This window comes from Bacillus rossius, chromosome 1 (assembly GCF_032445375.1).
Source record: "Bacillus rossius redtenbacheri isolate Brsri chromosome 1, Brsri_v3, whole genome shotgun sequence".
NCBI classification, from domain to species: Eukaryota; Metazoa; Arthropoda; class Insecta; order Phasmatodea; family Bacillidae; genus Bacillus; species Bacillus rossius.
The window spans coordinates 343,254,904-343,399,082 of record NC_086330.1 but is presented as its reverse complement, the minus strand read 5'-3'; the positions used below and the strand labels follow the sequence as shown (position 1 = coordinate 343,399,082).

At 42.3% G+C, this 144,179-nt stretch overlaps 1 protein-coding gene across 8 annotated transcripts; it reads right to left on the bottom strand.

Annotated features, from left to right (window-relative positions):
- Nucleotides 1–48,605: 48,605 nt before the first annotated feature.
- Nucleotides 48,606–116,296, bottom strand: LOC134528149 (uncharacterized). Of its 8 annotated transcripts, none has more exons than XM_063361474.1 (12): nt 116,028–116,294; nt 115,714–115,783; nt 102,184–102,282; nt 89,005–89,112; nt 85,070–85,209; nt 82,538–82,678; nt 78,892–79,019; nt 76,825–76,872; nt 67,731–67,834; nt 66,933–67,016; nt 62,915–63,013; nt 48,606–53,557 (listed from the first exon to the last, which is right to left on the bottom strand). In XM_063361474.1, exons 2-12 carry the CDS (start codon nt 115,775–115,777, stop codon nt 50,049–50,051), a joined length of 4,524 nt encoding a protein of 1,507 aa, XP_063217544.1. In that variant the 5' UTR covers nt 115,778–115,783; nt 116,028–116,294; the 3' UTR covers nt 48,606–50,048. The 8 variants fall into 8 exon arrangements, with proteins under 8 accessions (XP_063217544.1, XP_063217543.1, XP_063217545.1 ...); XM_063361473.1 differs by having other exon boundaries at nt 116,087–116,294; XM_063361475.1 differs by lacking the exon at nt 116,028–116,294 and adding an exon at nt 115,896–116,020.
- Nucleotides 116,297–144,179: the final 27,883 nt, after the last annotated feature.

The window sequence follows — 144,179 nt, the reverse complement described above, 5'->3', positions numbered from 1 at the left end:
TTAATATTATGGTACATATATGTTGTTATGTTGTATATTTCATACATTTTTCTGTCTTTTATATGCTTTTATCTTCGTTAAATTATGTTAAAACTGTGATGTTTTCATCGTGTATAGTAGAATTCCCTCCCATACAGTATGGCGCCATGTTTTGCTGTTGCTGTCCAGCGCATTTACTTGACCACGGTTGTTGGCCATCATGAAAGTGTAATGGTGTGCTGTTGCACATCTGTGTCTGTCTCTGTCTAGCCTTTGAACCTGCCTAACAAAATTGTGACGTCACTCTGGAGATACTTTGTTTAGCTGATATAGGGAAATGTGTGGTATATTGTTTTCACGTACATTTCAAACAGCTATTATTAAAGCAACTTTTATGTGTATGCCATTTGGTTTCCACAAAAATAAAGTTAAAATTATTTTTAATTTATGCTATTCATTAATTCTTCTAAGAACTTATTGTCTAAATGTTTTTTGTTTCAGGATTTTGTTTCTTTGGGTGTCAGACTGAAGTTGCAAATGCACGAGGGGAAGCCTAAGATGCACATAGTTTTTTTTTCTTCTTCTAACCTAACTAAAACTAACTGTATTTTGGAGGAGTCTGGGTTAGGGAGGGGCCTAGGTGCGTCTCAGGCCGAACGCCGAAGCCAATACGCCTAGTCATGCTGGGATTAGCCATGCCGGGAAAGGGTCGCATGCATCATGTGCTAGGAGGGGATTGGCCAGCCATGGGAACGATTGGGGCCATGACTAACTCACCTCACTCTTAAATATAGACTATAACTAGAGATAGGTTGGGCCCAGGTAAAACCTGCATAGACACAGGGAAAACCCTGGGCACATTCATGCGAGATGCAAATTGGCATGCATTACGTGTAGGAATTTACAGGAGACAGAAGATGGTCTGGATGAAGTGTTGGACAGAGTAGAAAAGAGTCTACCATGCGAAGGTTGGGCACTTGGACCCGTGGTCCACTTTGAATTTTTTTGTATCTGGAATATTTGACCAGGGATGCAAGTGCCCCTGGTGGTGAGTGAGACATCGTACGGCCGAAGGCCACCCCAAAGCCCGACCTGCACCCGCCAGTACTCGGCTCCGCTAACGGAAAGCACCCCTAGCCATGGCCCACCTGAGTCAAGTGAGCGGACCGCAGCCCATGGTAGAGAATAGCGAACCATTTTAATTACGCATGCAACACACTCCCCGTGCCTACAAAATTCCCCACACAATAATAAAGTAATCAGAAACAAACAAAAACCCTAATTAATAGAGTGCGACGTAGGAGTGCCCGGGTCACTCACGTGTAGCTTTCTACTAAAACTGCTGTGAGTGCAACCCTTGCGGCCTTCAGCCTAAATTCAGTAGTGAAACGGGTGACGTAACGCAAACCGCCCCAAATTAGCATTATCATTCGCCACTGGAGTAGTTATCAAGAAACAGACAGTCTCCAGCTTGACTCTAATATTCAAACTTATTTTAGACAAACTTATTAAATGTCAATTCTAAAACCAATATAGATATTAAGTTAATCATTAAGTTTCATTGCATGAATTTAGAGCCAGTTGTTTTTTATTATTAATGTAATTTTTTACGAATAACGGAACTTTAGAAACTTTGGCGCGACAGGGAGCTCACCCCTCCCCTCGTGACAGGGCCAGACGCCAGTACTCGCCAGACTCGCGGACCGGGACGGACGCACGTACCACGGGGAGCCAGCATCTCTTTGTTTCACCGAACGTCCATCTGGTAATTATAGTCACAACCAAAACCTTTTTTTAAATACTTCCCGTGTGCGCCCGGTCCTTTTCCGGCGTAGGGCCTAATCAGTGGCGTCTCGTCAGGGCAAGCAAGGCAAGCAGTGCTTACCCAGGCAGTTTCCAGACATTGTATTTTTTAAATAAATATTTTATTCAGAATAGTATTTTACTTTGGCTCGTGCAGTTAGGTGTATGTATTTTTTACACTATCTTCTTGGGACCCAATACTGTGCGCTGTGCGCTATAAAAAAAGAACTCGTTGACACAAAAACATGCTGTTTTAGAAGCGTTGCTAGGTTTAGAAGCGCTGGTAGGATCGCTTTCAGCAGGAAGGCTGCCGCAGTAGTTTCCTTTCGGAAGGGGGGTGGCATGGTGCAAAGGTTCAGAGAGGGGATTGGCTGGAAAAATACGCGGTAGAAGCTACGAAGGTAACGCTTTCTTGCCGAACTGGAGCGAACATGGCCGAAGCAGACGGTGGAATTTTTCCGCCGACTGCTTCGACTATGTCCGGTACAGTTCGGCACGGCAGGTGGCGATGTCGTGCTGACTGGCGGCGGAGTGAGTGGTCAGTGTAACCACTCACCACCAGGGGCGCTTGCGTCCCTGGTCACTAAATCCAGTCCTGGATAAAAAGCAAAGCGGACCACGAGTCCAAGTGCCCAACCCCCGCATGGTAGACTCTTTTCTACTCTGTCCAACACTTCATCCAGACCATCCTCTGTCTCCTGTAAATTCCTACACGTAATGCATGCCAAATTGCATCCCGCATGAATGTGCCCAGGGTTTTCCCTGTGTCTATGCAGGTTTTACCTGGGCCCAACCTATCTCTAGTTATATTCTAGATTTAAGAGTGAGGGGAGTTAGTCATGGCGCCAATCGTTGCCATGGCTGGCCAATCCCCTCCTAGCACACGATGCATGCGACCCTCTCCCTGCATGGCTAATCCCAGCATGACTAGGCGTATAGGCTACGGCCTGAGACGCACCTAGGTCCCTCCCTAACCCGGACCCCTCTAAAATACAATTAGTTTAAGTTAGGTTAGGAAAAAAAAAAAAAAAGTAGGTGGCGATGTCGCGTTTCAGTCGGCGGTCGTCTCTCGGGGCGCGCGTATCTCTCCCGCGGGCTGTTGGCTGGCAGTGCGTGGGGGATTTGTGGGCGTACGATGATACTACACTCCCACTTAGTATATAAGTAATGTAGAGTAGGTATTTTACTATCAGAATAATGTAAGTCAATCATTATTTTTCAAAAATAATGTATTTAAAAAAAATGTCAATTTTTCTACCTGTGGAATAGTCAATGTTCAGTTAAGAAAACTACTTAAGTAGCACCATTTTGTACCTTGAAATCCATATTTTCCCGGCGGAGGGCCCCCAGACCCCCCCCCCCCCAAACACATCATGTTTTGGTGTGAACGGAGTTATTGCTTCCCCTCATGTAAACCTCACGTCTCGCCACTGGGCCTAATCCAGCCGCGTCAATTTAACACGCCCCACACAAAGCATTACGTGGGGCCGAGCAGTATACGGTACGGGCCGTCTCCCGCCACACCAGAACTTTAGTTAATCGCCCCGTGCACCGGCACAGGCTACATCCAAGCTTAAACGTGATTTTAATTTAGTAGCGAGCCGCGGTCCACACTGGTGGGCCCGCGCGTCGCAAGTTACCGATTACGAGATTAGCCGATGCTAATCGAACACTCTCCCTCAACTGCGACTGGCGTGAGGACTTAATAAGTAAACACACGTAGAGGCACGCAGGTGTCCCTCTCAGATAACGTGTGCAGTGTAATCGTGTACGTAAAAGCACCACAGAGTGCCGTTTTGTCAAGTGTAATTGTAACAATAGTGTAATCAAAACTTCTACGTGTTCCGACGCCTCATTGGCGGTCATGTACCGCCGAGTAGACCTCGCGCCCAATGTAATGAACCAGTGTAAATCGTGAACAATAAAACGTCCACCCGCAACTCCTGTGCGCGATGTGCGACCCGTAGAACAACCAGAGCAGTGTATGTAAATTAACCTAAACAACCCAACCTAATCAGGAAACAAATTCCATCACCGCCGACGGTTCTAGCGGACCACGCTGGGGCAACGAACCCACGACCATCACACGGTTAGACACCGAGCTAACCTGGCGCCCTCCCGGAACAGAAATCTCTAAGAAAGCCAGCCACCCCGCTAGGACCTGTGCCCGACCTCGAACACGAGACCGCGGCGTACGGCAAGTGGTTACACTGACCACTCACTCCGCCACCAGTCAGCACATAAAAAACTAAGAAATTAAGACAAAAAAAAAGATAAATGATTTACAAACTAGGCATTTCGTTACGAAATATGCAAACACCCAACTCAGGGATGGACGTGCAGTGCTTAAGATAAATATTAAATATTATTATTATTAAATAATATTTTTTTATTTTGTTTTTGACGTGACAATGTCTAATAAATCAATAAACGCCGGCTGCACGCACGAAAAAGTGTCCCGTAACACACATTGTCCCACTACGGTTGTGTCCTGTTACGCTCATTATACGCATGCGCAGCATCGCTCTTCCACTTGAATGGAATAACCATTGATTTGACTTTTCAATCATGTTTTCATTATTTGAATTATTAATATTATTTAATTTAAAGATCGTCCACCGATTTTCAGCACAATCGGTACGGTTATTTAAAAGTAATGTTGAATATTCAAATACGTTTTGACACCGCCATCGGTGCTCCCTCTGAGAGCATAGGCCGTTATGTGTCCTCAACACCTTAATCATGGCCAGTGCTACGAACATGCCCGCGCGTGCAACATAGTGTAGGAGGGAGCAGTGCCTCGAACGGCGTGACGTAAGTCACGGCCGGCTGTGTACACGAAGCGCCCAGCCGGGTGTGGCATTGCGCAAAATGGGATTCAGTGCATATGCAATTTAAAGTACAAACACTAACTAAAACTTTTAATATGTCAAATATTCTTTAATAATTATTTAATGCTATTGTAAACTCTTTTCGTTCATAAACACTGGCCGGCATCATCATCCCGCGCTCCGTAGTTTCCTGCGGATTTTCTTCCCCTCCCTGGCCGGGTTGCCAGGGAGAATCGTCAGTAGCCTTCCAGCACTCACCAGGGCCGGCAGCTCTGTGCACGTGGGGCCTTCACTTTTTGCGCAAGAAACAGCATGTAGCTTCAATAGGTAATATTTTCCAAATCTGTTTTAATCTGTTCCACGGTCGGCCCAAAATCGGCCTATGACTTGTCGTACGGTCCGTCATTAAAATGTGTGACTCGACTACGAGTCGTTTTCGTGTGCTACGTAAATTATAGTGTTTTGGGCAGCCCGCCGAGGTGCCCGCGCTTCACGCCTTTATCACTCCCTCCGGAGAACTTGAACTTTGCCCACGCGGGGCGGCATTACGCCTAACGCGAACCCAAACTTTATAATGCATCAACCCCTGGGACGTGCCGCGGTCGCGGGTGAGCTACCACGTCAGGTACCACCGCGCCCATACCCAGCTTAACGTGGCCCACGCCACCACGAGGACGAGCCTCGATTATCATGTAGTTTCCCTGAACTGGAGAGGCCAGTGTCAACCCGAGCTCCGGGACATACTTATAGTGAACTTTGTTACCATACTTAAGTGTTAGTGTTAGTGTTCGTCATCAGCCATGCGTAAGCGTCAATTGTAGTGTTTTGTACAATTCCATAATCACTAACTAGTGAACTCTTTTGTAACGTACCATCCAGAATACAACGTCCTAACCACTAAATTCACCGCGTGCCTTAATCGTCGTCGCCGTCACTCTCAGGATAGCCCGCGCCCCTCGGTGTGGTAGTCTCCCGGAATACCGTCAGACGCTAATTCAGTGCCGCCAATCGAGGACCGTGTGAGCGGAGAAGAGAAGGTAGACGATGATACAACCAGTCACGTGAAGATGTTCTGTACAAGATGAAGTACTGTAACGTGTGATGCAGCAATAAACCAGTTACGTTTACGTGTGTTTTTCAATAGTTATGGCGTCCTGGGTGGCCAGAACATCCCGGGGGGCCCTTTGTAGATGCGTCCCTGCCTGCAGCCACAAGGCAAAGAACCCCGCCCTCAAGTCAAAATTCCCTTTAACGTAATTTAAAAATAATAATTTTTAGACAAGCAGCGGGGAAGGTGTCAGTTTTTAACGAACAATGGTGTTTTACAGTTACACATAATAATTTAAATTACACCCGAGATGTTTTGCACAATGTTTTAAAAAATATTGTAAAACATTATAAATAAGTTTGGTGTATTTGGGATGCGTATTTGTTATAAAATCGTATTATAAAAACTAATTAATATTATTCCCCAACAGTGCTGCCATCTACGGTGACAGACGCGAACCGAACGAATCGCGCTTTCTACCCGCTTCCGCCGCAACCAGGCACTCGTTAATACATATTTTCCTTTGTTTATCGCGAGGGGCGTTTTTATTAAGGAATTATAAATAAAATTTCGTGCCCGGGGCCACAATTGCATATCTTTTTGAGCACTGGAAGAACTTAAAACGTAAAATATTCTCGACGAATTTTAATCTGTGGTTTTCATTGCTTATTACAACAACAATTTCGGCAATACAGGTTAATTATTCTTCCATTTTAAAAATCTGATTACTAGTGCCGTCCGCCGCGGTCTCGTGTTCCGACGCCTCACTGGCAGTCTTGAACCGCCGAGTAGACCTCGCGCCCAATGTAATGAACCAGTGTAAATCGTGTGCAATAAAACGTCCACCCCGCACCTCCCGTGCGCGACGTGCGACCCGTAAAACAACCAGAACAGTGTATGTAAATTAACCTAAACAACCCAACCTAATCAGGAAACAAATTCCATCACCGCCGACGGTCCTAGCGGGCCACGCTGGGGCAACGAACCCACGACCATCACATGGTTAGAAACCGAGCTAACCTGAGGCCCCCCCCCCCCCCCCGGAACAGAAATCTCTAATAAAGCCAGCCACCCCACCAGGACTTGCGCCCGACCTCGAACACAAGACCGCGGTGGACGGCAACCCATATCAGTTGCTTGGTCACAAAATGCAAATCATGCATGACCTCATTCAGGACCTCTTGGATAAGGGGTGATCGAGCCCTCGACCTACAGTTTCTCTTCGCCCACATTTCTAGTACCCAAAGGTCAAGATCACCGTTTGGTGGTCGACTACCGTAAGCTGAATCAGCAAATAAATTTGGAGGACGTTCCTCTCCCAGATCTCAACACAGCCTGCTATTAGTTCAGCAAGGGAAAATATTTCAGTATTTTAGACCTTAATTCAGCCTATCACCAAATTCCACTAACCCAAATCTCCAAACCTATCAGTGGATTTTGTGTCCCCTGGAATCTCAATCAATATACAGTAGTTCCCTTTGGCCTGGCCACCGGAGCACAAGTGCTCACACGACTGATTGACCACGTACTAGGGGATTTAAAATTTAAGTTCGTCTTCAACTATTTGGATGATGTAGTGGTATATTCTGAATCATTTGAGGAGCATCTTAACCACCTGACAGAAGTACTCCACAGGTTACATGGAGCAGGTTTGTAGAGTAAGATTTGCAGTTCACGAAATTTTATTTTTAGGACATTTAATATTAAACAAAGGAGTTACAATATATCCCAACTGTACACAGGCCATCATGGGTGCTGGCTGCCAACCGTAGCTCGGCCTGGTGTGGTCGGAGCGTGCAGGGTGGCACCAGGCTCGGGGACACGAACACGTGGCTCGCGCCCGTGTCCACCAGGGCGGCTGCGGACTGCCCTTCCACCTCCACCGGGATGTGGGACAGTTGGTTTAGGATGGGTGTGGTGTCGTGCCGGTCCTGCACATCTCGAGTTGCAGTTGTCGGGGGCGGGGCACTTAGTTCCGGGGGTCCGTTTCCCAGTGGGTAGGTTGGTGACTGCCACTGGGGTGGTGGTAGGAGGCAGTCGACGTGCCAGTAGCGCATTCCGGGTGGGCAACCTCGTTGACATCGGTGTAGTGATGCATCGGTCCGTCTTGGTGGGCCGTCGTGGCCTTCCCGCGCATCTCTTCCGTAAGTGATACCTCGATGGCACGTCGCCGTGTGAGCGATTGTTGTTGTCCATCGCCCCTCTCTGGTAGGTTTGCTAGGAGCGGACCTCGACTCGCTGTGAAATATATTCGCCCCCTGTCGGTACTCGGCGTGCTCCGGCACCATAGCCCTTGCAGGTTGCGCTCGGTGTCTGCAGCCTGTTGGACATAGTCTTCGATGGATTCGGGCCGCTGACACCTCAAGAAGGGTTGTAGCTCGTTACGTAATAGGGCTATCACAGTAGTCAGTGCGTGTGTTGGCTCCCTGCCGGGCGACACTCGCCTGAAGAGTTGCATTTTCTGTGCGATGAATGGCTCGAGTGGCTCGTCGTCCCGTTGTCGTTCGCCATAGAACTTGGATGTACACTGCACAATGACTTGATCGGTATCAAAGCGGCATACGAACGTGGCTGTGAAGGCCTCCCAGGGCATGCTGAATTGCCCCTACAAATTCCACCGTTAGCGGGCTGTGCCTTTCAGCTGCTCGCTGGTGTGTTCTGCCCATTTGTCCGTGGGTATCCCGGATCTCGCCAGTCGCGCTTCACAATGCTGCAGGAATGTGGTAGGGTCTTCGTTCGCAATTCCACTGAACTCCGGTAGCACTAGTTTGCTCTGGTTTCACGATGGTCGCGTGGGCGTCCTGGAGCTTGGTCCGGGTTAATGAAGCCAACTCTCTAGCTCGTGTTGGGTGTGGTGCGGCGTGTACATAAGTCGAGTACACCGTTGTCTTCGTGTCGACCAGCATGTTGCTAGTCTCGGTTTTCATTGTGGCGGGTCATGTGGACGTCTTGGTGGGTTGCAACGGCCATGGCAGTTCGTTAGCCCCTGCCTCTTGCTTTCACTCGCCGCCCCATGGGTAGCTGGTCACTTTCCCTGTCGGTATGCATTGGCATGGGCTGTACCACGGTAGTGTCCCTGTCAACAGGTTTACTTCCGTGGGCAGGAAGCAGTACGCGCACACGGTAGTCGACGGCGGTGACTGCATGTTGTTGATTAGCTGCCGGGTGGGTGCGTGGTGTCCCGCGTTTAAGTCTGTGAATGGGCATGGCAGTGAAGAGTTCGCTGGCCTGTTGCGCGCGCCGGGTTGGGCCACTGGCTGAGAGGCGCCCGGACAGTCGCACAAAGAGGAACGTGAAGGATTGGGGAGGGGAGCGCCGCCCGGATGACCGCGTGAAGTGGAGAGCAGAGAGGAGGGTGGAGAGGTGGGGGAACAGCGCCCGGACAGCCGCGCAAAAGGGAGAGCGGGAGGATGTGAAAGAGGAGTGTGTTTAGGGGTGGGCGCTGGGCTGTGACTTCAAGTGTCCGCGCGTCCCTTGTTCTGCCGGCTTGTCTTTGTCCAGGAGGAGGGGGACTATTTGTCCGCTACTCTGGCCGTGCCTGCCTGTCTGACCCCAATCACTTGTTTCTCGCAAAATGGCCACTTCTCGCCCATACCGTGGTCTGTTTGTAGAAAATGGTTGGAAACTGTTGAAAATGTCCAGTTTTCGCCACACGCAACGGGCGCAAAATGCCGTCACCCGTGGTCTCAGGATCGAGGGTCTGAGGTTAATTTGAGGATTAACCGAGGTGGTCGTGGTTTTTTGCCCCTGCGTGTTCCACTAGGATCGACGGCTGTTGATGGGGGGAGGGAGTCCCTACTTCTAGTAAGCACTGGCCCTAAACAGTATAGAACTGTTTCCTAATTGTTCAGGAGGCGTTTGCGAAATAAACAAACGGTATTTAGGTGCTGGTTTTTTAATCTCGCATCTCGCATAGTGTGGATGGAGGCACAAGTTACACAATTACACTGGACAAAAAAACACATTGGCACTACACACACTTGCGCTGATAATTAATTACATTTTACATGGTTGTTATGTTGCGGCACTTGCAACAAGGTCCCTACATTGATTTGTGGCGCAATAATATTAAATGGCCAAGTCTTTAAGATTGCAGTTGGCAGGCGTATGCTTAACGAATTACGTGAAGTTCTGTTTCTGGGAGTCGGCCCGGACCGTAAGATGACTGCTTCGCTAACCTTTGTTCCATGACGAGCAAAAATTAAAGTTTCCAGGATGAGCCCTGCACCAGAAAAGAGCACGGGGGCACGCAGGGAGAGAAACGAGGAAAAAGGTGTTAGCGAATTATAGACTGTCACTTATTGACTACTCCAGTGGCTATTACTATTAAGTGTTGTTCTGCTAATTAATAATCACTTAATTAATCACAACAATTTATGATGTGTGAGAACTGTTTGGTGGTGGTGGCATATGGACGTATCTGGGAAGGCACTCACTGGCATCGGTGGCTTGCTTGACTCACGTGAAATGTGCTAGGGGTGCGTTCCATTTAGCAGGGTTTAATACTGGCGGGTGTAGGCCGGGCTTTATGGCCTTCGGAGGGACGACGACATATTAAATACCATATTTATTTACTGTATGATTTGACACTCAAAGGTATAAATGTCTGTGCATGGATGTGTACTACACACACATTAACAAGTTCTGTCCACCTTAGCAGAAACATAAATTTTATTATTTAAAATATTGGCATTTATTTGCCTTCATTTTAGATTAAACCTGTCCATCCATTTTATTGTTTTGTTTTCTGCACATCCCTAAGTGTATGCATGTAAAACACTATAGTTTAATTAAAACCACTTTAGTTTGACGCCAGCCGATAGTGCGCCTCTTAGTCGCACAGGCCGCGATGCCTCTCCGACGCCTCTCAAAGCCGTGTGCCACGAACACGCCCGCGCGTGCAACATGGTGCAACGAGTGTGAGTGCACCGAACGACCCGCAGCTAGCACCACTACCGGCCACCTCGGCGGAAGCACTCCGCCGGGTGTGGCAATGTGCTTCCGCCGGACTATAGCATCAAGGGCACATGTTTTCTCTCACAGACATAAACTATGTAATGTATATTTCATCGAATGTTTTTATTTGTTAATTCCATTGTTCAACGTGCGAATAGGTCCTAAACTTGGCCGCATCTGTTTCCCGCGCGCTGCGCTTCTGGCGCGCAATTGGCAGGCCTGCTGTAGCGCTGTGCTACACGAGGGAGTGAGTACCCACCGGGAGCTCGAAGAGGCTGGTCGTCTTCGCGCAACGTTGAGAGGCCACCTTCGCGCCAATTCCGCAACCGCATCTAGATCGTGAGTTACAACACCACTGGCCGGGCATCACCGCGCATCACCGCGCAGGTCTTAGCAGCAACGTCCGCCACGTACTATTCGCTCAAAACTCCCCCCTCTCCATAGTAAGCAGGGTCATCGCCGAACAGCCGTACACGCGCAGAGCTCTCTAACCCCGAACAGTCGCGGCCAGGGGATGGATAGCACCATGTAGAGGTTGATGTGTAATAAAAACCACACTTCACGTAGCGGAGTGCATCATTTGTAGTATAAGGCGTCTTGGGTGGCCTAAACAGCCTAAGGATCACCTCTACGGACACGTCCCTGCCTCCCGCCACTTGGCCGAACCCAAACCCCGAGACCCATCCCGCAAAACTTGATAGCTTTGACGGGGAGGCAGCTGGAACAGTGTCAAAATGGCGCCCACCTAGTGTGGCAACATAACAATGCCGCAAACGCCATCCGAATCGCTGAAAATCCGGCAGAGTTACGCGTAGGGACAGCACAAAGGGGAGAGAAAGCGCGCGCAGACGTGCAGGCGCCGCGGAACGGGACGCTCCGGAGTAATCAGGCCACACCCCCCCCCCTCCAGCACTAAGATCGTTCGCTCACTCCCTCCCACATTCCACGGTTCCACCCCCCCCCCTTCCAGCGTACAGATCGTTAGCTCACCCCCTCCCGCCTAACCTCTCGAGTGAGAGTGGACTGCCCTGACCGATCGCGCGCCGAGGACAAACGAGCGCGCCCGAAGATCACCGAGCCGTCACCAGCCGCGGCCACGTAAACAACCGCGAGGCGCGTGCGTGCGGGCAAGACCGCTCGGTCGTAAGCGCAAGGGGGCGCACCCCCGGATCTGCCCGCGCCCGCCACCGACGCTTCATCCCGACGCTCGGGTCGGACAGCCGCGGATCGCCCATGGACAAGAGGCCGGACGTAGCCATCACCATGGAGAGCTATTGCGCCGGGTGCGGCAAGCCGCACACCACCAGCCACAGCACCGGTGAGTACCCCCACCAGTACTGCACATGCGAAACGGTACGCGTCAAGACGGAGGGGCAGCCCAGAACCCAAGCGGGTCCCCAGTGCGCCGCTGTCCACTGTCCCGGTTACCGAGGCGAGATAGCGAGATGCCAGCAGTGCGGAACAATTAAACACCGCGCATGCACAGACGCGCTGGAATTCGTAAATTTCCGGGACGGACTTTTTCTGTGTGGGGGGTGCGAGCGACGCGCACGAGGGCACCCAGGGGGTCAGCTAGCTACCACATCCCGCCCCCTCACCGGGCCTATTACCCTCCCGGAGTTCGCGGGCCAAAACTACGAGGATCCGCGCGTGTTTTTGCGAGCATGCGAGGCGAGGCTCGTGCGGCACCAGATACCGCGGGAAGAGCGGGCGGAACGCGTGAGTGCGCAGCTGCGCGGGGAGGCGCGCGAGTGGTGGGCCCAGGCGGGCAGCTACGACGCAGACTGGGAAGACTTCGCCCGCCAGCTGGAGGCGCGCTTCAATGACACCCGAGCCCTGAACACATGTCGGAGTGAGATGTTCAGCCGTTGCCAAGGGGACGGGGAGGCGGTGGAGACGTTTGTTTATAACAAGCTCCGACTATACCGCCGCCTAACACCCGGGGGTCAAACAAGCGACATACTGCCCTTCATAGTGGAGCTAGTGTCCCCCGAACTTCGCCCATTCTTGCGCGAAGCAGTGACTCGCGGGCTGGATGTTTTTCTCGCACGAGCACGAGCACGAGCCGTAGAGCATGACCTCCAATCAGCTCGCAGCACCAAGGGCGTCGCGACGCCCCGGTCAGCCCCGTCCACCAAGGGGGCGGCGCGCGCAGAGGTCGAAGGTGCTGTAGTGCCGTACACGGGCCCGCCGCCGCCGAGGGGCAACTACCGGCCCACCGACCCGTCCCCGATGGGGAAGGGGATGCCCCTACCGGGCCCTCCTCACCGTGGCGCTGTACAGACGCGTCGCGACGACCACCGCGGGGGAACACAGGGCGCCCAGGACAGCCGGCCACCCCGCTGCCGCTACTGCGCGACAGAGCAGTACCACTGGCACATGGTGTGCCCGACCCGCGAGGCAGTCTGGCGAACGCCAGGGGGCGAGGTGAAGCTCCCGGGAAACTCCGTCTAGGGGGCGGTGACGCAACTGGCCACCACCCCCCAATTAACAGCCCAGCTCTGCGGAGAGACGCACCCCGGCGCCGCGGAACCACCCAGCCACCACCCCGCAAACCTATCACAGCTGGAGAGGGCCCGCCTCACCTGGTCACGATGTTCGCGTCTCGCCCCAGGTTGCCTGCGAGCGACGCCGTCCACCTGACGTCGGCGCCGCCCCCGCACGCTGCTGCGGGGGCCACCCAGCTGACGTCCCATCCACCTATCGCGGGTGGGGGCGGCCCGCCTCACCCGTTCGCGGCCTGCCCCAGGTCGCCGGCGAGCGACGCCGTCCACCTGGCGTCGGCGCCGCCCCAGGCACGCTGCGGCGGGGGCCAACCAGCTGCCGTCCCATCCACCTAGCGCGGGTGGGGGCGGCCCGCCTCACCCGTTCGCGGCCTGCCCCAGGTCGCCGGCGAGCGACGCCGTCCACCTGGCGTCGGCGCCGCCCCCACACGTTGCTGCGGGGGCCACCCAGCTGCCGTCCCATCCACCTGGCGCGGGTGGGGGCGGCCCGTCTCACCCGTTCGCGGCCAGCCCCAGGTCGCCGGCGAGCGACGCCGTCCACCTGGCGTCGGCGCCGCCCCCGAACGCTGCTGCGGGGGCCACCCAGCTGCCGTCCCATCCACCTAGCGCGGGTGGGGGCGGCCCGCCTCACATGTTCGCGGCCTGCCCCAGGTCGCCGGCGAGCGACGCCGTCCACCTGGCGTCGGCGCCGCCCCCACACGCTGCTGCGGGGGCCACCCAGCTGCCGTCCCATCCACCTGGCGCGGTTGGGGGCGGCCCGTCTCAACCGTTCGCGGCCAGCCCCAGGTCGCCGGCGAGCGACGCCGTCCACCTGGCGTCGGCGCCGCCCCCGCACGCTGCTGCGGTGGCCACTTAGCTGCCGTCCCATCCACCTAGCGCGGGTGGGGGCGGCCCGCCTCACCTGGTCACGATGCTCGCGTCCCACACCAGGTCGCCGGCGAGCTACACCAGCCACCGGGTGCCCCCGGCAACCCCGACAGCACCTGCGGTGCCTCCTTATGCACCTGCGTACCCCATCAGGACTGACGGGGATGACCAGCGCTACCCGTCAGCGGCCCGCACCAGGTCGTCGGCGAGCTACACCAGCTACCGGGTGCCCCCGGCGACCCCGACAGCACCTGCGGTGTCTCCTAATGCACCGGAGTACCCCGTCACGACGGACGGGGATGACCAGCGCCACCCGTCAGCGGCCCGCACCAGGTCGTCGGCGAGCTACACCAGCTACCGGGTGCCCCCGGCGACCACGGCAGCTCCTGCGGTGCCTCCTAATGCACCGGCGTACCCCGTCACGACGGACGGGGATGACCAGCGCCACCCGTCAGCGGCCCGCACCAGGTCGTCGGCGAGCTACACCAGCTACCGGGTGCCCCCGGCGACCCCGACAGCACCTGCGGTGCCTCCTAATTCACCGGCGTACCCCGTCACGACGGACGGGGATGACCAGTGCCACCCGTCAGCGGCCCGCACCAGGTCGTCGGCGAGCTACACCAGCTACCGGGTGCCCCCGGCGACCCCGACAGCACCTGCGGTGCCTCCTAATGCACCGGCGTACCCCGTCACGATGGACGGGGATGACCAGCGCCACCCGTCAGCGGCCCGCACCAGGTCGTCGGCGAGCTACACCAGCTACCGGGTGCCCCCGGCGACCACGGCAGCACCTGCGGTGCCTCCTAATGCACCGGCGTACCCCGTCACGACGGACTGGGATGACCAGCGCCACCCGTCAGCGGCCCGCACCAGGTCGTCGGCGAGCTACACCAGCCACCACGTGCCTCTGACGACGTCGGCAGTGCCCTTGGAGCAGTCGGGTGAGTCGCCCCACCTGGGACAGTTGGGACCTGAGGCTGGGTACCTACTTAGGATACCGGTGGCCATGAATGGGCAACCTGTGCATGCATTAGTGGACACGGCTGCCAGTCATTCCTACGTGTCAGCTCAACTCATAACCAATGGGGGACATGATCTCGGAGCGTGAGAATGTACAATTTGCCACCGAGGGGGCGAAGGCACTTACGGTCGGCCGCACCCAAATCACCCTTGCCATTAGAGATCACACCAGTCAAACCACCGCCCTCGTGATGGATGGGCTCAGGGACCAGTTGATTTTAGGGTTGCCATGGTTAGCCCAGGAGGATGCTACAGTAGAAGTGCGGGCGGGGAGGGTGCACGTCGGCAAGCAGGAGAGGCGTACCGTATACGGCCTGGGTCGGCGGCTACCACCTCGGCGGGAGAACCCCATCACCCTAGATGAATTGCAAAATGGCGTACCACCCGAGCAGATAGACCTAATTAACCGGGTATTGGCACAACAACCGCAAGTGTTTGCTGCTACTGATATGCTACGACGCACCACGGTCGCTGAGCACGCCATTCCGACCAGGCCACATGAACCCCGGTTCGTCAAACCGTTCGGGTTCGGGCCAAAGGAGAACGAGGTCATCCAGACGCAGATCGCTGAGATGTTGCGCGATGGCGTCATTGAGCCAAGTGAGTCCCGTTACAATTGTTTGATTGTGATGGCCAGTAAGAAGGATGGCTCAATGCGCTTTTGTGTCAACTTCAAGCCAATTAACGCAGTCACCATACCTGCCCCCCCTCCCCTCATCAACATCACGGATGCCTTGGCGGGGCTGGGCGATGCATGCATCTTTACCTCGCTAGACCTAAAATCAGGATATTGGCAGGTGCCGGTACGCCCGGAGGACCGGCACCAAACAGCTTTCACCGCGCCTGATGGGAGGCGTTTCCAGTTCTGCGCCATGCCGTTCGGGCTGATGGACGCCCCTGCGACCTTCCAGGCCATGATGGTCCGCGTCTTGGATGGCTACGCCGGCGAGTTTGCTGCAGCGTACCTAGACGACGTGATCATCTGGTCGCGGTCGTGGGAGGACCACGCACGCCACCTAGGCCTGGTCCTTGAGCGGCTGGCCAGACATGGACTCACATGCGTCCCCCACAAATGCCACGTGGGTGCGCGAGAGATTGAGTACCTGGGGCACCTCGTGGATGCCGAAGGCTGTCGGCCGCTGCCCAAACACCTGAACCTCATTGAATCCAAACCTGCACCCAGCACCCGTAAGCAGCTACAAAAACTCCTAGGTCTCTTGAACTGGCTAAGATCCTTTGTACCCCACTTTGCCAGCATAGTTGCACCTATGACCGACCTATTGTCACCGAAGACCCGGTTTCGGTGGACAGAGGAGGCAGATCATGCACTGGCCACCGTCAAGCACGAGTTCCGGGAGTGCCACCGACTCGCCCGCTTGCGGCCCGACTCCCCGCTATACTTGCAGACAGATTCAAGCCAAGAGGGGATGGGGGCCATCCTATACCAGATAGGGGAAAACGAGGAACTCCGGATAGTGGAGTACGCGAGCGCCAAGTTCGGCCAGCCCGAGCGGCGGTACCATGTGAACGAACAGGAGTGCATGGCCGTCGTTTGGGCGATGCGGCGGTACCGACACCACCTGGAGGGCCGGCGTTTCACGTTGAGGACAGACAGTCAGTGTCTAAGCTGGCTGGATTCCGCCCAAGGCCGCAAGTCGAAGTTCACGCGGTGGGCACTCATGCTCCAGAGCTTCGACTTCGCGGTCGAGCATGTGAAGGGGCAGGACAACCAGCTCGCCGACGAGCTGTCACGTCACCCCGACCCTAGGTCCACTTTCCAGGACGACCACAGCTGGGAGGGGCTACTACCCCCACCAGGTACCCTACCTGTCGCCACCGGGGAGGAGGCACCAGCGGTGTTGTGCGCCGTGACCACGCCCCCGGACATTGCCCTAATCCAGGTGTTCGAGACCCTCACTGCCCTAGTGGCGGCCGTGCAGCATGCCCAGCAAACGGACGAGGCCACTCAGACCGAAGTGCAGGCGGGTGAGGGAACAGTCCACCCCTACCAACGGGTAGTAGACGGAGTGCTACAGACACGGGTGCCTTGCGACATGGAGGCATGGCGTCTCTACGTACCCGGGTGCGCACGAGCTGGCGTACTACATTTTCACCACGACCATGACTTGGCTGGCCACCCCGGGGCAGACCAGACGCAGACGGACATCCGCAAAACATTTCATTGGCCAGGCATCACCCGCGACGTTAGGGGTTATGTGCGACAGTGTCAGCGCTGCCAACAGCGGAAGGCGCGGCGGATGGACGGAGTGGAGCAACAGCGCCCCCGTCGACCCCGTGACCCGTTCCACACACTGGCACTCGACATCATGGGGCCATATCCCCGGACCACTCGGGGCAAAAGATTTTTAGTGGTCACCACGGACATCTTCACAAGGTGGGTTGAGGCCTTCCCAGTGTCCAATGTGCGAGCTGGGACCATAGCAGCTCTACTGGACCAGGAAATTTTCCCGTGCTACGGCTTCGCGAGAGTTCTACTGACAGACAATGGGTGTCAATTCACTGGGAAGCGCTGGCGAGCTGACTGTCGTCGGTGGGGCCTAGACCACCACACCACCCCTGTCTATCACCCCCAGGCCAATCCGACCGAGCGTCGGAACCAAGAAGTAAAAGCACAGTTAAGATTGCGCCTGGGGGACGACCATTCTAAGTGGGATGTACATATACCCAAGTTACTGTATTGTCTTAGGCGCCGTACGAATGCAGTCACAGGCCACAGCCCGGCCGAGCTGCTGTATGGACAGAACCTCGCCCTACCAGGGGAGTGCCGGGTGGCAGCGGCCATCACAGACACTCTAATCCGTCCGGAGATTGAGGAAGGGAGGGAACAGGCCAGGCAACAGCAAAACCAATTCCTATCAGAGCACACACCACAGACCAGTCACCCCCCAACGCCCCTACAACCTGGACAGTGGGTGTACGTGAGGCAGCACCATCTGTCATCGGTCGCTCGCAATTTCTGTGCGGGGCTGGCCCCCAAGTGGTCGGAGCCAAGGGAAGTGCTCTGGAAATCCGGACCCACGTCATACGCGGTCCGTACCCCCCGGGGACGGCCTGCCAAGGTCCACAGGGATGACCTGCGGTTGGTAGCACCCGGGGTAATGGAAGGCGTGACACCAGGGCCCAACTCGAGGGTGCCTCAATCAGAGGGCCAGCAGGTAACGAACCAGCAGGTTCTGCCAAAGGGCACCGCCCCACCATCTGATGATAACATGGGACTTGAGCCGATACATATTGCCCCCCCCCCAACTGGAAACTCCAACTGCCCGTACACTGAGCCCTCCGATCGACACCGCGGGTGGCTCCCATCAGGACTCCCCGATATGGCAACAGAATGACGAGGAGGAGACAGAGGAATGGGATGAGCCATCATGGATGCTGAACATGAGCTTGGTAGATGCCAACCCCCAGATGTCTGTCGACGAGTCAGGTGATGAGTCAGAAGGGGGGAGGAAGGAACTGACATTGGGGGAAGGTACCCATCACGCACGCGGCGGGCTCCAGTCCGTACGTGCTGTCTAGACGAACATGAGTCCATGGATATCACGCCCCTGGACGAGCCCGGGAAATACATAATTGAGGATGTCACCCCCCCGGACGAGCCTGAGAGAGATCAAGTTAGCCATGCCTACACCCTGGCCGAACCTGGGACATACATAATTGAGGATGTCACCCCCCCGGACGAGCCTGAGAGAGATCAAGTTAGCCATGCCTACACCCTGGCCGAACCTGGGACATACATAATTGAGGATGTCACCCCCCCGGACGAGCCTGAGAGAGACCAAGCTAGCCAGGCCTACACCCTGGCCGAGCCCGGGAGATACATTATTGAGGATATCACTCCCCTGGACGAGACTGAGGACAATACCTCGGACAAGTTCTTGCCCCTGGAGGGGTGCCTCCCGCCGAACATCACACCCGAGCAAGCGGCAGCCCCCTCCCCTCCACTGCGGCCACAGAGGACCCGCAGGGCTCCGGTTCACCTTGCTGAGTACGAATGGACCAATCATCAGGGCCAGGCCAGGGACCCTACAGTGCCACCACAGTGCAACTCAATGGAGCTTATCCACATCAAAACATCACTGCCCCTACTGAGGGGGAACGAGCATAGTGAGGGAGGCACACAGTCATTTTCTTGTTTGAAGAGAGATGCTCAGGGCCTAGAATCTAACCCCAGGCATAGTACACCACCCCAGTGCCGTGCTTCGAGTGCATCACTCCCGTGCGATCATTGTGAGGCGTCGGTGCACATAGCGGCCTCAGATAGAGGGGGGCATTTGACGCCAGCTGATAGTGCGCCTCTTAGTCGCACAGGCCGCGATGCCTCTCCGACGCCTCTCAAAGCCGTGTGCCACGAACACGCCCGCGCGTGCAACATGGTGCAATGAGTGTGAGTGCACCGAACGACCCGCAGCTAGCACCACTACCGGCCACCTCGGCGGAAGCACTCCGCCGGGTGTGGCAATGTGCTTCCGCCGGACTATAGCATCAAGGGCACATGTTTTCTCTCACAGACATAAACTATGTAATGTATATTTCATCGAATGTTTTTATTTGTTAATTCCATTGTTCAACGTGCGAATAGGTCCTAAACTTGGCCGCATCTGTTTCCCGCGCGCTGCGCTTCTGGCACGCAATTGGCAGGCCTGCTGTAGCGCTGTGCTACACGAGGGAGTGAGTACCCACCGGGAGCTCGAAGAGGCTGGTCGTCTTCGCGCAACGTTGAGAGGCCACCTTCGTGCCAATTCCGCAACCGCATCTAGATCGTGAGTTACAACACCACTGGCCGTGCATCACCGCGCAGGTCTTAGCAGCAATGTCCGCCACGTACTATACGCTCAAAACTCCCCCCTCTCCATAGTAAGCGGGGTCATCGCCGAACAGCCGTACACGCGCAGAGCTCTCTAACCCCGAACAGTCGCGGCCAGTGGATGGATAGCACCATTTAGAGGTCGATGTGTAATAAAAACCACACTTCACGTAGCGGAGTGCATCATTTGTAGTATAAGGCGTCTTGGGTGGCCTAAACAGCCCAAGGATCACCTCTACGGACACGTCCCTGCCTCCCGCCACTTGGCCGAACCCAAACCCCGAGACCCATCCCGCAAAACTTGATAGCTTTGACGGGGAGGCAGCTGGAACGGTGTCAAGTTCACTAACCCCAAATCAACCTAACTTAAATTTGTTTATCGCACCTCAAACTGTGATGAAAAATTAGTAAATAAAATATGCGCCCAACAAAATAGTAAAATAATTATTCTAAATATTACAGCATTTGTCATTCCAAGGAAGGGCTAATCTTACATCAGTCACAATGGTTAAATTAAAAAATACTTTAAATATTTTTAATGGTTTTACTTTGGAATTAACAATTTAAGATGTAGCTATCCTGACCCTTAACAACCATTCGCACGATTTCACAGTTTTTTCATGCAGCTAACCTAACATAATGGACCATTTTCACAATTTATCTAGATTTATCCAAATCATACATACTCATGCGCACACACACAATCCCACACAGGAAAGAAAAATGGCAGGAGCCACATCCATGCACCTGTATTGTAATGCCATCACCCCTGGTCTATTGGTTCGAGACTTCGGGCGAGTCTAGTAGGGGCTGGCGGGAATGAAGTTATGCTGTGTTCCGGGAGGGTGCCAGGCTAGCTCTTACTGCTAACCTATGATGTCTCGTGGCTGTGACTTCACCAGGGGGCCTAGGAATATGGAAATGATGGTTGAGTGACCCTGTCCTAGAATATTTGAAAACTAATCTCTTTAAAACCACATTTTAAAGTTACCCTGGGTTTTAAAATTGGAGATGGTAGTGCTAATTTATCTCAAGAAATTGTAATATTAAAATTCTAATTAATTACCTTTATATTATAAAACGAATTGGAATATATAATTTAATGACAAAAACATTACATGTGCATCAGTACTAAAATGGTCACCACGGGGCCCTGGATGTTTGCCCGACTTGCACAGCTGTTCTAAAAAATTAGCTATTGTTAAATTACACTACTACGTGAATATATTTTACGTCGTACCGCCTCTTTATTTAACTAAAACCCGGGTCACAGTCCTATCCGCGGAACAACATTCCAGCCATGGACATCGTAGTGCCACCACTAGTCACTAGATGGCAGTTGTAAAATATGAACAGACGTATTATAGTTATGATTGTAAATATTTATGTGTGTAGTGTATGTTTTAAGAGGGGAGTTAGCCATGGCAACAATTCCTGCCATGGCTGGCCATGGCAACAATCGCTGCCATGGCTGGCCAATCCCCTCCTAGCACATGATGCATGCAACCCTCTCCCTACATGACTAAGGCTGTATCCGAATACATAGGGATGCGTCCTTAGCACACACATCCCTACATCCCTTAGCAAATGCAGCCACAATGTAGAGGACGCATTTCTAATGGATGGATAGTATCCGAATACTTTTACTACTAGCACCACCTGTTTACTGTCAGTCGTACTAATGTTCACGCAGCCATTTTGTGTAGGGATATCTACGAATATTCAGCAAAACGTAAATAATAAATACCTACCAATTAAAAAAATAATGTAACGTGTATGTTATATATTTTAGCGATCCAAATAAAATACATTTTATAAATTGTAAACTTTAAAAATACTTATGAGTTTTGAATTATCCTTTAAGTTTAAATTCGTATTTTTATTATATTTATTAACGTCTTCATTTGTCTCTGTTTAAGTTATCACTTTCGCTTATAATGTTTTAAACAAATATTTTGCTGAAAATCTGAAGTAATATTATACACAAACAAAACCCAATTCCGAAGCTAATGGATGTAGGGACGCGTTAGTGGATGCGAGTGTCGCATCCCTAGAAATCTCGAATTAGTGGATGCGTGAAGGGATGCATCGGCATCCCTTGTGAGAATTCGGATTCAACACAAAGATGGCCGCGTCCACTACGATGCACTTTTAGTGGATCCCTTAGCTAAGGGATCCATTAGGCCAGTATTCGGATACAGCCTAAGGTGTGATAGGCTTCGGCCTGAGACGCACTTGGGTCCCTCCCTACCCCGGACCACTCCCAAACAAATTTAGTTTGTTAGGTTAGGAAAAAAAAAATGCTTTGAGCTTGCCGGCGGTCGTCTCTCGGGGCGTGCGCATCTCTCTCGTGGGCTGTTGGCTGGGAGTTCCCTGCGCCCTATTGGGTAACCAAAAGCTGGCAGTGCGTGGGGGATTTGTGGGCGTGCGGGAGGCGGCCTAGCTGTGCTAACTGCTACCGACCGCGTCCCGCGGGTGGCGGATACGGGATCTTAGCTCGAGAGTTGCAATCTCGCTGCGGTGACTGTGAATAACCAATAGCAGTCCGCGGACCAATGGCCGGCCTGTGGAGTCTTTATTACAGCTATCGGGGTGAAAGGTAGCCTGAATGTAGCTCGGCACGTGGCAGGAAGCAGTTCCGTCGGCGAAGGCACCGCAGGGAAGCTCGATGTGCCATAGTAGCGAAGTGTAGACGAACTGTGGGCTGGAACTTGTGGAGCTGTGGACTACTGCGCGCGCAACGTAACTGAAATGCATCGGAACTCTGAAGGAAGACATCAGGGACCATCAGTTGGGGTTACTGTAGGTCTGGCAGTAGTAGCCTCGAGCGGCGCGACTTTCAACCGTCTAGGGGATTTTGGGTGGCGAGGTTGGTTCCCTCCCCCCACCCTGGCTTGAAAAATACAGTTGTTGACCTGAAGAACAGTGGCGTAGCGTGGGTGGGGCGGAGGGGGCGGCCCGCCCCGGGCGGCAGCCCGCGGGGGCGGGTCGCCGGTGAAGCGGGTTGAGATCTGATCTATGATTCATTCATTACGTGTGTCAGACACACTATAGCGTCCATTTTTGTATAAAATTTTGCGCACCAACTATTTTTTAATATTTATTTAAAAGAAAAACTGCGAAATCACTGACAGAGCTCTTTATAACGTTTGTTTGTTTACATAGGAACGGCAACATCGCATCATGCCGCGCCGCCCGGCGCGCGCGAGCCGAGTTGAGCGGCACTCCTTATTATGTTCATTACTCATACAAAATCTTTTGTTTCACGCGTCGGCCCGTGTCGATGCCTCTCTTTCGCACTCATTGAATTTAGTACTACGCATTGTACTGTAAAGTTTGACCTTAACCCAGGGCAAACCAAACAACTTCCGCAAACCGGGACACAGTAAAACTCCTATATTGCCCCGTACCGCGAGCGCAGGTAAACCCAAAAAAAAATATTAAAACCCAAACTAATAGCAGGCTTAAAAAATACTAATAAGGTTGCGAACAGTGAGAGGAGGCAGCAAGTTAAAAAGACGCAAAATTTATATGACAACATTTAATAAATATATATATCATAAAATCGTTTCATCACAAATCGGCGCATCCATCATAAAATACATACCCTATTACTACTTATAAAAAAAAATCTATATATTAATACTAAAAAAATACTTTAACAATTCCCCCAAAAAATTATAATTTGATCATATACTTCGGAGCTCCGAAAATTAAATATAATTACCAAAAAGGCATTAAAAATATATAAGAACATATTAATACAAATACAAATATAGATACGCACCGGGCGTATCACCGCTGTAAATACTTATTAACATAGGCGAAATCTAGCAAAAAATTGACACACCTTAACATGCAAATAAATATACCAAAAATCTAGCAAAATACAAATTATGGGTTTACAAGCCCTTCTCAGTTAAGTCATTTTCTAACGGTCGACGCCTTTTTTCTTCTAGGTCTGGCAGGGATTGGGTGAAACACGCTGAACGTAAAATCCCAGTTTCAGTTTTATTAGTCTGTTAATTTAAATCCCAAAAATCCACAAATTATAGTTTCGCACCAGGGGTCAAAGGGGTCAACGGGGCAGGGGCACGGCTGGCACTTACTTGCTTTTTGACGTCGTGATGTCCGGTCACCAAATACACTCGTTTGCTCACGTGTGTTTTTAATGGCAAACCCTTGCCATTATACGTTACCGTAGCTGCAGGTAATTGTACGGATATGACGAATCCTTCGCCATACCGTCTTGGAGTTTAATTTCGGCGCACATAATTCATCCTTGGAAAATCCTCGCGATATTCACACACGCCTCACCAAACAACGCGTTCATCGTACCAAAGCGTTCTAAATTATATAAATGAACCCCGTTCATATTCAAAAAGGAACACTTGTATACAGTTACTTCGATGTGGAACCATCACCATGGCCAACCCGCGTTTTACTTCACGTGCGCGCCCGCCTGGGCCTACCAGGCGACTCCGCTCGCCCGTCTCACCTGACGTCACACAATCAGCTGTTCTGCTCGCGCGCCGTCTAGCGCAGCGATTACTAACATATTCGGTAGTGTCCTCGAACTTTCCAGACCAATTTAATAACTTAAAATCTTAAACTTAAAAATAATAAGACTAAACAAGAATTACAAATTTCTTTTTTAAAACAACATATAACAAACTTAAATCCAAAATAACTCGTATTACCAGGCCATCCGAAAGATTAATAAAATACGTTAACCATTTCTGCCAACATAAACATTATCAAAGGTAGCAGCTGTAGCACACATGCTACAGTACTGATCTTTGTTTGTTTTAGTGCATCGTGAAGTACCGTTACGCAATCACGCTTTACTCGTATATTTGTTTCGCGAGAGTTTCGGATACGAAACGAAAGTCATTTTGATTGTGTTTCGATCTTTTAAATACTGTTGAATCTTCTAAAACTAAACATTTAGAACTTTACCCAATCTTTGAACTAGTTTTTGAAAATGAAAAGAGTCAAAGAAAGCGGTGCGAAATTCCGCAAAAAATAGGCTAAGAAAGAAGCAGATGCGAAGAAGTCTCAAGGTGCATTACTGAAAAATTTTAGTTCCAGTTCTGGTTCGAAAGCCACGTTAACGACTTCGGTGGCATCCTGCAGCAGCGGAAGTGATTCCAGTGTAAGTAGGTATATGATTCCTCCATCTAGAATCATGCATGGCCTAGAATTACTCCAGTTATTTATTATTATTATTTATTGTTTACAAAAGTTACAATATTTCTTACGTACATTAGTCTCGCAAAACCTATTCACCTAGGTTTGTCTGCGAGTACGGAGTCACACTCGTTCATTCAATCTTATTTTATAATACACTTAAAATTGCTCTAATAGCTGTTTGAACATTGATTATTGTTTAAAAAGTATGGAGTATATTAACATAAATTACATTGAGTTAAGGTACATCTTTTTAAGTTTACGACTGAATTTTGTCCTGCTACTTGAATTTAAAACTTCAATAGGGGATGTTTTGTAAATCTAGTAGTAGTCTAGGAATATTTTTTTTTTTGTTTTTGGATAACTTTATTATTTATGGTACCTGTCATACAAAGATAACATAATTTTTCATTTAGCTCAAAAATGGCGCCAACGATTTTTCTCAAATTTCTCGTCATTTTATCTTTTAATAACATCTATAACATGGCTTACTCAGTCAGTTTTTACCGGGAAACTCTAAAAAAGGTAGCTGCCATACAAAATCAATTTTGATTGTAAATTTTCTTATAAGCCCGGCAAACCGCGCCGTCACCAAAACCACTTTTGTTTTGTGATAGATAAAATACTTATTTGAAATTCGAACGTGTCCTCCGGCCAATATTCATGGGAATACATAACTTATTTTACAGGTACAAGAAGAAGACGTACCTGCCGTCGCAGTTGGAAGTAGTTCTGGTCCCACCACAGAGCAGGGTCAAGACGAAGTCGACTCATCAAAAGTACCTCAAGCATCTAGTCATAAGCCTGCAGAAAAAGTGAATGTTGCCAAAGAAGACATAATTGAAATCGTGCCTTCTGCTCCTGCCGAAATCAGAGATGTGAATCTCGACGATGTAGGTTGCTGGCCTTCTCCTATGACCGACGAAGTAAGAACGCTTCTAGTACGTCGCGGATCTGACTCAGTACAGCACATCGATTCCAAATTTGCTGATGTTGTTCGCTCAGGGACTTCAACGAAAGGCGGTACCCGAAAACTAACCAAAGAGTGGTTCTAAAAACCATTATCTAACGGCGAAAAGGTTCTCCGAACATGGATGGTGTACTCGCCTTTGAAGCAATCCTTGTATTGTTTTTCTTGCAAGCTGTTTGGCAATTCCTGCTCTAACTTCGCATCTGAAGAAGGATTCAACAAATGGTGGAAGCTAAATCCAAGAATAGGAGACCATGAAAATAGCCTGGGCCATGAACAGAGCTTCTTGAAATGGAAGGAGTTGGAAGTTCGCCTGAACTGTAAAGCAACCATCGATCAGAAACAACAAGAAGTTTTCGAAAGTGAGGAGAAGAAGTGGAGGGATGTACTGTACAGGATGCTGAATATTATCCAGTTCTTAGCCAAACAGAATCTGTCCTTCAGAGGACATCGAGAAGACATTCGAGGAGATGATAGTGGCAATCGTGGGAACTTTTTGGAGTTAGTGCACCTCCTAGCTAAATATGACCCTCTTCTAATGGAACACCTGACAAAGATAAAGCTGGGAGCAAGAGTCTCAGTTTCGTATCTATCTCCAGAAACCCAGAATGAATTTATAAACTTACTGGGACAGCAAGTTCGATCCACCATCATCCATCGTATTCAAGAAGCTAAATATTATTGCGTAATCTTCGACAGTACACCAGACATCTCCCACAATGACCAAATGAGCCAAGTTCTGCGATACGTATATATCGAAGGAGAAAAAGTCGCCGTGGTAGAATCTTTCATTGACTTCTTCGAACCAAAAGGAAAAAATGCAGAAAATCTCAGCAACGATATAATCGCGAAGATAACATCAGACGGACTGGACATACAGAATCTGAGAGGACAGGCTTATGGCAATGCTGCCACAATGTCAGGGATCCACAATGGAGTTCAAGCCCGGATTAAAGCACTGAATCCGAAAGCTATATTCGTTGCATGCACAAACCACTCACTAAACTTGGCTGGGGTACACGCTGCTTCTGAATCAGTGGATTCCGTGACGTTTTTTGGAACTCTGGAGAAGCTGTTTGCCTTCTTTTCCGCATCAACTGTTCAATGGAACGCTTTGGTTGCCGTCACAGGTCAAGCAGTAAAACGAGTCACTGAAACGCGCTGGAGCGCTAGACATGGAGCTGTCAAGATGCTTAAAAATAAGTTTGAGGTAGTTCTTGAGGTACTGGAACAATTAACAGATTCATCTCAAACTTCCGAAACAAGATCGGGAGCCAGTCTTCTCCTGACAGCCATGCAGTCATTTAACTTCCTAACTTTTCTTGGCTTTTGGGCTGCAGTGCTACCTGAAGTAGATGACGCATAGATTTACCTGCAGCAACGAGGACTAAGTGTGGATAAGTGTGCTCAGAAACTCTGCGCTTTGAAAACCCTCTTAGTGGAAAGTAGAGACCGTTTCGTGCAAGAAGCAATTGACTTTGCTAAGACTCTCTGCGAAAAACTCGGAATCGAACTCAAAACGAGAAGAATTCGCTGGAAAAAACGCATGCATGGCGATGAATCTTCTGAAGATGCAGCTTTGTCTCACGAACAGGAAATCCGTCGAGAGATTATCGCATCATTCGACAAGATCATTCAAGAAATGACGACTCGATTCCAGCAAATTCAAGAAATATCGGACAAGTTCGGATTTTTGATGCCAGCAAAACTTTTGGGCAGCAAGTTCGAGTGTGATCTTTCCCATGTATTAGAAGACATCGACAAGAACGAGTTTCAGATGGAGCGGAAGCGTCTTCAGCAGTTTGTTGTTGTTGCCTGTTCTGAATCAGAGGAAGATATAAGTGGTAAAGGACCACTGGAGCTCCTCCAGTTCATTCAAAAACTGAATCTCGGAATTTCGGTTCCAAATATAGTCATATTGATTCGTATATATTTGACTTTGGCGATTAGTGTTGCAAGTTGTGAGAGAAGTTTTTCGAAGTTGAAGCTAATAAAAAATTACCTCAGATCTACTATGAGCTCCGCTAGACTATCAAACTTGGCTATATTGTCGACTGAACAAGAATTGGCTGCTAATATTGATTTTGACAAAGTTATTTCTGACTTCGCTGCTCATAAGGCCCGTAGAATCCGCTTGTAAAACCGCTCATCCTATTTTAACTTCAATAAAAGGTACCTCATTGCATGTGAAATTTAATTTTAATTAAGCACCTATAGAATGGGGGCGGCAAAATGGGTCTCCCGCCCCAGGCGCCGAGATGGCACGCTACGCCACTGCTGAAGAAGGAAGATGAAGATGGCGCAACGACACGCTGCCTTTCGCTCCGTGCGCCCGCAGTTCGAGCCGGTTTACTGGCTCGTCTGCCCACTTCTGTTTTAACTGTGGCTGCCTGGGCAGCTGGGCTGGGCTGACGAGTGAAGTCGCCCGCCCCTGGTTAATAATAACCCAGGAGTTCCCAACCTTTAAATGCGGGCCGCAAGGCCCAAGCACCCAACTCCAGCATGGTTGATTTTTCAGCTCCTCCAACTCTTTTTACCTGGACCCTTCTTCCCTCTTGTCCAGTAGTTACCTGCTTGCTTAATGCATGATATTTGATCCCCACATGACCCGGCCCAGGGTTTTCCCTGTGTCTATGCAGGTTTTACCTGGGTCACATTAGCTAGCTTTTAAGCTAGGCGACCAATGGGGCGTCAGTCATGGCGCCAATCGCAGCCATGGCTGGCCAGTAAACCCCAATAAGCACACGATGCACGCGCCCTTGTCCTGCAAGGTTAAAAACCCGCATGGTAGAGTGTATAGGCTTCGGCCTGAGACACACTTAGGTCCTACACTAACCTGGACCCTCCCCTACACACTTGAAATCAACTTAGGCTAGGAAAAATTAAAAAATCTTAGAGCTTTTCAGTGGCGAGGCGTGAGGTTTACATGAGGGGAAGCAACAACTCCGTTCATATCAAAACATGGGGGGGGGTCCGGGGGCCCTCCCCCGGGAAAATATGGATTTCAAGGTACAAAATGGTGCTATTTAAGTAGTTTTCTTAACTGAACATTGACTATTCCACAGGTAGAAAAATGGACATTTTTTTAAAATAAATTATTTTTAAAAAATAATGTTTGACTTACATTATTCTGATAGTAAAATACCTACTCTACATTACTTATATACTAAGTGGGAGTGTAGTATCATCGATATCTGGTACAAAATATATAAACAGACTCCACATGGCAAAGTAAGTACTTAAAATAAAGAGAAGAACCTCATAAAAATATACTAGAATAGTAAAAATTAAATCTTGGTATTTTTCGTACCAACATAAAAGAAATTATCTTCATACGTGATCAGAAACTCTGTTAACTGGTACGTGTACCAAGAAACTGGCACGTCAATCATTCCTGAAACGCCACGATTTTTTTTCCTAGTCTAAATTATTCTAAGTGTGTAAGGGGAGGGTCCAGGTTAGGGGAGGACCTAAGTGTGTCTCAGGCCGAAGCCTATACACTCTACCATGCGGGTTTTTAACCATGCGGGACAAGGGCGCGTGCATCGTGTGCTATTGGGGTTTACTGGCCAGCCATGGCTGCGATTGGCGCCATGACTGACGCCCCATTGGTCGCCTAGCTCCCCTGCGGTGCCTCGCCGACGAAGCTGCTTCCTGCCACGCGCCGAGCTACATTCAGGCTACCTTTCACCCCGATAGCCGTAATAACGACTCCACAGGCCGGCCATTGGTCCGTGGACTGCTATTGGTTATTCACAGTCACCCCAGCGAGATTGCAACTCTCGAGCTGGGATCCCGTATCCGCCACTCACGGGACGCGTACGCCCACAAATCCCCCACGCACTGGCAGCCAACAGCCCGCGAGAGAGATGTGCGCGCCCCGAGAGACGACCGCCGACTGAAACGCGACCTCGCCACCTGCCCTGCCGAACTGTGGTGGACGTAGCCGAAGCAGTCGGCGGAAGAATTCCGTCTGCTTCGGCCATGTTCGCTTCAATTCGGCAAGAAAGCGCTACCTTCGTAGCTTCTACCACGTGTTTTTACAGCCAATCCCCTCCCTGAACCTTTGTACAATGCCACCCCCCCTCCCGAAAGGAAACTACTGCGGCAGCCTTCCTGCTGAAAGCGGTCCTACCAGCGCTTCTAAACCTAGCAACGCTTCTAAAACAGCATGTTTTGTGTGTCAACGAGTTCTTTTCTTATAGCGCACAGCGCACAGTACTGGGTCCCAAGAAGATAATGTAAAAAATACATACACCTAACGGCACGAGCCAAAGTAAAATACTATTCTGAATAAAATATTTATTTAAAAAATACAATGTCTGGAAACTGCCTGGGCAAGCACTGCTTGCCTTGCTTGCCCTGACGAGACGCCACTGGAGCTTTTATAACATTACACAACCTACCAGCGCACACACAGGCCCGTGTGCCAAACTTATCCCACAAGACATGCACCCCCGCCGTCGATTCAAATGATTCTTCACCAGTATGGGGTGCACCTGATTTACTATGCACTTAGCAAGTTATAGAAACTTCAGTTTCTGGCCTCGCCCACGCCACAGAATAAACAATTGGTAACAGAAGCGACAAAGTGGGTTTACACCCGTACTTGCTCATTGTTTGTTTACTATTCGGTCGCCATCTTTTCGGGGCGCGTTTAGCTAATGCTGGGATAGCAGTTTAGTCAGATTTGAATTAAGTACTGTATTAGTTAGTGATTGCGAGTGAATTCTGGCATTGTAAATGATTTTTAATTATGTAGGCTTCACATTTGCAAGGTTTTTTTTGTTTTGTTTTGTATTGACGTCTAATATCTTTGTACAAACAGAAGATCTGACAAGATGGACAAAATAAGCTAAACAAAATGACATAATGATATGTTGTCCTCCCATTAAGAACTAAAATTTACAGACATGAAAGTTTCTTCAGTTAGTGTCAATAATAAAATGGTTAAGTAAACTTAAATGTTAAATTAATTTGTGTTATGAGATTCTACTTAGTTAACAAGCCAAAAAAAGTACGTAGCTATTTAGGCCTACATTAGAAATACATAGATATGATGTGCATTTACAAAGTTTATTTTAAGTATGTAAATACATGTTTTATACGTGTTAACTACATAACGTAGGGGCCAATTAAAAGCAATGACTTAAAGAAATTCACTCTCAACAATATTACATTAGGCCTACAGGAAAATAAATCACACATATGTTAAGTGTGGCATTTGTAATATAAACTGCATATTAAATTGTAGACAAAAATCACTCTACATTTTGATTGCTGTAGTCTTAGGTGCATTGTGGCAAAAAAAAATAAAGGCATCAAGACACGTTGCATGGCAGTAAGCACAGAGTTACACAAATATCACACATTCTTTCCAGCAAACGAGATGACTGACAAGAAGACGCCTACTGGCTTTCAATCATTATTTAATAACATGTAGACGAGTTACACCAAAAATTATGCATTCTTTCTGAAATAAATTTGTTCGGTATTTACTGCACAATTCCCTGAATCACGGAACACAAGGCTAGAATGCGCACGAACTAGCTTATTTATTCCAATATAAAAGAATAATGTTGATTGGAATCACGCATGGATACTCTAAATACATACTATGAATTCAAACATAATTTGTGAAATTACGACAAATTATTGTATTTACTACCACACAAACTGTTCATTAAATCATAAGCCTCTTACTTTCAATGGGAAAACATTGTTTATTTACATTCGTGTACGCCCCGAGAGCAACTGGCCAATCAGATTGCTGGTACGCACTAACCAAGGATAAAGCCACATTTTGTCGCTTCTGTTACCAATTGTTTATTCTGTGCCCACGCTTACTGCCCCGGATGGCAATATGATGAATCGGCGGCGGCCTAGAGAGCACTCCTCTCTCCCAGCCAATCTGGGAGAATAAATACCAACACCGCAAACAGTGGTATTATTGGCTTACCTTTCTCTCTCTCCTTCTCCTCTGCTAGCGACTCTTCGTGAGACCAAGGGCATTCCTCTCTCCTGCTCTTAGACTTTCCGTTAGCGACTCCTTGCGAGACCGCGGGCACCTTCCTTGTCAGCACGTCCTCGGTCAGCTGCACTGGGTCGAACGGTCCACTCCCCCCTCAGAATTTGAGGCTGCTCTACCCAAGAGCTGGCGCCGGGCAAACACCACGACTACCGAACGACCGAGCGACGTCCACCCCATCTCCACATCTTCATCAGAGACGAGGCCACGACATTTTAAAACCTATCTCATGTAAAAAAATACTAATTAGAGTGTTTCAATATGTTATGAAACAAATTTACGCGTAGTTTTACAGCCTTGTCAACAATTTTATTTCAATAAATTTTTGGTCATGCTGGTCTTGTCATGCACCCTGGTGGTTTGGTCTAGATGCTTCAGCCACAGATAAGCAACTGACAAAGTCAGTCTGTATTGGGCAGTTCGTGACATAGAGTACATGCCAAATGACAATTTACCTAAACTCTTTTGTTCACCCATTAAAACAGTATGTTCCTAATAACACAATACAACAATCCTTCACTTAGCATGTCTTCAAATTGTGCACATTCATTTAGCACAATATTAATTTTCCTGCTCCAGTCTTGAATAGCACATCAGTAAATTTCAGTTAGTACAAAATCACCACAGGCAAAAAAAAAAAAAGTCGGACATGACGCCACGAAGTCTGCTTCATCTAGGTACACAACAGATGTACCGTGGCATCAGTTAGCTTTACGAAGGCTGAAGAGATGTGCGCGCAGGTCTGACTACGCTATCGGCTGTTGAATAAATATTAGCTATGGCAAGTTAAGTTGCGACTATGTACTACATGTTTTTATGTCTGCGCTTATGCCGCTGGGTCATACCGTTGTCACCCACCTACAAACCAGGCCATGATTAACTACAGTCTAGCCAGTGGCAGGGAACTCACACCCACAAACACAAAGCAACATCTGCCCATTCGTCTGCCAGTAACTGTATGTGTGCAAGACCTGCAGTTGGGATCAAGGCTTCCAAGTGAGAGCGTAATGCATCGTGTTCAAGTATCCATGCAGAATGTCATGACGGCCACACTTATGTTGGTTGGATTTCAGTTTTAAGTAAATCAACTGTACGCACTATCGAACAAAATAAGGACTCTATAAAACGTTTATACAAGTCTGATACTGCTGGTTGTACTAGCGGGAATATATTTGAAATTAGATTCCCGAACAAAAATGAACAATTGATTCACACGGAAAAGGTGTTTAAATAAACGATGCAATGAAAAAAAAATCATAGGCCTGACAGGATTATTGTGAACAAAGTGGTGATATGCGAATAAGCACTTTAATTAAAAAAAAAAATTAAAATATTAATATCAGAAGAGTAATATAACACTGCCAGTAAAGGACGATTTGGAAATTTCGTGGAAAGGTACGCGACATGAGTTGAAGTGTAATGCCCGAGCGGGCAAGCCAACCAGACACCTATCTCTCGTTACACAGTGTCGTATTTGTTATACAAAGTATTCAATGGTAGGCTTATGAAGATAAATGGTGTGACATATTTTTGTTGAGTGTTATTCTACACATTTATATTACGTAAAGAATATTTCCCCACACATTTTGGAACACATTAAGTTAATTAGCCTTGCTATTTATGGAGACTAACACTTCAGAATACGCTATTTAGAATAACATAAACATTTCTAGTAACTCATTAGTAATGCGCCATTCCCTTATTATGAATCCAGCATAGTAAGTTAGTAATTATGGTATCATGGGACATACATATAAATTAAATATATACAAACATGAACCAACATTTTAATTTTTCACATAAATTTTCTTTTATGTTACATGTCTATTACAAGCTACAATCTTGGTATAAATAGAGGTTATACTGTATCAATGTGCTAATCTCTGCAAAATCGACAGGTTCTTGCATTTACAAACACCAATAAAAAATTACACAAGGCTCAAAGAGTCAAAAAATTGGATTTTGGATGTTCCTAAAAATGTCAAACTCCCAAAAGAAATTTTGTAACATTCATAATTTTATAACTATTAAGTTTCAATAGCTTTGTATATAATTAATAGAGGGAGAAATTTAATAGAAAACTCATCTTACAATATTCATTCTCAGCCATTCAGTAAATGCATTTATTAGCATTTGAGAACATCATCTCACATAATGAATCAAATAAACATTATATATTTATATCATATACATATATTAAACTCTCTCTTGATTACCATGTTAATTGGGACCCACCGATGTCCGGATAATTGAATTCTTGTAAAAATAAACCCAGGATAATCCCTCTGACGTTATATGTTGCCCTTGAATTTGGATTATATTATACTGTATATTTTTCTTGAGTAGAATTCTGAGCACAAGTGAAATCTTGTGTACTGTGTCTCAGCTTATTGGAATGTAAACTATACGGCACTGTCAAACAAACAATAATTCTCCGTTTGCTGCAGAGGCCGGCAGTCGCCCACTCCTCTCCTCAACCCCCCTCGCTTCTTGAATTTAATTTTTCTAACCCTCGGCGGCTTCTCAGTTCCATGTCCTTACGTAAAACTAGCCTGCAGAGAAACTTGTGCCAGTCTAGTGGAATACATAAATAATAGCACTTCAATACACTAATTCTTTGAGGCATACTTTTCACAGACCTAACACAGGAAAGTTTCCATTAATCAAAGATGTATGCAGCAATACATGCACATCTTGCGGAGCCATGTTTGCGGTGTTCGTCATAAAATGTTGCAGGTACAAGTGAGGAAAATAAATAGCACAAGACAATTATATTGTTGGCATTATGAAAACCTGTCGTGACAAGACTCTTAAAGATTACCTCCATGTTGCTAGTTCACGGTAATTTACAAAGATAAATAAATACTACTCAAGATATGATCGAGCAAACTATGCACACACAAATTCTGGATAGTTTTTTGGGTGTCCCTTCCTCATCCCCCTCAGGTTAAAAGTGTGATAAATTAAACAGCTGAGAGGGTGGGAAATAAGAAGGGTTGGACCAAACAGCTTTCAGACACAGTAACAAGGTGGTTAAAAACATAGTACAGCCAAGCGAAAAAGTGCCGGAGCGAAGCCATCTTCTTCTCCAGCTTCAAAATATAACTGACGTCAACCAGGCCTGCGCCCCAGAAGCCTGGTCAGCCTCCGCTACCTTCCCCCTCGCCCTCCGTCACACTTCCCGCACTCGCAGTCGCACCATCACGAGTACGTAGTCATGTGTTTAAACAGCAGGCCACGAACTACCTCAAGAGGGCGCTGTAGCGGCAGTGCAACGTCCCCCTAAATTTGTAATAATTATATTGTAAAGCTTTTTATTTTCCCCCCATTTATTTGTGTCGCCACTGACGGGCGGACCAAAACGTGAACAAAGTCGGTATGTATTTAAAACTAAGAAATTAATAACTGTATGTAAAATAATAGTAGAGCCGTGGGAGAGAGTGCCTTAATTTTAGAAGTGTTTTTGTATTTCTTTATGTAAGATTGCAAGGCACTTATTCGGAAGGGCATAACGATAATCTGGCAAGGCGGGAAGGTGCCATGTAGTTCCGAGGGAGCCCTTCGCTTGGCCAGTTCTCCGCCACCAACGACCGAGGTAAGACGCTGCCTTCCGCACCCAACCTTCGCCGACCATTAGTTCCGTTTTCTCTTAATTAATTCAAATCTCTTTCACGCTATCCCCGGGACTTGCCTTGATCGAGGGACTGATTAACTAAATAATTTTTTGACTCTTAACAAGATTTTAACGCTTCTTAAGTACCATAAAACGGGGTTACATTGACGATTTTTGGGGCGACTTTAACAGAGTGCCAAAATAAGGTGTAAACGTGTGCGGAGCGAACTCGCGTGACCTTGTGAGGCAGAAGGGGAGTGCTGTGAGTGCAGGGAGTGGGTTAGTGCTGGGTTGGGGGGAGTGGGCCAAGTGGGTGGAGTGGGTGGAGTGGGTTGCTTTGCTATCACCTGACTACCGACTAGTCCGAGCGTGTTCGTCGTTGGTGTTTGTAGTGTGGTGTGTAAATACGGCTTAGTACTGTTTGGTTGCTTAGTTGTCTGTAAATTTATATTATTATTTACATAATCATATACATTTTTGGGTAGATTAAGATAGATACATATGTTTGCATATGTGTTTTAATCGGTGGTATATAATGTTTTTCTATTTGTTATAGGTTAACTTTGTGTTCATTTGCATTACAAATGAGTCACAATGGTTAGAACATATAAAAGAAAACTGGGTGCCCGAAACTATAATCATTATAGTAATGAAGACCTTGCAAAAGCTGTTGCAGAAGTAAGAGTGGGGACACTTACCCAGGCAGGTGCTGCCAAGAAGTACAAAATTAATAGGACCACAATTCTTAACAGGATCCATCACAAGCACGAAGGAAAGCCAGGCCATCCCACTGCTTTGACACCTCAGAGTGAGAAATTAATAGCAGATACCTTGTGTGTACTAGCAGACTGGGGGTTTTCTTTCACAAAGGCCGACATTCGAACCATCGTTCAAATGATTATCAACAAGGAAGGTATAGTTGTAAAACAGTGGAAAGACAATTTGCCAGGCTATGACTTTGTGAACGAATTTGCGGCTCGGAACTACCTCACGCAAAGACTGGCCAAAAACATCAAAACTTCAAGGGCATCAGTGGGTCCTAACGAGATAAAGGAGTTTTTTGAGAATCTGAGACCAGCTTTAGAGGAGACATGTCCTGCTCTAATTTATAATTATGATGAGACAAATATTACAGATGACCTGGGGGCGATAAAAGTCCTAGTACGCCGAGGGCACAAACGCGTTGAAAGAGTCCAGGAGCATTCTAAATCATCTATCAGCATCATGTTCTGTGGCACAGCAGAAGGACATTTGATTCCTCCCATGGTTGTCTACAAATCGAAGCACCTTTACAACAACTGGACACAGGGTGGGCCACCTGAAACTATTTACAGGAACAGCAGCAGCAGCTGGTTTGATATGAACCTCTTCGAAGTATGGTTCTTCAAAATATTGCTACCACACATCAAGGAACACAGAGAAGAAAATGAAAAAGCTGTTGTCATTGGTGACAATTTGGCATCTCGTTTTTCACCTGAAGTCATCAAAACTGCACTAGAAAACAACATTTATTTTACAACACTGCCCCCAAACTCGACGCACATGATGCAACCACTGGACGTGGGTATCTATGTCCCTTTGAAGAAACAATGGCAGAAGGTTCTGGATAGCTGGAGAAAAGAATCAAGAACACGGGGAACCATCCCAAAGCCACAGTTTCCCATGCTGCTAAAGAGATTGATGGATGCATTGGCTCCTAATATAAAGAAAAATTTACAGAGCTCCTTTAGAACTACAGGTCTTTGCCCTTTTGATCCGGAAGCCATTTTTAAAAAGCTTCCAGCAGATTGCTCAGAAGAGTCTGGACGTGTGGTCAGCAGTCTGCTGGAGTTTTTAAAAGAGACAAGGGGCTACAACTCTGAAAGAATTCGACACAGAAGAGGAAAGAAAGTCGTTCATAAACCAGGTACACAAATATCTATAACAACCCATGATGTCCCAACATTTGATGATGCTCCAGAAATCGAAAATGATGTATCAGTTGTTGAAACTGTCTCAACTATCGAGGATGACCCGACCTTCACATAAATTCCCTCAACTTCTCGGGTTCCGCCTGAGACTGACCAGACTTCTTCCGATGAAGGTTTTCCTCTAAGTGATTTGTCTCGCAAGAAAGGAATAACGGGCAAGAAGAAAGACAACCTCTGTTACATTTGTAATTGTGACTTCCGATTCTACCACCATGCTGCTGACTGGATTTGCTGCATCACTTGCAACAATTGGATTTGTGGCATGTGTAACAAAGGCTCAACAAATCCTGCCTATGAATGTATGGAGTGCGAAGATACAGATTAATAATTATTTTAAGCTTTTTCTTTAGACAAATTTGTTAAGTTTATTACTTAAGTTGATTGTAATAATGACAATGTTAATTATGATTCCAAAGATAATTGCAAGACTGATTATGTGCTGACATTGTACCGACCGAAGGCCATTAAGCCCGGCCTCGACCTGCCAGTATTGCCTCCTGCTGGTGGAACGCACCCCTCGCAAACTCAACCCGGGTCAAACGCGGAGTTGATATGCAAGTACTCCCAGTGTATAAGTTGTCACGGAACTGCACCTGATGCAAACAACCGATAATGATTCACGGAGTAAGCTCATCAAGCAATCCCCTTAAATTAACACGTGATAAGAAATGTGCGTCGTAGACCACGAGTGTTAGCCCCCTCCGGGCACAGTGTTTAATGAACGCCCTTAATTCTCATCGTGGCCTAGAGCCTTAATTTAAGTAAGAAACAAGGTGCTGAAGCAATATCAAGAATAAACCCATAAACATAACCAGTGCAATTAAAAACCGAATAACGGTAATTTCTTTTCTTCACCCGTGGTTTGGCGTGCGGTGGAACTGTCCCCCCCCCCCCCCCCCCCCCCCCCCCCCGTGCGCGCGACAGCCCCCTCCGGCAGTCCAGATCAGCGGCCCGGGGTGGATGTGTTCTTGTGTTCGTTCCGTGGGGAACCTTCAATTTAGTAACTCACCGATTCTTCACTCTGGTAAATATAGTTATGAACCAAATCCTTTATAACGTCAATTCCCCACGCGACCCCAGGTCAGTTTTTACGGTGCAGGGCTTAACCTGGCCGTCATAATTCCTGCCTTAAGGCCACGGGCCACCTTAAGGTCAGTCACTTTACGGACCTGGCCGACTCCAGGACAACCAACGAACTCCCCCCTCTAACAGACTGCCTTAGGGAGAGACAATCATAATCAAGAGTAGTGTCGTGTAACATCGTGTATCAATTATGTCCATTAATAAATACGTGTACCACACGTTTTCAGTTACAGTGCGTGTATTACATCTGTAGTTAGGCACCAGCCACCTTATGCTGAACAGTAAGTGTCACCATTGTCTACTAGCAGTTAATACCACCCTTAAGATACAGCCACCGAGTCTAGGGAAGAACGCTGGGGCAGATCGACCCACCCCATTGGTTAGACGTACGAGCTAACCTGGCGCCCTCCCGGAAAAACACACCATAAAGCACCACCAGCCCCTTAGACTCTCTGCAGGACTCAAACCCGAGACCCTGGCCTTTGGCAGTGCCTATTATTGTGTTAAATATGCCTTTAATAAAAATGCTAAATTGATTAGTAAAACTCGCTTTTATTTAACTTTGTGTATAATGCATAAAATATTAATATTTGTTTATCAAAATAATGTCAAATTAACCTTTACGCTTTAGATCTTTGACATCAGCTGCATTTAAATGCCTTGTCAAAAAACCCTACACTCTGGGTAAATTTGACACTTTTTTAAAAATATACATATAATTTTGGGGGGCTAGTGAGGTGTGAAATTGTAATGAATTGGATAGCCAATGGACACATTGTTCTGTTGGAGCAAATATATAATTAATTTTGGATGTTCAAAAAAAGTAACCATCAAAAAACTTCTACAACATGTCAAAGTAGCCCCATTTTATGGTAATCGCTTATGCGGCCACGTGCGTGGGCCTTATTCCCAGGATCCGATTAAGTGTCTTGGGTATTGGAAACGTATCCTCGTGAAGCAGTGTATGGGAGTACACACACGCATTAGACACCTTAAGTATAACTGTCTTATTTTATTTTTTCACCGACCACGTGGCGACCTATACCTCGTGAGCAGCCGCGTGGTACGCCTTGAGAGCCCACTGTTAATTGGTATAGCATAAGCGTGCCCGACGCTGAGAGCGGGCCAGGTCTGAGCATATTACAGGAGGTAACGAGGGTCTAGAATTGCCTCACATGGGTGACGTCACGCCCTGAGACGGAACTCAGCCGGGTCCACATGCCCTTTCATGTGGTGGCGCCCATTATCAATCAGCACTGCAGCGACCCTCACGCAACCCGAACCGCAACAAACTAATAAACTAACTTTAAGCACAATAACCCGTAAACGGATAATCGAGTGTTTTCTGTGTGTGTGTGTGTGTGTGTATGTATGTACAAGCAGCACTAAACAATAATGATGCCAATTGAATAATTATTTTGCAATTCAAGACAACCCCAGTGGGCAAATTAAACTATTTTATTTTTATTTTTTAGGATAAAAGTTATTTATTTCACAGTTTCCCTTTGAAACACAATCTCCATATTGGAACGACTTAACTATCAAACAATATGTGCAATTTCCAACTGATTATTCTTTTTAATGCTGTTTTCGGAAAACTATATTTTTCTAATTGTTCTGATTGCTCATAATTCTTGAGTATAGAAGACTGTAATACGCCATTGCCTATGAAGTCACACCAGTAATATTTGGAAATATTATATTCTACTGATACAGAGGAGAATACATAAATTTATTTCCGGAAGGAATTTAATTTTTTTTGTATTTAAAAAAAACTTCCGTCAACAAGTGTGATTCCAGATATTGAAACAGCTCACCTTGCATCACCCAAAATAGTACAATATGATCACCATGATCGCACATCTTTTTTCTTAACTTCAGGGGAGGGGGGGATATATCCCCTATTCCCCCCCTTGCTTCCACCACTGCTACAGAATATTTCAAATGTAATCAGTGAAATACGAGCAATAACTGAAAACCTTCAGAATAGTCACGAAACCTTCTAGATTTATGAGAGAGAGGGGGGGGGGGGGGGGAGGGGGGACAAAAAAATACAGCCACTGTTGGTATCGGTTAAATTGTTCTGTTCCAGTGAACAAAAAAAAAGTCTTAAATTTGAAAAATACCAAGATACAGAAAAAAAAATCTAACACACACATTTTTCTAAGCATATGACCAACAAATTAATTAAATACGACAGAAGGTGAACATACATTTTAAAGGAGCTTCAAAACTGATTTCAGCATGCCATATATTATAAAATATAAAAAATATTACACATATTACAATTTTTGTTAGTTAGTTAATTTACTGAAAAATATCTTGGTGCCACAAAGACTAGAATTATAATGATTAGCAAACGTACATATTTTATTTAAAAATAAAATAAATAAAAATAATAAAACCACACATTGTACGTTGGCAAAAAATTACCATTAGTATTTATGTACTGGAATTCAACATGGTGCCTGTAAAGAGTACTGAGAATGAAATATACAATTACATAATTATGTTTGGTTTGTCTTAGCACCATTTTTTAGCAACAACAAAAAATAACAAATCAGCAAAAACATTATATGATTCTCCACACAAACTATGTAATGTTGACAGAATTAAACTTAAGTAAATGAAAACATAAATTTGGTCCATTAAAAAATATTTTGTAAACATTTTATAGGTCATCATGGGAATGCAACAAATTATATAAATTTATAATTTGTGCCTGTATTTGTATTGACACATGGCTGGATCAATACATTATTAGTTACCAATTTCTATATCAATTGAGCTTGTATGATTGTAGGCAAAACACATATTCTTCTGTCAATAATATTTTGTTTGCCTCTGATGTCCTAGGAAAACCAATTAAACTTTACATTAAAAAAATAATGATCTATCCATCAAATCTTGAAGGGTTTGCCACTAATGAATAGAAAAAAGTGAATTAAAGCTACTGTGTGAAGAAGAGGAAACATGTGCACGTAAGCAGCTATTTTAATAGAAAGCAAGAAGAAAATAATGCCCATCCACGAAACTTTAAAAAAAAATTCTGATAAGCTTTTTGTGAGTTTGAAGTACAGCAACTCCCAGAAATAACAAACTTACAGAAAAATAAAAAAACTGCTGTTACTGAAATTGTTTCCTGGCACCCTGAAGCAAACACTAGCCCAGGGTGGTGGCTAGAGATGGCTGCTGCCGGCACAAATTGATGCGTCTGCCAAAGTACTTACCACTGCTACTTCTTCCTATTGCATACTCTCACATTCCCAACCGGTTCCCATTAACCACACAGGGCAGCTGACTCACTTCAGCTCTGTTCTTATCTTGCCTCACTTGTTACTGTTTATTATTCAAGGTATCAGTCAGACAGTGGAACTACATCAAAGATAAGAAAAGCAGTCTACCATTACTTTAGAAATATCCAGCGATGAACCTTCAAAGAGAATTAAAAATGGTGGAACATTAGTCTGTTATGATAGTGGACAAAAAAAAAGGGTTTGCTTCCTATTCTTTCTCCCATACCATCCCTCTGAAACAGGGATGCAACATAATACTCGAGTCGTGAATAAGCAAACCTACAATTTCAGTAGTAAGGTGGTGGGTATTCCAGCATATGTTGATACTACTAAACAATCATACTTTTTAGTGCTATGTTTCTTTTAACTGTTAAGCAGAGTCGTAGCAGTGTGATATTTTGAAATGGACTTGCTCAATTGTAAACTTTCATGAGAACCTAATGAAATTTTAAAACAATATGCTAAAAGTCTTACAAACAAAACATATCTCCATGCATTTTTATTGTGCTTAAAATTAACAACTTCTACTTTTTTAAGAGTAAGTTTCATTTGAAGCTTCTATATACAGTAGAATCCCGCTGATGCGACCCCTCACGGTTTCCGGAAAAACGGACTTATAAACGGAATGGTCGCAATAGAGAATTCGGGGTGTCACCACATCGTCGGATACATACACGTGAATGCTGCTCGGGCAGTGTCTAGCCGAGCTCGGCGCGTCCACTATCGCACGAAAAGCCGTCTCAGCTGTCATGTTATCTTAACCGCCGCACAGTGGGGCCAAATCCGAATTCCCTGGCCAAAAGTCTTAAAATTATTTTTTTTTATTTCGCGAATCCTGTAGTTATATTTTGAAATATAAGTGTCCAGGGCATCAAGAATTGCACAAATCACTTCGTTATGACGAATAGTTTTTGCACAGTAATTGAGAGAAGACAAAAAACTCAACTTTCAGAAAAAAAATTAGGTAATAAAAACGTTGTTTATTGATCGATGCACTCACTTTTGGTTCAACATTTTAGAGTTCTCAGAGGTACTAGCTTAATATACGTTCTTTTCTGATTTTAGGGTACATATTTCGTACCGGGAAAGCTACAGCTACCTTGCAAATTAACGTATTTTAATAAAATAACGGTAAAATTTAAGTAAACCTAACTGTTCTTTGAGCTACAAAATTTCCCCCGATTTCCCCCAACCAGATTTTTGTGTTTTTAGGTACCGTAATATGTACTCTATATAGCCCTGAAAACGGCATTTGCTCAAACTTGCTCGTTTGAAAGATAAATAATTTTTAATTTGCCCGTGGAGTATATTCAGCTGCGACGGTGACCGCCACACGTGTTTTTGTTGGTTCTCGTGTTTTGACTGGAAAGTTTCGGAGGTGGTAAAGAAAGAAGAATCAGTTTTTTTTATTATTCTTTGTTCACTCTTAAGCTGAGTTTTGAAATAAACAAAGCCGATTGTAAACAAACATTGTGAGTGGCTGCCGATCTCTACGCACAGTAGTCGTGCGTAAGAAATAGTCACTTTTTATGTACCGTATTATAAATATTTTTTACCGTGACTATTTGCAAACAATAATTGTTATAAATCATTATAACATAGCACCATTAATCTGCAATATATTTAAATGTGTTAAGAATGTATTTTCTTACAATTGTGTTAGCAGACGACATGTGTACAATTGATGCACAATTTACCAAGCACGCCCTGCGCTGCCTGGCGCTAGTTATACTTCGGATTTTCGCGCGTACGGTTTTGTTTATTTGTCTGGCTGAAGCCATGTCAGACCGAGTTTTGTAAAGCACAAAACGCGAAAGCCATTGGAAAGTACTAAAGACTACTATTAGGCATAAAGTGCATTGTTTTTTTCTTCGCACCTATGTTAAACAAATTACTACGGTGTGTTAATTACGAACCTGACCTTCCTAATTTCAGAAGAGATAGCACCACTGCCAGCCAGTGATTAGGCCAGTGATTAGTATTACATTATTATGGCGTCAGCCAGACAAATAAACAAAACCATACGCGCGAAAATCCGAAGTACAACTAGCGCCAGGCAGCGCAGGGCGTGCTTGGTAAATCGTGCATCAAGTGTACACATGTCGTCTGCTAACACAATTGTAAGAAAATACATGCTTAACACATTTAAATATATTGAAGATTAATGGTGCTATGTTATAATGATTTATAACAATTATTGTTTGCAAATATTCACGGTAAAAAATATTTATAAACGGTACATAAAAAGTGACTATTTCTTACGCACGACTACTGTGCGTGTAGATCGGCAGCCATTCTCAATGTTTGTTTTCAGTCGGCATTGTTTATTTCAGAACTCAGCTAAGAGTGAACAAAGAATAATAAAAAAAGCTGATTCTTCTTTGTTTACCACCTCCGAAACTTTCCAGTCAAAACACGAGAACCAACAAAAACACGCGTGGCGGTCACCGTCGCAGCTGAATATACTCCACGGGCAAATTAAAAATTATTTATCTTTCAAACGAGCAAGTTTGAGCAAATGCCGTTTTCAGGGCTATATAGAGTACATATTAGGGTACCTAAAAACACAAAATTCTGGTTGGGGGAAATCGGGGGAAATTTTGTAGCTCAAAGAACAGTTAGGTTTACTTAAATTTTACCGTTATTTTATTAAAATACGTTAATTTGCAAGGTAGTTGTAGCTTTCCCGATACGAAATATGTACCCTAAAATCAGAAAAGAACGTATATTAAGCTAGTACCTCTGAGAACTCTAAAATGTTGAACCAAAAGTGAGTGCCTCGAACAATAAACAACGTTTTTATTACCTAATTTTTTTCCTGAAAGTTGAGTTTTTTGTCTTCTCTCAATTACTGTGCAAAAACTATTCGTCATAACGAAGTGATTTGTGCAATTCTTGATGCCCTGGACACTTATATTTCAAAATATAACTACAGGAATCGCGAAAAAAAATAATTAATTTTAAGACTTTTGGCCAGGGAATTCGGATTTGGCCCCACTGTGCGCCGGCACGAAAAGCAGCTGTGGTAGCTTCTGCGAGAGCGTAAGAAACTCGTCCGGCCAGGCTGGCGGTAGCGGCGGCTCTACGACATACGTGACGTGACGCTTACCTCTCCCATCCCCTGCTATACAGTGATGTTAGATAGACAGTGCTTCTGTAATGGTACTGTACATTCAAAATTATGGTACATTGGTAAAAAATATGGTACATAAAAAATCTCTAAAATCAAAATTTTGAGTTTTCATTGCTCAACACATGATTGAATTTTTCACTAATGATATAAAAAACCTATAAATGGTATAAATATATATAAATTAGCTCATACTTTTAAAATCACCAAAATTACGAACATTTGGCACTGAAACACTGGCACAATGATTATTCAATATCAGAACTAAAAGAAAATTTGTCTGTGATAGTTGGTATGTTATCGTATGTAGGATGTTCCTTGGAATCAAATTCGGGATACAGGTGTGTTGCTGACATCCTCTTCAACATCTCGTCAGATGGCTGGAAATTACTGCAGCAAGCACCAGTTTTTTTCTTTCACACACTGTGATGCTAGCACAATTCCATTAACAGTCTCTGTTACAAGTCGATTCCTGGTCTTGGTCTTGATGAGATTTATATTACTAAATATGCGCTCACAATCAGCATTCGAGTGGGGAAGAAATAATACTGTGAGAGCAAAATTAGGCAATGCTGTATACAAAACATTCTCATCTTCATTCTTGAATTTCAGCAACTTATCCCAGAACTTGTCAGGTTCTTCCTCTTTAGCGATATCATCTGCTAAAGTTTCGAATGGTAGGCGCCTCCATTCATCATCATCTCCACAGGCTTTGCTCTCTTTACTTGGTTTGCAAGATCCAGAAGAGATGGAGTGTAATGCGTTCCTTCTGCGACAAAGCTTTCTTTGGATGCAATACAGAAATGGAATCATACATGGGATCTGCAAAATCAAATCGTCGTTTTATTCCTTGACACCCTTTTATGAGGAAGTCTTGACATTTCGTCCGTAAGTTTTCGATCAGATCGGGCCTATCTTGAACACTTTGCTTATTTATTTCTGTCATCACACCTACACCAAGATATATGTTTTGAAGTTGCAAAAAGTGCTGTTCAGACTCCGGACAAATAGACCACAATAGTGTGTGTGCCACATAGTCTTGTTCCATATATGCACAAAGTAATTCCCGGTAGGAACTTGCCATCTTCTCTTTTAGAACAGTAAGTAGTACTTTATAGACTGGAAGTACTTATTCACTGAAACAAACTTTGGAAGTACCCACTTCAGGAAAATATAAAATAATTTCATGAATGGGTTCCGGAGAGCATTGAATATTTCTTCGGCAGCAATGGTACGGTCTTCTTGCCACTTATCTGAGAAGAATAAAAGCAATGCCTCCCATTGTTATATTACCCTCTCCACTGCAGCAAACAAAGACAGTCATCTAGTTTGTGCAGGGTGTAATAACTTGTGCACCTTGATTTCCATAAATTTTTGGAACTCTGAAAGTTGAGATTGCCGTTTTGCACTGCATTTCGTGTAGTTGTATATATTCCTTGCGAGATCTTCACATCTACGTGGCAGACATTCACATGCTTCACTTGCACACCAATGAGGAGAGTGGCAAACACATTTCATTACAATGATCCCTGGACAAGATTTTTTCATTTCAACATTACAAATTTTACATTTTGCTTTAAAACAGTCTCCCAGGACTGGACTCACCCACAGTTTCATGTCATCCAATTTTTCCCATTCCCGACGATATTTCTGAACACGTTTTTTTTTATCACTTTTGAGAGCACATTTTTTCTTAATAGGAGAATGTACTCCAAGATAATCACTTTCTTCTCCGCATGAACTCATTACGTTAGCACACACTACCTCTAATCTCTAAAAACAACACTAAAAAGGCAGCTAGCAATATAAACTTTTGATGTATAATTCCGATAATTCCGACTTTATAAAATATTATTACGGAACACATATCACTCCACCGGCGAGGCGAGGTAACTAACTACTTAAAAACAATCAACAATGTAGTGTAATTCGTTTCATGTTCAGTGTGATAAGCTTTCCTGCGTTTCCTTCCCCCTTCCCTTTAAGATTTGAGCAACGTGGGAACTGCCATCATATGATCTGACAGTCCCGGAAGCCCAGTTGTAGTATTATATTACAGATAAGTAAGCAGGCGTGTGAACAGGCGACACTACGAAATTAGAATATACACTGGGCACATTTTATCTACAAGTAAGCCGACATGGCGAATATAATATACAACAAAAATAGCCAGAAACCTGATGGATAGTCAGATTATGGTACATTTGCGTACCATGACGACCTTGCCATGGTACATGGTACACTAGGTCCAATTATGGTACAAGTACCATGAAAATGGTACGTCTAACAACCCTTCCTGCTAATTCTTCAAGGCTCATCCCTCCCAGAGCCACAAACAATGTAAAAACACCGCCCCCCCCCCCCTTTTCCGTCTAACATTTCCCTTCCTTATTTCAACCTTCTGCGTGAGAAACTGTCAGCATCCTCCTCCCCTCCCACACCGCGTGCGTCAACATTCCAACGTTTTTTTTTTTTTTTTTTTTTTACCGCTGTGAAGGGACGTGGAAAAGATAATTGCTTGAGCTGTCAAAATAAACATCGCTGACGGCAAGGGTGGGTGCGCATCCTGTCGGTCTGTCGCTGTGATTATCTACTCTAAAAACATGTCACAGCATTTCAGGATAGCATTGTTCTTATATCTTTCGTTTATAGCCGAATGTTTTCTACCTGATCCACAAAAGTTCCTTCGCCACGTTTTGAACGAAAATAACCACCAGCCCGCTAGCATAGCCGAACTCGCGTGACGTGAATTCACTTAGCGCGAGTATTTATCGGAACCCATTGTTCGGGGTATGCGAGTCCGAGGTGTATAGCAGCATAATTCCACGCATTTTTTTTGTTTATCTGCGCATGTGCGAAGTCAGCGATGTTATAGAAAAATAGCAGAGAACCAAACATCTGGCGACGTCGTTAACACAGTGAATACAGCTTTGTGTGTCCAGTGACACCTGAGATGCAGCTGGCAAGATCACACTAACCAGTCGCAAGACAAAGACACGGGACCCGGACGGCAAAAGAGCGCGCTTAGATGCTATCAGGTAGCGTGGACAGTCTAGAGGGGTGGTATCTATTTTTATCCGTCTTTTGTATTCCTGCCTGCTTACAGTACAGCGCTCGCCAAGATAAACGTGAACACATAGTGCCCAACAAAGTGTAACAGACTTTTTCAGCCGATTTTACTCCAATTTTCCACTTTCCCTGCTCAAATTTTTCACAGTTTCTCAAAAAACGGTCGTATAAACAGAATGGACGTATCAGAGGGGGGTCGCATCGGCGGGATTCTACTGTACATGAGTTTTTTATTTTCATGTTACTGATTAGTTCCTAGGTCTTACGCTGAAAGGCTTAACAGTGGGTGAAACAGATTTTTGATACGAAATTAAACGTTCAATAAAATACACCCCCCCCCACCCCCCACCACAAACCAACAAAGAAATATCGCACTCTTGATCTTGATACAAGCTGTGTGGTGATGAAATAACCGAACAATTTGAATCACACAAGCTTACTTTTAATTAATATAAACATGACCAAATTGCATATAATAATATTAGTTACATTCTAAGTACCTAATTAGCTAGTTATAGTTCTCAATAAATTATTAAATCATCTACAGTAACTTGTCACAGTATCCTGGTACATTATAGCTTCAAAAATATACTTTCAAAATGCAGCAAACAGACACAATTTTATTATAAGTAATAACACCATTTAACAACTTTGTTTTAGGTAAAAGTTGTCACTGTTTTCCAATAAATGATATCACATTGAGAAATTCAAACCCTGTTACAGAACTATCTTGTTGCCAGTTGCCAAGAACATTGAAACCTTAAAAGTGGCAGATAAAACACTCCAAACTAGGATGGTTAGAGAGGCAGCTCTGTGAGGCAGAAGTGTAAGAACATCTTGCCTTTTTCAAGGTCCTTGGTGCGACTCCTCCGACACTAACACACTATGGATCTCAACTGCATGGAGAAAGCAGAGGATTGCACATGCGCAGATAAGTGCATTGTCTCCCTATCTCCCCAAAACCATGTTTAACAAAACTTCCACATCAAATACCGGCTGAGACCGGTGTATAGTACAGCCTACACTGAAGCATGAACGACAAAGAGTAATGAGCAAAAAAACTCTTGGCTGCCATCTCAAGTAGCATGCTTGAAAGAACGTACTTTCTGAATCAGAACTTTAAAACTAAAAGTTTTACTATGAATTATTTTGCAAGGAAATTCTGGGCAACCTCGTGTCAAATCACACCGCAACATTACCAGTATGTACACTGTAACAAGTTGTTTATTTCCTTCAACGTGTTTTCTTACTCATTATTGTAAGTATGGTTTTATTTATAATTAATTTTTAAAAAATTAAGTGATATTATTTACACATGTGAACACTACACATACATATTGAATTTTTTATTTAATATACATAACTAAATGTAGACAGTACTAGAACACAACACTAAAGTTCTTTTGTATGGTGTTAGGTTTAAGTACATAAAGTACTAACTACATTTACAGAAAATCTGACAATGTAACACCTTTTTGTAAATCAGGAAGTTTCTGTATTTTACTACAGTAAACAATAGGTACACTGCCAAAATCTGTATCTGTCCAAACTGTAGTAAAACATCAACCTTTTATTTTATTTTTGTAATAGGTATTTTCAAATTACTTTAAATTTTACTCATAAAATCAACTTCAGAAATGCTGTCTCAGTGTACATTCAATCCGATGTAATTCAATTTTAAAAAATACATAATTATAATATATGATTATCAGTGAAATATACGTTTTTGAAAAAATAAATAACTACAGTAGTGTTATGATTATCAGTGAAATATACGTTTTTGAAAAAATAAATAACTACAGTAGTAAGGTAACACTACTATAGAGTTTTCAAAAAAAAAAAAAAAGGGCTTGGAAATAGTTATCAATAATTGAAGCTCGGCCGACCCCGAGAATTTGACATTATTTCATATGTCTCTTTTTTAAAAGAAAATGTGGACAGCAAAGAACCTTCTGATCGCTTCTTTGACGTAAACAAATTCCTGCCTGTATCAAAATCTTCATCCAAGTCTGGGAATGCAATGTCCTCCTCGTCACTGGAATTATGCCCAGAATATGCATATCTTTGCCTATCATCCTTATAACGTCCACCTTCCTCCTTTGCACTCCAATTCTGCAGCCACCGGCTACTACCAGCTTCTTCTATACTGCGATTGTTCCCTAGGCCGAGATCGCACATGTGATTTGACAAGTCGTACTTGGAGGAGAAAACTCCGGAGCAGTCACTGCATTCATATAGGCACATTCTCTTCTTATGTTTCTTGCTCTGCAAATGGTTCTTGTAATCAAATTCAGAAGAATAGGTCTCATCACATACAGTACATTCGTATGGTGCTCTATTCCTCTTCACTCGAAGCAAGTCCATACCGTCTGAATCACTATCTGACGAAATCGGGCTTCCAAAACGCTTCGCACTGCTGGAATGCTTGCTGTATTCATCTGCTATATTTCTCTGTGCCTGTGAATCACGTGCATTCCTTGGATCGTGTGGGCTTCGGTCATGTGGACGCTTCAGTTCGCGTTCAGCTCTTAATTTACGATCAGAGCTTGGAGAGGTCAGAATCTCTTGCTTGAAGGTTATGATTTCACGCTTGAATGTTACTGGCTTGCGCATGTGATCAGTGCTGTTTAAGTGCCTGTTGAAAGCCTGCTCAGAAAAAACTGTAATATCACATATTTTGCAATCATAAGATTTACTATTGTGAAATCCTTTCTCCTTGTGCTCATTTGTCGACTGATGCTCCTCAGGAGAAGCTCTTCTTTCCCCCTTATTAGCAGGCCTCAACCTCCTGCCAAACGCACGTAAATATTCAATGTTTGCTTCGTGACCTGCACTAGCCTTATGTTCTAAAAATGAACGATAAGCGGTAAATTCCACATCACAAGCCTCACAACAATAATGATCATCCTGTAAGTTCAGTTGCGAAGACTTTCTGGGCAAAGCTTCAGGTTTTTCTTTCTTCTTACAAATGATCAAATGGTCTTCATAATCGACTTTCGAAATAAAGGAAGTGCTGCAATCTTTGCACAAATATCTGGACCTTCTGATAGGAGGAGGATCTGATGAATGATTTGTAGCTGCCGCATGCCATCCAACTTGGGGCTTTTGAGTAGGTGGCGCTGCTGTAACGTGGGATGATGCAGCTGATTCAATATACTGTGCCTGTGTGCCAGGACGTGGGGCTTCGTACTGTGCCTGTGACGTGGAAGATGGTGCCACATACTGTGCCTGTGACGTGGAAGGCGGTGCCACATACTGTGCCTGTGATGTGGAAGGCGGTGCCAAGTACTGTGCCTGTGACGTGGAAGACGGTGCCACGTACTGTGCCTGTGACATGGAAGGCCGTGCCAAGTACTGTGCCTGTGATGTGGAAGGCGGTAGCAAGTACTGTGCCTGTGACGTGGAAGATGGTGCCACGTACTGTGCCTGTGACATGGAAGGTGGTGTCACGTACTGTGCCTGTGACATGGAAGGTGGTGCCACGTACTGTGCCTGTGTCATGGAAGGTGGTGCCACGTACTGTGCCTGTGAAACAGGAGATGAGGCCATGTACTGCTTCTGCATGACAGTAGGTGGTGCCAAATAGTGCGCTTGTGCGACTGCAGGTGGGGCAAAATAATGTGCTTGTGAGACAGGTGGGGCAAAATTCTGATGTTCTGTATTGGGAGCACGTGAGGAATACAAGCTAGATGTAGCAGACTGATGTACATCAGAACCAATCCCGAATGGTCTTGGCACTTCTAAAGAATGTGCTGTAGAAATAGGTTGTCTGTATGGTGGAGCAGAATCATGTGATGGCATATTTTGCATCTCTCCATCAGACAGTGTAAAGAAAGACCGCTGAGAAGGAGGCAACTTATCTCTATAAAAAGTGTCACTGCCTGCAGTATTTCCACACTGTTTTAAACTATTATGATGCTGAAAGTTTCCTGGCTGACTACTGGCATAAAAATCTTGTTTTCTATGTGCAGAAGATGTGACAGGTTTAGGTTTTGGAGGCAATGTGGGGATAGGTTTAGGGTTCACAGACATTTTCAGCTTTGGCTCATATTTCAAAACTTCTTGTCTTGAAACAGCCTCTTTGTGTTTCTTGCTGTTAAAATGTAATTCCTGCTGATATTTTGTAAGAGCACTAACATTGCAAAGCTTACAGTATAACGATTTGCTATGTATCTTTGATGATGCAACTGGAATGTTGCCTTTATTGTTTGGAGTGTTGGGTTTCTCGGGTTTAATCACATCAGCACTTACTGTAGCTTGTTTAAGACTGCACTGCAAAATATGCCGTGTACTTATCAAATGCTGTTCATAGGGAACTTTTCCAGTGACAGATATCTCACACACCTCACATTCATAAAGAGGCTTCTCCTCACGAGGCTTAACAGAAGTCTTGCTATCAGAAGCTTTGCCGTTTAAAGCCTTGCCGTCAGGACACTTGTCTTCAGAAGTCGTGATAGCAGAAGCTTTGTCATTTGAAGCCTTTCCACCTAAACTTTCATCCTCAGAAGTCTTGCTAGCAGAAGCTTTGCCATCATAAGCTTTGCCACTTGAAGTCTTGCCATCGGAAGCCTTGCCATCGGAAGCCTTGCTATCAGAAGCCTTGCTATCAGAAGCCTTGCTATCAGAAGTCTTGCTATCAGAAGTCTTGTCATCGGAAGTCTTGTCTTCAATAGTCTTACCATCTGAAGCCTTCTCGTCAACAGTTTTGTCTTCAGAAGCCTTGTCAGTGAGAGTTTTGCCACCAGGTATTTTATCCTCTGAGCCAGCATGCACTGTTGCAAGGTTTTCGTCACTATTTTCTTTCTCGACTACAATATTTTTCAAATTATCAGTTTTATCTTTACCATTACCAGTGTTACCTTCTGCAACATCAGTATTACTTTTATTAGCTTGTGCATCTACTAAAATTTTCAAATTGGTATCACCTTTATTTTTTTTCACCCACTCTTCACTGTTGATATGTCTCTTTGTTTTCAGATGGCCATTATACATTTCCACAGAAAAGAAATCCATCTGGCAGAGTTCACATCTTTGTTTGCACTCTGATTGCTTTTTGTTGGCTACCTTCTTAACGTGGCGTTTCCACTGCAAGTGTGCATCGTACATTGACTTGGAAGGAAACTTCATCAAGCATAGGTCACACTTGTGTTCCTCCTCAGAGGTAACATTATCCGGATCTTCCATGGTTAGCATAATTTGCTTCTTCCGCAAATTCATCTCTTCAACATGGTCGCGGCTTCTCACGTGTTTTGCAACCTCTTGCTTGGAGGTTAACTGAACATTACACAGCTTGCAAAATAGATCTAAGACATACGTGTATTCTGTATCATTGTCATCATTGTCGTCCTGGTCTACTTTACGCTTGCACTCCTCTGAAAATAAAAGAGAAATACATAACTAAGTACTTCAGTTAAAAACCAATAGAAATTTGAGGAAAATATTAACTTAATACTTTCACCACAAACAAAGTAAATAAAAGTGCAATAAAAATATTATATATCTCTTAGCCAGCAAATTTTTTTTCCACAATAACCAATTTCTTAAAAATGAAATAAAACATGGTTTTAATACCTTATATATATTGAGGTCAATAGAGATATATAAAGGATGAAGCAGTGAATGGAGCAGCATGGATGTTTAAGCAGTTTAAACATGAATAACCCTGAGAAAATCATACGACCATTTGGTTCACTGCAATGTCCACAATGTTTTCCTTTACTAAATATACTAATAATGAAGAAAACAATTCACTTTATTTTTAAAATTATATAGAATCTGTCACAAAATGAAAACAAAAAATCTAAATCATATAAAGGTAATTAATTATGTAACACCTTCTAACTGGACATTATACACTGCAAGGACAAAGTGGTGTACAGAACTCTCATACAATGGGAAGTTCTTTACTAATAAATTTTGTGTAAATATCAAAACCACTTATTTTTTCCTATAATTTTGTGTGTGTAAACTAAATATCCTTTTGCACAATACACATTAGCATGCACACTTATTGACCATGTTGACTGGTAAACAAAATTATAAATTAGTCTTGAGCACTGCATTGCAATGGTGTGCAAGTGCAAATTCTCCAAATGTACAAGCCCCTGGCAGACCAAGCTTTGAAATTTGAAGAGAAGGGATGACCTAAGGTTTTTGGGTGTTGGAGAATACTTCGTAGTTAAATGGACATTCTGGAATTTAAATAATAGCCACTTAAAATGTTGCATAAAAAAAAAAAAGGTTGTGTGTAAAGAAATAAAATTCTTAATGGCCCAAATCAGGTTTTTTATATACTTAATCTCATATTTAGATTGCACAGTTTCCTTTAAGTAGGATTAATTTTATGTAGATACATTGTCTGAAAAAAAAAAAATTTCTTCCACTATTTACCTTTCAAAACACCATTTTGGAATAGCCTGCTCTACGTCAGAGATTTGTAACACAGCAGACAAACTATTAAAAGAAAACATTAAGTGTCAAGTGTCTCCAATTTACATTTTTTATACTACAGCAGCAGCAATCAATAGTATCACTGTTCGCCACAAATAAAAAAATGTTACACTACTTATCTTCATATTATTGACTATCTAGTAAAATTGCGGATGCCTAACCTCTATCAATGGGTGTACGTAATTATTTTTGTCAATAACAAAAGTTTTTTCATATTTTGGGTCAAGTTCAATATAGAATACCGTACAGATTAAATTGTTAGTTTTGGAGTGATAACAGCAGTCGTGGTACAAGGAGGAGTGAATTAATAAGTAGAATTGAATATCATTAGTAAGTGAATAAATAAGAACACAATAAGTATTAAGTAGGTATTAAGAATTTTATTGGAAGTCTAGTAATGAGTGTAGTAGTCACAAGACAAAAGCAAGGTTGTGTTTATTTCAATCAAATTAATATATCAGTACAGAGTAGAGAAAAAATATGTGGTTGTGATTGTAGTAGTGAACAGGAAAGCAACGGTTTGTGTTTCGCGATATAGAATTAATCAAATGGAGGAATTACAAATTTTTTTTTAACATAAATTTAATATCAACAAGAGAAAAATTGACAGTAAATGATTATTGTCATAAAGCAAAGAAAGGTAAGTGGTTTTTATAGTTTTTAGACGTTTGTGATTTGTAATTGTTTTTTATGTGCATTTTGTTTAATGTGTTAGGTGAGAGGTGCATTTCATTTGCGTGTTAGGTGAAATAGTTTCTTTGGTTTCGTTAATAATAAAATTTATTAGGTAGGTAATGTAAAAAAAGGCTAATTTTTCTATAGGTTAGTTTCACAATTGTTTAAGTAATTAAGCTAAAGTTTTAATAATGGTTCTTCAGATAATGAGAATAAAAAAGCATACATTTACATCACAATATGGTAGGGAAATTGAAATCATTATAAAGGCTGTGCTGAAGTAACTACGACCTGTACGTTCTTACGGTATAAGTGAGGGAATGGGTATTTTGAACGGGGAAGATTTACATGCTCGTTTTGCAATAGATGATTATGTTGAGAACAGAAAATTATTGTACAAAATATATTTTCAGTATTGTGTTCTATACTAGAAAAGGTAGGGCTGAAGTATACTTTTATGATACATGTGAAGTTTACATCGCAGTAAAAAACAATAAAAAAAGTATACAAACGTAGTAACGCAAAATATTCTAAACCGAGTGGGACTATTATAGAATACACTACAGTAAATATTCTATGAATGGTATGATGTCATGTACTACAATAGGTAGGGCTATAGTAAAACATAGGATACCCAGGACATTCTATACTATAATAGGCAGAGCTGTAGTATAGAATACAAAACCTGAAAGTTAGTGTAATAAAGAAACCTAATTTATGCAAAACAAGCATGTGAATGCTCCCTGCTCAAAACCCCCATATTCCTGTGCTTGTCTCATAAGAATGCAGTTGTGGCAATGACGTCAGCGCCGCCATGTTGGTGATGTCATCATTATTGTTATGGTCCCACTATGCCTACGTACTGCTGTTTTTCAAGTCACACTCGTTTCCAACCAGAAAATGGCAGAAGAAAAGGAAAATAATAGAGAGTTAATTTTCTGTTTGTTACATTTTTTTTTGGATCAAAAAGATTATACATACTTACAGAACATAATTTTTGTACATTTATTTAATGACATAAAAAAAAAATACTTTAGAAGCGAGCAGATTTTTTGCAGAAAAATATAAGAAAATTCTGAAAAATGTATATTTGAGTACAGTTTTTGCTAGATTATGCTGCAAATAGAATTTTTTTTAAAAAAAAACTACTAGTTTCTTAAAATAAATATAAAAACTTTATGACGTTTAGGGAGATACTCCCAAAGAAAAGACATAAATTCAAAATTATTATTTTTTTTCTTTTTACTTATGACATGTTTTTGATTCCTTCTCTAAAAAGGGTGCTGTGATTCTTCAATTAGTTTATCAGTACAAATTTACGAGGTAACTATTGTTACGAACACGAGAGACAAGACAGCGATGTGCGCCAGGTTTGGAGCGGGCTGGTGGCCACTGACGTCAAGTGCTGTCCATTGACGTAAGGCATGCCACGCGTGCCTGGCCAGATTATAAGAGTCCTTGCTAACCCCCCCCCCCCTCCCCGCACCTTCTGTTCCCTGCGCACCATTCCGCCTTGGGCTATTAGCGGCCGGGGAATTACGAGCTTACGGAGGCTACCGCGAGGAGCAGCACGAATAAGCATGGCTGTTCCGGGTGTTTTGTATGCCAGGTCGGCCCGGGATGACGCGAGACGTTACAGCCACTCTCGTCCCTTTGAGAAGGATACCACAGGTACGTGAGAGTTTTGTGAGTAGGGGGAGAGAGTCTCCCCCTTGGGAGTGATACTGGCAATACCCGTGCGATCAGCAACAGTGAGGTGAAGAGGGCAAGTGGACCTCGGCGAGTGAACCAGACCTATCGGGAGTCGATACCTGCGATTGAAGGCCTGGCGAGCCAATCGGGTACGACGAGTGATAGTTGAGGATTGTGCTACGGCACGACCTGGGGTGAGTGTGTGAAGGAAGCGGACAGAGGCGGACAGAAGAGCGAGCTACTGTTGAGCCAAGCTCCAATGGAAAGTGTTAATGTTTCAATGATAAGTGTAAAACTGATTGTTGTGGACAGAAATCTTGAGTGCAGTAATTAAATTTATAGTGTAGACATTAGTAATAAATAAAACTGTACTAATTAATTGGGCTTTACCTTACATAAATGGTAACACTATTTAAACCTTACCTGTTATTATTTTATGTAATTTAAAATAGCTAACTGTTCAAACAATGTCTCAGTATCTTTAATATAGCTATACTAACCTAACAACTATTCACACAATTTTAAAGTATTTTTTAATATAACTAACCCAGCTAACCATTCTCACCATCTGTAATGTAACTAACCTAATCTAACAAAGCTCTCTTATAAAACATAGTAGATAGTTTCAAAAGAGAATTTTGTATATTTTTTTATAGAAAAGATGTTCTTCAAAATCACCATCTAGGGAAATTGTAGATGAAAACCATTTAAAATGAGAAAAACATTGTTTACATAATTATCAGTATTTTCTCATGTTTAATTCACTTTAACACACAATTTTCCTTGACTTTAAAAAGGGCCTTAACATTTATTAAGTTTTCCAGAATCCAATGGGAATAAAATACTCAATTTTAGGGGAATAAAATACTCAATTTTAGGGTAATAAAATACTCAATTTTAGGGGAATAAAATACTCAATTTTAGAAAAAATTATGAACAGTCTCTCAGTTATATTTTAGTTATTTACTTCACAAAAATTACTCACCAGTAAGTGGTAAATTAACATGAACACCAGGAACATAAAATTATTCTATAAAATTTCTGTAATTAATTGAGATAAGCTTGACTCCACTAACAAATTATAAAGTGTAGACTTGACTCAAAGGTATTATTACAGAACTCTGCTCAACTCGACCAAAAATCTGCAGACTATCTCTATCTCTAATATAGACTATACAGATGTATTTAGGTAGCATTTAAAGAGAATGAGACAATCAGTCATTTCAAAAATACTGTATATACATGAATAGAGGCCAAAACCCTACATTTGGACATCCCATACACTGAAAAATAATAAATTTTCTTAGTCCTCAACATCAGATTCATATTCATCAAATTTGTTTCCTGCACCACAGTACATTATTCTCACAGAACCTATATTGGCTAGCTGTGGGACAGTTGTTCATCTGTTATGGCAGGTGCCACCATCTACTCCCGTATTTATTTAGAGTTGATTTTTGCAAGACTTTTAAATTTTCAAGAAAGAAAGCCGTTCTAGTATTTGTCATCAGATCTCGAGACTTTTCCTCAAAGTTGGTAATGCTTTGGCTTTAATTTCTGGAATTTCTTTTAACTTTGCTTTTAACGTTTTTAATAATATTTCTGAAATACTATTTGGTGGGCCTAACCCATATTTCATTTTTAGTAATTTTACCAGCAATTTTAAAGTTATTAAATTTCTGTTTGTAACAAGTTTTTTGACCATCTTACTGGGAATTGTTTACATGAGATGCCATAGGCATCTAGCGCTGAGGAAGAAATGAGTTGCGCTGCGGCGGGGGAATGTACGACCGCCACCCAAACAGGCAAGTTTGCAGAGTCTCGCGAGTATGAAGACTGCAGCAAAACTTTCGCCATGGAACTGATGGGGTGAAATCGAGTAGTGCTGTGTTCAAGAACTATTCCGCGATCTTTAAAGCAATACCTTGCCTTATGCGAGGACGAGGCTACCAGAATTTCTGTGTCTTAACAATAAGGTAAAACCAGCTCTGATCACTTTTATGGCAGCATTGAACTGCCATTTTACAAAGGTTTGCCCAACCTTTTTAGCACCCTAGTTTTGAATGTGTGTTACGGACTAAACATAACGTTTGAGTACCGAGTGGTATGTGTTTATTACACATTTTAAGAAGATAGTGAGGTTTTCAGTATTGATCATTTATCACTACCTGCAGCATTACGAACCTGGTTGCTAACAGCTGGTGTAGGCTGGCATTTAACTGGTACGTTGAAGATTGTTAAATAACATTCAAGTTGACCTTTTTCTGTTTCTTTTGACATAGTGAAAGAGCGTGGGGATGGTTTCACATAAATTTACTTCTTGTAGTACTACATACTTTGAATTCGCATCATTTCTTAGCTATGTATGTCCGCCGTACATATAAAACTTACACATCCTGTGTTTTGATAATGTTCTTGAATTTAATAAATTGTAAATAAATATATCATCGTCACGGTAAAGTTAGATAAGAACAAACACCTGATTTATTTACAGCATGGCTGCCACTAAAAACAACTCAAAAAACCTACTGTTCATAATAACATGACAGAAACATTTTTTTAACTAACCTACAATTACTTTAACATTTTTAGTGCAAAGTGACTACATGAAATGCATTTCTATATAAATGTTTGGTATTGTGAATTTTCGCAGCAGCACACGAAAATCTGGTATTAGAATTGCTGTTCTTGAATTATAAAATGAAAAAGTCTCTCGCAATCTTGGAAATTTTAAATTCTAAATTAAACTTTGTAATTTGTAAATCAATATATTTCATATTACCTATTATTAAATGATATTATTTTATATAAGTATGTATTAAATAATTAAATTTTCCAGCCTTCGTTTGTAAATTCAGGTTTCATTAAGCAACTAACGGGTCGACAAAAAACGAATTAAAACCACCTCAAAATAAAAGTTACTAAAGAGAAGTTACTTTCCGTTTATAAACTGAAAACGGAGATTATTTGTTTTGTGACTAGACTAAACACAATTATGCAGTTGCGGATATCAGTTTTAGAGAAGTTAATGCAAATAAATAAGTAATTTCTGAACAATAGAAATTAAGTCTTTCTGCTGCTAAGTACCTGTGTGTACCTGCTACTAGTGTTACATCTGATAGATTTTTTTCATCACATGTGGAATTTTTTACGACACTAGAAGACATTCATTGAAAAATTAAAAATGTTTTCTTAATAAAAACATAGGAATTCTGTATTTGGTGCTAGTTTAGCTAAATGTTTTCCATAGTGAGCCAATGTATGGCTATGAAATTTATGTTGAATTGTTTATTGTATAATGTTTAATGAGAGCAAACTTCAGGCAAGCACTCACTTTTTTTTGTATTTATATTACTGCTGGTTTCAAAAAAGAAATCCCATCCAATTCATCTTAGGTTATCTTTCTTTTTAATTAACTTTGCTTACTATAAACTAAAATACATGTGCATTTGCATAGCATACTTAACTAAGAATAAGAAATATTGGGTAGTTCAGTAACTTTTTAAATACGTTTCAACCAAAATTGGAATTTGTGAATCTGAAACAGTTGAATTGGCATATCGCCATAATTATGTTAATCGGTACAGCTCTAGTAATTATGTCATGAGCTTTTCAAGCCAGTTTATTCGTTAATAAGATATAAATTTATATTCCTGTGCCATGGACTTTGAACTTTTTAACCATACAGTGACCAGTTATTGAACCTGTTTCAAGTTGTAACATTAGGCAATAAGAATAGTTTTAGTTATTTTCTTTATATCAATGTGTTAAAAGACTTGCGATGTAATATTTGCTCAATTGTCATTTTTTTTTGGTTAGTTAACTGGTTGATATCTGATCCAAACTTGTTGATTATACCGGTAATTGCACGCTTTTAGTGATAGTTGTTTTAGCTTATTCGCCTTTCAATTTTGCATGCAATTTTTGTACGTTTACAGAGTAGAACCCTGTTGTAACATTTTTCAAGGGAGCATAAGGAAGAAACATTATAACCATGAAAACGTTATAGGAAGGAAATATAAATTTAGCACTTTTCATTGTTTGAACTTTTTATCAATAGACTCATCAAGCTAATAAACAAATTTAACATTAAAATCATTGATGGATACACTTTATGCTTGAATTTGCTCAACCAAGCCAACAATTTACAACTTCGTCATGCTTCAAGCTTTAATTTATTTGTCTTTACAGACACACTGCCACATTTCTGTAAAATTGTCTCACAATTCAATGTCATTTTAGAGTGCGAATGCCTATTTCTAATTCCTTTTCCACATGAAAATGTGTAATTTTGGGATTCCTACCTACAAATAAAATAAATTAAACTCTTTATCAGCAAAAGAAAACACTTTTTGTTTTGCCATCACAGAATAGTTGGCAACTAAAATATTTAAGACTACGTACATATGGAAACACACTAGAATAGCAAGGAACGGAAGGATTTGTAACTTTTGGTTTCCAAGACAAGGGTGCCAACAGACACAATAACTACAAAAGTTATGTACTTTCGATATATTGAATACATAACATAAGCCAACACTAACGTGTAGTTCTAATGTTTTGGCACACTTACTTTTTTGTTTTGTTTTTGCATACAATCCTATTTGAACAATCTACATCTATGGTATAACATACATAAAAAGTAAAGTAAACTTTTTTTCATATTTAACTTCACAGAAGGGATAAAAGTTGGAGTAATTAGGATTTAAATTTTTTTTTTTTTTTTTTTTTCATTTATTGACTACTAGAAAACAAATTTTATAAGCAGGAAATGCACTATTCGTGAAACATTCTATGTAGGGAATAAATACTTTGTCTTATGGAGAAAATGTCAGGACTTAAAAAACTATGACGTTATAAGCAGGAACATTATAACAGGGTTCTACTAAAGTTACTAAGTAATGATATCAGCTGTTTATCAAATATGAAGCCAAACCAAGGCCGTAATAGTTTGTTAACTAGTTTTGTGATATTTTTTTTTTTGTTTTGAACAAAGATATAATTATTTTGATGTACTGTAACTCAGCGTAAGAAATTAAATCACACTGTTTTTGGACAGTTAGGTTCATTTAAATGACTTTCCTTCTTCTTATGTTAAACGTCTATTTGGATTTTTCTTTTAGCGCGATACCAGGTCAACCTACGTTTTCGTGAGTCGTTTTTATGAATAAAAACTCTGCCACAATTCTGGTTTATACTATAGTTTCTTCCTCATCCTCCTCGTTTCCTTTCTATTCTGCATGAATCAGGCTACCGGAATGTGCAACCATAACGTAAGTACTGCAGGGTGTTTGGTGCTCCAAGCAACAGCAACATTAAGTACCATCACATAAGACGACCTGTCATTTGAGATAAGTAGCAGCTTTAAATTCCTTTAATTGCATAGGATTTTTATATCATACATGAGAAAATGTAGTAACACAGTCACCACTCAATAATCAGTAATTTTTTGGTTCAGCACTTTCTGTAATCTGACAACAATCGATTTTAACTAGATTTTAACTAGATTCATGGATGCAAAATGATATCAAAAACTATTTCAAACAGTAATGGTATTTTAAATTTTTCTTGATATAGAGCACCTTATTAAAACTTGTTTTAAATATAATTGCAGTGTATTACTTTTTATTTGGTATTCCCATTAAAACTACAATGACATTCGAAAATCTGGAAAAATTGCTAATCAAAAACTCATGGTCCCAAACTTGCCAGATATACGAATCATTACAGTACTCAAACAATAATTATTATTTTTCTTCAAAACTATCAGTTTAAATAATCACAATTAAAAACACTGACACTTATATTAAAACATATTAAACCTAAAATCTTTTTTTTTGTGCCTTGCACAATATACCCATCTCTAAACGAGAATAGGTATGTAAAGATGAATCTATCGACCAACTTCTTACCTTCCACTGCAACCAAGTGGATCAATTTCTCCTTGTGATCCTCAAAATTATCTGGCTGGCCGCGCCAAGCACAGTACACACACTCGTACTGTACATCCCCTGCAACCAGCACGATAACATATTAACTCACGTACAAGTAAAAAATATTATATCAATCCCATCCAAAATATTTAGTGTGAATTCATCCACTATGAAAGTATTGTAGGGTTTATTTATCTACCTTCCCTTTCAATTGAGAACCATAGAAGATTTTGTTTTCACAAAAAAATTAGCCAATAATACCAGTTATGCTTTTAACATTAAAATTCACAAATACCTAATAAATATTTAAACTTAATTTCTATTTATGTAACCTACTTGTTTTATATTGCATTACTGCAAAATTTACAACATTGAAGTAGGAACTAAATATTGAAATTATGATTACAATAAAACCCTCCTAATAACAGTTCCAGCATTATAATTTAAAAAAGAAAAGTTAGCACTTCACCTAATAATATGTAAATTTTACCCTTTTAATTAATTATACCTCTTAATTGGTACAAATCTCTAAAGGGAAAATTCTTAATAGGTATTTACTGCATTAAGCTTTGACACACAGAATGTGCACAATTCTACTGCGTATATAGTTTATTTGATAGCTAAAATTAAGTTTGGTCATAAAACGATGAGAAAAATAATGGAAGCAATTTTTCTTTTGATTACAAACTGAAAATATTTGTCAATTCTTATTGCTGGTATATAAAAAGCTTACTCCGCCTGTGTGTACAATAGCCTTCCGATTATACGGGTGAGGTTATCTGGTTTGTGGGTTAACCGTGCCATATTTCCATAAACCATGAACACAAAAATAATTTTTGACTTTGGCAATGGTACTTGTGTAGCATCAAATACAATGCAATGAAATAGTAATGCAACAAATTAATAATGTGATGAATTATCAAACAATATTTTGCTCTTTCCTAAATAGCTATTTTCTTTCCTCATTGCAAATTTATTTCAAAAGAGAATGTTGGCTAACTTAATATTTTTTTGGTGTTGGTTGCTGGGAATTATTACCAGAAATGTTGTTCAGATTATCAATTTGCCAATACAAACAACCAAAACACTATGTTAAGGGCCCCGCCTACCCGGACACACACGTGGTGTGCAGAGCTTCAGGAAAAACAACGCGATTTGAAAACTGTTTAAGATATCTCAGTGGAATCTGTTTAAGAATAGCATTTAAGAGTTTGCTGAGGGCCGATAAGTAATTTGGTTTCCTTATTAAGTTTTTAAATTGTATTTTTAGAAGAGTTAATATAACCAAATAGCATGTTTTCAGGGTGATTTTTAAGCATAAAAACAACCAGTACAGATTCTTGAAAGCACTTAAGGGACTTGCTTTACTCCTTTATCTTCATTTCTCCATCATATAAAGTTACGGTCACCACTACAATTTCATAGTTGTCCTACGCACAATGAGAAGACCGTGCACCATTTCAGAGCCAGGCGCTTATAGGCGATACCACAGCGAGAAGTACCGGTGAGTGTCACACTTATCATCCCGCCTCCCTAACACACACACACACACACCCCGCTGACGAGGCGGGCCCCTTAAAGGGCTTTAACTTTTGTTTAAAAACTTAAAAACTTAAAAACTGTTACCAGTTACCTGGGAACTTTTTCCCTAGGTTGGTAATCAGAATTTAAAAATGTTTTAGTAGCTGTTTTTAATTACTATTTAATAATTTTAGTTTTTACTTCTGTTAATTTTATAGTCTGCTTGAAGAATTATGTTTTTGCAATTTTTAAATAATTTTCTGTTATTTTTCTTGTAATTTATGCTTGCCCGAGGGACGCTTGCTAAATATTCCCGCTTTAGTTTTTTTTCAGAATGAGCCGAGTGTGCCCGAAGATGTACAAGGAACAAATGAGCAGTGGTAGTGTGTGCTGGGATAGAATTGCCGGCTACGAGGGCGAAGGTCCGAGCTGCCTGCGGTGGACGATAGCGAAGAACTCGCACCACGAGTTAAGAGGGATGCCTCTGGACGCCTGTGTCGTGGAATAAAGTACGGCTGACAACTCATAAATAGATTTAAGTCGGGAACGGAAAATATGCAAATTCGGAAGGATGGATTTTAGTGTGACGAAGCATGCTGTTGCTTTGAATGGGACAGCTACAAGATTTAACGTTTGTAGATTGGTTCTCAAATTTTGCTACAGATGTTTATATTACTAGCAAACAATTAGGAATAAGTTGTCTTTCAAACGGAAAAAGTTTGAGCGATTATAGTAAATTATATTTTCTGCCTTTACAAACTGAGACAAAGTGGAAACATTTAAATGACCAGGCAGGGTGATTCCGGGTTTATAAAAATACTGTGTGCTCAAACGGTAAATTTCTAAGTCTAAGAATTAACGTAACTATTACGAATTATGCATAATTAAGTCTAGGAAGGTGCATGGAAAAGATAGTTGGGCAAGCGTGCTTATAATTGAACTTGAAATACATGATGAACAGAAAAGGCCTTATGAACTCTGATGTAGGAGCGCTCCATTAAAATTATAGTATTTTAGATTGTGTGTTAGATTACTATTATTTTTTTTTATTATTTAGTCTGCCAATGAAATAGGAAGTTTTTACACCTCATATTTTTATTAATATGTGATTTGCTTAACTTTATTGTGCTATTATGAGGCATGCATTTTAGTCGCAATATTTTTATCAATATTTGTAGGTATAAAATATATATATATTTTTTAATGATTGTTTTGAAGCATACAGACTTTAGAAATAGTTTAACATGTGCATGATAAGGCATGTTAAAGTATCTCGTAACAGTCATGGCCAGTTTCATGATTATAATTGTATTTAATAAACTGCAGAAAGTTAGCTTAAGGTTTAACTGGTTTGTTTTCTTTTTATTATCATTACACATTAGATGCTTTTCTATAATATTCGACGATGATAATGTGTTGGATAAATTTCTGAAATCTCATATTGCGTGCTAAAAAAGGGAGGGGGGGGGGGGGGAACTCAGGCTTCAGGGAAGTGAGTGTAGACAGCGTGTTTAGGGCAACTGTGTGATTGACTCTCTTGGTAGTGTGCATGTTGGGAATTTTTGTCGGCCTTGATTGTGGAAGTAGGTCAAGGTCGTGACAAAACTGCACAGCCGCAAAGAATGAATGATGAAAATCATAACTTCAGTTTCAATTGCAAAAAAATACACATGCACATCTTATAATGTATTTAGACATACGTATATTAGTACTGTAAATTAATTTAACTGGATCTTGATTAAAATGGAAGTCAGCAAGCACACTTACCAGAGTGGAGAACAAATTTTTTTGATTGAAATACTCTTATGGAAAAAAGTATTTGACTATCACTGTTTTGATTAGCATTCTGTTTTAGTGGAACCAATTAAGGCGTTATTTTGAGAGGCATTGGTCTAGATAGATGGGATGAAAAAATTTTTTATCACCTTTTTTTACTTTGTGTTAACGGTGTTTTTAGGTCATGCATGGACCCATTGCCTGTCTTTACCCCCGATAACTGGGAGTCTACTATATTTTAACAACAAATATCGTGGGCTTAGTGAAAAAAGTTGGTAAGTCCACTTTTTTGTGAAAATGAGTTAACTTCACAGATGAAGTTGTAAGGGCAATATCTTCGCCAAGAAAATGTTTGGAAGTCCAAATAATGAATGATTGTGGACGTTTTCTTCTAGCTTTATTTCGGCAAGTCCATCATAACGCTATTCTAGGCAAGCAAAACTTGGTAAGTGAACTAACAGTCTTTTTCCAGAAATTGGACTTACCGACTTTTTCCGCTAAGCCCACGATATGTAAACAAAAAAAAACCTAAGTAGTAATTATCATCAATAGTGTATTGTGTAAAATTAAATTTTGTTGGAAGACTATGCCACCTACCCAATTAATCAAACCTGGAAAATTCAAGGGCAAAAAAAACAGTGGAGATTAGCAGCCTGCTAATAAACTAAGCAAGCAGTCTCTACTAGTAATTGACACGTACCTGATGGCAATTCAACGACTGTGTAGTCCACAGTGTCTCCCTCCATTTCCTCATTGTAGTCACCATACATCTCAAGATATTCAGCTGCAAAAATCCATAAAGCACATGAATGATTTTATTTATCACAAACATATTCAACGTTAAAAAGTATATTAGCAACACAAACACAGCTGTATAAGATGATCCACAGTACAAGTCAGGTTCAATAGTGAAAAAGCTTGGAAAAAATTCAATTAAATGACACTTATTGTGATTTCCCATTTACTCGGTACCAAGCAGACGACAAGGTCGCTAGGCACAATTTTTTTTAAGGCACAGGACTGTGAGAAGCGATCAACAAACTGAGTGAGTGTTTTCTTTTGGACACATTGTGTAAAGAATATGCAGTTTGTGACGTGACAAGAGAACAGTTTTTTGGTCATATGCCATCGCAATGGCGTATGTCCAAAAAAACTGCAATAAAACAAAATTCCCCATTGCATGAATCATTTAAAGTACGTGAGAAGAATAAACTACCGAAATCAATTTCAAACTATTTTATTTACCTTCTACCATAAAAGTTTTCAGTAATTAACAATAATTAAAGGAACTTTATATTCAACTACCCGCAACAATCAACGAGATAATTTGTAAGTGTTCTTCTGTATGTGCAAGGAAGAGTCATCACCTTAGCCATACACGATTGTGACTTGTAACAAACTAGAAACAAACCGGGACATAGTTCCCAATCACTCTGTACCTAGCAGAAGACAAGCATTAGCTCAGCTTTATGAAACAGAAGGAGGAAAAAAAACTTACCTTCCTTCAGCCTCTGCACAACTTTCTTGTGCTTGCTGCCCTTGATGTGGTTTTCCAGATGCCCCTGACTCGAGGTCACCACATTGCAAATTTTACACATGAATCTGCAAAAAAAAATTATTAGTACATACATGCTTTTGTGCAAACAAGGAAACATCTCCAGTGCACAGTCAGTAACAGCCAAACTGAGGCAGAGAAAAAAACCGGCTTTCAAGTAAAGATTTTAAGCAGAAACAAAATTGTAATTTGAAAAAATTATTTTCAATGCCAATGGAGTTTTAATTTTTAATTTAGAAAGAGGTAAACAAACATTTCACTCTGCTCAGTGTGTGCCATGTTGCATGTTGAAAAAGGACTCCTATTGGAAGATAGCGGCACACCCAGCTTCAAATCTGGGGAGGGCGGGTAACTGGGGGGTTTGGGTGCTCTCGTAAACCTCAGAGTTAAAAAAAGGAGCCCAAAATTTTGTAAAATATTAGCCCCTTAAAAGGCCATGTGAACACATTTCTGATGTCGTGAAGTAATTTTCTAAACTAAGATTTTTTTTCTTCTGATTTTAAGAGTATTTAAGTTCAAAAAACAAAAACTGTAACACTAAAAAAAAATTAAAATAATACATTAACAAATTAAACAGACTTCAAATGCCAGGTGTGGACTGGAGTATATATTTTTTTTTCAATAGCTACTGGTTTTTTTAGATCTAGAAGGGTTATGTGAAAGGGGGAAAATAGAAGGGAGGGGGGGGGGAATAATCATCCCCATTGAGAAGTCTGGTAGAATCAAATTTTTTCAGCAAACATTTTGGCATCACCTTAGTGTAGCCACAATATCGATATTCACGTTTTGCCTCCAAGCATGCATTTGAGATTTTTTTATTAACAAGTTTAGTAATTCAATATTGAAAGCATTTATACATGAACGAAGGAAAGTTTGCAATGCCAGTCAGTCTGCAGGCATACAAACTCTACACACATCCAAGAAACTTCTCCACCCAAATTGACTTCTTGTTCTTATGACTGTCCACCAGAGATAAACCTGAGTCACAAGCAGCACCCTTAAATTCACACTTTCTATTATTTCATAGGTGTCTTGAAAATTGTAGAAAAATCAGTTTCACTGTAACGAAAGAAAATAAAAACTGTCTTCAACATTTTCAGGCAGCAGTGTGACACAGATCACATGTTCAGGTATTTACTTCTAGGAGGATAAAATCCTTCAAGCTACACATCTAAGCATGAGCATACATATACCAAAATACACATCCCATAACAGAAAGTTTAATGTACTCAAATGATGATACAATCAGATCAAAATGGAAGACGGCACAGGAATGCAGCTGGTCCCACGTCGGCTGGATGAAGCACCCCCGGTCTGGATACGTGTGCAGAATTCAGTTCGGTAGACCAACAGGCGTTGTCCCATGGGGCAAGTCGGCCCACAGGTGTAACCGGACCTCGGACATCCTGCTAGTCGGCTCCGGGTCGGAGTTGAAGCCGGAGACAATCCGGAAGCTGTTCTACCGGGGACAGGTAGACCCAATAACCACAAAAGATAACCTCACGTCACACTTGATGGTTTATCCCGCACCAAGATACCAAGGGTGAATCCCAATGCGTTTCCCGATCTCCTCAGTGCTGTCACTTGCACATACATACAATGGTCACACGTATAAATGTTGGAAATTCCTCGCCGAATATGATGCACAGGATAGTCATAAGTGCACACCACCCGATTAAAGAATCACTCCAAATACAAACAACTCCTGCTCTGGTGGTAACGGCAGCCTACACGGCAGAAGACAAACTCGTAGTCCATTGGATGCCAGTTGTCGATACACACGTTGGGATGACGCGGGTTGTTGTAGTCGGATGGTGGGCGTAGTTTCCTTGAGGTTGCCTGATGCTCAACGAACCACACTGGCCAGCCTCCGTTGATCAGAGCCTTCAAGTGATGCCCTACCGTTCCCAATGGTCGTAACACACGATTATACATGACATCTCAATGCCACTAAGACTGGCCGATCATATGGTACAAACACTTAACCACACTGTCTAGGCATCTACAAAACATACTTTGTGTTTGGTGACCTTCTCTCACTGATTGACGCTCTGCACATAACTGATAATAATACACTATGAGTGTGATGGTAGTTCTCAACTCAAACCACTGCAACTCTATGATATACAAAAGTAAACATTTATATCAGACATGAGTTATTTATAGGTGCTTAATCTTTCCCCCCAAGTCAATAAATGGCCAAATCAAATGCAGCTAGAGTTAAGAAAATACAGAAAACCTACTTACCTTGATTACTATATGCTACTGAGCCCGAAATGAGGTATTTCGGCAAGTTTTTTTTAATTTTTTTTATAATTTTAAATTATTTTTTGGAAATTTTATTTTCCATATAAATTGGTTAAAAAAGGGTGATTTACACTTTGTTAGGCTGGTGTACTCTACTTAGTTAAACTTTGCTGCAGTGGCACGATGCACCTTTTCTCAGGGGCCAATCTGATCTTTTGCAAGTCCAAAGACGACGTTAGCAGCCCAGATGACATTTCTCCCGCTTGCAGTCACGCCCCGGGTCTGTAATATTAATTCCCTACATGACTAAATTTGCATAGAGCAGCTTCTGGCTTGCAAGCTCTATTTCTTAGAGGTCTGTTGAGCCCAGCGAGTCTCGGCACGACCGAGTATCTCGTGGACCCTCTTTCCCAGCCTCGTTGCGTTTTTTTTGTCCACCCTCACCCCCCCCTCCTTTTTGGTTTTCAGAATTTAGCCCAGGATCATTGCTCTGACGTTAACTCGCCAGGCAGTGGCCTACTTCAAGGATGTTTTGCCACAGAAAAAATATATGTGCAAATATGGACCACACACGACATCTAGTGGCAGAAATAGTAACTTCTGCACTTGTCGCCAGCGAGTGGAGCAAACGCCCGCGACACCTGGTGGCAACATTGCTAACCTCCCTCTACTTTCCCCTTTAGGATGGCAGAGAGCACCACCGGCTGCGCCATAAGCCCCTATGCTTTCAATTTGCGTCCAGTAAAAGTCGATTCTATGTAGCTTTCTGTGCCCGCCGGTAGAGAGCGCGGTAGTCGTCCTTCGGCACATTAACTGATGTTGTTGTTGTTGTTACCGACCACCTCGGTCACCTCCGGAAGTTCTCGGCCCAATGCCGAACCTTCCCCCTTTATTCCCTAGGGCCGAGCGCCCGTTTTAATTAGGAGCTTTGTCCGCCATTGCGCACTTTGACTTCGGCTACTTACAGGACGGCCTGTGTCATCTCGGCGTCTCCTCTGTTGAGAGACTTTTTCGTGGCAACGACCAACTCTTCATTTGAATAGGGAATGTAGTCACCTGTGTTAAGGGATGTGATCCCAGTTTCAAAATTTAGTAGTAGCCAGTCAGTCGTTCTAATTAGGCAAAAAGTAATGTCTTTCTTTAAATTTTATATTTTTTTTTTATCTTTCTAAATTATGGGTTTTTCCGCGACCTCCGCGCTATTTTCGGTCCGCACCTTTTGGATTTCTGTGCGAGACTATTCGTGAGTCCAGGAGCTACACCCTGTTTGGTGAGTACTTCGGTCTCTTTTCCTCCCCAAATTCCCGTTTGTTGGCCTTTTCGCGCCAACTGTGTTTGACTGTCTGGAAGCAGGTTTAATTCATCTGAATTTGACTTGTGTTTCAGACAGGGTCCAACACTTAGGGTCCGAAATTGCACCCAACATGTTGTCCAGGACCTCGAGCATCAAGTCTCTTTAAGAAGAGTTTTATCCCGGCCAGACGTACAACTTTGAAGCCCCGGGTGATATTTAAAAAATATAACTACTCCCTACAACCAACGAACGAACTTATCATAATGAATACCAGCGAGCAGTGGCATAGAGAACTTAACAAATAAGAATATGTGAAATTGTTTAAATGAAACGATAATTACAGTAATGAGTGGACAAATCTAATGTCAGGAAGGATACTTTAAATTTAATTTTCTGTGCTTGATTTGTTGTTAAAAGTATAGTATAGTATAACTTGTTATAATCATATCAAACCAGGAAACCTATAGACCAATATGCAGTGATTTATTTATTTCTTATTTACCTATATCTATTTAAACAATCCATTAGCTCCCAAGTTGCTTGTGTTTAGGGAGTATCAAATTGACTTGATCACCGCCTCGTGCCACCTCTGGTAATACTTGTATTTTTCTTTATAATTTTGCTCAGCTGTTTCCTAGGATTTTTTTTTATAAATTTAAAATTATCTAATTTTGGGGCACGAGGGGCGTTACTCTACCAAAAAATTGTCGTAGGAAAACCTCTTCACAAAACATATGGCCGCAATTCAAACTTTATCAACAATTAGGCATAAACCTTTTTATAAACTCATATTTGACTGTTAACTTTAATATAAAATCATCCCCAAATATATTTTTAGCAAATATATTTTGTCACAGATTCCATGAATGTATGAGCCATGTATGGCAAATTGCTATATGCTAGTCTAGGTCATATACTCCCCACCATGAAAGGAAAAACCCAATCAACAATAAAAAAAACTAATATCACGAGAAAAAAACATAGTTTGGATATAAATAAATTGTTTAGGTTTTGTCATTGTCATAAAAAGATTATATGGAGAAAAGAGTTATATAAAATACAAAAAACAGAACTTTTCTGCTCATAGATCCCATTAGAAGCCAAATGCCTATGTAAAAAAAACTATTTAAAATATTACAACGTGCGACCTAGATAGCAAGCGCTGGCCTTTCATCGCCGCATCGCCCATTGCCAGGGTGACATACGACGGTGAAGCTATCCAAGTCTACCCCCCGCCTACCTCCTTTCCTACCACGCCAGCCAAGTGTGCACGGCCCCAAATACATTTTCAGCCCAGCCTGCACCATCTCCACCTGAGGACCAACCGCCAAGCAGCCGCCATCAATGAACAAAACCTGTAAATAACCAGCATTATGGCCAGTTTCTTGGTTTCTAGATACCCAATAGAACCATGAGAACCAGATCCAATGACAATAAGTTGCCTTCCCACAATGTCTAAATTTTATGTCATCTAAATATATATAACTCAAAGGTGACTGACTGACATAGTGATCTATCAACGCACAGCCCAAACCACTGGACGGATCGGGCTGAAATTTGGCATGCAGGTAGATGTTATGACGTAGGCATCCGCTAAGAACGGATTCTGCGGAAATCCGATTCCAAGGGGAGTTTCAGGGACGTAATATATCAAAATTTCCAGTTTTTGGTAGGAAATCACCATAGCAACAGCTGTTGCTTTGTTGATGCTTCATTCGTATTTATGGCAATGACTATTTCATTGTTAGTGCAGTCCTCATCACCGTTGAAATTTTGCGGGTACTTTAAATATCAAAAATTGCCCTTTTTTTCAAGTAGGTATATATATTTTACAGACTTGAAACTTCACAGTAATGTTCCTTATGTTACGCAGGATGACATTTTCCGAAAATTAGTTCCCATGGGTGGTTAAAACCAGGCAACAGTGGGTACTTTGCATGAGAACAGGATTTTGCATTGTTCATGCCTTCTGTGTCTCCATAGCTAAGGGCATCGCGCGGCAGTGGCGAACCCACAAGGAGGGGCATGTATAATGAGCGGCGCAAGAGTGATCTGCCTGTAGACTGCCGTAGCGAAGTACGGGTACATCAGTTGTACGTTGCGTGCACGAGACAGGAAACCATCGGTGCTATTCATTTTCTCTCCGGTACATTATACACCATTGTAATAAATTTTCACTGAATTTTTTTATTTACCATTACTGTAAATGGGAGATGTGGCTTAATTTTTTTCCATTAGTATAGCCGTGCGATGCCAGGTCGGGCAGCTAGTTTAAAAATAAAAGTGCATACTAGAGAAAAAATGCTTAGGACAAAATATAGTTTGTAAATTTAATTTATGAACAAAAAAGGTACATACTAAATTTTTGTATCCCAAACTATTTTTTAATTTATTGACTAATCTCCACAAGACCTACTCTGACACTGTTTTACACTTCTACACTCCAAACCCCTTTGTGATGAGAATAACTTGGTTCAAAATCTTTATACTCTGCATCTAACTACATCACTCATGCCACTTTTTGTCCGCTGATGTTTACAGTCTCGTGAACTTCAGTAGTAGCGTAACCTATGAAACAAGGTAAAACTTACGAATGTGGGGAGAGAGTGGGGAGGAAGTTGGACAGGGGGATGAAATGCTAATGGAGTGTCTGTCAGGGTTCCTCTCACTGTCTTCCTCCTCTTCCCACCCTGGCTTCCTCCATACATCGCTGCATTCTTAACTTCTTTTCATGCTTACTTTGTGAATGATTGCTTTTATGTTGCTGCGGAAAAACTCTTATTTCACATAACTGCTGCTACATCTTTAGTCAGAAAATCTTTGATAATTTTTATATTCTTGTCACAAATCTCCTGTAATAAAAGGTTTACAAGATGCTTTCACTAAAATTTTAAAAAAAAATTGCTTTTGAACATAAATTTTTATTTAAGTGAATTGTTTTCCACAAATTGACAAATTTCATTTTCGGAAATGGTTAAGATTTAACTTATTAAATCATGTTTCCATTTGATATTGCTCTTATGTATTTAAGCTATTGTTACGCAGTTTCGCACTGCGTAACTGTAAAGACTGCCAGACAGCGCCCCTGCCCTTCTGATGGATACCAACCACAGCACAGGGGCGCGTAACTTTCGATTCCTGCGCGCCGGCCGGCAATGCATCGGGGCCGCTCGGGCCGCTTCGACTCCGCTCGGCTTCGTGGGCTTCGCCCGGAACTACCAACATGACGTACTTCCGCCGCGGGTATCCAGACTGTTCCTCGGTCGAGGCCCGGTGGACTATAAATACGGGCCCAGCCAACGGTTCTGCAGTCAGTCTCTGACTCGCCCGGCTGCGTGAACAAGCGGTGACCACGACCCGCACCAACGACCTCCTCCGTCACGCTGCCCGTGGACGTGCCGACCACTTCAGCAGGAAACTACGGTAAGAGACGCCGTCAGAAACTAAGTCCGTCAGAAACCAAGCCCGTAAGGGACTCTGAAATTATTTGCAACCTAGTAGAAAAAAATACAAGTCCGCGAGGGACAGAATAATTTCAAGCAGAAGTAGTTTGGACTTAGAATATTTTCGCAGAGTGAGGAAACTGAAGTTTTCCCTCGTCTGTAGAATAAAGGGAATTGTCTCGTGAAGGTCACGAGGCATGGAAGTGTTTAACCGGAGCTGATGGTAATACGGCAGTAGGGAAGTGTGGCAAGTGACGGAGGAGAGGTCGAGGTCAATTCGCAATAACGTAAATTATACCAACCAGCAATATGTTGATGATTAGCGTGACTGACACGTCCGTAACCAACGTATCCTTTACGTACCTGGATTCGACTAAACATTACTCTAACTTCCTGAACAGTGCAGGTGAATGTAACGACCAGTACACAGCTACTTCGTGGAGGCATAGAACTACTTACGGGGCGAGTCCACATAGACGTCGCCAACTCCGTGGCAGGTGCTGATCCAGAACCACCCTGCCCAATCAACTGATATAACGGGGACGCTACCAGCGGGATTGTCTGCTGAGTTCTCCAGGAGGCAGCTACCTACCAAGGCGAGTAAATAAAAGAATACTCGCCGCAATATTGGCGGGGCACCACGAAATACGATTACCACTGTCACTAGTCAGGAGAGAAGTGAATAGAACTCGCTGCCTATAACAAATGTGTGTGTAAGAACATAAACAGTTTAGTGTAATAATTTGTAATATGGGTCTATAATAAGTAAGACCGAGACTTACACCAAGAAAACTGTTGATAACTTTAAAGTATTGTTTCCTTTAATCATATCACCGTGAGAGTGTATGTATTCAGAATTTATAAACTGTGTAACCGAGTTACAGGCAATATTTAATCTGTGTAATTTCATTTCAGTTGTCTTTGATTATATTCTTTAGCTTGTCTTATTTTATAATGGTGAATTGATATTGTTTGGTATGTTAAATCAAGGCTAGTAAAGATGATTAACATAATTTTTAATGTGCCGAAAACTTGATTTGTAAGGAGCCTAATAATTTGACGTTCATAAAATGTAATTTGCTGTTTGCTTTGGAAAAGGGCACTAATTAAATTTGCGTAATTTGTAAAAGTGATCCTATGTTGTTAATCTTGTTAATCTTTTCACAGACACCTTGGACACCTCTCATTGTGCTAGTCATCAAAGTAATAACTCAGAAGTTTATCAAGTCTGATCATTCGTGTAATGAAGGGTGTGATGTTGTTACAAGTTTTGTCAATAAAAAAAACTTCTATTTCACGAACTTTTGAACCATCTATGAGATATCAAACCTTGTCCTCCTGCCCTTCCGGACAGGAGGTAACACTATAAAAAATTTATTTCTATCCTTTCACAAATATACTTGGGCGGTGAATTTAGGTTTAAAATTTATTAGAAAAACAAATATAATGGTGAAGCGACCACGAAAACAATTAAGAACCAAGAAAATAAATGATGAATCAGACCCAAGAATGGCACAGTAAAATAGTGGAATCGATGCAGAACTGTAATATTTATAATATCTTGGAAGTAAGTTTGGGTCATTCTAGTTCCGGGTTATTGGTGGAACAAGATTTCATGGAGAGTGTAATAAAACTGAAGTAATATTGAAATTCAAGTTCAGTAGCCTACACTATAGACCCCAAAATAAAAGTAGATAGCTTAGCAGGAGGCATCAGTTGTGAAAAATTGGTTGTAAGTTTTATACCATTGATTCTTTATCAGAACTGTCAATACTACCAATCAAACACAGCAAGGCTCAATTAGATGACAATGATTAAACACATTCTCCTATTGCAGACATACTAACATTTTTGCAGTGCCCACCCACATCACACTAACAACAAACAAACAGCAAATGTGGTATGATTTGCAGCACACTATGTATTACATAAAATTTTAACAACTAAATTAATGTTGTAAAATGCTCATACTTTTTCCAGTAACTTAAAAAAAATATATAGTCTTCTGCATTAATAATAAAAATTTGAATGATAAGTAGTCATTACTACTCACTGTGATTTAAGAGCTGACTGAACACCACTGCTAGTATCCTTCCTTTGACTGAAAAAATATAGAAGAACAAAAGGAATTGATCAGCAAGTTAAAGTTCACATGGATAATCAGTGCTTCACACAAACCACTTTTGCAAGCAAACAGTGGTTTGGAAAAACACCTTAAAATGTTTAAAAGTGCCCAAATGTAAAATTAGAGCAAAAAACCAAATTTATAAAATGTGGCTATCACAATGCTAGCTGTTGAATGTTATATAAAATATAACGCTGAACAGCTAGCATAGTGATGTTACACTGCCAATAAGATTAATTCACTGTAAAATCATTTATGTGAACTACTAATGCTACTGAGTTAACAGAGTGGTACCAAAAGACTTAAAAAGTACTAACTAAAGAAAACAGTTTTAAATACATTAATTGTTGATAATGCTTAGTACGTTCATTTCAATTATATTATAAAAATTGGCACATAAACAAAGTGGGTTTCGCACAATATAAAATAGCTAGCCCACCTGCAACTTGCAGTTTAATACTGAACCTCTGTATACATCTCAATTCTGTATAGATCCTGTAAAATAGCGATGGAAAATTTTCATGATTAATTTTCAGGAAATTTTCATGATTAATACATTTTCTTGACACTTATAAAAAAAATTTTTTTAAAGAAACTGTTCTACAGTATTAAGTACAAAAACCAAATCTGTAATAAAACCAGACCTAAGCCTGAAAGTCCTTCTCAATTTTTCACAATTGAAAAAAAAACTTAAAGACACTTTCTATAGGTTGTGGTCGACATAATTATAACATTCCTGCTTCTGCTGGTTGTCTAGCATACTTTTTGATCATAAATTAAAATATGCTCCTCTTCTGAAATTAGAATCACAGTAACTACAGTTAAAAAAAACTCTCATTAACACTATTCAAGGTAAAAAGAAAGAAAAAAATGTTTCCAAATTCCATACACAAACACTCAAAGAGAAAAATTTATAGTCCATTAGCATTATAGACTCTCAGAAAACATGTGGGAAGAGTATACGATCACTGATGCCACTGAGGAGTTGAGCTGTTGTTAATGTTTGATGATCACAAAAATTCTCATTCCAAGCAAGCCACTGACTTCAATGCATGCTCCCGACCCCAGACGGCGCGTGGGAGGGAGACAGCCTAGCGGGCTCACTGAGTTTCCGCTACTCTGCCTCCCTCCCCATTGCCGTCAACGAAGCCCTCCCTTCTGGCCTTCCCCCTCATCACAGTTGCCAGTTGCGACACAACTGACCACCAACGTAACTCACCAACAAGCTCTCACGACAATCAAGTGCACATGATAACATAGGAGGACAAATTATTCATACAATACAATTTCAATCAATTGGCTAAAACTAATAAATTTAGGATTTTGTTAATATTAAACGGCTTTATATTCAACAATTTTATAAATAAAAAAATGGAAAAGAAAAAACTTCATTTGAATTTTGAGATTATGCATATTCAAAATAAAAATTTCAACCATTTCAATACACTACGTGGCTTATTATAATTTAATTATTTCATAGAGAATCTGAAACTGATTTTACATTTTCTAAGACACTAATAGACATCATTTTTGTCTCTTCTATACAGTATCTGATACTTACTACTTTTATAGATAATGTTTAGAAAATTATATACAAAATAATGGTTAAATACTTTATTTAAAACTAGGTTTAAATTTTAATTTTGATAATATTGTGTTTCTTTGCAATCTTGCTTGCAATGAAACAGTACCGCCAAGATACTGACATCTGTGTATCAGCGAAAGTTCAAGTTTACAGCACTTTAGAAAAGAATCAGTCTTCTGTAAAATAAACCAATTTCTTATATTCATCCTTGAGAACTAGAATATATGGCACATGCAACTTTCTTGACAAGCAAAATTACTCTGACAAGGAACAAGATTACTGAATTATTTAACCACTGTGAATCTTAGGCTGTGTTTATTAAATCACTTTCAGTAGACACAAAATAAAAACAAAAGCTTCAGTGAGTGAATTAAACACTACTGATGAAATACCTTCGCTGACATACTTACTAAAGTTTCAGTGCAGAATTATGTGATCGACCAGAATAATGCTGCTCAGCAACCACAGATGAGGTTAACACTAACTTACACACGGCACAATATGTATCATCGCACCCCTCTGGCAATTTACTGCTTCTCTGAAACAATTCATTAATTGCAATTTATTATTTATTTATTTGATTTGTAGCAAGCCACACCAACAGCACAAGGCTCCAACGGTGAGCACAACATGTAAGACAAGAACAAAACAAATACAGTAACAGAACAAAAACTAGAACAAAACAATTATAAGAACAAACAAATAGTAGGACAAAACAAAGACAAGACAACACAACATACAAATATCCATATGAATGCTTAAATTCTAATAATTACTTAAACCAACAAAAAGTTTCATGAGAGTTAAATTAACATATATAGATCAATTTTTTTAGATTAATTAAAAATTACAATTATATAAAATTGAAATACTACAAGTAATAAGGTAAGTACCATAAAGGTAATTAATCTTTGGATGCAGAAAAAATAATTTTTTTAACAAGTTTTTTCTCTCTGGTAGGTTGTAAGTGATTAACATACATATTGAAATTGTTAAAAAGTTTATATATAATATAATTTGTATTTAAGCATCTGCATAAAAAAGGAGGGTTATGGCTATTAAATGAAGGAATTTTAATGCCAGTAACATCAAATATATGAGGACATACAAGATTACCATAATAACAATTGAAAACAAATATGGCATCTAACATCTTTCTTCTAGTTGATAATGAACCGAGGAAGGAATTTAAATCTATGTTATTGATGGTATTTATTTTTTGTTAATATAGTCAGATACTTTAGATTGAATATTTTTTAAACGTATACTAAGCATCTCTCTTTATCTCTCTAATTCTCTATCTCTCTATGTATATCTCTATAACTCTCTCTATCTTTATATTTATATCTATATCTCTCTATATCTTTCTAGCGGACCCGACAGACATTGTCCTGCCCAAATGTACTTTTTGTGAGATATGGATATGGCGGTAAGTATTTCTACGCTGGACATTTTGTATCTTCTCATTATACATACCCCTCCTCTTGGGCACGCCACTGCCGTTACCAAAAACCTTTCCCATGGTTGCGCAGAAGGCAACAACAATGCAAAAGCCCGTTGCCATGGAGGCTAATTATCAACAATGCTTAGTTTTTTTGCTTTTAAAGCGTGTATTTTTAGTTTTTCTTAACTCAGAATCGAGATAAAATATCCAATTTTGAATCTAAACCATCCTCAAATCCCCGTGAACTCACACACAAAATTTCATCAAAATCGTGTACAAACAGACAGACAGAAAAAGTACTGTTTTATTATAGTAAGATAGATAGATTATTCTTACATGTTCGCATCCATGCAGTATATGAAAAATCAGCATGCATAGCCGCACACCTATAACTATACGTATCTGCTGCCCACGACTTTTTCCGCATGGAATTTTGTATTATCTTGCACCATTTAGAAATTTAAACATTATAACATAACAGTTAATACAGTTGTAGTAATTTTCTTATGTTCACAAATGATAATTTTTCTCACCTCATTTTCAGTCTTTGCAATAAAAATATGTTACTACCTAAATTTTGAGTAAATATGTTTCTACTTTCAAATGTAATGACGGGAAGACACTTCATAAAATGTCTTTGTAAACCACATTTACTGTTTTTTCCGTCTCGAGCTAGAATGTAAAGATTGTCTGCATTACTGACCCGCGAGCAAGCTACATACATTTCAGAGAGAGAGAGAGAGTGAGAGAAAGACACCTATTGAATGTCTATCTAACTAATTTTTTTATGAGAGCATATTTTCATTAAATAAATCATGAAATCATTCAACGATAAAAGCTGTTTATTTAATTAAGCGGACGGGTTCGCTCCAAGGAGAAAATTGACGCGGCGAGACCTCGTGGACATATAGAAATGACACACACTCACTATTTGTGTGGCTATGAAACATGATTTTTTTCTGCAATTTAAATTGTAATATACAAAAAGGGTATTGAAAATTGAAACAAATATGGCGACACTATAAACTGTCAGGATCTTTATTTTTTTCTTACTCTCTACTTAGTTCCTTACAATAGCAAAACTTAATGGCTTCTAATAATGCGTTGCAATTTTTGCTTTTAAAGCGTGTTTTTTTAGTTTTTATTAACTCAGAATCGACATAAAATATCCAATTGTGAATCTAAACCATCCTCACTATTTGTGTGGCTATGAAACATGATTTTTTTTCTGCAATTTAAATTGTAATATACAAAAAGGGTATTGAAAATTGAAACAAATATGGCGACGCTATAAACTATCAGGATCTTTATTTTTTTCTTACTCTCTACTTAGTTCCTTACAATAGCAAAACTTAATGGCTTCTAATAATGCGTTACAATTTTTTCTTTTAAAGCGTGTGTTTTTTTTTTTTCTTCTTAACTCAGAATCGAGATAAAATATCCAATTGTGAATCTAAACCATCCTCGAATCCCCGTGAACTAACACACAAAATTTCATCAAAATCGGTCCAGCCGTCCATGTTTAGATTGACCAAATTATTTGTGCACCAATTAGCAATTTCTGTAATATCACATTGTAGTAGATAAATATGATATGAAGTGATTTTTCTATATACCTTTAAGTCATCAGCAAAAAAAGTGCCAACTAAATTCTTTAATCCAGATATTATATCAATGTAAATATTGAAGAGTAAAGGATAGTGTGCCTCCTTGAGGGACGCCAGAAGGAGTTGGGTGGAGATCTGAATTTGTATTCTGTACTGAAACATAAAAGTTTCTGTTATTTAAATAGCTTGTTAACCATGATAAATATTTATCACTTAGCCCAATTTTGGAACATTTGCTTAGTAGTATTTGATGATTAACAGTGTCGAAAGCTTTAGCTAAATCAAAGTAACAAACATCTACTTGACCACGTGTGATGACTTCAGAATAAATGGGATTAAGAAAGGAGACTAAGTTCGTCATGGTTGTTTTACCTGTTCTGAACCCATGCTGTGAATCGGACAATCTATTATTTAGATTAAACGCTAAGTGTTTAAATATTATTTTGTCAAATATTTTGGCAAATCCTTTTAAAAGGGATACACACTTAATGAGTCAGTTACTTAAAATGCAGGTAACAAAAATATTTTATTCCTCCACATCACATCATGGTATGAAAGAGGGTGGTTATAAACCTGTGATAAAAAATTTCCCGACTTTTACTTGTCTGAACATTGATATAAGTTTATCACCAATAACTATAAAAAAATTTAAATGAGTTTATTACTTAGTTTAAATGTGTATGTGTCGAATATCTAAAACTATGATCAAAGAAAGGCTTAAATGAAGATCTACACTGTCATCAAATTATATTAACAGTAATATTTAAAAAAAAAAATGTTATTAAATACTTTAAAAGTTAAAATTTAAGTAACACAAAATATTAAAAGAAAAATAATAACTGATAGTCAAACCCAAATACAATTGTACAGCCAAAATAACATTTCCATAAGAATTATGGCAGAACCATCAAAAGCAATATACAAAAGCAAACATATCAGCAAAAATAATAAGAATAACCTCCTGACTTAAGAATATGGAGAGTGGCAAAGTCAAAACCAACTCACCTTTCGCTTTCTGACCAAATTCAACCAATATTTCGGAATTTTCATGTTAGTATTGCTGCTCCACTCTTCCAAATAACGCATCACCCTCTTCTCATGTTGTTTGCCTTCGTAATGCATGTTGGCTTGTTTCACAGAGGGTAACTGACGTAATGAAAAAAATCACCCAATGAACAATCATTACAGTATGTCAATCATTAACATGTTATCCTCAAATCCAATATAAGCAGTGATACATTATGTTTCGCTGATAAAAATTAAGCAGTTTTTAAGGAGCATGCTTAGAAATTTAATTACTTTAGATATCAATTAATATTAATAAATTTATTTAACCTTGTATTTTACAATAAGTTGTACACAAAAATTCTCTGCATCATTGACAAAAGAAATGCAGGCATAAGGACTAAGGAGTGTTTTAGGAACTAACCTGCACAGTGAAACATTCAAAAAGTACATGTACAAAACATTTCTTAATGTCAGAGTCCAAAACAACATAAAAACTTGATGAAGGCTTTTGGACATACGCCATTGCTTAGCACATGTATGTCTGCAGAAGAAAACTACAAAAAAACACAAATGACAAAAAACACAAATTAAGCAAAAATTGCTGTTGTCAGGATTTAACGCCACACAATATTCCACAACAGGAACATGGTCAACAAACAAGGAAAAAACGAAGAAAAATGGACTACCAGAATGAAAAAACCCCCACAAATGATGACAGCACAAAAATTCTGAACCCAAAAAAATTCAACACAACAGTTGAACAGTTCTGTTTTAGAAAACTGTTGTGTTTGTTTTGTCTTTTCGTTTGGTCTTGTTTTTGTCTCGTTTTGACTGTTGTGCTGGATTTTTTGGGTTCAATATTTTTTGTGCTGTCATCATTTGTGGGGGTTTATTCGTTTCTTTTTGTTTTTTGTTTTTTTTTGGAAAACTATTGTGTTTGTTTCGTCTTTTCGTTTTGCTGTGTTTTTTGTCTCGTTTCAACTGTTGTGTTGAATTTTTTTGGGTTCGGAATTTTTGTGCTGTCATCATTTGTGGGGGTTTTTTCGTTCTGGTAGTCCATTTTTCTTTGTTTTTTCCTTGTTTGTTGACCATATTCCTGTTGTGGAATATTGTGTGGCGTTAAATCCTGACACCAGCAATTTTTGCTTAATTTGTGTTTTTTGTCATTTGTGTTTTTTAGTAGTTTTCTTCTGCAGACATACATGTGCTAAGCAATGGCTATGTCCAAAAGCCTACATCAAGTCATGCACTCCCATTGCACAAATCTTTCAAAGATAATACAACATAAATACATTCACTCAACAAAATCCATTCTTAACTGAAGGAAATAAAAAGTTTACTATGGAGTTTTACAGGACCCATAGTAAAATTTTAGTATACATTAGGGCCCTTAAGCAATAAAAATCAAATTAAATACTTTTTAAGAATATTAAGAAGGTGTATGAACCCTGATACAAACACAAGTACAATAAAATTGTATAAGCAAGCCAAGATGCATTGGTTTTTAAAAAAAAAAAATTAAATGAATTGGTTAGGCAAATGCATTTCAACCACTGCTGAAACCCAAAGCCTAGCTAATTTAAACAATGGCCAAGAAAGCCTGAAAACTTTACCACCATCTAATTAGCTCTGCTGGTCCATTCTAAACAAGATGTTTGGCATCACTATACATCACCAACAGTACTGAAACTTCTCATTTGACTTTTATTAGAAACCTCTGGTTCTAATGTCCATGTGCCATACTTTCTTGAAATAAATTTCTTTTCTCAATATACTGTCGAGTAGTTTTACAACAAATTCCAGTCAAAAAAAATTTGATTGAATGTTTTTTTTTTTTTTAAACTTATAAGTAAAGCTAAACTCTGCATTTGGGATTACAGTAATCACCAAAAAACATAAATAAATGAATAGATGTATTATTTAATAAGAATTTTTACAATAATTTTGATTATGATGAATATAATTACAATACCGAATATTCCTTGTGTCCGCAGTATTCTAGCTGAAAACTTTCAAATTCTTGCCATGTGTTTTCTTTAATTTAAGCATTCTTTAAAACACAAAACAGCTCATCCTCATATTGCCAGTTGTAATGGAAAACAGACCCTGTTTTAATTATAATTTTGTGCAGCCGTTGACAGGAATGTATGTCAGAAGTCAGTTCCTGAATCTTAAGTTTTGTTGGAATGCACTATGCTGATGATGTTCTCCCCAATTGTGTACAGTTCAAACATTAGTTGAAATTTCTCTGTTTTGAAGGAAAAAAAATTATATAAAAAAACTTGGTACCAGTCAAAAGATGAATGCCAGCATTTGCAAAAGTAAAAGGAAGCTAAATAATGTGAATGAAAAGCAACTTCACTCAGGTCCATTGTGCATTTAAGTTTTCAATGGCCTTTCCCATAGTGACTAGAAAATAACCCCCCTCCTAGTTGCAACTTGCCCTAACGCTATGCTACAAGTATAGAAGTCATAACACCACCACAACCAACAAAATATAATTGACGTAATGATACAAGTCTAACTTACAGTGCAGAGGCACAACTCGCATGTTAACTTTCCAAACTTTCGTGTCAAGTCCTCTGGGAGAGGAATCATTTCCCCGTCATCATCGTCATCGTCGTCGTCATCCTCATCCTCATCATCGTATTCCTCCGCTCTAAATTGCTCTGAAAATAAACACATCCAAACAATATGTTCGAAAAATATATCCTTAACACTAGCACAACTTGTATAGGGCCTTCCATAATGCACAGACCCTTGATTCTCCGAAATTATCCTCTCTCACTCACTCCTAAAAGCTCTGCCTCTCCACTGAGTCAGTAATTTTTTTTATTATTGCAGTGAAACCTCATTAATAAAAACCCTGCTAATACAAAATTCTCATTAATACCGAGTGTTTCCACAGTCACTAGAAATTACTCAGGAGTTATAAAGCTTAAGATTTTGTTTAGTACACCCACCCCTCCAAGTAGCGCTGTTCGATTACACTGTTTTGAAGTAACAACACCAATAAATTACAGCATGATTATAGGCAGCATGGTCATAGATTCAAAGTAGCGCTTATTTCTTTTACGTGGTTTTTATTTCTATTTGCACGCAATTACAATAGCACTCATATAGCATTAAATACAATGCAACAAATTTATTCTTTCCTTAATAGCTATTTGCTTCCTTCAATGGGTATTTATTTCCGATGACACACGTGTGTTCAGCCAACTTTTATTTTACCCCATCTCGTATGTCAGCAGCAGCTCTGGAGAGTAAAGTTAGAAGCTTTCAGGGCTAATTTTACCTCGTGTCTACTAAAATGTGCTAGTGACTAATGTGCTAGTGGCAAATCATGGCATTTAGTAAACAAGTCAGGAATTACATTAACATGATAAATGATCCTTATAATAATAGAAAATATTAGGTTTATGCTTTTTTAATTCTTATTATAACTGAAATATATATATCCTATATTAATAACATTATTTTGTAACTCGAAAATGTTATTAGCACCTGCTTAGGAATTTTATGTCAAAGCCCTATAATGTAAACTCTGTGGTACATGAACTTTTAAAATTTAATTTTAGGTTGTAATGTTATTCAACATTTATTTGAATGTACTTCAAACATATTTAGAAAATATTTGTACAGAAAATTAATTTTAACGGGAGCAGTGCCCTGTAAAATTGGGAGTCACCCGGCAAACTTATCTGATTAGAAAATGAATTATTTTGATTACATACACTCTTATGGAAAAAAACTATGAAACAAATTAAAGTGTTACTCCAAGGAGCAGGTGTACAACGTACGGTTATTATGTAATACAAAGATGTTTTCGTCTAACACAAAATCAATTACATGAAAAGATAAAGTTTTGACTAAAATTATGCTGATGCAGTTTCCTAGGTTTGGTGCTGAATGGAGAAAACAGCTCTACAGGTGTACCTAACCGAAATATTTTATTAGCCTTAACAAGATATGAACAGATATATATATAAAAAAACCAAACAGCGCTCAAGACACGGCATGTGACGCAGTCTGTAAGAACGACAAGCAGTTTTTCAAGAAAGCTATTTTCAGCTTGCTAGACAAAAAATAATAGTAATTATTCCAGATATATTAAAAAAATTCACAGGGTTTCTTACTTTTTTCCCTGCACCAAAAGAATTCCTGGCTTATTCAGGGTTTCCCTAATTTTCCGATCAGGTGGCCAGCCTGTGGTTATGTCACAAATTTTCTCATCAGATATTTATCAAGCATTATTTCTGAGCTGTAAAATGTCATGCAAGTGATCATAAAAATGAAAACTTGCATAACATTTTACTGCTTTTAGATACTTTTTAATAAAGATATGTTGAAAAAATTTGAGACGAAACATAAAATGCAGAAGAGCTATCATGATAGATTTACACGGAAAGCAATGAAATAATACTAGTATTGACCAGAGGATGAAATATTCAAGATTGCACGTGCGACCAAGCCTCAAGCTTACAGAGACAACAGGTCTCTGCTTCGGGAGAAGCGCATGGCTCCAGACTCACACCAGCCCCCCATCATTTACTGGAGTTGAACCCGCCGCCGATGGACCACAGCTGTGGAAACGCTCACACGACACACGAGTTGAGGCTCCAGGAAACAATAAATTAGAGTTTAATGTCTCGTAAACGTTGAGGTCCTTAGAGAAGGGGGTAAAACAGTGAGATGGTGCGGAGATTCAAGTGCATTTGATGAGAGAAAGATGTCACATTCCTGAGAAAATCAACCCACTCTCCCTGCAATGTAAGCCAGGTTTCCTTCTTGTGAAAAATCAGGTCTGAGCCCAGCAAGAATCCAATCGCTCGACATTCTCAATACGATAGTGCGTGCTAAGTTACATAATACAAAACATCTTAACTCCGGAGAAAAAACATAATTTTACCTATACAATACATAACATTTGTTGGCTGCAGAGATACATTCCTTACTGACTTTTGCAGTTTTAAACACCAGCATTCTCTTACTATAATAGAAACCGCCCATGTAGGTCCACAAGAAATTTGAAAATTTGTGTCAAATGCTGTAGTGTGCTGCATGTATTAAAAGTTTTTATAACAGTGCTTCATGTCTTTTCACACTTTTTCCATATCTTTGGAATCTGCAGTATATGAGGTCATTTTGTACATTGCTCACTTAAAATAAAATAAACGAACTGGTTACTTCACATCACTTGCAACACACATACTTACAACTACTAGCCCCATGTGTCAAGAATTACAAATATGTGTCACTAAACTCTATTTACCAGAAGGAACGAAGAAAGGGGAGGTTGGAAGGCAGTATGCAACAAAGCCTTGAAAAAGGCACTGAAATGGTCCTTTTGTGTCACCATTAGGAACAGCAGTAAACAAAGGTGCTGCAGTTTGAACATTATTAGGTACTACTACCCATACTTGCTAAATAAAGATGTTGACTGGGTTGCCAAAATAGAAATGTGTATTTTTATTCTTATCTAAAACTGAATTTTACTTAACATAACACTGATGCTCACGTGCAATTTCTTGCTCAGAAAGTTTCAATTGTCGCTTTTATTGTAATGCTTTTGTTTTCTTTTGATTAAAGTTGTCTTACACGGTTTAAGAGAGGTTTAAAGTGGCAGAATATCTTAAGATTATATTTTATATTTGGCTTCAAATCACTTGAGACACAACTCAGTTCCGAGTCATGCCGGTGTGCTGGGGAGGACAGAAAAAAACACTTTGAGAGAAAATCAATCCAAATGAACACAGATGAGATCCAAACCCTGATGACCAGAATGCGAACTAGACACGCCAAACCACATGCTAACCCATTCCTGATGGGGTTAAGGAAAAAAACCAAACTAATTTTATTGGTTCAAACCAGGTTTTTTTTAGGTTTAAAACAGAGGTTTTTTTTTAAATTAGTGATTTTGGTTCTCACCATGTTCAAATTAAAGCGATACAACATCCCGCTTTCTGCCACTCGTGTTGAATCAGAAAGTCCAGCATATCTGCACATCTGACTGGAACTTAACCTTTTAAAGAGTATTTCCCCACAGATAGATTCTCAATATAATTGGTGTTTCACACCTAATGGGGATTTAAAGTACAGTTGAGAATTTCCCACAAAATAGGAATTAACTACATATTTAATATTTTTAATTTTAGAGGAGTATTTAGCTTGGTATGATTTATAACTTATTCATATTATTTAAAAGATAGATCGTGATTAGTACTTAATTATTTTCTTCCTGTAAATCACAAGACACATTAATGAACAAAATTTTGTTATTAGGGTGGAGACTTTCCCATGAAACTAATTAAGATATTCTATTTAAAAATACAATATTAAAAAAAAAAACCTTTTGGTGTTTTTATAAAAAGCAAATTAATTTAAACTACGGTTTAAACCATTGAGGTTTAAATCAGCCAACTTGTACTTATAATAAGATTAATAACAACTTAATAATTATGTACCATAATTTCCAAACTGTTTCGGTGGCTGTTGCCACACCTGCGGTGGCAGCCGCGGCCGCGGAAACGCAGCACTCTGTTGACCAACATGGCCGTAATCAAAAACTTGTCCTAGAATAAAAAAAAAAACAAAGTTTATACTTATAATAAAAGATGTATTTAGCTTATCGATGGCTTAGAATGAAAACCTCGTATCTCAATTTTTGGACGAAAATACATTTTTTATGTTTTTAACAGGAAAGGCTCGTATCTCACAAAATGTTTGGCTGAAAGAAATAAAATGTGCATCCTACTGCTTTCTATCGGGAAAAAAAGAAACCATGTATATCAGTAGGGGGGGGGGGGGGGGGGGGGGGCGAAAGAAACTGTTTTTTGTCTCCGCTGCAAAATTTGCATTTTATGAGATACAAGGTTTTCATTGTAAGCCATCGTTTTGTTAAATATATGTGTAATAGAATGGTAGGTACTTACAAAATTATAAATACAAAAAAAAAAATACAAAAAAAACATGCTATTTAGCTATTTTAGTAATTTTTATCCAACTTAATAGCACAGAAACCAGGTAAGTGAAACAAAAATTGCTTAAATATGAAACCCTACTAACCATACAATATAGTTTTAAATATGGTGTTTAAATGTATAATCCAGTGTATAAATTTCTGTTTTTTTTTGTTTTTTTTTATTTGCTCACATTTAATTTTGTCCCGAGCAGCCTAAACAATACACCATTTCATTTTCAAATTCGTCTTGTAACATTGCAGAACCCTGCCCTCCAATATAAATAATTTTTCTTTTAAACTATTTTCATGAATGTAAATATTTCTTAAAAAGTCTTTCTAATGATATTTTACCGTTTGTTATATATTTTAGGGTTGATATTTTTCACTTGCTATGTTTTTAAGAAGGTATTTTGTGTTTTAACAGACATTTTCTATCATTAGTAATTTTTATGTAATTATTCACAAAGAAGTCGCTGTTCCAGATTTTTACGTGTTTAGGCCTACTTTTTCAGGTTTTTCTCAATAAGTTTAATTTTGTAAAGTAATTCGAATTATGATTGCTGTTCTTAATTTTTATTAACGTGTTGTAATATAATTATAAATCACGGGACTGTGTCTGGGCTGGTGTGATGGTTAGAAAGAGAGGCATGAGAGGCCTGTAAGTGTAAGCGAGAAAGGAACAGTGCTTCCCCGCCAACCGAGATAAAGACGGTGATTCCCCCCCTGCATGGGAACCGGGTGATAACTGCTCTCTCACGGTGTGGGAGAGAGAACGAGAATGGGAGTCCCCGATTTCGAGGTGAAATTGAAAAGAGACAGATCAGGGGAAGCCCAGAGTTCTGTGTGTAAAAGATTTTTTCATGTGTTGTAACTTGTTTTGTAAATGGCTGATATCTGTAGCGTGAATGAAGAGTGCGTGTGATTGGTCAGTGAGGTCATGTGACGTCTACTCCCTGCGTGGAGGAGACGAGGTCATGAGTTCACCAGTCGTCTGTCGAACGCTGGACGAGTAGGTCGCGTTCGGTGGCTTCTCGCTAAATTATCATGTAATTTACGAAGAGATCATTTCACGTTGGTGGTCGGAGCCAGGCCTATATTTAAATCAACCTAATTGTTTTTTTTTTTGTTTTGGATATAACTTAATTAGAAATTGCGGCCACCTTCGTAGGCATGTTGGCTCGGGGCGGAATTCGTTTTCGCTGGGTGCGGTTCTCTTCGAGGTCGTCCCATTTTTTATACTTGCAGTAAAACATTACTGAAGGACTCAATCTAAGCGATTATTTTCCGGTAATTTCTCGTCATGCAAGCTACCAGCAGTTGTTCGATGGGCAGATGTATGTGGACTGAATGAGTAACTTCTTTTGAAAGTGTTTGGAATCGTCTGTGCAACATTCTATAAAAATAAAATAAAAACATCAAAATTTGCAATCGGCGTTGAACTGTTTATTTTGTCTATAACGAACCGTTATATTTGGCGCCCGGCCGCGCGGCTTGAATTTTAACACGACCCTGAGAGCAAGACGGACATTTTCGGTGGTAAACAAAGATGATCTCCCAGAACTTTCGGCGCAGCTGAGCGGTGAATGCAGTTTTTCTCCGCGGCGAGAGACAACGGGCTGATGCAGCGAGTGAAGAGTTCCTGAGACGGCGGAAAGCAGTACATCGAGGGACAGAGCGACCCAAGTTACCATGGAACTTCAGGCTTGTCTCAACGAGGGACTTCAGGACCTCATTGCCAGACATCGAGATCGTCACTTCGCGGGACATCGCGGGATTAATCGCCGAAAAATAGCAAGTCGAAAAATGGAACTAAATTAATTGTGTGCATGGTTTTTCATTTTTTTTTTTGAGCATTCAAATAATATTTGTGTTAAAATTTTTGTACTTTGGATATCTCATTATGACGGTTAGTAGCCCAGTTGAGGTTATGGGGGGGTCAGAGATGTTACACAGATTAATGGAGATGATGCAAGGAATGAAACAAGACATAATGCAGGAAATGACACAAAAATTTGAACAATACTGTCGGGAAATGAAACAGGGACAACAAGATCTTATTAATACAATTGAACAGGGATATAGGGTCATGACAAGGGAAATAATACAGGAAATGGCTCAGGGACAGAATGAGCTTGTTCAGGGACAAAATGAAATCAACAACAAAATAGATCAGGCAACTCACAAAATAGAAGGAAATTCACAAGAGATTGCTAAGTTAAGGAGTGAAATAGGCACACAGTTGCGACAGGAATTCGGCAGGGTGGAGAACAAATTTGATGACTTTAAAATTAATGAACAGGTAGCCATGTGTACGAACAAAGTAGATGAATGTGCAAATGAAGCAAATGTAGGAAAATGTGATAGGGAAATAATAGTGTCGAAAGAAAATGTTGAAGTTGTTGTACATGATGTACATGAGCAGGTAAACATTGAGAATGAATGTGAAAAATTCCTAGATGAGGGAAACAGGGAATGTTTGGACAATGTGGTTGAAAAAATTAGTAAATGTAGAGTTAATGGACATGTGAACAGTTTCTTGTGTAAACAGATGGAAAGAGTGGAGAATGAGATGAAAGCATTCTCAAATACACTTAAGGATGAATTTGATGAGGAAGTATTCGGTGAATTGAGTTTTGCAGATTGCGGAGAAATGATAAAAGGGAGATTTTGTCAAAATGTAAGCAGTAATGTACGAAGATGTGGGTTGTGGGTACTGAATAGGGTACAAACTGAAATTTTCGCACCGATACATGTGAGAAAAACTGTGCAACTCGTTCAGAGGGTGTTTGTGTGGAAACATGTGTACAGAACTGTAGCCGAGATAGTAAGCAGTTTTTTGGGATGTGCAAAGACAGAAGAAATGAGTGGTAAATGGACAGGGGTGATGCAACCTCTGGAAACAGTGTGTGTAGACTTTTTTGGCCCACTGCCAAGATGGAAGGGTAGAGTCAAAACCAGTTTTGTCGTGTTTGATGTCTTTTAAATTTTTTTTGCAATTTTTGCCATTTTTTTTTTTTGGAAAGTTTTTCAGAATTTTTTGGTATTTTTTGAATTGTGTACTTTTTAATAATGTTTTGTTTTTGTAGAGTTTTTGTATTTTTTAATGAATAGTTATACATAGTATAATATAGGAATGCACAAATAAGATTTTTGACAGAATTTTTTACAAGATTCTTAGAGAGAAGGAAGATAAATAACTATGTTAATGTGAATATTTTCTGTTTTGAAACAACAATAATAATAATGGAATGGTATAGATTCTTTTTGAATATACATTTACTAAATATTATGAGAAGAAATAATTTACATTGTGAGAATTTCATTGCACTTGGTTAATGTTTGTTTAATGCTGTGTCATGAGATGATGTTAACGGAAATTTATTATGAGTTATGTTTTTGGAAAATGATATATTTTTGAAATGGTTAAATATTTTTAATGAAAATGCTACATATTGGTAATACTAAATGTTTGTTTTGGATTGATGACAGGGTGACAACATCCTATATTAAAGGTATGAAATGTAATGCTAAACGTTAATGAATAACAGTCATCGAGTTTTGAAGCTGCAGAAGTAGTTGTGTGTTCATGATGGCCAGAGTTTAGGTGGATTTTTGGTATTGTCCTAAATAAGCAGCAGATGTTTTTTTTTGTGTAATGTGGTTTGTGAGGCAGCTGGGGGGCCAGGAGGTTAATTTTAAATATGTTTCCGGCGTGGAGTCCGATGTTTTTTTTTGCAAGGGTGAGTCCCTTCTCCTTGGTCGCTCCCACCCCTCATCAAGGTTAATTTTATGTGCTGTTGTTGCTGAAAGGGGAGATATTGTTTGAAACCTAAGGAAGGGCATTTGTTCATGTAATTTGTTTTTGAAGAATAGAAGCATACGATTGTATCTTAATGAAGTGTTTGTCATGCCATGACTATAGAATTGTCAACTTGTTGTTTGTGGATAATTAAGTGAAATATCTAAAGCTTAAAATTTGATGTGTAATGACAAGTGCAGTGTATATTTGTGTATAGCTTTGTATTATTTTGTGTTTTAAATTTCATTAAAAGGTTAGCCGAGCTGACTAGCAGCTAAAAGGGTTGTAATTGAGCGCCCCTTACCTTTCGGCTAGCTCAGGAGTTAGGAAGGAATGATAAAGGAGGTTGGAAAAACTTTATGTAAGTTGTGGCTATATTTTTTTTTTTGTGTAATAGGTTAGCCGAGCTGACTAGCAGCTAAAAGGGTTGTAATTGAGCGTCCCTTACCTTTCGGCTAGCTCAGGAGTTAGGAAGGAATGAGAAGAGGAAGTTGGTAAAACGGGGTATTTTTTGTGTAATTTGATAATAGATTAGCCGAGCTGACTAGCAGCTAAAAGGGTTGTAATTGAGCGCCCCTTACCTTTCGGCTAGCTCAGGAGCTAGGAATGAAGAAGAGAGTTGGAAGGACTGTGTGTATTTGTTATGTATAAAAGGTTAGCCGAGCTGACTAGCAGCTAAAAGGGTTGTAATTGAGCGTCCCTTACCTTTCAGCTAGCTCAGGAGCTAGGAATAACGGAGAAGGCAGTTGGAAGAGTTTGTGTATTTGTTATGTGTAATAGGTTGGCCGAGCTGACTAGCAGCTAAAAGGGTTTTAGTTGGGCGTCCCTTACCTTTCGGCTAGCTCAGGAGTTAGGAATGATGGAGAAGGAAGTTGGAGGAACTTTGTGTATTTTTATGTATGATGATGGTTTTTTTTTATATATTTTTTATATAATGGTTAATGATACTAAGAGATGTAAGTGAATAATGTCAACAAATGGAAATTCAGTGTATTGATGCAGAATTAAGTTTGTGTGTATTTGGTATAAATGTTATGAGGTGTAACATTTTAATAAGAAATTTTGAATATGATAAGTGATGATGTAGTGTGTTATAAAAAAAGTTTTAAAACTTCAATAACTAATTTAATGTGTTTTAGAGTTGTCTTTGTTGTGGAAAGTTTGCTACGAGTTTCAGTGTCTTAGGAAGTTGATGCATCTGTTCAGAAGTTAGTATTTCTTGGGTTATCAATATTGAGCAGACTAGGTCTAATTTTGAAATAAGTGTTGTCCAGTGGTTGAAGTTATGATAGAGGTATTGGTGAGATTCTTAAAATGTTAGAAGTTGTTTTTTTTGATGGAATTTAGGAAAATTTGGTGTCAACAGTTTTGAAGTGATAGTGTTGTCAATGTTTTGTTGGTGCAGATATGAGGAGTGGAGATATTGGTGGATTTGTGAGTTAAAGTGGTTATTTCATGGGATTTGAGGAGTTTGTCAGAAGCAGCAGAGAATCAGAGTAACAGCGGTTTTTTAAGGGATTTTAAAGGAGATAATTTGTTTTGAGGTTATTTGTCGTCGTCATTGAGGTTAGAAGTTTTTATCGTCGTTGAGAAGTTTTTATCGTCGTTGAGAAGTTTTTATTGTCGTCAAGGTGGTCATGGAGACGTAATTCCTGGAGGTTTTGTATTCGTCGAGGTAGTCATGGAGACGTAATTCCTGGAGTTTAAGATTTTCGTCGTCATTGAGGTAGTTATGGAGTTTATTGCAGCTGGTGTTGAGGTTTCCACAGTTGTAAAAGTAAGTTGTTCAGAGTTGTTTGTTGTTATTGAAGATTCTTCGTTGACCAGGGGGTGTCTGCTTAAAGCTTATAGAGAGACCAGTTTCAAAGTGATTTATATTTTGCACTGACGAGAGAGAGATAACCATTTGTGAAGAGTTGTTGACACTTTGTAGTAAGAGGTATGTTTTCAAATTTTTGGCTTTTTAACAAAGGAATTGAGGTTATGACAATATTTAAGTAACAGTTTTTTGGGAATTTCTTTATAAACAAGGGTAGTAACAACTGGATGCATTTATTTCTCAGGATGTTTTGTATTTATTTTGGACAGATAAGTTTGTCACTTTTGTAACTTTTCAATTAAATGTAGTGTTAATTTAATTGAAAAGTTGGGGGGGTTATGTAACATTGCAGAACCCTGCCCTCCAATATAAATAATTTTTCTTTTAAACTATTTTCATGAATGTAAATATTTCTTAAAAAGTCTTTCTAATGATATTTTACCGTTTGTTATATATTTTAGGGTTGATATTTTTCACTTGCTATGTTTTTAAGAAGGTATTTTGTGTTTTAACAGACATTTTCTATCATTAGTAATTTTTATGTAATTATTCACAAAGAAGTCGCTGTTCCAGATTTTTACGTGTTTAGGCCTACTTTTTCAGGTTTTTCTCAATAAGTTTAATTTTGTAAAGTAATTCGAATTATGATTGCTGTTCTTAATTTTTATTAACGTGTTGTAATATAATTATAAATCACGGGACTGTGTCTGGGCTGGTGTGATGGTTAGAAAGAGAGGCATGAGAGGCCTGTAAGTGTAAGCGAGAAAGGAACAGTGCTTCCCCGCCAACCGAGATAAAGACGGTGATTCCCCCCCTGCATGGGAACCGGGTGATAACTGCTCTCTCACGGTGTGGGAGAGAGAACGAGAATGGGAGTCCCCGATTTCGAGGTGAAATTGAAAAGAGACAGATCAGGGGAAGCCCAGAGTTCTGTGTGTAAAAGATTTTTTCATGTGTTGTAACTTGTTTTGTAATTGGCTGATATCTGTAGCGTGAATGAAGAGTGCGTGTGATTGGTCGGTGAGGTCATGTGACGTCTACTCCCTGCGTGGAGGAGACGAGGTCATGAGTTCACCAGTCGTCTGTCGAACGCTGGACGAGTAGGTCGCGTTCGGTGGCTTCTCGCTAAATTATCATGTAATTTACGAAGAGATCATTTCACGTTGGTGGTCGGAGCCAGGCCTATATTTAAATCAACCTAATTGTTTTTTTTTTTGTTTTGGATATAACTTAATTAGAAATTGCGGCCACCTTCGTAGGCATGTTGGCTCGGGGCGGAATTCGTTTTCGCTGGGTGCGGTTCTCTTCTAGGTCGTCCCATTTTTTTATACTTGCAGTAAAACATTACTGAAGGACTCAATCTACGCGATTATTTTCCGGTAATTTCTCGTCATGCGAGCTACCAGCAGTTGTTCGATGGGCAGATGTATGTGGACTGAATGAGTAACTTCTTTTGAAAGTGTTTGGAATCGTCTGTGCAACATTCTATAAAAATAAAATAAAAACATCAAAATTTGCAATCGGTGTTGAACTGTTTATTTTGTCTATAACGAACCGTTATATTCTTTTCCTGGCTAATGCACACTTTTTGCACTCCCAGAAAAGTATTAAACATTATAAATTGGCTACATTTCCATTGTTTGTATTAGTAATCATTACAAAACACAGACGAAAAATGAATTACATTAACTGGAATAATATTGGTTTCTTGAGCCTTGACATGTGTAGCAAAAAACATTCAGCTCAACATTCTCCTGACAAGGATAAAATCACAAGTTAAAGTTTCATTGAACGTCAATATAGTTTCAATGGGAATACCAACAAAAAATTAATAAACAGTAAAACAGTATTCATAACAGGTTGTAACTAACTGCTCATAAAAAGAAAAAAATACAGATGAACGTTTGTCTTAAAAAAATCATTAGGCCTATATAAATATAATTGTGAAATGTGAAATGTAACACACTAGAAAACCTGAAACAAGGAAATGAAAACACATTAATGAACCTGGTTGCCAAGGTCAACAGCCAGAATCCATTACCCGAAAAATCTGAACTATTACAAAATGTGCCGAACCTTAAAATGCTGTATTTTACTGTGAATAATATATCTAAGCAGTTTTAATATCAATTATAGTATAAATTATAGTCATATGTAATATCATCAGGCAACCATATGCTAATGCTTAAAACTACATTGTGCATTAAAACTACAAAATTACAATACTGTTAGCCTACTGTTTTTTTTATATTTTTAACTTTGTTGAAGGTTTGAAACTAAGTCATATACAGAATCCTTGTTTGCTCATGTAGGAACAACAAACGACACAAAACCACAGGACCTATGCATTCAAACTAAGGTACCACTTTTTTTTTGAGATGTGTGCAGTCAGAGTTGTAACCAATGTTAGACATTATTGTTGTAAATTTGTTTACGTAAGACTGTGATGGTCACGTTTGTGCATTATAAATAACATTGTTGCAAGTTTAAAAAAAATGAAATAAACGTATAATTTTGATTAAAAAAATACATTCACCAAATATTTCTAGCAGAGCTCTGCATTCAGTTAATAAAAGAATGTTACCTCAATTACATTATGGTTTTCGTACTGCATTAAGCTGCTACTTATCTTTTATGTTTATTTATGTTAAAGATGTAACCATATGATAAAATTGGAAGCCAGTTGAATTTAAAATCAGAATGCCAATAAAAAAAATATTTGTTGCCATTCATTGTCAGGTACACTATATGGATCTTGCAGGTAAATCAGCATTTATACAGTTAAGGGCTCGGTTCACTCCCATGCTAGCCGAATGGCGGGATAGGGATTTACAGGTTAAACTTAAATGCACGCGATTCCGTCAGTTATTGTAATAGAAAACTAAAACAAACACCAAATTGTAGATATTATAAGCATACAGGTTTCTACGAAAACAATTTTAGTTTAATTTAAGTTTTTAAGTTTGATATTGTAAAATTAAGTTTTAATTTTGTCACAATTATCAGTCAGTATGTTCTACCCCCTTAATCATCTCGTAACAACGTTGGTCATATCTCAATCTTACGAAAAGTCCTTGGCTTTGGCAATGTATCTGGTTAAATATAAGAAGAAACACCAAATTTTTTAAATGTATATTGTAGAAGTGCCTGATGTATAGGCTGCAATGCACGCTGGTAATATGACGTGCCCCGCCGGCGGCGGACAAGTGATAAGGGCCGCGTGGAATGAGAGAAGGAAAGGCCTTGTTGCCACTTCGCCGATCCCCCCCTCATCCACCCCTTATCATCAGCTGTCCCGCGACAGTAAACCGGCACTTCAAGTGGTTTTGTTCCTCGGTTCAATTCTCCAGTTGCTACGCTACAGCGTAAGTGTTCCAAGATATCGCGACCTTTATCTCACAGTAGAAAGTCCATGAAAAATTGAATGAAGCTTCTTCTAGCATCTAAACATCAAAGTAAATGGTATATATTTATATGATGCAACAATTATTTTAAGAAAATTTAATTGTAACCTTTTTACAGCTGGTAAAGTAAGATGAGGCGATGTTGTATTCAGCATAACAAAAGCGCAACGCTTACAGGGTAACTAACTATCAGCAGTGTCGTATTCGAAGGAGGATAGGGGAACGGGGCTCAGGAGTGAGGTGCTCAATGAAATTTTTGCATTAAAGCACACTCGCTTGATTGAATACTTGCGCATTTGTCTACTTGCTCACTTGCATACTTGCACACAATCCACACATTCGTAGACATTATTATTCCCCTATCACTTACATATATTGATAAATCACTTCTAACGCGCATAGCGGCCACTCGTCCATATGATTTTTATGGGTTTTACGGCTAGAGTATGCTTTTTAAATCAACACAGTCAGTACAGTATATAATTCTGTAGTGAACAACCGGCTTAGGGCTAAAGGTTTCCAGCGGGAAATGAATATATATTTCATTCGTAAAAGTTTTTATTGGCCTTATAGGTTGTGTATGGTACATGCAGCCTTACAAGAAAAACAATACACATTTTAAAGTTTTATTATTTTGCCTGCCTATAAATTCAGCAAGCCTTTTTAAAAGATTTCAAACAATACAGTTTAAATGTGCAACATGAAATTACCACTCTATGCGATATTCCCCAGTATTATTTCAGGTGACCGTAGCAGAAGTTGCTATGTACCTTTGCAAGGAATTTGGATCAGAATTTCGGGTGTGCCATGAATTTAGTTAAAATTGTATAATTTTTTTTATATTATTTCTTTGTCCATCCGCCCCGGACTGGCAGACGTAAAGAGCGAGCGTTGAAAAGCAACAATTTCACAAGAAACTATCTAAGCTTAATTACTGCATAAAAATGCGATGAAACTATTTAAACTATCAAAAAACCTATGGACGTCTAAATCTGGATCAGAGATTTTGAAATAAGTTTTAGGCATTAGTAATAAGGATTCCGCCGGCTTTCGCGGCCATTGTCTTGCATTTATTGGCCAATAAATTTAGGCCTTAGTGTTCCTAAGATTACGTAGTTGATACGCCGAGCCCTAACAAACCCGCCGGCACACGGGAACCTGTAAAATAAAATAAGGTATCAAAGTTTTTAAAACTAGTCAGTGCTGAAATTAATGGAGTTGAAATATTGAATGTTTTAAAATGAATATTACTAAGTAGGATATTAATACATTGTTATCAGTTAAACAATTTCTTAGTTACAAGATAATGTAATACTATCATCATGCCATTGACTACAATATTATAATACGCACAATGTTATTATGTTGATATTTTTATAACATGGTTGTATTTGATTCGAACAACAGGAAAAAATTATTTTTCTTTTTTCAAACTATATTTACGAAATTGTAGTAATTCGACAGGCCCTTGAAAATAATTTTGATATGGTAGCCATTGATTAGGCCTATGTTAAACAAAGTTAATTGTAAGTTAATTTAAATGGTTCATGAGGCTGGAATATATATATATATATATATATATATATATATATATATATATATATATATATATATATATATATATATATATATATATATATTACATTTAGGTTTATGTAGTGAAGTGCCGAGCTGTTAGCAATTTAAGCTACGGTGAATAGTGCTTTTCTGAGGACCATTGAGTGAGCAACTAGATGGATGAGTCGTTGTGACATTGCTTGGACAATTATTAGTAGCAGCGATTTTTTTACCTCTTAATTTATGAATATATATTCAAAATACTGAACATTTAAATGACATGTTAAGCAAATTAAATTGTACAACTCATTTAATATTGTAAATAGATAGGTAAACTGAATATTTCCATCTTTTATTTCAGACTGTTAAATAAAATAATAAATGTTGTTTATTACATCCACAGCGCACGCTGTTCACCATGTATTTGAAAAATATAAACATGAACGAACTATTTAACTGATAGAATTAGTATATGGACATTTTATAATGTGCCTGAGCATTTAAAATATAAATGTATTCTAAATTTTATTCTTCAGGTCAGATCAGTGCAAATAACTATTTACCCCAAAAAAGAACATATATTCAAGCTGGCGCATACAAAATACAACTGCAATACATATTAGAGCTGAAAGAGTTGAGGAAATTAGCTAAAAAGCTAAAATAGAACTAAACAGAGCTGGAAAAAAGTGTGAATTAAGAATTCGTGTGAAGCTATTTCATTTTTATCTGGGAACCACAACTTCTTAATTATTTTTTTATACTCAGGAAAAAAACACTACAAAATAGTTACTTTTATTTTTAAGAAGTAGAGAAATGTTCGTTATAGCTGTAGGTTTCCACTGTGTTTTTTAAGGTCTTGTGTGTTTCGGCATAGTAGTGGGAAAACCTCGACAGAAAAGTAATAATATAAAGATACGCGAGGACTGATTGCCACAGCATTATTATCGTTCCACTATTCGTCTTGCTATTTTTAATACATGAAATAATTAAACAATTATAAATATTTAACTAAGGCTATTTATATGTACATCTCAGTAAGTTTTTTAAAGGAAACCTGCTACGGAAAATTTTAACATAATAGGGCTAGTTTACATCTTACATTATTACGATGCGGAAATTAAGATTTACTTTAAATGCATTTAAATGAATTATTCTTGTCTCCAGTGATAATTACGATGTGAACAAACATTTAATGAATAATTTTAGTTTTCATACAGAATATTCTCAATTGTCATTCTCAACATAAGAACAAAATATAACATGTTATCCTGAGCATTTCATTAATAATAAAGTCTTAAGTAAAATCAGAACTAGTAATCATTTTAAAAAAGTTTGTTTTTTTAAGCCCTAAAAACGTTTAATAAGATGATAAGATTATACAATATCGAGGTTTTGTAGCGATACATTTCATTAACATATGACCATTTTGCATCATTAACACGTCTTTGTCTGAAAACAATATTTCCAAATCAAATGCCAAATCATAACTGTGTAATAAGCATGCTTTATTAACAAAAGTCATGTATTTAACATTTTGTTAAAATATGTATTTTTACTAATTTCTTATTTTATTTTTGTTAAGCACATTTTATTTTTATTTTACAGTTCGGCTGTTTGTGAAGATTTTAATGAGCATTTACCAAACTTCATTGTTGAAAACAGCCAAATTGAGAGTTCTTCATGGATAAATTTACAAGGAAACAGGATATTCAGACCCTCATATGTAATACCATATTTATTAAACCTACAAGAAAAGCACACAAGACAGTGCACTGCAGGAGCCATTCAGTTCAAAAAAGAAATTCGTCATGGTCTTTAGAATATTTATTTCCTATTACTTTTAACTGATAATAATGTATTCTTTATGGGACTTACTCAAGTTAAACATGGATATTGATTATTTACAACGTAGCTTCACAAAATTAGTGGGTAACGTTTATTAATTGAGTTGCTACCATATAGTACGATTTTGAAATGAACTCAAAACTAGAGAGTAAAGTAAGGAAGACTGCAGTACTTGTGCAATTAATTAATCACAGTTGTGGCCTTATTTGTATCACTGTGCATTAGGTTCACGAATTTTCCAGTATTTCTTATACTGACCCCACTTCCAGCCTCCTGATCCCGAAGTAACTACAGCGACACAGGTAGAAGATTTATCTTGACTCTGAAGTGCAGACCGATTCAGGCCTCTTACAATTCCTAGAAAACAACTTAAAACCATTACCACAATTATTCTATTTTTAAGGAAGCTGTAGCTGGATTTATTGTAATATGAGACTAAATAAAATTCTGTGATTGAATTTAGGTTTTGTAATCAGTGAAATGTATGATGTTTGAAAAATTGAAACATTTATCACGGTAAATCTGCAAGTTTACCTGGGAAACTAAATATTGCTTGAGTTTCATCGAATACCTATAACAAAATCATTATACATCTTTGGTGTGGTCGTACATAGACCTTTCAGGGATTTCCCCCCTTTTCTTTGTTGACCCGGCGCTCTTAAGGCCCTGTCACACTGTCAAATTTTAGCTTCCAACACCTTCCAATACGTTGGTTCCAATATCTTTTATGGTTGTGACGTCACGTTAAACGTCACTATCACAGCCATGTTTATTTGAGAGATTGAATGTCTAGAGTTTCCTTCAAATATTTAACGTATAGGACTGGTTCTAAAATATGTTGGATGTTGGATGGGATCAGCCAATCAGAGTTATCTAAAATAAAGCGGCTGCTTTTGTTTCCGTTTCCGAAGTGTAATAGTTTGAATATCAGCAATGGCGAATACTAGGCCTACATGGGAAAGAAATGCAATAATTGAACTAATACTATTTTATTTCCTGCTGGAATAATTGTTATTGTATATTTTCCTCCAATTGAATCTGTATGTACGGAAGTGCAGGTTAATATATTTGACTAAAAAAAGTTACTGTAGTTTTGGAATATTATGGTCCTTAAAACAGAAAATATCTTGTATTCAACTTACGATCATTATTTGATTGCTATACCAGTTTTGCTTATGTTCAGGTATTTTTGATACACTTAATTAAAACAGCAAGCATTGCGTACAAAATGTGACTTCAGGAATGAGGTATCAACTAGGATATGCATTTCGGAACTTTTACCTACAAATCCAAATTAATAACATCTAAAATAAATTTTAAAATATTTCAATTCAGAGACTTAATGTAACTAAAATTATTTTGGCTTACCCAATCAATCATTCTTATAAGTCATTGTTCACCTTATTTCACAATAGCTGCTACTCTGTAAGTATTGTCTGGAATTTTCTGGAATATAGACTCATAATTTCCTAACAATATATGGTACTGACCTATGTTAAAGCAGCATCTCTGAGTAAGCAAGTAGCTCTGGTGATTTGCAAGAAAGGCCTAGAAATATTAAAATTCTGCCTACGTATTCAATTATTATTATTATTTAAGTTTTGAAAGTAATACCATTTTTCGTGAATGTAAATATTTGTGTAGCAGATCCTTGTCAGTAGGCCTATACTTCCCAGGCTGTACGAAACAAGCATACCTGACTAATATCTCATTAAAAAAATTATTTTAAAGAGATAATGTGAATGAGGTGAAGTTAGCTTAAAGGCTCAGGTTGAGGTTTGTAACAGTAAATACTTAATTCAAAATAAAACAAAATTGCCAATTTCTAAACACAGCAAAAATTAACACTTTCACTTTAAAGTATAGGAACAATTTTGATTAAATACAAGTGAAAGTGTCCATACAACAGCAGCTAGTTGGGTGAGAAAATAAGCGGGAATGAGAAAGGATATGCCTACTTGCAGATTTACATTTAATTATATGTTTTATTCTTACTAAACATACCTTTAAATATTGTTTTTGAAGAGCACTATAAATTGCACCACAAATTTCGGGTACAAATTTTGAGATGGTGTTGTGTGGAATACTTGTAGAGAACATTAGGGACTTAAATGATTCCCCTGTCGCCAAAAATCTTAATGTAACTGCCAGCCTCTGCTTTGCTGTTATACACTGGCGCAAATGAGTATCCTTCTTTGCAATGCGAGACTCCACAATTGAAAGAAGAAGATCAAAACTTTCAGAATCCATTCTTAAATAGTTCTGAAATGAATCGGCATCTTCATATCGAAGTTCATGACAAAAAGGGGTAAAACACCATTTGTTTGCCGGGAAAGTATCCACTGTCTCGTCCACCCTCTGCGTGTCCTTTTCTTAGATTTCTCTTCTAGTTTACTGACACTTGCTACAATTGCAATTACAGCTACAGCTTTTGAAACACTTTGATGCTCTTAATGCAGGCATTGCAAACATCTGGAAAACGTAAATTTTAAACTGTGTATGATCACAATGTACCTAAATTTGAATATAACCTACTTAAAAAATCCTGCGTTCCTTGGCCCAAAATTTGTTTTTGATTCTAAATACTGTCATTTACAGTTATCTACAGAATGTTTGGTAAAACGAGCTCACTCAAAGAAAATTTATAGTGTGAAATGACTTCAAATATATTTTACAGTGCTCATCAAATAATATTGAATACAATATATTTGAAGACGTTTTTCATCCAAAATCACCCTTCAAATTTTGTTGTCCAATATATTGGAGACAATATATTTGACAGTGTGACAGGGCCTTTAGCCATAAGGCCCTGCCGCCCCGGGCCCCCACGGGCGTGGACATGGATGCGACATATACGCAATCGGAAAAGCCGCTAGAGCTCCGGCTATGCACAGAGGTTGAGGAACCCTTCCCAGCATGTCCACCACCTCGGACCCCTGCTCGCTCAGCTCACCTTAGCCCCTGGAGCAGCACTGCTGGCGCCTACATCACACTGGGACCCCTCAGTCACCCAGTGGAGGCCGTCCCGGTGTTGTCGTACAGTAGAGTCTCGCTTATCCGACATAAACGGGTCAGCAGAAAGTCGGATAGTGAAAATGTCGGATTAATAGGGAATTGCTAATGAAAACATTATAAAAGTAAAAATTTGCTAATGTTTTAAACATTTCAAACCTAATAAACATTTTTACAACCAAAAAATAACAAAAATATATGGCTGAATAATAAGTTGCAGTACCTAGAGTCGGGATCAACAAAAATTATTATGACACAAATTGTCGTTTATGTTTCCAATAGAATAGTTTTTATTTTTGAGATGTCGGATAATACGAAATGTTGAACGTGACTCTTCGGTCTATGATTATTTGTGCATAATTCAGTCATATTCATTTAGTAAGAAAATGAAAGTAGGTAATGAAAATAAATCATAACATTGCCTGGTTAAGTTTATATCAATCATTTATTGGAATTAAATAAAACCTGCGTGTGTAGTTCCGATGCGAGTGGTAAAGTCTCTGTTTTCAATGAGTAGAATTCGTGATTTTACAGTAGTCAAATGTCAAGTTTCCTTTTGAATGACTGTGAAAAACCGGGAAGTTCATCGCAGCAATGAAGGAAATATTTTTGTGTCCAATATAAGTTATAAGCTGAGGCTCCAGATTGTAAGGATCTTAAGGCATTCGTAGGCTACATATATCTTGGGTGAAAAATATTGGGTCAAGTAAAGTATTGCATTAAATGTTCTGGACATTTATAACCCGGAACCACGAGATGAAAATAAACTGTAGGAAAAATGCTAAAATTTCGTTTATTTATTATTAATTCTGCTTGCGTTTTGTAACATATTGTCCCAGCCTAATCAAAACGCGAGTAAATAGGCCTCAAAGATATAAATTTTTATTGATAAAAAAGTATTAGCCTGGATTAGTATATATTGCACTGAATAATTTATGTTTGTCACACAACATATTCTTTTCAATCCAGTGTTAGTTTAATACGGTACAATTTCAAATTTATATAAATATATAACATTTGAAACAAACAAACGGTGCGTATTTTGCTGAATGTATCAAATATGTATTGTACTTAAAACCGATTGGATGATGATATCAGGAAACTAAAAAAAGTTACGTTAACTTATTAAAATATTGTTTGCCAAAATCGAAACCATTGAAATAAATATATAGGCCTAGGTCCTTTATGGAAATAACTTTAACCTGAGAATACACAAAAAAGTAATTCTGTTTTAATTCTTGAATCACTATATTAGGATTTTGCCCTTAGTTCTGTGTTGTTTTTTTTTAAATATAATTTTGTAGGTAATATTCTATTTAACTTTTCCTTAATCGTACAAGACTGCCTTTCCCACCAGCCGGCCAAATGGTCCACGGACTGCTATTCAATATATCCATGGTTAAACCAGCAAGCAAAATAGCACACGCCGCCAATTGGGGCCCATTCGGAAGAAGAAGGCACTGCCTAGCTGCCCTCGGATAGCTAGCAGAGCGACCGCGGAACCGCCTGTCTTCGATAGCCCATAGCCCTTGGTGCGAGCGTGATGTGTCAGATAACGCTTGGCAACACCGCGTTGTAATTATCGTGTCCCTCCAGCTTCTACCCGGATGACAGCGGCACCCGGGAAGAATATATGTCTGTGATAACGAGTGTTCAACTGATCGTGACTACTAGCGCTCTCCAGCGGGACAGAATCACAACCATGACCTTGAACCGAGCCCTTAACACTATAGTACAGACTAAACGTCTTACAAGCTGTTAGCATGGGGGTGAGGAGCAAGAGGGTAAACGGGCTGGAAAGGGGAGTGGGGGAAATGAATTCATATTAGTGGGGCACAGCCAAAAAAGTTAAAAAAAAGCTCCTTGGGCATTGCATTATTCTTTGAGTACTATACGTATACACATTCTAAATATGTTGCTATGTAGTGCTTTAAAGAGCAACATGTAGATGCACGCACCAGGATCATTACAACAATTTACGGGTCTTTTCTAGTCTGCCATACCGGCAATTGAGGATCCTATTCACATTTCCAAAAAAAAGTAGGGGAAATGATGATCTCATAGGAGTACGCCAATGAGGTTGGAATCAAGTATGATTTAATGTAATGGTAGCAATGGAGTCAACAATGTTGATGTGTAGTTGTCTCTTTGTTAGGAAAGTACTTAGTTAGTTTTGTATTTTAATTATATTTGTAACATGAGCACAAAATAATTTGCTTGTTACCGAGGTTAAAATGTTCGCAGGCTTTCACGGCCATTTTCTGAAGTAGCTTGGCTTCTGGGTTGTAGCCGCGTCCTTGGCGAATAATTCACCGATGTTTCAGTCGACATTGCAGTCGCCATCATCACTGCAATGTCGACCGAAACGTCTGTGAATTATTCGCCAAGGACACGGCTACAACCCAGAAGCAAAGCTACTTCACCGAGGTTAAAAGTTAAACATCACTGGAAAGTACTGACAGTATTGCTCACAAATTTTTTTTTTGCATGTTTGCTGTCATTGGGGTAAATTAACACATCTTTCTTGCTTTGTGAGGTGAGTTGGTGACAGTAATTGTAGTTACCGACCATGCATGATGTGTAATGTTCCTTGTTTTAATAATGAAAGGTTATGGAAAATATAGGAAATTTTGGCAACGAATATGTGTATAATGTTAATAAACTATGTTGAGATTGGTTAACATATAAAAATGTAGAGGCGAAATTACTACCAAAAAGAGGTAAGCCAGAATGCACAATAGTGTACATGGAAGAATCAAGCTTCTATGTGAACGAAGGTTGTTTGAATATGTTGATGTAAGGGTTAGGTCAAAATGAAATTTAATATGTTTATTTAGCACTCATTGAGGTAATGAAAATGAAGTGAATGAATGGTTGATTATTTTAGGTCGGCATAATTATAAAAAATTTTAACAATCTGGATGGAACAGTGTATCGTGTGGTAGAGGTCAGTTACGATATTACTATAGCAACAGTCTTAGGGAATAAGTGGGAAAAACATGGGTTTCTGCCAGAGTACTTTAGAGACAATATTTTTCATGTAATTCATGTTTGTATATTATAGGTATTGGGTATCATAATATAGACTAAAATTTGATCTAGTTTAGTTTGGTTTTTGATACCGGTATGTAATATTTTGAAAATGAGAATATCGAGATATTTTCTCGGTATCTTGAACTGGAATACAGTCCCAATGGTTAAGTCTAATTTGTGATACCGGTATATAATTTTATGAAAGTAAGAATTCTGAAGATAATATTTCCTTTGTATTGTGAACTAGAATTCAGTCCCATTCACCTCTCTCTTGCGATACCTGTATTTAATTTTTTGAGGGTAAGACATTGAGATAATATTATTACGGTATCATGAGCTCAAATACAGTCCCACCCTGTGAACTCTCTTTTGAGATACTGGTATTTTATTCCTCATAATTTAGCACTTTTTGACAACTTTATTTTTCAGTATAATAAATGTTTATAATAAATAGGTCATGATGTTAATTTTCCTGATACCACATTAAATTGTAATGTCTACAGGCATAATATCACTGATAATGAAATCTCGGTATCGCAAAATAAAATAGAGAAGGGGGAATTACATTCAAGTTTAAGATACCAGGAAAATATTTAAAAAATAAAATGTGTGAAAAATAGTGTGTTTAAAGTTCCCTGCTCAAAACCCCTATATTCCGGGGCTTGTCCCGTAAAAATATAGGGGTAATAATGACATAAGAGACACCATCTTGGTGATATCATCAGTATTGTTATGGTATCGCAATCTAGAGTAGTTTCCAATTTAAGTTTTAGAACAGGTGAAGTAACGTATGACCCACACTATATGTACAAACATATTTTGGTAACATAAAACACATTTTAGTGTATGCTGTGACAGGCACATACAGTAGTTTCCTTGTGATATAATTTTTGTTTCCAAATCATATTTTTTGAATGTTCCCTGTCCAAAATGCCCCATTTTTTTATGCTATTCCCCCTTGTAGATGTGGTAATAATATAAACACTGACATCTTAATAACATCAATGACTAATGTTATGGAACCTGCAGTATCAAGAAAATTTTTCACGTAATACCTATATTTTTAATATGATTATCAATAAAGCTAAATCTGTCATTGTACACTATTATGTACAATTGTAGCTCAATATATTTTATGAAGTGGCTGTTTCTGAATAACAGGCAAATTATTGAAGTGAAATTTTTTATTGACATTTAACTAAAACAGGAAAGCCATATTGTAGTTATATAAAACACGTTTAATATATAGATTTAATTGAAATACCTCATAAATGTAAAATATGAGATATTTCTCAAGTTTGATGATGTTATCTATAGTCAGCTCTCAATAAGACTAGTTTGTCACACTAATTGCTGACACAAATCCAGGAAGCAATAAACTAAAGCCATGTCCAAACTCATAAAAAAAGGCTTGTCTCACTAACATTCACCCAAACTTGATGTCAAGAGAGTATGAAACTGTATAAAACTTGAAGGTGAGTAGGCAATGGGTGAATTACAATGTTCACTCGCTGTCCCCTATCACACGTTTTTTATTAGCCATTTTGGTTATGAAAGGGTCCGATTTTTAGGTTTTTTAATGACAACATTGCCAACAGATGGATTGAAAATTTTTATGGGGTAGTTCTGCAGAGCAGCAGCCTCTGGGAAGTAAGGGGAATAATAACTTAAGTTAAAAGTTGTTTTATTAGTTGGCTACATTAATAAAACTTCGTAATTTTCTTGCGTCGCTGTTTTTCCGTAAATAAAATTCTGAAAATACGTTTTTCGAAAACTAAAGGTGTTCCTCTATTTACCCTAGGTGGGCCATTCCATTGTCACGTACGGGACATTTGTAAAAATTTTCATACCGATAATTCTATAAAAAATTATATTATAAGGGGTATATTCATGTGTTTTCTTGGTTTCTACAGAAGTTACACATTTAGTGTAAATTTTCAGCTTAAGACATGATAAGAAATACCTTTGTTAACAACATATTGCTGTCAAATGTAACCGTCACGTATGGGACACATATAGTCAACCATTAGTTTCAAGAGGACACGTTTTACTGAAACTTTAGCCCGAATTCTAGCATGATATTCTTGTATTATTTTTTGTGAGAACTTATAAGAATAAGAAAAACAGACATCAATAAATGCATGAAAAAACTCCAATAATGAATCAGAAACAATTTTTTTTTCTGTTTGTCACGTACGGGACAATGCTGTCACGTATGGGACATTTACATTAGTAAGATTGTGCTGAATAAATTTTTCAGTAGAATATTAAATTAAGTTGTACTTTCTAGGCTTCTGGGTTGTAGCCGCGTCAAAATCAAAGTGTTCATCGACGTTTCAGTCGACGTTACAGTCGCCATCATCAGGGAGCAGATTAATTGAATTAATCTCTCCCTGATGATTGTGACTGTGACGTCGACCGAAACGTCGGTGAAAACTTTGATTTTGACGCGGCTACAACCCAGAAGCCTAGAAAGTACGGACAACGGCCACGAAAGCCTGCGCTGTTTATTGAAATAAGTTGTGTTGAAAAAAAATTAAATTTACACAACCTGACTCATAGAGATATGTTAAGCGAAATTGATTAAATGTAACTAAATAAAATTATAGAGTAGTTCTACCTGCCTATATCCTAACTAAAAAAAAAATTAATAACAAAACTGTTACTCTGTATGGTCATAAAGATCACTTTAAATGTCAATAAATTTAAACAGTCCTCTGTTGTTCACCACTACTGGAGGAGAAATCTCTCTTGCTACATCTTCTTTTAAATAACAAATGCAGTCTGGTTGTCGAGGCCACTTGAAGTGATGTGGGGGACCTGTAGGAACCATCACTGACACCTGCACTTGATCTCCGCTTGCATCCACCACTTCTCCAGGGTACTCTTTTCCTTCGTAGCATACGACTACCCATTTTCCAGGGAAGTTGAATAGATTCCCTTTCGGATTGGAGAGTGCAATTTTTGTAGACAGTGCATTGTTTTTTGCATAGAACCCTGACGAAGTGCTACATGTAATAATGTGGAATTCCTTGATTCCTGGGATCGAAGGGACATTTCTCCAAGGATTTTGGGATAAAATTTCATTCCTAATGTGGTCCTCTTCTATATACCATAAATGGCTTTTGGTATCAAGTTGTGCAGCTACTTCTGCAAAATCCTTAGCTGACTGTATTGTGCATCCCTCCCCTTGCGTCATCATTTTCATTCTTACTAAGCGTTTAATATTGCCACCAACACCATCTACTACACCTTTACCATGAGATGTTGCAAAGTATTTCCAGGTAAATGTTCTGTTGTGTTTCTGGTTCAATATTTCCAATGTTTTCACCATGAATTTATTTTTAAACTCTGAAGAGGGCCCATCACTCCAAATTATTTCTTCAGAAATTGCAGAATTTTCTTTAAGTATTTCTGTGTAAAATAAATCCAAGAACACAAAGACTGTGTCCTTATCCTTATTTTTTGTGTCTGAACAAAGTATATAAGTTTTGCAATTTCCATTACAAAAAACAGCAGCAGTGAATAAAACAACACTAGCACGAGACCACAAAGCACTTTGTATTTCATTTTGATACTCACAACTGAAAGACATTGCGAAATCAACCTCCAGAACACGCTTTGTACCATTTGCTTTGTCCTTCTCAAACTCATCATGTTGTATTCTTTTGGTGTTTACATGGAGCATCATTTTAGGCATATCTGCTATCAATTTTTCATATATATATCACCTAAACAGTCTTCTTTTATAACTAACTTAATTTTGTTTTCATCATTTTTCTTCCATTCTTTCCAAGTGGTTTTAGAATCTGGTTCTCTTGGGACTGCCATTCATTTCCCATTACTACAAACTTCACAGAGGTTCTGCCAACACAAAGAGTTCAAGCTATCATTGCACAACAGATTTTTCCAAAATTCATTGTTGTATGTATGTTTTAAGGCCTTAAGTTTTAAAATGAAGTTCTCGTGTATTCTGCATTTACACTGCTCTGCAGGAGTCTCTTTAAGTAACAAAACATTTTTTGGCCTTAGACTACAAAATTTAGAGTAACCAATTTTATAATCTGGATTTTCTTCTTTGAATATATAAAATGCTTCATGCAGAAACATAGTCATAAAGTGCTTTTGTAATTTAACTTTTTTTCTATTTTCCCACACAGTTAATACATCTTTCATCCCTGGGCATGTGTATACTATATCTGGACGATAGAAAAAATTTATAACAGAAGTCTCTTCTTTACAACTGTTTCTAGTTCCAGCAATACTTTCTTCCATTGTCGTAGTCAGTTGAAGACCAATGCGTTTAGCAAGACCTGTCACAACAGCTTTTTGTTTTCGTGGTGAGTTTGGTAAAGCCCTTGCAGTCTTCCAAACTGCTTTTGATAATGTCTGCTTGCAACTGTAAGGTGTGCCAGAGGAAGACATATCAGAACTGTTTGCTTTTGCTGCATTTTTAGCATTTTTCTTTGCTCTCTGAAGTCTTTTCCTATTTCTTTCATAAATTTTTTGGGCAGCCTTGTCTTTCACTGTCATTTTCTTTTTCTTATTCTTTCTCAGTTCCTTAATCCGTTTCCTTTCCTTCTCAAGATAACCATCTGGATCTGCAGTCTTTTGTTTTTCCCTCATTTTTTTCATCCGAGAAGCACTTGTTGTCTTCTTAGATTCCATATTTGTCACTGAAAACCAATTAAATTGATTACTAAAAGTAAAACATTGAAATAATAAATTTATGTAACACATAATATGTTATTTTAGATAGGTGAATATTCTACATATTTTGGGTAAAACATTATATTTTTCATATGTCCCGTAGGTGACGTCACGTACGGGACATGATTGTATCTCAAAATTTTTATTGTTTTTAATGCAATTAAAACATATAAAAATTAGGTTAGCTACCTGCATTCTAATACAGTTTGAATTTATATAAGTAAGATATAATAACAATTTGTTCCTGATGAAACATGAAACATAACCTAAATTTGTCACGTACGGGACATCTTCAACACTCACAATTGAATAATTAATTTAGTAGCAATAAAATGTTATTAAATTATTTTTTTGCAAGAAATATGTTTGTGCATAACCTATATTTTGAACTTAAATATAAATATACATTCATTTATGTGACATGTACTTACCAAAGAACCTGAAAGTAGCCTCTCTATGAGCAAAATAGAAACAGTTGAATAGCAGCCACATTAGAATCAATAAAACAGCTGTTCAATGTTAAATGAGTCAAAATTCAACATTGTCTGTCAAAGACCATAACTTTAAAATCTTTTACGTAATGTTTTCTCAACCAGAAAAAAAAAACATTTAAATTAATAAAACTTCCTAATTTTCATGGAATGGCCCAGGTACAGCACTTCTTAATTCTTAATGGTTTCTAAGAAATAACCATATCTAAGCTTTTGCAGTGAAGCGGCCGTCACCATGTTCTGCTTTAACTGCGTTGCCGATCCTAAGGTTTTCTATACATTAATTAGCATGTGTATATTTTTGATTTGGATTGTAACGCAATGTAACATAAATAATAACTTTAAAAAACTTACTGAATCCCTATTGTGCATCCAAACCCAAGCGTCAATCCTTAACAGAGTGTTTTTTTTTTTTTAGCAGCGTAGAGGCGCGAAGCACCAACTTGTTACGTACGATACCACGTAACCTGACATAAAACGAATCATTGCATGCATCAAACCAAATAATTTCTTTAATAGGCCTATATCAGGTTACATGCTATCGCACGTAACAAATCAGCACTTTGCACCTTCATATTGCTAAAAAAAATCCCTGTCAAGAGTTTGGATGTACAATAGGGAATCCCGTAATTTTTTTAAATTATTTACAATATATGAATACAAAATATACATGTTTATATGTATAGAAAACTACAGGATAGGCATTGCAATTAAAGCACAACATGGCGACGGCCAATTCATTGGTCATTCATTGAATGTGACCTACAAACTGTAATTTCTACGAAACCAATAGGAATTAAGAAACACTGTTTACATGATAAATAGATGAACGTCTTTAGTGTTTGAAAAAATTATTTTCCGGTAAATATGTATTGTACGGATTAGCGCCAAAAAAAATCGTACAAACATGAAATAACTTTCATTATATGCTCTTTAACGTCCTCTTTTCAAAACCGCCTGCGGAGATTAAAAATTCCAATTACTTTTGGAGATATCGCCGTTCTTATTTTGCAATACAAGCCCTATGTAATCATTCAACAGACGCAATTTTATATTTTTTGCCGTGTGTGCGTGAATGCCTAAATAACAGAAATTTTCCATTATGTAAGGTTATAAATACTTCAAAATAAACGGAAATTAAAAATAATATTAATTAATTTTACTCGTATAGTTTTAAGTATTTATAATGTAACTGACCTGACCTAACAAAACGGGACAAAGGTAGATTAGGTCAGGTCAGCTACAGTATAAATACTTTGAAACTGAACGGACATTAAAAATAATAAAAATTAATTTTAATGGTTGTTTAGTTTTAAAGTATTTATAATGTAGCTGACCTGACCTAACAAACCGGGAAAAAGGATCAACAGTAGGAACTCACGTAATTTTCTTTTTACGTGATGTAGTCGTTCAACTACGTCACGAAAAAAAAAAAAATCATACTTGTAAACAAGCAACAATGGTGAACGCTCCCGAACGCGGGAAGCCTACGATTCACTCATCTTTCTGGACATACCCGAATACTCACGTTGGCAAGCCTTCTTTCAACAGACGAGAGGCAAACGCCCGATCGTGAATCTTCGGTTTTTTTTTGTTTATTGTAAATAAATATGCAACTCATGAAAACTAATGGTCAATTAGGTTATGTTAGCTACATTATAAATACTTCAAAACATTGTGGATGGTTGATTTGGTTAGGATAGCTACATTAAAAATACTGTGAAACATGAAAACGGTTTCCTAGCGCTGGATAGCTACATATTAAAAAGTTATTTGCTAAGCAACCATAAAATGATTTTACAGTTTTTTTAATGCAGCTATACTTACCTAATATAACCAACCATCCACAGTGTTTTAAAGTATTTTTAATTACTTCTTGCTAATTTTAAGAAAAGAAGGCTTGCCAACGTGAGTATTCGGGTATGTCCAGAAGGATGTGTGAATCGTAGGCTTCCCGCTGAACACCGCATCAGTGCACAGCATGAAAATTAAAAAAATTCCATATCTCCTAAAGTATTTGGAATTTCTGATCTCCGCCGGGTTTAATGAAAAGAGGAAGTTAAAGAGCACAGAATAAAGGTATTTTCGGATTTTTAAATTTTTTTTTTTAAAAAATTTCCAAAAAATTAATATAAAAAAATTCAATATCTCCAAAAGTAATTGGAATTTTTTTATCTCCGCAGGCGGTTCTGAAAAGAGGACGTAAAATAGCATATAATGAAAGTTATTTCATATTTGTACGATTTTTTTTGGCGCTAATCCGTACAATACATATTTACTTATTTTCCTAATTTAGTTTTTTTATTTACGGAAAAGCCGTAACGCGAGAATATCTTAAAACTTGACATGTACGTAATGAATGTAGCCAAATTTGACAATCATGCAAGTTTCACAAAATATGCTCTTCTGCAGAGGGTAGCCACCGTCATTCTATGAAGAGAGAGGACCCTTCTGAATTCGGACCCAGCCTAAAAACACAATTATGTTTAACATATCAAAATATTGCACATTTAAATGCAAGTTTAAATACAATACTACTTACTTTGTCGCGGGAAGTCATTAAAATATGCTGGAGCCTGAGGCCTGAAATTACCACCCCATGACATGTTTCTCTGAAAATAGAAATAATATAATGTATCAAACCATATAAATCAATCATTGCAGAATAAAAGTATGTCAAGCAAATCAATCACCGAAGTGAAATCGGCTTAGAATAAAACAAACCCCTTATTATATTCAATTCATTATACTCCACCAATGTTCGTGACATGTCTAATGAAAATGTCATTAGGCACTAAATAACATAATATTATAAAATATCAAATAATTATAAAAAATATCAAATATATCACGTACAAATTTCCTATTAAAAAGATAAAAGAACAACTTTAAATATATAATTTAAAATTCTTCACCATAGTTGTCCACAGTAATACACAAACCACAGACACACATAAAACCATGTAAGGTAACTTGGAGGATACGATATGTGTTTTACTCGCCATCTCTTTCAATGCCTTAAGAGTGGTATTAATTTTTGACGCCGCCGTCAGTGCTCCCTCTGAGAGCACAGCCGAAATGTGTCCTCAACACCTGAATTAGGCCCAGTGCTACGAAATAGTGATGGGTCGTTCGTTAACGATTCGTTCAAAAAGAACGAATCTTTGAGAGAACGAAATCTTGCGATTCGTTCGCGATGTAAAGAACCGGCTCTTTGAGAGCCGGTACCTTGAAAGATTCGGTAGAACGAAAATGCGGAGAGAACGAGAGAACCAACCGGCTCTTTGAGAGCCGGTACCTTGAAAGATTCGGAAGAACGAAAACGCGGAGAGAACGAGAGAACGAGATGAGAGTACCGGCCACGCGCCCGGTCTGATTCGTTCGTGAAATGATTCATGACGTCAGGAGTCTGAAGAATTAGTAATCACAGCGTGAGCATGTTCATAAGAGCAAACGATAACTGATCAAATAAAATAGGGTAACATGAAAAGTATCTATACCTGAAAATGTCAACTGTTAAGTAGTGGTTTAAAATTGTGTTTTCACATTCACATACACAAATTTGGGGGGAAAAAAAACATGAATTAAAAATAACAGGGAAAGTAACTACAAATGTTCACACTTACCATTTAGGTGTTAATTAATGTACCTACTTCATTTTTCTCTCTTCATACTGAATCGCAGTAGTAGTATTCAATTTTTGTCTTTTTTCTCTAAATGTGTTGGTCTACATGTAAACACTTTACTCTCTCTAGAGTGTAAATAGCCTGTATATTAATATTTGTAACTTAAAAAGTAATACAATATAAATAATCTTGTTTCATATACGCAACTGAGATTCACTGGCTACGAAAAGCAATGTTCAAGTACTAGCTATAATAGTGCGATTACAAATTAAAGTTAAGAAAGATCACTTTCGTACCTAACATTCTTAGATTTAATGCTCCCGTATTATATAGAATCACTGCATGAAGCATTTGCAGCGATCAACAGTCAATAATTTTATAATAGTCAGTATACAACTAGACGTTTGAAATTTCATTTACCATGCAGAGTAGATAAAGATAACCACCCACGCGATTCAGCCTCCTCTCGTTATCGGGTCACGCGATAACGAGGGGAGGCTGGAAGCAAACACGTAGCCAATACTCTAAAGGATGAACGAGTTACGACACCTGATAAAAGAGCCAGATCCTATTCACAGAAAAGAACGAAATGACCGAGATGAACGAATCGTTCTGAACGAATCTTTCACGGAACTAATCCGAAAGTACCGGTTCGGTCAAAAGAACCGTTCTGCCCATCACTACTACGAAAACATCCGCGAATGCAACATAGAGTAGGGGGGAGCAGTGCCTCGAACAGCGTAACGAAAATCACGGCCGGCTGTGGTGTGTACGAAGCGCCCAGCCAGGTGTGGCAATGCGCAAAAAGGGGACACAGTGCATATGCAATTTAAATTACAAACATTGAATGAAACTTTTGATACATCAAATATTCCTTAATAAATTAATGAAATTGTAAATGCTTTTGGTTCACAAAACTGACTGGCATCATCTTCCCACGCTCCGTAGATTCCAGCGAATTTTCTTCCCCTCCCTGGCCGGGTTGCCAGGGAGAGTTGTCAGTAGCCTTCCAGCACTGACCAGGGCCGGCAGCTCCGCGCACGTGTAGCCTTCACTTCTCGCGCCAGAAACAGCATGTAGCTTCAATAGGTAACATTTCCAAATCCGTTTTCATTTGCTCCATAGCCGGCAATAAATATGCCGTATGACGTGTCGTACGGTCCGTCAGTAAATATGTGTGACTCGACTTCGAGTCGTTTTAGTGTTCTACGTAATTTATAGTGTTTTTGGGCAGCCCGCCGAGGTGCCTGCGCTTCACGCCTTAATCTCTCCATCCGGAGAAATTAAAATTTGCCCACGCAGGGCGGCATTGAGCCTAAAGCGAACTCTGACTTTATAGCCCATCAATTCCTGGGACGTGCCGCGGTCGCGGGTGAGTTACCACGTCAGGTACCACTGCGCCCGTACCCAGCTTAACGTAACCCACGCCACTACAAGGACGAATCCTCGTTTATCACTTAATTTCCCTGAACGGGAGAGCCCAGTGTCATTCCTAGTTCCGGGACATTATTATAGTAAACTTTATTACCGGATTTAAATGTTAGTGTTAGTTTTTGCCATCAGCCATGTGTTGACGTCGACCCAACTGTCTCCCCGGCTCCTTCAGGCCATTATTCCTCGTCAGCGTCCTCTCTTGCATTAAGTGAAGTGCAGTGTGGTGGTTACGATCAGGGACGCACCCGCGTGAGCCCTAGGACGTCCTAAAACGAATACGTGTTTGTAAATAATTCCTTCTATCTTGTAACTATCGTGTCAGTGTATTTCTTGTTGTAAAATACATTTTGTATAATACTTTGTAATGTTGTCATAGTTCTTAACTTGTGTTTATGTCTTTTAAAGAAGTTTATAATTTTTCGTAATTCATTAATGACTTGTGTTTAAATGTTTCTGTATATATTGTTCAGTGCCTATGTTATCATGTTGACATTGTACGGCTGAAGACCACCCCAAAGCCCGACCTGCACCCGCCAGTACTCGGCTCCGCTAACGGAAAGCACCCCTAGCCATGGCCCACCCGAGTCAAGTGAGCGGACCGCAGCCCAAGGTAGAGAATAGCGAACCATTTTAATTACGCATGCAATGCACTCCCCGTGCCTACAAAATTCCCCACACAATAATAAAGTAATCAAAAACAAACAAAAAAACCCTAATTAATAAAGTGCGACGTAGAAGTGCCCGGGTCACTCACGTGTAGTTTTCTACCAAAACAGCTGTGAGTGCAACCCTTGCGGCCTTCAGCCTAAATTCAGTAGTGAAACGTGTGACGTAACGCAAACCGCCCCAAATTAGCATTATCATTCGCCACTGGAGTAGTTATCAAGAAACAGACAGTCTCCAGCTTGACTCTAATATTCAAACTTATTTTAGACAAACTTATTAAATGTCAATTCTAAAACATATATAGATATTAAGTTAATCATTAAGTTTTATTATGTGAATTTAGAGTCACTTAAAATTAGTTAATTATATAGATTTTTACGAATAACGGAACTTTAGAAACTCTGGCGCGACAGGGAGCTCACCCCTCCCCTCGCGCCAGGGCTGCACGCCAGTACAGCGCGACTCGCGGACGGGGACGGACGCACGTCCCACGGGGAGCCAGCATCTCTTTGTTTCACTGAACGTCCATCTGGTAATTATAGTCACAACCAAAACCTTTTTTTTAATACTCCCCGTGTGCGCCCGGTCCTTTTCCGGTGTAGGGCCTAACCCAGCCGCGTCAATTTAACACGCCCCACACAAAGCATTACGTGGGGCCGTGCAGTATATGGTACGGGCCGTCTCCCGCCACCCCAGAACTTTATTTAATCGCCCAGTGCACAGGCACAGGCTACATTCAAGCTTAAACGTGTTTTTAATTTAGTAGCGAGCCGCAGTCCGCACAGGTGGGCCCGCGCGTCGCAAGTTACAGATTACGTGATTAGCCGATGCTAATCGAAAGCTCTCCCTCGACTGCAACTTGCGTGAGGACTTAATAAGTAAACGCACGTAGAGGCACGCAGGTGTCCCTCTCAGATAACGTGTGCAGTGTAATCGTGTACGTAAAAGCACCACAGAGTGCCATTTTATCAAGTGTAATTGTAATAATAGTGTAATCAAAACTTCTACGTGTTCCGACGCTTCATTGGCAGTCATGTACCGCCGAGTAAACCTCGCACCCAATGTAATGAACCAGTGTCAATCGTGAACAATAAAAAGTCCACCCCGCACCCCCCGTGCGCAACGTGCGACCCGTAGAACAACCAGAACAGTGTATGTAAATTAACCTAAACAACCCAACCTAATCAGGAAACAAATTCCATCACCGCCGACGGTTCTAGCGGACCACGCTGGGGCAACGAACCCACGACCATCACACGGTTAGACACCGAGCTAGCCTGGCGCCCTCCCGGAACAGAAATCTCTAAGAAAGCCAGCCACCCCGCTAGGACCTGCGCCCGACCTCGAACACGAGACCGCGGCGGACAGCAATGTAGCACCGCAAGCCTGGCCCGCCGCACGAGTCGCGTCTCTCCCATGCCGGCCCGCTTCCCCTTCCCCTCTGCAGCCCGCACGGGCGAGCGGCAGAGTGTCAGTTGCTATCTGGCTGCCGCACGGAGTAGACCTGCTTCGCTCCGCTCCGCGAGAAGTAGCACACAATGGAGTCCGGGTCGCAGCGTGGACGAAACGTCCGTCACTCGACGTGGTCGTCCAGGCTGTGACAGGATTTCCAGTGATAAATCTCGTCAACAATATCGCGTCTTCTTCACTTCGCAATTCGCTCCGCTCGAAACGCACGCTGTGCACGTCTGAACTTTCGTAACCAGTACGTTTCATCACGGGACTGCCTCCGCAGTGACATCGAGTCGCGTTCAAGTTGTTACCAGTGTATTTCCGGGAGCCCGGGTCGCGGCGAGGGAGTACGCTTGTCCCGCAACGTGTCGGCTAGGCAGCGATAGGATTTCGACGGAATAAAGGAACTCGTGAAAGCGGACAGCAACATTTTCTCCTTGCAACCTTCTAAATTTCCTCTTACCTATGCACATTTCCCTCCCGGTCCCATGTTTCACGGGCATGAACTCCACTTTTTCTCCGACTGGAGCTACGCGGGCAAATCAGGGCGAGTTTCAGGACAATTCGCAACAGGGACTTAGGGACCGCAGGCCGAGGGACATCAGTGTAAACGTCAATTTCAGTGTTTTGTAACTCACTGTACGGGCTACCACTGCCTAGCAACTAAATTCACCATGTGCCTTAATCGTCGTCACCGTCACTCTCAGGATAGCCTGCATCCCTCGGTGTGGTAGTCTTCCGGGATTCCGCCAGACGCTAATCAGTACTGCCAATCGAGGGCCATGTGAGCGGAGATCAGAAGATCGACGATGATACGGCCAGTCACGTGAAGTTGTACTGTACAAGGTGAAGTACTGTATTGTGTGACACAGCAATAAAACCAGTTATGTTTATGTGTCGTTTTCAATAGTTACGGTGTCCTGGGTGGCCAAAACAGCCCGGGGGGCCATTTGTAGACGCGTCCCTGCCTGCAGCCACGAGGCAAAGAATCCCGCCCTCGAGTCAAAATTCTCTTTAACGTAATTTAAATATAATAATTTTAAGACAGGCAGCGGGACGGCGTCATATTTGTGTTCTTAACAATACTTTCGTCAATAAATTCTATATGCATTCTTATTTAAATGTTTGTGTGCCATAGAAAATGCTTAACATTTTCTCAAGTATTCGCAAAGAAGACTGTCTAAATAAAAACCAATTTATGATAGTTCCATTTAGAGAGAATTCTCTTGTCTCATAGTCGTTGATTGCGAAAACCATTACAGAAGCAGGTTACAAAGTCGCAGAGCCGGTGCTTTAGAATACGAAAAAGACTGTATTTGTCATGATCGCTGCAGACATTACTTGTTCAGATCACATTATAGAAAATGGCTGATTATCGTGAACACAGTATTTCTAAATTTATATAAATCCTGTATGAAGTGCTGAAGCAAATTAATATGTGTTTTAAATGAGTTTAGTGTTTGTTTGTGACCAGTGGTTACATTTTTAAGTGCTAAAACAGACCCGTTAATTTACATAACGATTGCAGAACGAGTACAATGGGTATGGAAGACGATGCATTTATTGAGGGTTGATAAAGTACCTATATATCACTGCCAGAGTAATTAAAATTATATACGTGACACCTAGAATAAATTTATACTAATAAAATTAATAAGACATTACAGAGTTAATTATTAATACATAATCTTAGACATGACTTTGACGTCCCTCGGCCTATGGTCCCTAATTTCCTGTGGTGAACTGTCCTGATTTGCCCATGTAGCTCTCGTCGGTGAGAAAGTAAGTTCAGGCCAATGTGGCCAGGACCAGAAAAATATGGGACCTGGAGGGAACGTTACGTAGGTAGGAGGAATAGTAGGTAGTACCAAGGATAATGCGATTATGTCCGTTTCACGAGCCCAATTTTTATTCCGTAAAGAATCCTGCCGCAGCCTGGACGGCACGTCGCGGAACGAGCGTCCTCCCCACCGCGACCCGGACTCCCGGAAATAAGTCTCGGCCTCAAGATGCGACCCGAAAAGACAGAGATGGTAACTCCGTAGCGAATCGTACCGGTTACGTAAGTTCAGCAGTGCTACACAGCACGTACGCGACCCGTCACGTAAGCGGAAAAAGTCCAGTAAATACACGAACTGACCGAGAGAGTTCGGCGGTTCAAAGAGGCACATACACGGCCTATGACGTATGCAACTAAAGTCCCGAAACGATACGTAATGACTGAGAAACGTCCAGTGGTACAACGAATACTGATATAGAGCAGCTCGACTGCAGAGGCAATCCCGTGACATTTTTACTGACTGCGAACTCAAAGCTAAGAAACGCGTCTCCCGAGCGGAGCGGAGCGGGCGCAGGTCTGCTCGTCTCCACGTCTGGTTCGCCACTGCCCTCCTCCGCCCGCTAGCAAGCCGAGGCTCGTGGGCCGTGGAGGAGGGGAGGGTAAATCGGCCGGCGTGGGAGAGGCCCGCCTCGCGGTGCGCCAGGCTGCGATTTCATGACTAACATAGCACTCGAATGAATTAAAGAATTATTACAATGATATAAAAAGTAATTAGTTAATGAAATGCAAACTCAAATGAATTAATTAATAAGTTACAGATTAAAGACAATCGAAGTATATACACAACATTTACAAACACTATTCCAGACGTGAGAGTTATGTTTAATTGTAGAGGCTCGTGGTTATTTTTAATGTGTATACAAAACATAACTATTTACAACACTCCTGACGTCCGCTGACGTACCAGGGCGCATGCGGGTGCGTCCCTGCTCGTAGCACTTCACAGCCGGTGCACTGGGGAAAACATACCTCCCTTAGGCCCACGTCGGCGGACAGGTACGGCCTCTGCATCTAGGAGGGTACGACGACTGTCGTCAACTTCATAAGAGAATCGGTAGTGTATTGGTTAGAGTGAGTGGTTTAAAATATCTCATTGACATATCTTGTTTTATTTTTTATTTACAGAATATTGAATAATGCAAATAGCTTTCAGAAAAACAAAATTAATATTTTTTATTCATCTAATTGATATTATATCTTTAAATACATTGTAACATGTATCCACTATATTACCGAGTTCTAACACTGTCCGCCCACCATGTGTTACGTTTTTACCGTTGTTGCCTAGCAACAAACTTTATTTGTTACAAATATAAACAGTAAACATTCCTGACATATTTATTTTTATTTTAAATACATTTGGACGTTTTATTTGCACTAATTTAAACCATTTTCAGTAAATTAATAAATAAATTAAAACTTCAACAGCCGTTTCCGCGATGTTGTGTCGTGATTGGCCGGCCGAGGAGCGGCCGGTACGAAAGCGACAATGTAAAATATATAAGTTTTCCTGGATGGCTGCCCTGAGTGCATGCCGTGCCGACGGTGTCTCGGCAATCGGGATATTTTGTTAATAATCCTCGCACTGACACTCTTGTCATGTTAAATCGGTTTCGCGACATCGCCGTGAACATTTGTGTGTAATAATCTCCACGATTATTACGTGCGTGAGTGTGATATCTGCGTTCACATCTGGACCCCAGCATCCATTGGCTAAGGTAGTCTGTTGCTACTGTGGTTTGAGGTGACGCCAAGTTAAATTACGTTTCCCTAGTGACTTTAGGGCTTCAAGGTGAACTATTGTGACGGAAATTAGGAATTTCAACACTTTTTTTTTTAAATTTGTTATTATAATTTTTAATTATTTTGGAAATTTTAATTTTATTATAATCTGGTTACTAAATGGGTGATTTACACTCTTTAGGCTGGTGTACTCTACGTAGTTAAACTTTGTGCCAGTGGACCGAGGCACCATTTCTCAAGGATCTATTTGATATTAGCTAGTCTAATGAAGTCGTTAGCAGCCCGGTTGAAATTTCTCTCGCTTGCAGTCACGTCCCGGGTCTGTAATATTAATTCCCTGCATGACTAAAATCGCATAGAGCAGCTTCGGGCCTGCAAGCTCTATTTCTTAGAGGTTTGCTGAGACTATATAGTCTCGGCTCGAACGAGTCTCCCGTGGAACCTCCGTTCCCAGCCTAATGGCGTTTTCTGTCCACCCTCCCCTCTCTTTCCACCACCCCTCGGTTCTAAGAATTCTACCCTGGATCATTGACCATACGTAAACTCGCCAAGACGATGGCCTACTCCAAGGACTTTCGACCTTGCCTCTACAGAGCCATCCACGACATCTAGCGGGCAGAAAAAATAACTTAGGCCCTGGTCGCCAGCGTGCAGAGCGCATTCTCGCGACACTTGTGGGCGATCTTGCTAACTCCCCCCTTTATGTCCCCTTTAGGCCACCAGAGTGCACCACCAGCTACGCCATAAGGGCCTATGCTTCCTCCTCGCGGCCTGTAATAGTTATTGTATGTTGCTTTCTGTACCTGCTGGTAGAGACCGCAGCAGTCACCCTTTGGCGCAAACAACTGAAGTCGTGGCTACGACCACTTCGGGCACCTCCGGATATGTTCGGTCCAGAGCCGAACCTTGACGTCGACCCAAGTGTCTCCCCTGCTCATAAAGTCCATTATGCTGCGCCAACCCCTAATCCTCCCTTGCCTCGTGCAGTGAATGTGTGTTGTGTGAAACATATTTCATATTCAATAACGTGTCATTTTTATTATTTGTATATATTATAATTTTTTCGTGAACTTTTGTTATAATAATTATATGTCTTTCTAAAGTATAATGTTAATTGCTGTAACCGGGCGACGAAGCCGAGGCCAACACCCGGAATCACTCCGAGCGCTGCACGTGTCGCGAAGTGGGGGGGATGACGGGCGGAGAGACAGAGACGCGGCAGGAGGGGGAGTAGTCATTTGGTGGCGGAGGAAGGCGGTCGCACGGCGAGACGAGTGCGGCAGCGAGACGTGAGCCAGAAGTGTTGAGACTGTATCCGGGCGATCGGGACTTTCACGTTCACGGGCGTTACGCTATCGGTCGTCATTGTAACTAATTTAATTGTAAATATGTATTATCTTGGTTTTGTTGAGGCGGGACATTGCGCGCATCGGCGGACACGTGTGTGCTGCAACGGGACGGACTTCACGTCGCTGATGACGGCGTTCCAACATAATTGGTTTCTCACTATCATAGGGAAGGGGCAGAGACAGTTCGTCATTCGCATAAAGAACCAGGGGGTGCAGTCCGCACTTGGCACCTGCCCAACGCCAAACACGTGCAGCCGAGCCTCAATTCGCGGAGGGACGGGTGTTGTGCCGCGGATTGCCCATGTACCTAGATTACGTGAAGGGCTCAATAAATACTTGTGGTCAAACTGTCGAAACATCATTGTAGCTCGGATAGTGTTATTTCCCCCGCCACGAGGCCTGAACCCTCCCTGAGAATACTATGCAACCCGCATCACGGGGGTGATATCCGAGGATACGACAACCTTCTCCCTTTTTTTCCTTAGGGACTAACGCCCGTTTTAATTAGGAGCTTTGTCCGCCATCGCCGGCACTTGGTACTCTTACTTCGGCTACTTACCGCATCATCTCGGGCGTCCTCTGTTGTAAGAGGCTGGTCTTCGGCAACGACGTACTCATTCGAATCAAGAATGTAGTCATCTGTCTTAAGGGATGTGATCCCAGCTAAAAATTCAGTAGCCAGTCAGTAGGAACATTTAGAACAAGTCATGTTTTAGTTAAAATTTTATTAATTTTTTAAATTTCATTTATCGATGATTACGGTCGCGTCATCCGCGCTATTCTCGGTCCGCGCCATTTGGATGTCGGAGCGAGACATCTCCTGAGCCCTGGAGCTACACCCTGTTTGGTGAGTGACTTCGATCTTTTCCTCCCCGAATTCCCGTTTGTTGGCCTTCGCGCCGACTGTGTTTGACTATCTGGAAGCAGGTCTAATTCGTTTGGAATTTGGCTTGTGTTTCAGACAGGGTCCAACAGTTGGGTGCCGAAATTACACCTATCATGTTTTGCAGGACCTCCAGCTGCTTTTCCCCCTAAGAAGAGCTTTCCTCTCGGCCCGACGTCATCCTTTGAAGACCAGGGTGATATTAAAAATATATTTCCCCCTTACATACAATGAACTAAGTGAATAAATTGCATACCAGCGACCAGTGACTTAAGAACTTAATCGACGAGAATATGTAAAATCAATGAGAATATTATCTGTGTAATCAACCAAAGGATCTAATAGGGTGGAATATTTCAATTTTTTTTTGTTTCTGTGATGATTTGTTGAAACCTGCAACAGCCACGTCGACGATGACGTCAGGGCGCGGCCACTGCTATCCCGTCTTCTGTTAGGCTTTCTCTCGCTAGTTCCACCTCTCACTCCTTTCTTGTATCCCCTCCAGTCTGGGTTCTGCGCGTACGTGTCTGGCCGGGGTCATGTTATTTAAGCCCGGGAGAGCCCGGACTCGTTCTTATTCTTTGTTTAGGTCTGCACCGACTAGTAACTGTTGTAATTACTAATCGAATGTAGAGGTCTAGAAAAGACTTAGGCGAGTGACGGCGTGGCAGCGAAAAACGAGCATGGCAAGTATTCGATAACTGTGGTGTTCGTGGCAGACGGTGGCACTGCGTATCCATGATTTAAATTAATGTTAGTTCTCTTTTCCTCTAAATTATATGTTTTGGATGCCACCTGGAAAAATTAAAGTTTGGGTTATATTGGTTTTGGATTGCGTTTGTGAGAATTTAATGTTTTAAATACTCTTTAGGGAGCTTCATTCCTCGAGACCTTGCCATGGGTCGTTAACCGCAGCCACGTGCGTGGATCTTAATTGTAAAGTCGCTCTTTAATATCACGTTGGCTTAATTGATATTTCCGTATATTCTAACGTGACGAGTCACTGTAAATGTAATTGTCCATTTAACTTTTCCATTTTAAATTGAATCAGTAAGTGGTCCACGTGGCCAGTTTCATCGAGCTGTAGATGCTGGCGTAACTATTAAGAAGATTGTTTGTATTGGGAATATGATAAGGATTCATTCCCCTGTTCAGTCTTGATAAAGTTGCATGTTCGTTCGCAACGGATTAGATGAAGCGTTTATTCGCTAGAAAGAAAACAGGCGGGTTTAATGGGCATTCAATGCTTAAACCTGTATTGTCTTTCATGCCCAGCATATTCAGTCGTGTAATTGTTGTTTAAATAAGTTTGTAGATTGTTATAAACGCGGGATGTTTGTGTCCCTGTGGCGTATCACATGCACGTGCACGTGTCGACATAAGTGTTACGATCATTGTAAATCATCTATTTTAATGTGATTGAGAATATATGTTTAATGTCTTATGAGCACTATTTTGTCCTAGTGCTAATTATCTCATAAACTAAAGTTTTCAATTTACTGTTGTCAAGATAAATATATAAGTAATAAAGTTTTGTATTCGGATAAAATTGTGAAATGACACTTAAAGTCTGGTTAGAGTGGAATAAATAAGGTCGACGTGAATAAACTTTTCCTTATGGTTCACAACCCAGTGCCAAGCTCCCTTGTCCATTACAGCATTGACTTTGTATGTAATAACATGAAAATTATGCTGCTAGTGTAAACTACGCTAGGACTTAGGGCTATGGACATATAGGCCCTTAAGTAGACGTTGGAAAAAGAAGACCACAGTTCATTGTAATTAATATAACATAACGTGTTATTAATAATATCGGGCCGGCCTCCTATTTGTTATGTGTTAATATCTTTAATTGTAATACCAAAACAAAGAAAAGAAAAAGATTTTATTTACCATTCTAAATAAAACAGGGAACCTATAGACCAAGCTACTTATGTTGTGTTTATTTATTATATACCTTATTCTATTTAACAATCCACTAGCTCCCAAGTTGCTTGTGTGCAGGGAGTCTAAATTTGTCGTTCAACATCTCGTGCTCCCTCTGGTAAATAACTTTATTCTTCTTAATAGTTTGCCCAGCAGTTCCAAGGTATTTTTTTATTAAATTAAAATAATTTAATCTTAGGCACGAGGGACATTTCACTATTTCGACATTTTAATATATTCAATTATAGGTACATTTTCACACGCTAGAGTTACCAAGACTAGTAGTCCTGAAAGTACAGTTTCGTTGAAATACCTTACCCAGCTACGCCGAAGCAGTTTAAGAAAAACATTCCCTGAGATTTTTAGAACATTATAAACATAAATTAACTTTTGAAATAATTATGTGCACCATAAGGCAACTAGCTTTGAACATTATTCTTCCTTGGTCATCCTGGTGCCAGTGGCATGTGCCGCTGCGGCACCCCCGTTGACACTGCGGCAACCTCATGTCGCTCTGTTGTGGTGTTCCGTCGGACCGCTCCTGTCTCATTGGTTCGTGGGTTGCTGGTGTGCTCTCGATGGCTCGCCGTCGTGTCGGTGGTTGGGTACTGTTTGCCTCCGATGTGTTCATTGGAGTTGATCCCCGGCTCGTTAACAGGCTGGTACGTTCCCTACTCGCGTTCGGCGTGTCACGGTGCCAGAGGTCCTGCTGGTTCTGTTCTGTCGCGATGGCTTGTTGCAAGTAATCCTCGGCCGAGTCGGCTCGAAAGCAACGCATGAACTGCTGGAGGTCGGTACTTAACAAAGCTGTCACGGTTGGTTATGCTGCCACTGGACGGGTGTGTGGTGAAACATGCTTGAAAAGTCTCATCTTTCGCGCAATGAAATGCTCAACTGCCTCGCCTTCGCGTAGTTGCTCGCCATAGAACTTCGATGTGCAGTGAACCAATGCCTGCTCGGTGTCGAAACGACGGGTGAGGGAGGTGGAGAACTTGTCCCACGGCATACTAAAATGGCCCCACAGGCCCCACAATTGGCGGGCCATGCCCCGTAGTTACTCGCTGTCTTTTCGGGACCACTCAACTGTCTGCATCCCTGACCAGGCTAATCACGCCTCGCAGATCTCTAAGAAGCTCCGCGGGTCCTCGTGTCCAAGGCCACCGAATTCGGTTAACACGAGTTTTCCCTGGTAGCCTTAGGGGCGGTTGCTCGTCCCGAGGTCCTGGTCAGGTAGCAGTGTGGGTATCCGCGTGTGGAATTTTCCTTGCGCGGTGTGTGTGCACGCAGGGGAACGTGGTCGGTCGGGTGTCCACTAAGGTGGTGCTGGTTACCGTCCGGTTTTTATGGGCCGTGGGTTGGTTTCCCCCAGTAGTCATTGCCAGGTGGGTTGTCCGTGGTTCGCACCTGGTATCTGTTCTTCCCAAGGCTTTACCCATGAGTGATAGGCGGGTCGGTGCCGCAGGCGGTTTATTGGCTTTTCTTGTACCATAGACTCGATCCCGTCAGTAGATCCGCCTCCCTGGGTAACAGGCAGTGCACAAACACGATGTCGGTGGTCTGAGCCTGCATGATGCTCCGGTTGTTGAGCGTGTTCCGCTGTGTTGGTTTGTTTGTTTACTAGCGGCGCTGTGTATGCAAGGTAGCTCTGCGAGCGGGTTCGTGCTCGACGGTTGGACAAGCGCCCGGATAGCCGCACACAGAGGAGGCCGAGAATGGCCTCTGTGAAGGAGGAGTGCGGATAGCCGTGTGAAGCGGCGGCCGAGAGCGCCAGGACAGTCGCACACAGTGGTGGCCGAGAATGGCCGCTGCAGTGGGCTTGGGGGGGGGGGGGAGAATAGCTGTGTGTAGCAGCGGCCGAGAGCGCCCGGACAGCCACACACAGGGGAGGCTGAGAATGGCCGCTGCGAAGGAGGGGTGTGAATAGCTGTGTGTAGCGGCGGCCGAATGCGCTCGGACAGCCGCACACAGCGGAGGTCGAGAATGTCCGCTGCGAAGGAGGGGTGTGGACGGTGACGTAGCTGGTCTGCGTCGCGCGCTGCGCCGGAGCGTTCGGCTAGTGGAGGGGTGTTGGAACTCCTTTGTTAGCTTGCTTCATCGCGCCGGCCTGTCTGACCCTAATCCCCTTTTCCGCGCAAGATGGCTGTCCCGTGTCTGCACTGTGGTTTGGTGTTGATGTAAAATTAAACGGAAAGAGAGAAAATGTTTTTTTCTTTACGTGAGAGTTTTTGGAAAACGAAAGTCAAGAAATCTTGATTTTCCTTTCTTCGCCCCAAGCAGTGGGCGCCAAATGCCTCTGTCCGGGTTCTCGTGTTTGACACCGAGCGTGTATCCTAGTGGGAAACTGGTTCTTATTGAAATTGTGTTCCATGAGGGCACCAAGCTAGCTCGGCATCTAACCAAATTTGGGTTTCTTGGGGGCGTTGCCCCTACGTGGCTCGCTAGGACTGTCGGCGTAGCTCATGGTAGGAAAGGTCCCTAGCTGGTATCACATCACACGCCCTGTGCAGCATAATACGCTGGTTCCTAGCTGGGATAGGGAGACTCAATACAATAATAAACAGAACTCGAGATTTATACTGTCGATGACACATCGCGCACGGAGTGTGCGGAGTGGCGTTGAATCAGGTGGACAGTTACAGTCACAATTACACATACATTACACTTGCACATAGCACAAGGAATTAACCCACAAAAATACACTGGGTTAACAAATAGTGCTCTGATGCACTGTCCCTTTTTTGAGCCCTCACGCCAGCCCGGTTAGGGGAGGATGGGGGGTTGATTGGAGACGGACAATCCCGAAAACTGCTAATTTGGCGGCGTCCGTGTTCACCTGTGTGAGTCACATCCCGCAGTTAAATTAGTTGAAAAGTTTTTTACATGTAGCAGTCGTCGGTACCCGTGAACTCGACATTTAGTAAAAGTTCCTTGTTAGCAGGAGTCGGCCCGTGTCGTAAAAAGGTGAACTACCCCGCGTAATGGCTCGTGCAGGGAGTTTAAAGTTAAGTGGCTGGGTTAGGTTCTACACTGTAAAAGAACCGGGGATGCACCGGGAGTTTACGTAAAAAGAATAAAACAGGTTTAGATTGATGACTATAATTACCAGAAATACTGTTCAGTGTAGAACAAAGGATGATGGCTCCCCGTGGAACACACGTTCTTTGTGGTCCGCGAGTCACTCGGTACTGGCGTCTGGCCTTGGCGCGAGGGAAGGCCTCGGCATTCTCTCGCGCCAAAGTTGCTAAAGTTCCGTTATTCGGAATTCATTTTAATAATAATAAGCTGAGAGCAGCACCAAATTTATACATTAATTATTTTTAAGTAATCTGATTGGCAGATGGCCTTTAATAATTACATTTAATTAAGTTGTGTAAGTTATGTTTCAATGTTTAGAGCAACAGCAGAGACTGTTCGTCACTCGCTACCGCTCCAGTGGCTAGATACACATAAAAAACGGGGAGTAATATTTTCTTTAACACAACACTATAATTAAGGCTGAAGGCCGCAAAGGAGGCACTCACAAACTTATTATGGCTGGTTCACATGTGAGTGACTTGGGCACACCTGCGTCGCACTTTCCTTGGGCGGGGTTTTTAATTAATATTGAAGTTACCATTAAATTATGTTAAATTGTTAATGAACTGGGGTCGAGGTGTTTAATTAATTAGATACGGCCCTTGGTTCTACCTTGGTATCGGAGGCTCGCCTGCCTCAGGTGGGCCATGGCTAGGGGTGCGTTCCGTTAGCAGGGTCGGATACTGGCGGGTGCAGTTCGGGATTTAGTTGGCCTTCGGCTGGGCGATGTTAAAATTACTGTGCTCAAGCAAGAGCTTGTTTCATGTACTTTCGGCTTGACGAAGCAATCGCTTAAAACAGCCGAAAAGACACAAGCATTTACTAACCTTGCCGACTGGTCTCGTTCGTTAAATATTCTGCTACTTTTCACACAGAGCACTGAAACCCCAGAATTTGAGGTGTGTTTGTACGTTGAGGTAAAGAAGATATTTTATTGTTTCAATACTCTTGAACCACACCTAGAAAAACAGGTGTTTTGCAACCACAAAGATACACACCTTCTATTAAGAACATGCTGTACTTATGTCTTTCCTGTGCAAGTTGAACATTAAGGGCGGTATTCCAAGACGTTTGAGTAAGGTAGCGAATATGCACTGCCTTTTTGGGCAACTGCTGTACCCTAACTCTCGGGTCATATTCCAAAATGTGTCCTAACTGAACCCATGTAAGGTATCAGATCGGCAGCCGTTTTAATAAACGAGGACTTGTGTGAGGCTATAAACAGTTGTACTTCGTGGCATCCATCGTAATTTTAGCTTATTTTTTAAAACTATGGAATTATAATGTGAAATAAAATATTTAATTTTGGTTGTACAAGAATAAACGATGAATTTTTGGCCATATTTAGTTTGCTGTTTTTTAAGATATTAAGGGGGGAAATTGTAATCGTAAAAGTTCCGTTGAAGTTCATTAAAAAGAAAAAATATATATATACAGTTATGGATCAAATCGGCAACAGATAGGACACCAAAAATCAGTGCCCTAAAAATAAGGGACTGGCCGTGTCCTATCGTGCACTTGGAATATGGTTAGGGTACAGGTATTGCATATTAAACACCTAAACTCTTATTTTTGTGTCTTGGAATACGGCCCTAAGACATAATGTATCTAACTATTTAATAATATTCCGTAGAATGGGGTTACTTTGACCATTTTAATGTTTAAAGTTATGTAACATATACACTTGCCGTCGCCCGGGTTCTGGTGTTCGAGACTTGGTGGGGTTCCTAGCGGGAAGGCTGTTTTCTTGCGGAGAAACGTGTCCGGGAGGGCGCCAGACTAACTCGGTGGTTAGCCACGAGGTGGGTCGTGAGGTACGAAGGCCCCTGCGTGGTCCACTAGGAACGGCGGCGGTGTCGTGATGTTAGGGGTCCCTAATGCCTGTTGCACTACATACTGGCCCTAAACAGCATAGGACGCTGATCCCTAACTGGCGAGCGCTCCGGGCGTGACCCCAATAGACAACAAACCTCATTAAAAGTCACCGCGGCCACTGGCCTTAATTAAAATTCCCGTGACTATGATCGTGTCAGATTAGAAGAAATCCGACTAAAACGGCTCACAGTGAGACAATATGTTGATAAATTTACAGTCGCCAACTTGATGCCACAATTCAAATAATTAAATACTACTATAAAACAGTTGTTAAGCCTTAAGCACACAATTACCAGGTGCTACCTTTTAATTGAGCACCTGGAACGTGTTTTTAGCTTATAATAGAGCAAATTAAGTGAATATAAGTTTTTTGACGCCGACTCACAAAGAAGAGAAAGTTTCACTTCCTTGCGAGGCGGCCATGTCCGGCAATCTCGAACCACTACGCGCCGGGAACAGACGTGTATCCGTGGGCAGCATCCAAGTTTTCTTTCTGTGATCATTTTATTCTGCACTAAATATTTAAATTTAAACCTCTTATTAATTCATAAGCTGCCCACGTCGACTCGGCGCGTATTTTACGGAACCGGGTCTATCCCGACCGTCTTCATCGTGATACCGCGCTGCAGATCGTATCACTCACGTAAGTGTTTCGCCGAATTTAGGAGCCCGCTCATAGAGCCCCCCTGCACCCGTTAATGTTCAGCGCTGGCCGTCTCCAGCGAGCATCGACACACGTCCCGCGAGACTGCCACGGTAACCATTAGTGTCGCGTAGTGTTATGTTTTTTCTGTGTTAATTGTGTAAAGGCTAGACGTCGCCAAGTGTTGGTGAGAGTGTTTTGTAGCGGGACTAGATTAAAGGTAATCTCACCAACTCGTGTATACTAATTTTCCGGAGTCTCCCGTCCTCCACACGGCCGAGCGGCCTTCACAATCAAGGGAGAACCATTCAGGGTAGATTCAAGCCGTGTACCTGGCGGGGCACGCGGGGGCAGAGTACCCACGACCCAACACCAACGGCCTAGCAGCCCGCTAGCCTGGCGCCGCTCCGGACAACAAGAGCACCGCGACGCCCGTAGCGCCCGTCAGGTACCCCCCGGGCCTTTCACATCGGTCGGGTGACGGCAAATGGCGCCCTTGCATTGGGCATAACTACAGCTGACAATCAGACAAAGGGGACAGAAGACGGCCATTTTGGACGCGCGCAGTGGAATTTGGCACACAGAAGGGCAGCGACAAAGAGACCACCCGGAAGCGCGCGTCACCGCCCGCGCCGACCCTCGCCAACTTTCACTTTCACCCCCACCCTTCCCCTTTGGGCCTTCAGCGAACATCCTCGCCTGCACACCACTCCCCCATCCACCTTCACATCCTCGCGCTCTCCGCTTTGTGCGACTGTCTGGGCGCTCTCGGCCGCCGCTACACACAGCTATCCACATCCCCCCTTCGCAGTGGCCAGTCTCGGCTCTCCCTTTTGTGCGGCTGTCCGGGCGCCTCTCGGCCAGCGGCCCGAATCAGCGCACGCGCCAACCCTCCTCACAACTCTTCATTCATCGGGAGTCTGTTTGTAAACAGAGCCATGTGCGCGCACGAAGCGACTGTCAACACCGACGCGCCGCGCTACGCAATGGCAGACAGACTCAAGATGAACACCTGTCGAGTCTGCTACTGGCCACAGGGCAGGGACCTGGTAACGGGGAAAGCGAACCCTCTACAGACATGTAAATGCGCACCGGATTACAACTTGCCGGCAATCAAGGTCGAAGCGCTCATAGAACCGTGGCACGACAGCACGGAGACGGAATTACAGGCGCGAACACCACCGGTGGACCACACACCCCTACCGAGCCGTACCACCCCGGCCATCACCGCCCTCCCCAACCACCCACACCAGCGACTGGAGCTCACACCCTGGCCGCGCGACGCACGCGCTGGACATCACCAAGGCCAAGTGCGTGTGGCCCGGCCTGGAAGACCTGGCACGAGCCCTGCCGCCCCGCAGAGCGACTCTGCCAGAGTTCGCCGGAGCCCCGCATGAGGACCCAGGGGAATTCCTGACGCAGTGCGAGGCGCGCCTGACCGGGTGCGGGACGCACCAATCTGAGTGGGCCGAGCGGGTCAGCGAGCAGCTGCGAGGGACCGCTCGGTGCTGGTAGAGCATGTGGGGCCGGTTTGCCATGCCATGGGGTGAGTTCACGGACACGTTCCGACACCGGTTCGACACAGGATCGCCCCTCGTCGAGTGTTCCGCCTCATTCTATGGGGCTCGGCAGAAGGACAGCGAGGCAGTGGAGGCGTTCATCGACACTAAACTCCAATTGTTTCGCCGCATCTCGCCCGGCACCCCCCTGTCCGGGGCACTGCCCATCCTAACGGGCTTAGTGAGGGACGAGCTGCAGCCCTTCCTGCGTCTCTGCCACACCGGCGGTGTAGCGGAGTACGTGCAGGAAGCACGCGAGACGGAACGCAACTTCTAGAGAGCCTGCAAGCGCGGCCCGACCACAAGCACTCGAGGAGGTGACAGCCCACCAGAAGCCCGGCGGAACACCGCACTACGGGACTCACCCTCACACCAACACCGAGGACTACGAGCCATCGAGGCGCCGCCAACTTGGCGAGCGGAGCGACCGCGGGACGCCGGAGCACGGGAGCAAGTCCCCCTGTGTCGCTTGGGATGCCCGCATGGCGAACGTCAGTGGCACAGCGAGTGCCCGCGGGGATTCGGGGTGGCGCGACCCGCCACACCGCCGCGCCAGGAGACGCACGTAGTACCACCTCCGCCACAGCACACCAGCCCGGCCCAGTCGGGAAACGACCCCCGGGGGGACCGGGATTAGAGCCCCCTCCCCCCGCACAGACCATCAACCCCGCGCCTGGCGGGGTGCGCGCCCTCTCGACCTTGGGACAGCTGGGCCGCCCGCGGGACAACCTGTTCCGTATCCCCGTGGAGGTGAACGGCCGGCCAGCTGCCGCGCTCGACACCGGAGTGAGCGACGTGTTCGTACGCCCCGCGTTCGTGCCCGCAGGCGCGTTGCGTCCGGGCAGCGACGAGCTGCGCCTGGCTACCACCACACACACCGGGCGGATGCTGGGGCATGCTGAGATTGTGGTGAGTACGCAGGAATTGAAAAGTAGTGTGTCCGCAGTAGTCGTGCAAGACTTGTGTGAGGAGGTGGTGCTAGGACTCCCCTGGTTGGTCCAGCAAGATGCGGTCTTGGAGCTAGGACCCCCCCGCCTCAACCTGGGAAGAGCCGAGAGGTACGTGGTGTACGCACTAGGACAGACTCCCCCCCGACAGGACGCGGTGCTGACCCTGGCGGACGTGCGCCACGATGTACCCCCCTCCTACCAGGCTGAGGTAAACAAGGTCCTCGCCGCCCGACCCGAAGTGTTTGCCGTGGACGGAACCTTGAGGCGGACCACCGTCACCGAACACTGCATCCCCACCCTGACTGATGACGCAGTGTTCGACCCGCCTCGCGGCTACGGGTTTCGCGAGCAGCGAATCATCCGGGAGCAGGTGGACGAGATGCTGCACGATGGAGTCATCGAGCCATCCCACAGCCGGTACATTGCGTGCATTGTGCTGGCGAACAAGAAAGATGGGACAAGCCGATTCTGTGTGGACTTCCGGCCGTTAAATGCCGTGACTGTCAGCGCCCCGCCCCCCCAGATTAGCGTCGAGGCCGCCGTAGCCGGCTTGGGAAAGGCCCAGGTCTTCAGCACCTTGGACCTGAAGTCCGGGTACTGGCAAGTGCCCATATGACGCGAGGACCGGGAGAAGACGGCGTTCACTGTGACAGACGAACGGAGGTTCCAGTTCAGAGCCATGCCGATCGGCCTAAAGTGCACCCCGTCCACCTTCCAGTGCATGATGACCCGTGTGCTGGAGGGCTACATCGGGCAGTTCGCCCTAGCATACCTGGACGACATCATAGTGTACTCAGACACCTGGGAGGACCACTGCCGCCATCTGGCCTTGGTGATGGAGCGGTTGGCCACAAACCACCTGACAGCCAACCCAGCCAAATGCCATCTCGGAGCCGCCGAGGTCGACTTCCTGGGCCATGTGGTCAACGCGGAGGGGAACCGCCCTCAACTAGGTCACCTCCAGCAGATCGCGATGGCAGAAGTCCCACGCACCCGGAAGCAACTGCAGCGCTTCATCAGGCTGCTGAACTGGCTCCGGAACTATATTCCGAATTTTTCACAAGTCATCGCGCCTCTGACGGACCTGTTGTCGCCCCAAGTCCGCTACCACTGGGGCTCGCCCGCCCAGACGGCATTCGAGGCCGTCAAGAGCGCGTTCACCTGGTGCCACACACTGGCCCGCATCGACCCCGAGCGCCCACTCGTCCTCCAGACGGACGCAAGCGCCCTGGGAACCAGAGCCGTGCTGTACCAGGTGAACGACCACGGAGAATGGCAGGTGGTGGACTACGCCAGCGCGAAGTTCGGCACGGCGGAGAGGCGGTACCACAGCAACGAACAGGAGTGCTTGGTGGTGGTGTGGGCCGTGAAGGAATACCGTCCACACCTGGAGGGCAGGCATTTCACCTTCCGCACCGACAACCGCTGCCTCACCTGGCTCCACACCATGCAGGGGAAGAAGGGGAAGCTGATTCGCTGGGCGCTGCTCCTACAGTCGTTCGACTTTACGGTCGAGCACGTGCCAGGCGCGGAAAATCAGCTCCCCGACCTGCTCTCGCGCGAGCCAGACGGCAGATGGGAGGTGCTGGAAGAGGAGGAGTGGGACGAAATCCTGCCTCCATCCCACACCAGCACGACTGCCGATGGACACCCTACCTGCACCCTCCTCACGCTCGGCGTAGAAGGGACCGAAGACCCCCCCAGTACCGAGGCCGACCTGGAGCAGCGCGTCCTCACGACCCAGCGCCGCTCGCCGGACGCTGACCGGCGAGGCGAGACAGCGCGCGGAGGAGACCACCCCTCCTGGCAGCCCCGGGGCAACCGGGTCATGACCAGACCGCCGGGGGAAGAGGACGAGTGGAAGACCTACGTCCCACCCGAAGCGCGCGAGGCAACACTGCGATTCTACCACGATCATGACCTCGCCTGACACTAGGGCTCGGACCAGACCCGGGGAGCCGTCTGCCGGTACTACCACTGGCCGGGGGTAAACCGGGGTGTCCGGGTCGACGTCCGGGAGTGTGATACCTGCCAGCGCCGCAAGGCCCGCCGAGGAGACGGTACACAACAACAGCAGCCTCGCCAGCCGTCAACACCGTTCCAGACACTCGCGCTGGACGTGATGGGGCCGTACCCCCGCTCGCCGCGGGGTATGCACTTCCTAGTGGTCGTGACCGACATGTTCACCCGCTGGACAGAAGCCTACCCCTGCGGTAACGCACGGGCAGCCACCATCATCGAAGTCCAGACGCGCGAGTTCCTCACTCGGTTCGGCTACCCGGAGTCCGTGTTGACGGACAACGGCAGCCAGTTCCTGGGGGCCCGGTGGAGAGGGTGGTGCCAAGAGGCACACATCATCCACTACACCACACCCTCATACCACCCCAGGGCCAATCCGTCCGAGCGCAGGAATCAGGGTCTGAAAACTCAACTGCGGCTGCGCCTAGGGGAGGACCACACCCAGTGGGACCGCCACGTCGCCGACGCACTGTTCTGCGTTCGGCGGCGCGTGAATGCGGCCACTGGGATGACCCCCGCCGAGATGATCCAGGGACGTAACCTGCCTCTGCCCGGCGAGCTGGCAACACACTGCGTACCGCACCCAGTAGAGCAACCGGAGGAGCGCGACTAGCGAAGAACCCAGGAGCACGATGCGGCACGCGCAAGACAAGCCCGCTACAGTCAGGGAATCACGACCCAGACAAGGCGACCCCCGGCTAAAACTGCGGGCCGGTGATCGGGTGTACGCCCGAGCGTACCCCCGGTCGGCAGCGCCGCGCAATTACTGCGCCGGACTCGCTCCTCGCTGGGAGGGGCCCTACACCGTGACGCGGCGCCTGGGGGCGACGTCCTACATGGTGGACTTGGGTGGCCGCCGCATGCAGAAGATCCACAGGGACCACCTGCGAGTGGCAGCGACCCCCGGGGAACCACTCCCGGCCGAACTCGAACATGGGGTCACGGCAGATGGACCAGACATACCCCTTGATGCACTCCCTCCTGGAGGACTGGAGCAACAGCGAGAGGAAGTCGAGTACACCGCTCCAGACGAGCCCGAGTACCTCACAGACGGGGAACTGGACGCGGACGCACCCCACGACCCCGGCGAGGCACCCTGTCCCGCAGAACCGCGCCACGAGGGGAGGCCCCCGATAGCGAGCCGCCCCAGCGGCATGAGGCATCTACGGAGACTCACACCACGCCGCGCCGGCGGAGAAAGGCCGGCCCCGCCACGCCAGGAGCCGGGTGACAGAAGTCGCGTGGGACGACTCCGAAGACCCCGCCAGAGCGACCCCTGACCCCGAACCCATCATATCCGACCCAGACGAGGACGAAGAGGAATCGCCCCCGAGCCCGACCAGAGGTGGTTGGGGGCACACGGCCTCCCTTGCCGACGCAACTTTCCGCGTCACCGTCACACAACCGCGCGAGGAGGGGGCTGGACGTCCCCGTCGGACACGAAGCAGACCAGCGAGGCTGCAGGAGTTCGTCCTGAATACCACCCCGGGGCGGAGCTCACCCAGCTCGGCGCTGATACCCGAGCGGTAACGCCAGCCCTACGGACGGCAAGGCCCGACGAGTACGGAGGAAAGTAGCCCGCGAGAGCGCCCCCGACGGGAGCGCCGACCCCCGGCCCACCTGGCCGAGTACGTCCTGGGCAGTCTCGTCACGCCGCCCCACACATCACGCGCCGCGGCGCCGGCTCCCGGCCCAGCTGCCCACGCAGCGACCGAGGCAGCGACCGCCTGCCCAACACTCTATGCGCCGCGGCGCCGCCTCCCGGCCCAGCTGCCCATGCAGTGACCGAGGGGGCGTCCACCTGCGCCAGCACCACATGCGCCGCGGCGCCGCCTCCCGGCCCATATGCCCACGCAACGACCGAGGCGGCGTCCACCTGCACCAGCACCTCATGCGCCGAGGCGCCGCCTCCCGGCCCAGCTGCCCACGCAGCGACCCAGGCGGTGTCCGCCTGCGCCAGCACCTCATGCGCCGTGGCGCCGCCTCCCGGCTCAGCTGCCCACGCAGCGACCGAGATGGCGTCCGCCTGCGCCAGCACAACATGCGCCGCGGCGCCGCCTCCCGGCCCAGCTGCCCACGCAGCGACCGAGGCAGTGACCGCTTGCGCCGACACTCCTTGTGCCGCGGCGCTACCTCCCGTCCCAGCTGCTCACGATGCGACCGAGGCGGCGACTGCCTGCGCCGACACTCCATGCGCCGCGGCGCCGCCTCCCGGCCCAGCTGCCCACGCAGCGACCGAGGCGGCGACCGCCTGCGCCAACACCTCATGCGCCGCGGCCTGCCTCCCGGCTGCTGCCCACGCAGATACCTAGGCGGCATTCGCCTGCAACATCACCTCCTGTGCCGCAGCACCGCCTCCCGGCCCAGCTGCCCACGCAGCGACCGAGGCGGCGTTTGCCTGCGCCAGCACCTCATGCGCCGCGGCGCCGCCTCACGGCCCAGCTGCCCACGCAGCGACCGAGGCGGCGTCCGCCTGCGCCAGCGCCTCATGCGCTGCGGCGCATTCTCCCGGCCCAGCTGCCCACGCAGCGACCGAGGCGGTTACCGCCTGCACCGACACTCCATGCGCCGCGGCGCCGCCTCCCGCCCCAGCTGTCCACGCAGCGACCGAGGCGGCCACCGCCTGCACCAACAACTCATGCGCCGTGGCGCCGCCTCCCGGCCCAGCTACCCACGCAGCGACCGAGGCGGCGTCCGCCTGCGCCAGCACTTCATGCGCCGCGATGCCGCCTCCCGGCCCAGCTGCCCACGCAGCGAACGAGGCGGTTACAGCCTGCACCGACACTCCATGCGCCGCGGCGCCGCCTCCTGGCCCAGCTGCCCACGCGGCGACCGAGGCGGCGACCGCCTGCGCCAACACCTCATGCCCTGCGACGCCACCTCCTGGCCCAGCTGCCCACGCAGCGACCGAAGCGGCGACCGCCTGCGGCAGCGCCTCATGCGCCGCGGCGCCGCATCCCGGCCCAGCTGCCCACGCAGCGACCGAGGCAGCGTCCGCCTGCGCTAGCTCATCATGCGCCGCGGTGCCGCCTCCCGGCCCAAATGCCCACGCAGCGACCGAGGCGGCGTCCGCCTGCGCTGACACTCCATGTGCCGCGGCGCTGCCTCCCGGCCCAGCTGCTCACGCTGCGACCGATGCGGCGACCGCCTGCGCCGACACTCCATGCGCCGCGACGCCGCCTCCCGGCCCAGCTGCCCACGCAGCGACCGAAGCGGCGACCGCCTGCGCCAGCGCCTCATGCGCTGCGGCGCCGCCTCCCGGCTCAGCTGCCCACGCAGCGACCGAGGCGGCGTCCGCCTGCGCCAGCTCCTCATGCGCCGCGGTGCTGTCTCCCGGCCCAGCTGCCCACGCAGCGACCGAGGCGGCGTCCGCCTGCGCTGACACTCCATGTGACGCGGTGCTGCCTCCCGGCCCAGCTGCTCACGCTGCGACCGAGGCGGCGACCGCCTGCGCCGACACTCCATGCGCCGTGGCGCCGCCTCCCGGCCCAGCTGCCCACGCAACGACCGAGGCGGCGACCGCCTGCGCCAACACCTCAACTGCCGCGGCGCCGCCTCCCGGCCCAGCTGCCCACGCAGCGACCGAGGCGGCGTCCGCCTGCGCCAGCACCTCATGCGCCGCGACGCTGCCTCTCGGACCATCTGCCCACGCAGCGACCGAGGCGGCGTCCGCCTGCGCCAGCTCCTCATGCGCCGCGGTGCCGTCTCCCGGCCCAGCTGCCCACGCAGCGACCGAGGCGGCGTCTGCCTGCGCCAGCACCTCACGCGCCGCCGGTGCTAAGGCACCACACGCTATGGGATCGCGTGTCGTAGGGTGCCGGCTGAGCTAGGGGGTCGTCTTACCGCGGGAGCGGGAACACGGGGTGGAGACGGGCTTCCACTGGGGGGGGGGGGGGGGGGGCATTTGACGTCGTACCGACCATGGCCTTTAAGCCCGTGCTCCGCACCGCCAGTACTGTATCCCGTTTTCGGAGCGCGCTTCTTGCCCAGCCGGATTGAGTCAGACGAGCGCCCCGGGTGTGACCTCAATAGACAACAAACCTCATTAACAGTCACCGCGGCCACTGGCCTTAATTAAAATGCCCGTGACTATGATCGTGTCAGATTAGAAGAAATCCGACTAAAACGGCTCACAGTGAGACAATATGTTGATAAATTTACAGTCGCCAACTTGATGCCACAATTCAAATAATTAAATACTACTATAAAACAGTTGTTAAGCCTTAAGCACACAATTACCAGGTGCTACCTTTTAATTGAGCACCTGGAACGTGTTTTTAGCTTATAATAGAGCAAATTAAGTGAATATAAGTTTTTTGACGCTGACTCACAAAGAAGAGAAAGTTTCACTTCCTTGCGAGGCGGCCATGTCCGGCAGTCTCGAACCACTCTGCGCCGGGAACAGACGTGTATCCGTGGGCAGCATCCAAGTTTTCTTTCTGTGATCATTTTATTCTGCACTAAATATTTAAATTTAAACCTCTTATTAATTCATAAGCTGCCCACGTCGACTCGGCGCGTATTTTACGGAACCGGGTCTATCCCGACCGTCTATATCGTGATACCGCGCTGCAAATCGTATCACTCACGTAAGTGTTTCGCCGAATTTAGGAGCCCGCTCATAGAGCCCCCCCTGCACCCGTTAATGTTCGGCGCTGACCATCTCCAGCGAGCATCGACCCGCGTCCCGCGAGACTGCCGCGGTAACCATTAGTGTCGCGTAGTGTTATGTTTTTTCTGTGTTAATTGTGTAACAGCTAGACGTCGCCAAGTGTTGGTGAGAGTGTTTTGTAGCGGGACTAGATTAAAGGTAATTCTCACCAACTCGTGTATACTAATTTTCCGGAGTCTCCCGTCCTCCACAAGGCCGAGCGGCCTTCACAATCAAGAGAGAACCATTTAAGGTAGATTTAAGCCGTGTACCTGGCGGGGCACGCGGGGGCAGAGTACCCACGACCCAACACCAACGGCCTAGCAGCCCGCTAGCCTGGCGCCCCTCGGGACAACAAGAGCACCGCGACGCCCGTAGCGCCCGTCAGGTACCCCCTGGGCCTTTCACATAGGTCGGGTGACGGCAAATAATAAAAAGCAAGTGGCTCTAAATTCATACAATAAAACTTAATGATTAACGTAATATCTATATATGTTTTAGAAATGACATTTAATGAATTTGTATAAAATAAGTTTGAATATTAGAGCCATACTAGAGACTGTCTGTGACGTCGTACCGACCATGGCCTTTAAGTCCGTGCTCCGCACCGCCATTACTGTATCCCGTTTTCGGAGCGCTCCGCGCCCAGCCGGATTGAGTCAGGCGAGCGCCTCGGGCGTGACCCCAATAGACATAATAAAATTTAAAGGTACGGAACCCCGGAGGCTCGAACCCATAATTCAATTAAGGGAAAAGCTATTAGTACGAAATTACTAATTACCCGACATGTAATATGTGCGTCGTAGCCACTCCGGGCGAGTACACCACACACGGAGCAGACAACAAACCTCATTTACAGTCACCGCTGCCAATGGCCTTAATTAAAATGCCCGTGACTATGATCAAGTCAGAATAGGAGAAATCCCTCTAAAACATTTCACAGTGGGACAATATGTGAGTAAATTTACAGTCGCCAACTTGATGTCACAATTTAAATAATTAAATACCTTAAAACCATTGTTAAGCCTTAAGCACCCAATTACCAGGTGCTACATTTTAATTGGGCACCTAAACTAAATTCAATTAATATAAGTTTTTTGACGCCGACTCACAAAGAAGAGAAAGTTTCTCTTCCTTGCGAGGCGGCCATGTTCGGCAGTCTCCAACCACTCCGCGCCAGGAACAGACGTATGTCCATGGGCAGCATCCAAGTTTTCTTTCTTTGATTATTTTATTCTGTACTAAATCCTTAAATTTAAAACCTTTTATTAATTCACTGCTGCCAAGTCGACTCGGCGCGTATTTTGCGGAGTTGGG

Coding starts and splice junctions, on each gene's coding strand:
- LOC134528149 (XM_063361473.1), bottom strand. CDS start 116,176: ATGGCGAGTAAAACACATATCGTATCCTCCAAGTTACCTTACATGGTT. Junction 79,020..82,537: donor ATTTGGTCAGAAAGCGAAAG/GTGAGTTGGTTT, acceptor GAATTGTTTCAG/AGAAGCAGTAAATTGCCAGA. Junction 63,014..66,932: donor AGTCGTTGAATTGCCATCAG/GTACGTGTCAAT, acceptor TGCTGGTTGCAG/GGGATGTACAGTACGAGTGT.